Below are 144,179 nucleotides of genomic sequence, written 5' to 3' on the forward strand. Positions count from 1 at the left end.
AGGGCATACCTTGATACAATACAAAAATGTAGCCCATGGCTTTTTAAGGAGGAGTTGTTAAATATATCACAATGGAACCATCATGGTGAAGATTTAAAAAGAATAGAAAAGAAAAGCCCAGGGACTCTGCCAGTTGGCACATTGCCATTGTGGGCATTCGTATCTTGTTTGCTTAGTCCAAAGCCTTCAGTTCAGACAATGGTAGAGGAAGGAGAAGACATAATGATTCAAGTAAAAGAGAAGGTCTCTCAAGTTAGTCAGACAGAGGAAAAGATTCAAGTAAAAGAGAAGGCCTCTCAAGCTAGTCAGACAGAGAAAGAAAGTGTAAAACAGAAAAAGCCATCAGGGGGAAAGTTACAACAGGAGACTGCTACTAACACCTTTCTATCACCAGAGGGCGTAAGTGTCCAACCAACAGCGCCACCTCCATATGCTGGGAGGCCCCCAACCCCCGCAGTTGATAGTTGGGATCCTGAGACAAGGTCTCAAATATTAACATGCCCTGTATTTGAGGCAGGAGGGCAGCGATTTTACCAAGTTTTAAATTTCAAAACAGTGAAGCAGCTAAAAGAGGCTGTAACAACCTATGGTCCTCAAGCACCCTTCACTGTAAGCTTGGTCGAATCCATTAACAACTTGAACATGACGCCAGCAGATTGGGCTAATATGTGTAAAGCTGTGCTAAATGGAGGACAATACCTGTTATGGAAGGTTGCCAATGAGGAATTTTGCAAGGAGACGGCTAGGCGAAATGCAGCAGCTGGTTATCCTCAGAGAAATCTAGATATGTTGTTAGGAAAGGGACCTTATGAGGATCAGCAGCAACAAATTGCATATGATCCTGGCGTATACGCACAAATTGCTGCAGATGCAATTAAGGCATGGAAGACTTTACAAGGACATGGAGGTTTACAAGGTCAATTATCTAAGGTAATACAAGGAGCTAATGAACCTTATGCTGAATTTGTAGATAGGCTTATTCAAACAGCTACCAGAGTTTTTGGGAATACAGAACAAGCAATGCCATTACTAAAACACCTGGCTTATGAGCAAGCGAATCGTTGGTGCAGAGATATCATTAGACCATGGAAACATGAAGATTTAAACACATATATTAAATTATGTAGAGACATTAATGAACAAGAGCAAGTCGTGGCAGCTGCAGTAAAACAGGCTTTAGATGCCAGAGACATTAATGAACAAGGGCAAATTGTGGCAGCTGCAGTAAAACAGGCTTTAGATGCCAGGCCAAGAACATGCTACAATTGTGAACAAACAGGACATTTTAAAAGGAATTGCCCCATTGGAGGAGGGTTTAACAAAACTAGGTATCAAAGGAGTAGAATACCAGGTATTTGCCCACGATGCCGTAGAGGGAGACATTGGGCTAATGAATGCCGTTCTCAAACCACCATAGAGGGTACTCCATTATCAAAAAACGAACAAGGACCAGGTGTTTATCCACAATATCGTGGAGAAAGGCATCGGGCTCCATTGCCAAAAAATGGACAGGGGGGCCCAATGCTCCGGGGCCCCAAACCACAAATATACGGAGCACTGGAGGAACCCAGCAACCCCATCAGGGTAGTGCCCAGGACACATTGTCCATCAGATCCCTCATCAGACAAACCAGAGGGAGCGCAGGGTTGGACATCTGCGCCTCCGCCAGAGCAGTACTAACTCCAGAGATGGGAGTTCAAATCATTCCCACAGGGGTGAAAGGACCTCTTCCCAAAGGAACAGTAGGCTTATTATTGGGACGCAGCTCTTCTACTCTAAAAGGACTTATGATAAGTCCTGGGGTAATTGATCCCGATTATGAAGGTGAAATAAAAATTATAGCCAGTTCTCCAAAGGGTATATCAGTAATTTCACCAGGAGATAGAATAGCACAGTTACTAATAATACCCAGCCTACATGATAAATTTTCCAGTCGTACTGTAGAAAGAGGTTCCAAGGGATTAGGCTCCACAGGTGTAGATTGGGCTATGCTTTCTTTAAATTTAGATTCTCGCCCCATGCTAAAACTAAATATTCAAGGACATGAATTTAATGGGCTACTGGATACAGGTGCAGACCTTAGCATCATCTCTCGTCAAGAATGGCCAAAACATTGGCCATTACAACAAGCCACTCAAACGCTTCGAGGCCTAGGAGTGGCAACTAATCCCCATAGAAGTGCAATGGTATTAGATTGGAAGGATCCTGAAGGATGTGAAGGAACTATACAGCCATATGTATTGGATCATCTTCCCGTAAATTTATGGGGACGAGATGTCCTAGATCAATTAGGTTTGACATTAACAAATAACATCAACCAAAATGCACCCACTATTATGACTAGACAAGGTTTTAGGAAAGGAAAAAGATTAGAAAAACAAGAACAAGGTATAGCAGCACCAATACAAATAGATCAAGGGAGAGACAGATATGGGTTGGATTTTCAGAAAGGGCCACTGAGACAATAAAAATTACTTGGAAATCAGAAAGACCAGTATGGGTTCCTCAGTGGCCCCTGACTAAAGAAAAGATAAAAGCAGCCCATGACCTGGTCAAACAACAATTAGCAGAAGGACATATACAACCTTCTGTATCTCCCCATAATACTCCCATTTTTGTCATCAAAAAGAAATCTGGTAAATGGAGATTATTGTAAGATTTAAGAGCCATTAATAATGAGATGGTTATTATGGGACCTGCTCAATCAGGGATTCCTCAGTTGTCTGCTTTGCCAAAAACCTGGTATGTTTTAGTTATAGATATTAAAGATTGTTTTTTTTCAATTCCAATTCATCCTGAGGATAGTCCACGTTTTGCATTTACTATCCCTGCACTGAATCATGAAGGTCCTGATCAGAGATATGAATGGAAAGTACTCCCTCAAGGGATGGCTAACAGCCCAACTATGTGTCAAATTTATGTTAACAAAGTAATCCAGCCACTTAGAAATCAAAATCCTGAACTACAAATATTTCACTATATGGATGATGTATTATTAGCACACAAAGATAAAAACACATTGCTAGAATGTTATGCCACACTTACAAACTTATTAAAAAATTATAATCTAGAGATAGCAATAGATAAAGTACAATTAAATTTTCCAATTAATTATTTAGGAGTTCTATTATCCTCAACCATGGTCCGTCCACCAAAAATTCAAATACGAGTAGATCAACTCAAATCACTTAATGACTTTCAAAAGTTATTAGGAGACATAAATTGGATAAGGCCTTATTTAGGTATACCAACAGGAGAGTTGGGACCTTTATTTGATATCCTAAAAGGTCCATCAGATCCAAATTCACCCCGAATGTTAACGCCTGAAGCAAGAAAGGCATTAAAAATCATTGAAACATATATGGAAAATATGCATTTGGATAGAATTGATATAAGTTTGCCTTTATTATTTATTGTACTACCAACAAAAAATATTCCTACAGGAGTATTTTGGCAAGAAGGTCCATTATTATGGATACATTTATCTTATTCTCCTAACACTATTCTTACTAGGTATCTTGAGGCTGTAGGACAATTAATACTCAAAGGAATAAAAGCAGCAAAGGGAGTGTTTGGAATTTCTCCCAATAAAATTATTACTCCATATACTATGAATCAAATTGATGAGTTAGCTAATGAGTTAAATACTTGGGCAATAATCATGTGCAAATCTAATGTTTCATTTGATAACCACTTACCATCTAATCCTTTATTGTCTTTTTGGTCATTGCATCCTGTAATTTTTCCAAAAATGACAAGAAAAACACCTATCATGAATGCTCCAAATATATTCACTGATGGGTCAAATAATGGTACAGCAGCAGTAGTTACTCCTGATCAAACTTTTACATTTTTAGTACCCAAACAATCAGCTCAAAAGGTAGAGCTTAATGCAGTTTTACAAGCTTTTGTGATGTTTAAAGATTCTGTATTTAATTTATTTTCTGATAGTCAGTATGTAGTTAATGCTATAGTATCTCTTGAAGATGCTGGTAGGATTTCCCCTTCTTCTACTGTTTTCTCTTTGCTTTCCACTATACAAAGTCTAATCTGGGACAGAAAAGATCCATTCTTTATAGGACATATCAGGGCACATACAGGATTGCCTGGAGCCCTTAGTTTGGGCAATGATTTAGCAGATAAAACTACACATGACATACATATTTTCTCTACACTAGAAGAAGCTATAAATTTTCATAAAAAGTTCCATGTCAATGCTAATACTTTACAAAAGCGTTTTAAAATAACTAAGGAACAAGCTAGACAAATAATAAAACAATGTCAAAATTGTGTGACCTTTTTACCACAAGTTAATCTTGGAGTCAATCCTAGAGGATTGATACCTAACCATATTTGGCAGATGGACGTCACACACTTGCCAGAATTTGGAAAATTAAAATATTTGCATGTTACAGTTGATACTTCTTCTGGATTTTTGATGGGCTCCCTTCATGCCAGAGAAAAAACTAAAGATGTTATAGCTCATTGCTTACAAAATTTTGCCACTGTGGGTGTTCCAAAACAGTTAAAAACAGATAATGCCCCTGGTTATACTTCTACCTCTTTTAAACAATTTTGCTCAACATTTGGCATTACTCATATAACAGGAATCCCATACAATCCACAGGGACAAGGCATAGTTGAAAGAGCTCATCAAACTATTAAAATGTACTTATTAAAGCAAAAAGAAGGAATTGGGAAGGGGTATATATTCCCCAAAGATAAACTTAAAATAACCCTTTTTACTCTAAACTTTTTAAATTTGGATTCATCAGGACTTAGTGCTGCAGAAAGGCATATGTGTCCAAAAAATGTACATAAGCCCAAGGTACTTTGGAAGGATATTCTAACAGGACAATGGAAAGGTCCTGACCCAGTAATTGTCTGGAGTCGGGGGTCTGTTTGTGTGTTTCCACAGGGAGAACAGCAGCCGATTTGGATTCCAGAGAGATTAACCAAGGTCCTGACCCAGTGATTGTCTGGAGTCGGGGGTCTGTTTATGTGTTTCCACAGGGAGAACAGCAGCCGATTTGGATTCCAGAAAGATTAACTAAAGCGATTTCTACAGACCAAAAAGAAGATGATTTGGCTCAAATCCATAACAACTGATATCCAAAACTCCAGTTTGGCTATTCTTACATCTGCAACAGAACCAGGATGCTTTTTTCAATATCTATTTTATTATTGCCCTTTGCCATATCATGAAGTTCTATTTTGTTTTTTGAGCTCATACAGACCTAGGTTAATGTTTTGCTGATCAGTTCTATTTTTTGACTATAGAGTTTTTAAGCATTGCAATGGAGATTTCACCTGTAAAAAGTTATAAGGCCTTTACTTTAATGTTATGTGTTGTATGTATTATATTATGTGTGCACACTTGTGTTTTGTGTTATATGTTTGAATGTACGTATGTCCATATATCATATATGATGAGCGCTCATGATAAAATGGATCCAAATATTTTTTTTCCACGTGATTTATATGGTTTAATTTAAATTGGGTAAACAACTGTTGAGGATTGTTTTAATATGTAAACAAAAAAGAAGGTTAACAGATCTGTTTGTTTACTTTTACCTTTCCTTTTCATTATATTTAATAATTCTCTTAAAGATAATGTAAATTGTTAAGAAAATTGTTTTCTTTTAGTGCCTTCTGTAGTGTTACATAATTTTTTCTTTAGCCATTATTGCCAGAATTCCTATCTTCATCCCAGTGCTGGTGAAGTCAAAGATAAAACCAATCTACAGCTTCTACAATAGCCATCACTGAACTGCTTGCAGAACTTGCCTGGACACATTGTGAGCTCACCTGTATGCATTGTGAACTATCTGTTGGTACAGCGAATTGTGGTAGTGCTGGAGTATTTTTGCTGATGGTGTCACCGGTGGTACAATTTAGGAGCCCTCAATTGGCTTAATGTCATGGCATTTTGCATCCTCCTCTACTAGTGATGGTCTAAAATTTGGGGGCCAACAGAGGTGAGGCAAAGAACCTCACCCCCCCACAGGTGCAAAGGCCTATCCACAAGTATGGCTGTATGCTGGACCGGTAGTCAGTGACGGGTATGATCCAATTGCAGTGGTACCAACCTAAGACAGGAGGCTGACGCCTAGAGGTCAGTTCATCCGATGACGGGTAAGGACCATATGTTGAATTGGACTGCCTAACAGGCACGGTCCCTAAGCCACATGCTTGTTGTTTAAACAGAGAGGGGGAGATGTTGAGAGCCACAGCCAAAGGGGCCCCAGCAAACTTCCAGCTGCCAGCAAACTTCCAGCTGCTGGCTGATGATTGGCTCACAGCGGCCCCAGCAACATCTAGCTGATTGGCTCCTCTGCGGTGATGCTCATTGGACTGTTTCCCTGCCCTTTCAGACCACGGAGCTGCTCATTGGGGGACTTTTTTGGCTCCGCCCACGTGACCCAGCCAATCGGCCTCAAGAGCAGGAGGATTGTGGGAGGTGGAGAGAAGCTTGTGGGGGAGAGAGAGGCTTGGGGAAAGCCGGTGGTGGCAGTTGAGGCTCTGAGGGTTTTTCCTGAGAGACTATTTTGTTTGTCATGTGTGGTTCTAAAAATAAAGTTAGTTTCTTTTGACAAGTGGCTCCTGATTGTGCCCAGCCAGACTGCGGCACAACTTCTTTTGCATAAACCAATCTGCCAAATCAATACTTCCTTTTATTTTTGTGTCGTGGTGTGGAAAGGGTTGAGAAGAGCTTCTCTAGACGCACATTTACTAAGCTATTTCTTAAGTCTAGACACCTGTTATAACAGCTTCCTTAGTCCCAATCTGGGGTCCCCTCCACAGCTAGGCAGCCTCATGCTCCAGCCAAGGAAACAATGACAGCAGACATTTTTCTATCTACAGCAGCCCCAGTGGCGTTTTGGAAAGATCACAGACTCAGTAAGGAGACACACTTGGATTTCTAGTCTTGGTTTTGCCAGCACTTGAACGAGACATTGGACAAGTCATTTTAACCTCTCCAAGACTCAGTTTCCTTATCTATAAAATCAAGGTAATAATGCAAACTTCATGGGTTGTTATGCAAATTTAATAAGAGCCTATGAAATGCATTTCTTCCTTCTGCTCTGTAGGGCATGTTCCCATTCCCACAGAACAAGAGAGGAATAATGGGACAATGGCTGTGAGCCTTCTCAGCCACACACGGCAGCGATTTCCTCCCAGTCTTCTCCTCCCACCTTCTCCTGGTGGAAGGGAAACACTGTATTAACTTGCAGCAGAACCACAGCAAGACTGAGCTTAATTATACAGGGCTGCCACATAGCCGCAACATTGGATGAGATCATCAGTTCTTACAGAAAATGACCAAGGCCTTCTTGAAAGGTGACAACTATTTTTAAATAGGTAGACTTAAAAAAAAAAAAGTGTGTCCCTTTCTCTCTCCTCTAAGCTTAAGACAGATTTAGATCAGGATCTATTATGACTCATGTAGCTGATCTTTCTTTCTCCAGTTTTGTATTCCTAAGGTGCCTATGCATTTCCATTCATACAGCTTAGAGATAAAAATAAAAGCATATTACTTGATTCCTGGCATACATACCCAGAAAGTTTAAATATTTTTTTTTCCTGTTGGTAAGGATGTAAGAAAAGAAGAACTCTCATATGCTGTTGGCAATAATGTATATTAGTACAGTCATTGCAGAAATCAGTATGGAGGTTCCTCAATAACTACAAATAGAATTGTCATGTGATCCAGCACTTCCACTACTGGATACGAAACCCAAGGAAATGAAATATGCATGTCTAAGAAACATTTGCTCTCATATGTTTCACAATAGGTTTCACAAAACCCAAGGTATAGATTCAACCAAGTTACTTATCAGTAAATGAATGGTGGAAGAAAATGCAGCATATATACACAATGAAATGTTATTCATCCATTAACAAGAATGGAACTCTATCATTTGTGACAACATAGATGGAATCGGAGGACATTGGTAAGTGTAAATTAAGTCAGGCACAAAAAAGACTAATGCTATATGTTCTCCCATTCTGAGATTATGACTTTGATCTCAAAGACATAGACAGAATAATAATTACCAGAGCCTGTGAAGGGTATAGGGGAGTGGGGATAGAGGATAGTGAATTGGTACGGAGGTACAGTTTGATAGACGAAATAACAACAACAACTGGATAAATATAGGGGGCAACAATTAATTGAATATTTCAAAACAGTAATAGCTAATAGAATTTTGAATGTTCCCATCACAAAGAAATGTAGATGTCAAGTTGCCAATCACCCTGGTCTGATCATTACGTATTGCCTACATATCAGAATAGTACAATGTTACCTAAAAAATAAATATTAAAAAAATAGGACAATGTACCCCATTACTACATATAATTACTTTGTCAATTAAAAGTATATTATGAAAAACAATCATTGTCATTTCCTGATTGCACTCTTTCTTTGGAGTAACCAAGAAAAGATTGCAAAGATGAGAGGTGTTATAAGTCTGTTTTGGTCTGTTGTTAGGAGGCAGGAGGCTGTGAGAACGAGAAATACTCTCAGCTGGGTCTGGGGCATCACCTGAGAGGCAAAGCTGCTCTTTTCTGCAGGTGAGGGAGAAAATCAGCAGAGGTGCTGAGCACATTCCATGGGGTGTGTGGGCACCTGCTGATGTGTGGGCATTGGTTTCCAGTTTTCAACTCTAAGGCATGTTCATTCTTACAACTGACCTTCCTGGGTTGAATAGGGTCAGGGAGCCTTCCTGGGTGTCTGTTCCTTTCACAAAACTCTTCTCCCATGGTGGCAGTGTATTGCCCTCAGGTGTAAACCATCCCAGGGTGATAAACAGAAGGACAATTCAAAACCTTGGAAATGGGTTCAGGAAGTGTATCACTTCTAATGAAGAGGTCATGAATTCTTTCACCAAACAAGTGGTTTCCAGTTTGTTTTCGACAAAATGAAAGGAAGAAATAGACAGTTGTCCATTCATCAAATAATATTGGATGATAGGTTATCTTATTATTTTTGGCATATAACTCAGAAGGAGTTCTATTTTAAATCAAGTTACACTGATATGAGATTACCACTTCCAGTCCTATCTACTAATCTGTTTGAACACGGTTTCTTAGCACTAACATCTATAAAAATAAGACTTTGGGATAAAATTGATACTGAAACCCAGCTCAGTTTAGCAATAATAGTTTATAGGTATGTGTGATAATAGTTCAGTAAGTAACTGCACTCATGTCTCACCCATTTAATTGAAAGTTGCATTAATAATATAATTTTGATTTAGGAGTTTAATAATATAATTAAAATTTTTAGATCAACGGTATACTGAAAATGAAAAAAAACTCTTAAATTTTTACACTTAGAATCTTATTTAAAGAGTGTATTTAAAGGTTCTTGTTTAAAATTCTTATATAAAATTAGACATGCTTAAAGTTCATTTGTATACATATTTTTGCAGCAAAGTAATATAAGATGATAAATAGGAGATTTGCAAGCCTAAATAGACATTAAGATGAAATTCTGTGAGGGAAGTAGAATGGTAAAATGGGTTCAAGGAAGGATATAAAATTTTCTGACATTTAAGAAAAGCTTGTCCATTTATTTTGAAATGGATGATAGAGGGTACCCTTCACTCTGCTATTTAACGGAATGCGTTGAAAAGATAATGTAACGACTTTACTTTTAAATATGCCCTATTTATAATACACAGACAAATTATTCTTTTGCCACTACTGAAAGTAGAATAATTGTTTTTACATGTCCCAACTTCAAAAAAAAAGGAAAGGTAATGTGACATTTTCCAAAATTCCTTTAAGGTCACACAAGCCCCAGAACTTTTTAAGGCCACGACTTTCATGTACCCAGGCAATGGTGACCCAGATCTTCCTGTTCTGGTTCCAATGAAATTCCTGTCTGTTTTCTAATTTTCTACCTCAAGGTTGCTGATCATTGTCCCATAGCAGAGGGTCAGCCCAGGAACACTAAATTCCATGAGACAGACATATTCTGGAGTTGAATTTTTTTAGTCTATATCTTTCTGTAAAAGATAGGAAAAAAATGAGCAGTTATAGGATTCATTTTCCAAGTATAAATTTGAGATAAGGGAGGTGACAGAAATGTTATTCAGATACTAGGTAATATAAAAGCAGTTCTTGGGGAACATGAGCTACATCTGGAATGGAAGAAAAGATTATTCCAGGGCAGGGTGAAGGTAGGACACTCATTAGTGTTTGGCCAGGAATGAGAGGGAGCAGAAAAAGGAGGTGAAGGTGTCAGGTCATAGGTGGCTCTAAGGCCCATGTGTCCCTCCTCTTTCCATGCCTAGGGTCCTCAGCACATGCAGGTGAATCTGCCCTCTCCATAGAGTCATTGAGGGTCCGGATCTTCTTAAAGGACAGCGACACAACTGTCACCATAATTCCTTTGTTGACTTACTAGGTCACAGAATCACAAGCCCAGCATGGAACTGCGCACCTGAAACTGGCCAGGGTGAGCCACAGGTTGGGAAACCCTGGCAGAAAGTAAATATCAAAACTACAGCAACTGATTGGCAACACATCCAGCCTCGGTTTGAAAAAGGAGCAGCCAGGAGCCTCCAAGCCTTGTGAGGTCAGGGAGGGGCCTTCAGTTACCAAAATAGACTAAAAGCAGAAGCTGGACCAGATGGAGGAAATCTTAGTCAGCTGTATTGCTGAGGTCTGGCCCTGTTTGCTTTCAACTGGTCAGAAGCAAGTAGACACTGTGCACACTGATGGCTCAGATCATGTGCAACATGACACAAGTACATTATATTACCAAACTTTTGCTCTTCTTGAATAGCATACAAGAGAATCGTTGTTTTAACAGAGCTGCAATCATGATTAGAGAGCTCTTTTCATGGGGACTTCAGTAATCTTAGCATAGAAAATACAGAAATAATATTAATATAAACCACAATAGGCATCCCTAACTATAGTACATGCCTCTTGGAATAACTGCTTAGGCCCTCATTTTTAGAACAATTCCCCTGCTTGGTCTTCAAAAATTGGCCCACATAAAGCCTGATGGCCACATCCTTGCTACTCAAAGTATAGTCCAAGGACCAGAAGCAATGGCATCCCTTGGGAGCTCATTAAAAATGCAGAACTCAAGATTCTCCTTTATGATCTATAGACACAGGAAATCAGCAACAGTGTAGTCTCCACTCTGGATGTAGACCACTAGAGGAGAGGTGGGCACCTGATGCAAATCATGCCAACCAGAATCTACTTTGAGAATCTTAACTGACAAACAACAATGGCACTGAGGGAAACAAGATCACACTCATTGCACACCACTACAGGGAAGGCATAGAGCCCTGCTATAGGCCCACGCAGTTAAGCCCAGCAACTCAGGAGGCTGAGGCCAGAGGATCACAAGTTTCAGGCCAGCCTCCGCAACTTAGAGAGACCCTGTCTCAAAATAAAAAAAGGGGTTGGAATAATGTACACTCATACACTGCTGGTGGGACTGCAAATTGGTGCAGCCAATATGGAAAGCAATATGGAGATTCCTTGGAAAATTGGAAATAGAACCACCATTTGACCCATTTGTTTCTCTCCTCAGTCTATACCCAAAGTATACTACAGGGACACAGCCACATCAATGTTTATAGCAGCACAATTCACAATAGCTAAACTGTGGAACCAACCTAGATGCCCTTCAACAGATGAATGGATAAAAAAATATGGCATATATACACAATGGAATATTACTCAGCAATAAAAGAGAATAAAATCATGTCATTTGCAGGTAAATGGATAGAGTTAGAGAAGATAATGCTAAATGAAGTTAGCCATTCCCAAAAAACCAAATGCCAAATATCTTCTTTGATATAAGGAGGCTATTCACAGTGGAATAGGGAGAGGGAGTATGGGAGGAATAGATGAACTCTAGATAGGGCAGAGAGGTGAGAGGGAAAGGGAGGGGGCATAGGGTTATTAATGATGGTGAAATGTGATGATTATTATTATCCAAAGTACATGTATGAAGACACAAATTGATGTGAATTTAGTATGTATACAACCAGAGATATGAAAAATTGTGCTCTATAGGTGTAATAAAAATTGTAATGCATTCCATTATCACATATAAATAAATAAATAATAAAAAGCGGGAGTTAGGAATGTAGCTGAGTGGTAAAGCACCCCTGGGTTCAATTCCCATAACACAGAGAGAGAGAGAGAGAGAGAGAGAGAGACAGAGACAGAGACAGAGAGAGAGACCTGCTATGGTCCTTAACTAATATCCTTCTTGAGATGTCTTATAATATTATATGGTTGGCCATATTTTTCTGTGGATTGCACATTCATAGATTCACTCAACTACAGATTGAAAATATTTGAGAAAAAAAATTCATCTGTGCTGATTATGTGCAGACTTTTTCTTGTCATTATTCTCTAAACAATGCTATATAACAAATATTGACATAGCCTTTACATTGTATCAGGTATCATGAGTAATCTAGAGGTGACTCAACCTATACAAGAGGATATGCATAGCTTATATACTAATGTTAAACTATTTTATATAAGACTTGAATATCCATGGATTTTGGTATTCTCAGGAGGTCTTAGAACAAATCTCTCACAGAAACCAAAGGATGACAGGTTTGGACATTCTGTTTCAAGTGATCTGAATAGCCTGGATTTTTGGCAAATCACAGTGTGTGTGGGAGTATGTGTGCACAAACACACATAACATATAAAATGTGTGTATACCATAAGAAATGAAAACTACAGAACAATATCCCTTATGAATACAGATGCAAAAATCTCAACAAAGTACTAACCAACCAATCCAACAGCATATTAAAAGGACTATGCATCACGATCAAGAGGAATTCAGCTCAGGAATTCAAGGGAGGAACAACAGTTTTGAAAACATAATCAATATAATACACTGAAAAGCCACATGATCATGTCAATTGGTGAATTGAAAAGCATGTGTCAAGATCCAATATCCTTTATTTGCAAAATCGATTTTAAAATCTCAGAATAGAAGGAAACTTCCTTAACATAATATTTATGAAAAACCTGAAGTTAACATGTCCATGGTGAAAGATTTTCAAGTTTTCCTCCTAATATCAAGAACAAGGTAAGAATGCCCACTTTCACTATTGCTACTTAATATTATACTGTAAGTTCCAGTAAGAATAATTAGGTAAGAAAAAGAGACAAAAGATATCCAAATAAAAAAGGAAAAATTAAAACTCTCTCTATTCATGATTACCCTGTATGTTGAAAATCTCAAAGAATCCAAAGAAACTTAATCAAGCAAATATTTACAAACCCAGAAAAATTTCAGGTGTGCTCCACACACAAAAACCAGTTGTGTTCTGTATACCAGCAAAGACCAATCTGAAAAGGAAATTAAGAAAACAATTTCATTTACAATAGCATACAAAAGATTAAACACTCAGGGATAATTTAAACAAGGAGAAGAAACTTTATACACTGAATACTATAAAATATTGCAGAAAGAATAGCATGGATGGTGAAAGGAGACCCTCATCATTATACAAAATACATGTATGAAGATGTGAATTTGGTGTCAACATACCTTATATATAATCAGATATGTGATAAATTATGGTATAATGGTGTATTAAGAATTGTAATGCAAAAAGAAATTCAAAAAAGAAATTCAAGAAGAACTAAATAAATGGAAAGACAATCCAAATTTAATATTTTGGAAAACTTAATAATGTTGTGATGACAATACTACTCAAAGTAATCTCTCCTGATTCAACACAATCTTTATCATAATTCCAATGTCCCTTTTTGCAGAAACAAAAAAAAGCCACACCTCAAATTCACATGGAATGCAACGGACCCTGAACAGCCAAAACAATCTTAAAAATGCAGAACAAAGTTAAGGATTTAGACTTCTCAATTTCAAGACATAATACAAAACAAATCAAAATAGTATGTGACCATCACAAAGATAGACAATAAGCAGATCAACACAAGAGAAATGAGAACCCAAAGGTATATTTGTGGTCCATTGATTTTTCAACCAAAGTGCCAAGTTCATTCAAAGAATAGTCATGAAAAGAATAGCCTTTTCAACAAATGGTCCCCAGACAACTGAATATCCACTGAAAGAAATTGACATTGGACTGTTACCTCACACCATCCAGAGAAATAAACCAGAAAGAATCAATGCCTTAAATGTGAGGGCCAAAACTTTATAGCCCTTAGAATACAACATAGGGATGAATCTTCATGATCTTGAATTTGGTAATGGATTCTTAGATGTGGTATCAAAGGTACCAGCAATAATAGAATAAAAACAGGCTTAATTAAATTAAAAATATTGGTGAGTCAAAGGACATTATCAAGAGAGTGGAAGAGAGTATACAGAATGGGAGAAAATATTTCCAAACCATATATGTGATGAAGGTCAACTTTAGAATATATATAGAGCACTTAGAATTCAATAACAAAAAGACAAACAACCCACTTAGAAAATGCACAAAGAACAAAAAGAGACATTTCTCCAAAGAAGATATGCAAGTGGCCAACAAGCACTAAAGGAAACATTGAATATCATTAGCTTTCAGGGAAATTCAAATCAACACAACGAGGTATATACACTTCACACTTACTAGCACAGCTTTAAATTTTTAAAAAAAATAAACTTGTAAGTTACTGCTGAGAATATAAAATGGTGCAGCCACTGTAAAAAATGGTATAGTGGTTGCTCAAAAAGTTAAATAGAACATTATCATAGGACCCAGAAATTACACACCCACATCCATATCCAAAAAAATTGAAAAGAGATACTTAATAAATACATGTACACATATGTTCATAGCAGTTTGATTCACAGTAGCCAGAAGGAAACTATCCAAATATCTGTGAAAGAATGAATGGAGTTTTTAAAAGTGATATATATATATATATATATATATATATATATATATATATATATATATATACACACACACACACACACACACACACACACACATATATACATACATACATACACACAGGTGTGTATATACATATATTTGTATATTGGGAGATATATATGCATGTATATATAAAGTGCATATACATACAATATTTATAATATCCATAAACTTAAAAGAAGCCAGAAACAAATGATCTGATAGTATATGATGCAATTTATGTGAAAAATAGAACTGATATATCCATAGAGACAAAAAGGATTGGTGGTTGTCAGGGGCTCAGGAAGGGGACAAGGGGTAAATTCTGTTGATGGGTATGGAGTTTCTTTTGGGGTTTAAAATAATTCAGAACTAGATAGAAGTGGTGGTTGCACAACATTGTGAATGTACCAAATACCACTGTATGGTTGACTTTAAAAGGCTTAATTTTGAACCTGGTTCAATGGCACGTGCCTGTAATACCAGCAGCTTAGGAGGCTGAGGCAGGAGGATCGAGAGTTCAAAGCCAGCTTCAGCAAAAGTGAGGTGCTAAGCACTTCTGTGAGACCCTGTCTCTAAATAAAATACAAAATAGGGCTGGGGATGTGGCTCCGTGGTCAAGTGCCCCTGAGTTCAATCCCCAGGACCACCCTCCCAAAAAAGAAAGGGTTAATTTTATGTGTGTATTATACCTCAATTTTAAATATATGTGTATAGAGAGAGAAAGAGAAAGAGATAAAGGGAAGTATTATGAAGTATGTTATGGTTTATACATAGGCTGTCTCTTAAAAGCTCATGTGTGAGATGTCCTATACCACCTAGGACAGTGTGTCTCACTGCACTATGTCATCAAAACTCAACAATCCTGTCCAAAGAGTCCTATTACTAATCTCATTTCACAGTTGAGAAAACTGAGATGTAGAGCTAAATTAGTCTGCTCTGAGTTAAATGGTTTGTGATGGAAATGGAATTTGAATTCATGTTCTTCCAAGTCTTCAGCTATTTGTTTTGTCCTGAGCAACTGAATTTTTGCTTAAAATTAACTGTGTCTGTGGACACTTAACCCTTGATGTTGGTGCAACCCATCAGGTATGAATGACAGAGCCAAGAGAACACATATCATCTGTTGAGAGCCACAGCCGAAGGGGCCCCAGCAAACTTCCAGCTGCCAGCAAACTTCCAGCTGCCAGCTGATGATTGGCTCACAGCGGCCCCAGCAACATCTAGCTGATTGGCTCCTCTGCGGTGATGCTCATTGGGCTGTTTCCCTGCCCTTTCAGACCACGGAGCTGCTCATTGGGGGACTTTTTTGGCTCCGCCCACGTGACCCAGCCAATCGGCCTCAAGAGCAGGAGGATTGTGGGAGGTGGAGAGAAGCTTGTGTGGGAGAGAGAGGCTTGTGGAAAGCCGGTGGTGGCAGTTGAGGCTCTGAGGGTTTTTCCTGAGAGGCTATTTTGTTTGGCGTGTGTGGTTCTAAAAATAAAGTTAGTTTCTTTTGACAAGTGGCTCCTGATTGTGCCCAGCCAGACTGCAGCATTTGGTGGCTCGCACGGGGAGCGACTGAGGGTAAGTGAAACTGCTCGCCCCTGAGGACAGGGCGAGAGGATGGGTAGCCATTTTAACATTCCTCTTTTATTTTGCTTCACTTTTGTTTTAAGTTGCCTGTCCCTGGAGATGAGTGAGACGGAAGAAAAACCGCTCACATCTGAGGAAAAACTATTTACGTCTGAGGAACAGATAGGGAGAAAGGACGGATGCACATGTCAGGAGGATAGAAAGGCTATAATGACTTTTTGTTGTTCCCTTTTTATTTCATTCTGTCTCGGTTTTGTTTGGCGTCATCTTGTTGGGTTGTATTATAGTAGAAATACGGGATCAGAAATTAGTAAAAAACAAACTGAAAGAGTGTTAAGTAAATTGTTAGAGGAAGGAGGCATCTCAGTAAAATCAAGAACAATCAGGGCATACATTGATACAATACAAAAATGTAGCCCATGGCTTTTTAAGGAGGAGTTGTTAAATATATCACAATGGAACCATCATGGTGAAGATTTAAAAAGAATAGAAAAGAAAAGCCCAGGGACTCTGCCAGATGGCACATTGCCATTGTGGACCTTCATATCTTGTTTGCTTAGTCCAAAGCCTTCAGTTCAGACAATGGTAGAGGAAGGAGAAGACATAATGATTCAAGTAAAAGAGAAGGTCTCTCAAGTTAGTCAGACAGAGGAAAAGATTCAAGTAAAAGAGAAGGCCTCTCAAGCTAGTCAGACAGAGAAAGAAAGTGTAAAACAGAAAAAGCCATCAGGGGGAAAGTTACAACAGGAGACTGCTACTAACACCTTTCTATCACCAGAGGGTGTAAGTGTCCAACCAACAGCACCACCTCCATATGCTGGGAGGCCCCCAACCCCCGCAGTTGATAGTTGGGATCCTGAGACAAGATCTCAAATATTAACATGCCCTGTATTTGAGGCAGGAGGGCAGCGATTTTACCAAGTTTTAAATTTCAAAACAGTGAAGCAGCTAAAAGAGGCTGTAACAACCTATGGTCCTCAAGCACCCTTCACTGTAAGCATGGTTGAATCCATTAACAACTTGAACATGACGCCAGCAGATTGGGCTAATATGTGTAAAGCTGTGCTAAATGGAGGACAATACCTGTTATGGAAGGTTGCCAATGAGGAATTTTGCAAGGAGACGGCTAGGCGAAATGCAGCAGCTGGTTATCCTCAGAGAAATCTAGATATGTTGTTAGGAAAGGGACCTTATGAGGATCAGCAGCAACAAATTGCATATGATCCTGGCGTATACGCACAAATTGCTGTAGATGCAATTAAGGCATGGAAGACTTTACAAGGACATGGAGGTTTACAAGGTCAATTATCTAAGGTAATACAAGGAGCTAATGAACCTTATGCTGAATTTGTAGATAGGCTTATTCAAACAGCTACCAGAGTTTTTGGGAATACAGAACAAGCAATGCCATTACTAAAACACCTGGCTTATGAGCAAGCGAATCGTTGGTGCAGAGATATCATTAGACCATGGAAACATGAAGATTTAAACACATATATTAAATTATGTAGAGACATTAATGAACAAGAGCAAGTTGTGGCAGCTGCAATAAAACAGGCTTTAGATGCCAGAGACATTAATGAACAAGGGCAAATTGTGGCAGCTGCAGTAAAACAGGCTTTAGATGCCAGGCCAAGAACATGCTACAATTGTGAACAAACAGGACATTTTAAAAGGAATTGCCCCATTGGAGGAGGGTTTAACAAAACTAGGTATCAAAGGAGTAGAATACCAGGTATTTGCCCACGATGCCGTAGAGGGAGACATTGGGCTAATGAATGCCATTCTCAAACCACCATAGAGGGTACTCCATTATCAAAAAACGAACAAGGACCAGGTGTTTATCCACAATATCGTGGAGAAAGGCATCGGGCTCCATTGCCAAAAAATGGACAGGGGGGCCCAATGCTCCGGGGCCCAAAACCACAAATATACGGAGCACTGGAGGAACCCAGCAACCCCATCAGGGTAGTGCCCAGGACACATTGTCCATCAGATCCCTCATCAGACAAACCAGAGGGAGCGCAGGGTTGGACATCTGCACCTCCACCAGAGCAGTACTAACTCCAGAGATGGGAGTTCAAATCATTCCCACAGGGGTGAAAGGACCTCTTCCCAAAGGAACAGTAGGCTTATTATTGGGACGCAGCTCTTCTACTCTAAAAGGACTTATGATAAGTCCTGGGGTAATTGATCCCGATTATGAAGGTGAAATAAAAATTATAGCCAGTTCTCCAAAGGGTATATCAGTAATTTCACCAGGAGATAGAATAGCACAGTTACTAATAATACCCAGCCTACATGATAAATTTTCCAGTCGTACTGTAGAAAGAGGTTCCAAGGGATTAGGCTCCACAGGTGTAGATTGGGCTATGCTTTCTTTAAATTTAGATTCCCGCCCCATGCTAAAACTAAATATTCAAGGACATGAATTTAATGGGCTACTGGATACAGGTGCAGACCTTAGCATCATCTCTCGTCAAGAATGGCCAAAACATTGGCCATTACAACAAGCCACTCAAACGCTTTGAGGCCTAGGAGTGGCGACTAATCCCCATAGAAGTGCAATGGTATTAGATTGGAAGGATCCTGAAGGATGTGAAGGAACTATACAGCCATATGTATTGGATCATCTTCCTATAAATTTATGGGGACGAGATGTCCTAAATCAATTAGGTTTGACATTAACAAATAACATCAACCAAAATGCACCCACTATTATGACTAGACAAGGTTTTAGGAAAGGAAAAAGATTAGAAAAACAAGAACAAGGTATAGCAGCACCAATACAACTAGATCAAGGAACAGACAGACATGGGTTGGATTTTCAGAAAGGGCCACTGAGACAATAAAAATTACTTGGAAATCAGAAAGACCAGTATGGGTTCCTCAGTGGCCCCTGACTAAAGAAAAGATACAAGCAGCCCATGACCTGGTCAAACAACAATTAGCAAAAGGACATATACAACCTTCTGTATCTCCCCATAATACTCCCATTTTTGTCATCAAAAAGAAATCTGGTAAATGGAGATTATTGCAAGATTTAAGAGCCATTAATAATGAGATGGTTATTATGGGACCTGCTCAATCAGGGATTCCTCAGTTGTCTGCTTTGCCAAAAACCTGGTATGTTTTAGTTATAGATATTAAAGATTGTTTTTTTCAATTCCAATTCATCCTGAGGATAGTCCACGTTTTGCATTTACTATCCCTGCACTGAATCATGAAGGTCCTGATCAGAGATATGAATGGAAAGTACTCCCTCAAGGGATGGCTAACAGCCCAACTATGTGTCAAATTTATGTTAACAAAGTAATCCAGCCACTTAGAAATCAAAATCCTGAACTACAAATATTTCACTATATGGATGATGTATTATTAGCACACAAAGATAAAAACACATTGCTAGAATGTTATGCCACACTTACAAACTTATTAAAAAATTATAATCTAGAGATAGCAATAGATAAAGTACAATTAAATTTTCCAATTAATTATTTAGGAGTTCTATTATCCTCAACCATGGTCCGTCCACCAAAAATTCAAATACGAGTAGATCACCTCAAATCACTTAATGACTTTCAAAAGTTATTAGGAGACATAAATTGGATAAGGCCTTATTTAGGTATACCAACAGGAGAGTTGGGACCTTTATTGGATATCCTAAAAGGTCCATCAGATCCAAATTCACCCCGAATGTTAACGCCTGAAGCAAGAAAGGCATTAAAAATCATTGAAACATATATGGAAAATATGCATTTGGATAGAATTGATATAAGTTTGCCTTTATTATTTATTGTACTACCAACAAAAAATATTCCTACAGGAGTATTTTGGCAAGAAGGTCCATTATTATGGATACATTTATCTTATTCTCCTAACACTATTCTTACTAGGTATCCTGAGGCTGTAGGACAGTTAATACTCAAAGGAATAAAAGCAGCAAAGGGAGTGTTTGGAATTTCTCCCAATAAAATTATTACTCCATATACTATGAATCAAATTGATGAGTTAGCTAACGAGTTAAATACTTGGGCAATAATCTTGTGCAAATCTAATGTTTCATTTGATAACCAGTTACCATCTAATCCTTTATTGTATTTTTGGTCATCACATTTTGTAATTTTTCCAAAAATGACAAGAAAAACACCTATCATGAATGCTCCAAATATATTCACTGATGGATCAAATAATGGTACAGCAGCAGTAGTTACACCTGATCAAACTTTTACATTTTTAGTACCCAAACAATCTGCTCAAAAGGTAGAGCTTAATGCAGTATTACAAGCTTTTGTGATGTTTAAAGATTCTGTATTTAATTTATTTTCTGATAGTCAGTATATAGTTTACGCTATAGTATCCCTTGAAGATGCTGGTAGGATTTCCTCTTCCTCTACTGTTTCCTCTTTGCTTTCCACTATACAATGTCTAATCTTGGACAGAAAAGATCCATTCTTTATAGGACATATCAGGGCACATACAGGATTGCCTGGAGCCCTTAGTTTGGGCAATGATTTAGCAGATAAAAGTATACATGACATACATATTTTCTCTACACTAGAAGAAACTATAAATTTTCATAAAAAGTTCCATGTCAATGCATATACTTTTCAAAAGCGTTTTAAAATAACTAAGGAACAAGCTAGACAAATAATAAAACAATGTCAAAATTGTGTGACCTTTTTACCACAAGTTAATCTTGGAGTCAATCCTAGAGGATTGATACCTAACCATATTTGGCAGATGGACGTCACACACTTGCCAGAATTTGGAAAATTAAAATATTTGCATGTTACAGTTGATACTTCTTCTGGATTTTTGATGGGCTCCCTTCATGCCGGAGAAAAAAACTAAAGATGTTATAGCTCATTGCTTACAAAATTTTGCCACTGTGGGTGTTCCAAAACAGTTAAAAACAGATAATGCCCCTGGTTATACTTCTACCTCTTTTAAACAATTTTGCTCAACATTTGGCATTACTCATATAACAGGAATCCCATACAATCCACAGGGACAAGGCATAGTTGAAAGAGCTCATCAAACTATTAAAATGTACTTATTAAAGCAAAAAGAAGGAATTGGGAAGGGGTATATATTCCCCAAAGATAAACTTAAAATAACCCTTTTTACTCTAAACTTTTTAAATTTGGATTCATCAGGACTTAGTGCTGCAGAAAGGCATATGTGTCCAAAAAATGTGCATAAGCCCAAGGTTCTTTGGAAGGATATTCTAACAGGAGAATGGAAAGGTCCTTACCCAGTAATTGTCTGGAGTCGGGGGTCTGTTTGTGTGTTTCCACAGGGAGAACAGCAGCCGATTTGGATTCCAGAGAGATTAACCAAGGTCCTGACCCAGTGATTGTCTGGAGTCGGGGGTCTGTTTATGTGTTTCCACAGGGAGAACAGCAGCCGATTTGGATTCCAGAAAGATTAACTAAAGCGATTTCTACAGACCAAAAAGAAGATGATTTGGCTCAAATCCATAACAATTGATATCCAAAACTCCAGTTTGGCTATTCTTACATCTGCAACAGAACCAGGATGCTTTTTTCAATATCTATTTTATTATTGCCCTTTGCCATATCATGAAGTTCTATTTTGTTTTTTGAGCTCATACAGATCTAGGTTAATGTTTTGCTGATCAGTTCTATTTTTTGACTATAGAGTTTTTAAACATTGCAATGGAGATTTCACCTGTAAAAAGTTATAAGGCCTTTACTATAATGTTATGTGTTGTATGTATTATATTATGTGTGCGCACTTGTGTTTTGTGTTATATGTTTGAATGTATGTATGTCCATATATCATATAAGATGAGCGCTCATGATAAAATGGATCCAAATATTTTTTTTTCACGTGATTTATATGGTTTAATTTAAATTGGGTAAACAACTGTTGAGGATTGTTTTAATATGTAAACAAAAAAGAAGGTTAACAGATCTGTTTGTTTACTTTCACCTTTCCTTTTCATTATATTTAATAATTCTCTTAAAGATAATGTAAATTGTTAAGAAAATTGTTTTCTTTTAGTGCCTTCTGGAATGTTACATAATTTTTTCTTTAGCCATTATTGCCAGAATTCCTATCTTCATCCCAGTGCTGGTGAAGTCAAAGATAAAACCAATCTACAGCTTCTACAATAGCCATCACTGAACTGCTTGCAGAACTTGCCTGGACACATTGTGAGCTCACCTGTATGCATTGTGAACTATCTGTTGGTGCAGCGACTTGTGGTAGTGTTGGGGTATTTTTGCTGATGATGTCACCGGTGGTACAATTTTTCAAAGGAGCCCTCAATTGGCTTAATGTCATGGCATTTTGCATCCTCTTCTACTAGTGATGGTCTAAAATTTGGGGGCCAACAGAGGTGAGGCAAAGAACCTCACCCCCCCACTGGTGCAAAGGCCTATCCACAAGTATAGCTGTATGCTGGACCGGTAGTCAGTGACGGGTATGATCCAATTGCAGTGGTACCAACCTAAGACAGGAGGCTGACGCCTAGAGGTCAGTTCATCCGATGACGGGTAAGGACCATATGTTGAATTGGACTGCCTAACAGACACGGTCCCTAAGCCACATGCTTGTTGTTTAAACAGAGAGGGGGAGATGTTGAGAGCCACAGCCGAAGGGGCCCCAGCAAACTTCCAGCTGCCAGCAAACTTCCAGCTGCCGGCTGATGATTGGCTCACAGCGGCCCCAGCAACATCTAGCTGATTGGCTCCTCTGTGGTGATGCTCATTGGGCTGTTTCCCTGCCCTTTCAGACCACGGAGCTGCTCATTGGGGGACTTTTTTGGCTCCACCCACGTGACCCAGCCAATCGGCCTCAAGAGCAGGAGGATTGTGGGAGGTGGAGAGAAGCTTGTGTGGGAGAGAGAGGCTTGTGGAAAGCCGGTGGTGGCAGTTGAGGCTCTGAGGGTTTTTCCTGAGAGGCTGTTTTGTTTGGCGTGTGTGGTTCTAAAAATAAAGTTAGTTTCTTTTGACAAGTGGCTCCTGATTGTGCCCAGCCAGACTGCGGCAATCATCCATCATCCCTTGCCTAGAGCCCAAAGTCAACAGAATTAATTTATCATTCTTTCCTACACAGATCTCCACGTGGAAGCACAAATCAGTAGACATCACACTGTCATGTGTTATGCAATTTCATGGGCTCAGAGTTGGGTAAGTTGTGTCAATGGGGGCGGGGGAGGGGCTTTGTTTTTGCATCCAGGTATGCATGGTTAATTAAAAGTAAAATAAGATCTAAGAACACATTCTTGAATTAAATATGAGCTAATATTTAATGAATGTATGTTTGATAAAGATGCTTTGACTTTTTCTAGGTCTACCTGAAAAAACAGAAAAAAAAAAAAAACTGTTAACAGGACCTTGAGAAAGATTAGTTTTTGGAAAAACTAAATTGTTCTTTTTCACAATAGCCACATCTAACCCTATATTTGGCCTTAATAATTACTCATACAAATGAAAGAATAATGAATAGACTTAGAACTAGAAAGGTTGTCAAGGGGCTTTATTTTTATTTCCTTCCTATTCTGGCATAGACATCTTATTCCCCAAGAAGTGAAAAGTAGGTATGCCTGAACTTTTTATTTCTGGAAAAAGTCGATTACTGATCTTTTCCTCTTGATTCACAAAGCAAAGAATATTAGAAATCCAAGGAAACTAGCTCAGTGATAGAGCATGCAAAAAGTCTGGGTTTGATCTTAGTACTAGGGGGGGAAAAATCAAAGGAAATGAAACTAAAATTTCATTTCTTTACAAAGGGGACCAAACTGAAGCCCAGAGAGGTTCAACAAGTTGCCCAAAGTCACATATTTGGATGACTATAGACCAGTTGGAAGATTATAGACCAGAACCCAAGTAATCTGATCTCTAGGTAGAACATTTCCCATCCCAATTCAATTAGGGTTTCAGAGAGCACATGGAAGCTTCACTTGATAATACCAAAACTAGGCAGAAGTTTGCTATCTTCATGCCCGTACATCCAGGCTTTATTTAAAGATTTAACCTATGCTGCACATGCTGCCTGAAGAAACCTTCCACAAAAAGAGGTTCATGAGCAACACTATATCCAGATTAAAATGGCAGAGAATGAGCATCCGCTCAATTTGAACTGACTCCAGGGTAATGAAGCATTTCCCAGAGAATTCAGACTTGAACCAAATAAGGCAGAACACTGAGGGAAATGAAATATGTTTAAAGGAGCTTTGAAGAACTTGGTTATGTGACTTTTAGATTCTTTTGTCTATTGTAAATTCAACTTGTAGAATGTGACTACATTCTTTTGTAGGGAAGCAAGTGATAGGTAAGTCAGTGGCAGGAGGTTTATAGTGGTTGGGTGCTCAGCGTCCTTCCTCCGCTCTCACCCTTCCCTCAGAGGTGAACACTATTAACAGTTTGTTTTCCCTCTCTCTCCATATTATTAAAATTGGCTTTTCAAATGATCTTACAAATCTTCCTGCTACAAAATCCAAAACATACAAGTATCCCCGTCCACTAGCCACCCAGTTTCAATAGAGAAAGCAGCCATTCCCATCAGTTCTTTTAAATCCTTCCAGAGACAGCCTAAGTATTGATAAACATTTATTTATTGATATTTTTTATACAAACATCAGTATACTCTACATACTTGTTAGAGTCTGTAAACAAGTCAAAAATAACACCTGGCATTTTGCCAGGGGAATGTTAGAGTTCGTAAACAAGTCTGGATGGTGCCTGGCAAAATGCCAGAGGGAGTGGTTTGAGAAGTAACAAAAGTGAGCCATTAAGTGTGGAGATTCCTGATTGGTTGACTGCTGTATCTAGTTTATGCTAATTAGATAAGCTGTGTGGAATGTATAAATACTGCTCCTGTCCTGCAATAAACGGCTCCTACTCCTGCTGTATCAACGTGCACAAGTTATTCGTCACCCCCCGGTTATTTTGCTGCAGCCAGCCGGACTGCGGCACATACTATTCTGCACCTTTTTTTATTCCCATACAGACTGATATATTTTTTTGCTTATAACTATATATAAAGCACTCTCATTCTTTTTATAGGTTGCATAATTTATTTAACCATTCTCCTGAAAGATATTTAGATTGTTCTTGAACTTGGGAATGACTTTACAAAGCTGCATACATTTTGCAAAGCTAGAATAAGCTCCCAGAAGTGGATTTTCTGAGTCAAAGGAATATGCATGCATAGTTTTGATATACAGTTTCTCCCTTAAGAAAACATTGTTTTTATTTTAATTCCCTTTAGGATTTCCCTACCTCCCCTCTTACATCTGTCACTTCCTCTAATTCTGTTGGTAATAGTATTGGAATTGGATGAAATGTCTGTTTACCCACCTTGACCAATATTATGTGTAATCTGAACTTTTGGGGTTTGGGCAACGTGATAGTAATTTTATTTATCATTCTCTTATAATTAATGAGCTTGAGTATATTGGAGAATATTCTATTTTCCTAATTTTTTATGAATTGTTCATGTCCTTTGCCTGTTTTTCTAATGGGTTGCTGGTCTTTTGTTGTTACTGTTGTTTGTAGTAACTTTTCATAGCCAGGATTCCCAACCAGAGCACCAGGCACCTGAACCACAAGGTTGTGATTGGCACTTAGGTGAGGCCCCGCAGGGTGACCAGTGGAACAAGGGCAGCCTGAACAGCCCATTGACTACATGTACCACAACCTGAAATGATTGACTCCCAGTCTGTGCATACTTCTTCCTAGGCACAAGGTTGGGTTTGGGACGTATTGATATATTTTTTATTTGTTTATTTGTTTTAATTAGTTATACATGACAATAGAATGCATTTATGCTCTTTGATATTCAATAATACATAGATGGGATATAATTTCTCATTTTTATGTGTGTACATGTTGCAGAATCATATTGGTCATATAGTTACATATATACATACAGTAATAATGTCTATTTTGTTCTACTATCTTCTATCCCCACATCCCCTCCCCTCACCTCCCATCACTTCCCTCTACCTAATCTAAGGTAACACTATTCTTCCCTAGTGCCCCCTGCCTTATTGTGAATTAGCATCTGCATATTAGAGAAAAAATTCGGCCTTTGGTTTTGTGGGATTGGCTTATTTCACTTAGCATGATATTCTCTAACTCCATCCATTTACTGGCAAATGCCATAATTTCACTCTTCTTTAAAGTTGAATAATATTCCATTCAGTATGTATACCACATTTTCTTTATCCATTCATCTGTTGAAAGGTATTGAGGTGGGTTCATAGTCTAGCTATTGTGAATTCAGTTGCTATAAACATTGATGTGGCTGTGTCACTATAGTATGCTGATCTTAAGTCCTTTGGGTATAAACCAAGGAGTGGGATAGCTGGGTCAAATGGTGGTTCTCTTCCCAATTTTCTGAGGAATCTCCATACCATTTTCCATAGTGGTTGCACCAATTTTCAGTCCCACCAGCAGTGTATGAGTATATCTTTTTCCCCACATCCTCACCAACATGTATTGTTGCCTGTATTCTTGATGATTACCATTCTAACAGGAGTGAGATGAAATCTTAGAGTAGTTTTTGATTTGCATTTCTCTAATTGCTAGAGATGTTGAACACTTTTTCATATATTTGTTGATCAATTGTGTTTCTTCTTCTATGAAGTATCTATTCAGTTCCTTAGCCCATTTATTGATTGGGTTATTTGTTTTTATGGTGTTAAGTTTTTTTGAGTTCTTTATATATCCTAGAGTTTAACACTTTATCGGAAGTTCATGTGGTAAAGATTTTCTCCCAATCTATAGGCTCTCTCCTCACATTTTTTAATTGTTTCCTTTGCTGAGGAAAAGCTTTTTAATTTAAATCCAACCCATTTATTGATTCTTGATTCCCACTGTACCAGCAGTTTGGAATCTGTTTTCCCTCATTTAACTCTTAGGGTTTTTTTATTTTTTTAATCTCTATTATTCTGAAATTTCATTAAGACAGACTTACTATGAGGTTTTTGTTGTTCTTGTTTGTTCATTGGTTTTTGTTTTAGTTGTTATTGTTTTGATTTTTGGTCATAGTGCTAGATAGTTGTTGCCCTCTATTGTTGATACCATTGTGTCCTTTAGTTCTAGAAAGTTTTTTATATGATTTCTTTCATGCTTTCCTTCTCACAGTTCCTCTGGGTCTCCTTCTAGGTGAGTTCTGTTTCCTGTGGATGGATCTTCTAATGTCCGTATCACTTCTCTCCTCTTGTCCATGTCTCCATCATTTTATCTTTACCTATTGAAAGATCAACTCGGTTGTATTTTCCAGTCTTCCTCTTTTATTTTGCTATAATATTATTAATTCCCAAGAGCTTTTTATTATAACCATTTTATTTTCAGAGAACAAATTTCTTACGGTAGGGAATGCAATGTCATCTCTCACCTTTTGGGGGACATTAGCTGCATGGTATTTTAAAGTTTTCTTCTCATCATGTCTTTCCTTTTTTTCTTATGTTTGTTTGCCTCGGATTTCTGACAACCTTGACTGCCCTTGTATGTTTCAGAGAGGCTCTAAGTGAATAAGGCTTATCCAGAAGTGGCTTTCACATTTGGGCACCTCCAGGTTCCAAAGTGTGGAGCTATTTGCTCTGGGGAAAAGTCCCCTGATCTAACTCCTGTGCATAGCTGCTGGTCCTCTGTGAGCAGAGCAAGGGAAGAAAGCAAGATTTTTCATTCATTATCTATTTTTTACCCCAGCAACACATTTTCTCCATTGTGCCTGAAATTTCCAACACCAGAGCTGCTCCTTATCTCATCTGTTCATGCAATAAACCTGCATTCTTCTGTCTGGAGACAGGAAGAGCTATCTGGAAAACTAACTGCTCTGAGTGAAGGCTGTGGTTCTGCCACCTGTTTGTAGCTTCCAGGTTATCACTGAACTTCTGCAGTACGTGATGCTTTCCAGTTCAGATTCTTCAAGAAAATTTATGGAATGTTTTCCCTCAAGAAAGCTTTTTAGTTTGATTCCATCCCATTTATTGATTCTTGATTTTACTTCTTGCACCCTGCTTAACTAAACATGAAAATGTGGTTTCCTCTTCTTTGCTAAGTCACTTCTTTTGTTCCATTTTCTATCTTCCAGAAGTTTATTTCAATCTCTTGTCCACGGGTGGATCCTCTCTTCTTCACCATTCTGGGTTTGGACTTTTTATATTTTTATATTTATATTTTTATATTCTTATGTCCTTTGAAAGTGGTCTTGGGCGGGGAGGTGGGGAGAGAGAGAAATATGCATAGATATTTAATCTTCCATGTTTTAACATGTCTTAAAGTTATGTTCATAACATGAATTGAGAAAGTTTGCACCATTTTTCTATTTTCTGGGAGAGTTAATATTACATATTCTTTGGTAAAATTTGTTCCAAAAGGGTATAAACCCAGGATCCTTTTTTAAAAAGATTTTTTAAAGACAAACCCAATAACTTGTCCTTGTTTGTTTGTTTATTTTTATGTGGTACTGAGGATCAAACTCAGTGCTTCCCATGTGCTAGGCAAGTGCTCTGCTGAGCTATTAATCAGCACACCCCCCCACCCCAGAATCCTTTTAAAGGTTGAATTTAAAAAAAAAAAAATTTAATTTGTTCTAATTAGTTCTACATGACAGTAGAATGCATTTTGACACATCATACATAATGGAGTATAACTTCTATTTGTCTGGTTGTACATGATGTAGAGTTACACTGGTCGTGTAATCATATATGCACCTAGGGTAACAATATCCAATTTATTCTACTGTCATTTCTACTCCCACAACCCTCCCCTCCCTTCACTCCCCTCTGTCTAACCCAAAGTATCTCTGTTCTCCCTGTTGCCCTTATTTTAAATTAGCATCTGCATATCAGAGAAAACATTCAGCCTTTGGTTCTTTGGGATTGGCTTATTTCACTTAGCATGATATTTGCCAGTTCCATACATTTACTGGCAAGTGCCATAATTTCTTTCTTTAAGACTAAGTAATGTTACATTGTGTATTTATACACAATTTCTTTATCCATTCATCTGTTGAAGGGCAGAAAGTTTGGTTCCATAGTTTAGCTATTGTGAATTATGCTGTTATAAACATTGATGTGGCTGCATCACTGTAGTATGCTGATTTTTAGTCCTTTGGGTTAGACTGAGGAGTGGGTCAAATGGTGGTTCTATTCCAAGTTTTCTGAGGAGTCTCCATACCACTGTCCATAATGGTTGCACCAATTTGCAATCTCACCCAGCAATGTATGAGTGTACTTTTTTTTTCTCCACATTCTCACCAATATTTATTGTTGCTTGTATTCTTGATAATTGCCATTCTGACTGGACTGAGATGGAATCTCAGTGTAGTTTTGATTTGCATTTCTCTCATTGCTGGAGATGTTAAACATTTTTTCATATATTTATTGATGGATTGTATTTCCTCTTCTGTGAAGTGCCTGTTCAGTTCCTTAGTCCATTTGTTGATTGGGTTATTTGGGTTTTTGTGTGTTAAGTTTTTTGAGTTCTTTATATATTCAGAGATTAATGCTCTGAGGTGCATGTGGTAAAGATTTTCTCCCATTCTGTAGGCTCTCTCTTCACATTATTGATTGTTTCCTTTGCTGTGAAGAAGCTTTTTAGATTGATGCCATCCCATTTATTGATTCTTGATTTTACTTCTTGCACTTTAGAAGTCTTGTTAAGGAAGTCAGTTCCTGAGCCAACATAGTGGAGATTTGTGCTTACTGTTTCTGCAATTAGGCACAGAGTCTCTGTACTAGTGCTTAAATTAAAGGTTGAATTTTTGACTGCTATTTCAACTTCTCTGTTACTGATTTATTTAGTTTGTTTTTTTTCCCAAAACACATTTACAGCTTCTTACCTTTTTTCTTATTCTTTCTTCTGTTCTGTACCATAAGAATCAGGGACATCAAAACATTATTAACAATAGCTAAAATGTGGAAGCAACCCACATTTACATAAACAGAAGAATGGACAAATAAGTGATATATACACATAACAGAATATTATTCAGCCCTTAAAAAAGAAGGGAATTCTGTTACATATCTCAGTGTGGATGAGCTTTAGGACATTACAGAGTGAAATAAATAAGCTAGTCACCAAATTACAAATCCTGCATAATTCTGCTTACATAAGGACCTCTCAAATTCATAAAGACTGCAAATAAAATGGTGGTAGCCAGAGGCTGAGAGAAGAAGAGAAAGGGGAGTTATATAATGGACACAGAATTTTGGTTTTACAAGAATAAAGAAAGTTCTATGGATGAATGGAAGTGATAGATGCAACAGGAATATGATTGCACTCGATACCACTGACCTGCACAATAAAAAATTGGTAAAGAAGGTAGATCATGTACGTATTTTACCTCAATTTTAATTTTTTAATTTAAGAAAAGGATCAAAGAAAATTTCTTGATGTACTGATTTTGCTTATTTTACTAAACATTTTGTTTTCATTCCCTATATTGAAGTTTTTAAAAATCATTTTATTTTAGAATCATAAAATTTCCACTTGGTTCTTTTTTTTTATTCCAGGTCTTCTTATTTTGCAGGGATTCCTTCAAATAATCCATCATCAGAGGGTAATGATTTTTATCTTTATCTTAAAGTAGATTTCTATTGCTTATTTCCTTTTCTGTAACATCTTCTGGATCCTGGGCTCCCCTTTGTACTGGGAATTCCTTCCTTGCCTGACTGTGAATGTGGTGCGCCTTCTCTGTATCTTGCTCTTGGTGAGGATGGAGAGGGGTGTTCTGGGTGTGGAAAAGTCTCCTTCTTTATATTCAGGGGCCTCCACGGGTGCTTCCTTCCCTCCTAGCCACAAATGCTCCCTCTCTCACTATCTGATTTGGTCATTGCTTCTGGATGTTTAGCAGAAGTTGAGGTTGGGGGGAAGAGACTGGACTTGACCAGCTGGCCTTTCAAACCCAGCTTTCCAGCGACTAGCCCTGAAGTCCCCAGGAGTCCCAATAGGACCTGTGCTTTACCTAGAGACTCTGGCAGGGGCTTCCTCACACCATCTTATCTGCACTGTCCTCTTTCCCCGGGAGGTCTTCTCGTCTGGATTTTCTTTTTTCTTGTTTTCCCCTATTTTTGAGAACTGTTCTCCAGCCTTGTTGACAAATGGCACTCAATCTTGTCTTTTCAATGCTACCGTAGTCTTACTATCACAGAGAATTTTCATCTGGGTGTACCTTCCACCTTTGCCCGGACTGACATTTGCTCTTCATAATGTCTTTTTTAAAAGCCTTTCTGGGCAGGGCCACCTTTCTTCTTAGGTCAACACCAAGCTGGTGCATTGCATGTTTTTGAATGGTGCTGAATATTTCTCCACACCTGAGTGGGACCCAGAGAGCCATTCACAGTCACACAAGCCCAGATAGACAAAAGGGACCCTTAGGACCAGTGAGAGGTGCTTTTCTCCACCAACAGCTAGGTAAATGAAGCCTGCCATTTTTGCATACCACAGCCTCACAACCCTTCCCAAGGGGGTGTGGGGAGGCCGCTGTGTTCTGCCACCAAGAGAGGAAACACTGGCAGTTTTGATACCAATGCCATAAAGAATCAATGCACAGCCATGGGGTAGAGGAGGACATAAGGCGTCCTTTTGTTCCGTGGCAATTAGTGCATTCCGGTAGAGCCAGTTCTGGGCAGGGGGCAGAGGGAGTAGCCACAAAATGGCCTTTGTCTGGACTCCCATAAAAAAATTCCAACCAGTGGGAGTGAACACACGCAGAGTCCACAGAGTCGATTGTAGATGTCCCAGATCTTGGCTGTTACAGTGAAATAATTCCAGGAATTCATGGACCGGGGTCTATAGGAGAAAAACAAATCCTTCTCCAAGAAAAGGTGCCACTTTCAAAAGAGTTAATTTTGTTATTAAGGACTTACTGCTATAAGACATTTTTTTCCTCTTCATCTCACCCCCATATGTACTCCCAGTTCCCTCATCCACACATAGAAATGTGTATTTGGCCATTTGGGTCTATGGTTAAATCGTCTGAAAACGGTTTTACAGCTTTGGAATTATAGATAAACATGTAAAACTTGCTCTCTAGGCAGGTATATTTATCCTCATTTTAGAAGTGGCAAAGTGAAGGCCCAAGAGTTAACTGGATAGAGTCAACCAGCAGCAGTGAAATTCAAACCCAGATCTGTCTACCTGTATTATTCGGGTACCTTATCAACCATACAAGAGCCCTGTGCTAACGGGAAATACTGGCAAAATGGTGAGACTGCCCAGGTCCAAATTTGGCCTTGTTTACCTGCAAGCTAGGAGAAGAACACATCTCTGTGCTTTGCTTTCCTTGACATTATAGTGGATGTGATGACCATGACTGCCTCGTAGCACTCCTGGAGCACTGAGTGATGGAAGATGGGATATGCTCCCAACAAATAGTACCTGCTCTCAGTAAAACTTAGGATTGACTGCACCTGCTTTGAAAGACTCTTCCAACTTGGAAGAATTTGCATGGAAGTGTTTAACTCTCACTTGAGTGTTCAGTATACATTGGGAAGGTAGCTGGTCAGATGAATGATGTTACTTTTTGACTGCTTGGGCATTAATTGAACTTGGAAACCAGAGTAGAGATATGGGCCAGGAACAGGCTGGTCTTTTTCTTTCTTCCAAGAGGATGGGATGTGTTCTGAAGGTTCATGAAGCACTCTGAGAGGGTGAGGTGCTGAGCACTTGAAATGAAAGTCCTACTACCAAGGGCCACCTCGGTCACGAACAGGATTCTTTGATTTCTTCGGTGGTACAAATAAAGAGGATAATATAATAGAACTATAGAATTCTGAAGCTTGTTCCCTGCAACCTACCATTTTTTGAAAAGGAACAAATCCAAGTCTTTACATGCCAAATGGTAATCTCAGATTAAATTGAAGAAGTTTTAAGATGTCAGATCGCCAACAATAGGAGCAAACCTCTGCAAAGTAATATAATAAAGTACAAGAAGATATACTTGGGTCCTTCCTAGGTAGTGAATTCACTTTCTTGCCTGGTATAGAATGTTTTTTTAAAGTTTCATTTCTAATGATTCATGTCCAGTGGACTCTGGCATATAATTTAATTTTATGAAGTTTGAACTTTTTATTAGTGGAAGGGTGGGAGCAGGGTGTGGATTTAATGCTCACCCTAGGAATCATCTCTCTGGTCTGCCCCAGTCCACCTGAAATGATTCAGAATATAGTCATAGTCATCATCATCATCATCATCATCATCATCATAGATGTCCCTCATGGTTCAATGGGGTCCCAAGTGCTGCAAGGGTTCGGAAGTGGTTCCAATTATGGAATCACTCTCTGATTCTACTTTAGAATTTTCACTGTAATGAAACATTTTGTAGTACTGGGGATGAAACACAGAGCCTCATGCATGCTAGGCAAGCATTCTGTCACGTGGCTATGCTCCAGTCTCTAATGAAATATTTCAGTACTGTTGAGGTTTAGTTATATATTGATGGTCAGTATAAATACAGTCGGGTCTTGTTATTTTCTTGACATTTTCATTGACCAACCAGTGCCTAACCTTGTCTGATGTCTGTTTCTCTTTAAAGACACTTTATTTAATATACAGTCACTTCTCTGATTGTGTGATCTACTGATTCAACCAACTTTAAATTAAAAAATGTTTGGAAAAAAATTGTGCCTTTATTGAACATGTACAGACATTTTTCTTGACATTATTACCCAAACAATACAGCATAATAAATATCTTAATAGCATTTATATTGTATTAGGTATTTATTACAAGTAATCTAGAAATGATTTAAAGTATACTGAAAAATATGCATAGATTACATGCAAATACTACATCACTTTATATAAAGGACTTGAGTATCCATGGGTGTTTTTTTTTTTAATCTGCACGGGGTCCTGGAATCCATCCCCTTTTGGATATCAAAAGACAACTCTATATTGTGCATTCGTTGATATTAAATTTAAACCACACTATAACTCGTACCTAAACAAAATTTATCTAACATTTGTACTTTCTCTTAAAGCATTAATTTTGGAGATGAAAATTTTAGTGAGTAGAAAAGTTCACAAACAAAATTCATAAATAATAAGACAGAAAATTCTTGTTGCAAATTAGGAGGCAGAAGGATATACAGGTTAAGAGCAAGAATTTTAGAATTATACTACCTGTGCTCAAATCCTGCTCCACATGCTAAGTGGAAAAATTCTCCTTTGTATATTAGCATTATCATGTCACTCATGTCTGCAACATGTACTGATAAAAATACTACATGAATTGGTGTGGAGTTTGAAAGAGTTAAAACACATAAAATTCTCAGAATAGTGTTTGCCATGTAATAATGTTAACTAGTCTTTCTTACCTCCCTTTCCTGCCTGATATTATTAGGGGCTATAGAGTAAGGGGAATAACTCTGAATTAAAAGGACCTCTAGGATTGTATACTTGAAAAAATAGGAACAATTTCACCATTTTCCATCTGACAAATAAAAATCAAATAAAACTTTGTAGTATTCAGTAAGATGATAATTATGTGTTCCCGTAAGTTTCTAGAAGTTTCTGAGACTACTACTTTCATTTCTGTAATAATTTATTTCCACTGGACTTTGACACATTATACTTTTTATGAAGGTTAATGTTCTGCCCTCTAGGAGAACAGAAAATGGGAATGAGGCGATGTTTATACAACTTGCAGCAATACCCTTTTGGCTCAAAGCCCAAAGTATGATTCACTTTATCATACTTGGCTGTTTAATCTCTAGATAAATATTCAAAAACTCACCTGCCTTACAGTCTGTACCATGTAGCTGAACAACCAGCCCATAAGAGTTCATGCACAGCACAATTTCATTTTCTTAGAAAGTAAATAAATTTCTCTTTTGAAGGTTAAACTTGCAAACAGCTAGGTATGGCAAGAGAGCAGCTGAGAAATGGGAGATAAGAAAAAAATACAAGCAACCTCATTAACAGTGATTTTAAGGATTAATTAGTAATGATGTTGATTTTAAGTGTCCCTTCCCCTAGAAAACAGGGTTCTTATCTAATAAAGTTGAATTCAGAGGGAAGAATAAAATGGTTACCAGAGGCAGAGTGAGAGGGGGGAGAGAGGGAGGGAGGAGTTAATCAAAGGGAATGAAGTTTTGGAAGTTTTAGGTAGCAATATATTTTGAGATCCATTACACAGCAGGCAGACTATGGTCAAGAATAATGTGAATTTCAAAATAACTAAGAGAGTATGAGCTGGGGATATGGCTCAGTGATAGAGAATATACTTAGCAGGCATGAGGTCCTGGGTTCCATTCCCAGCACCAAATAAATAAATAAATAAAAGTTGCCAGTTTTTCCACTAATATAAACACTGAAGCACCAAACATTCTTTCATGATTTTCTTAGGAAAAGTATTTTTAGAAATGAAATTGCTGGATTAAAAGATTGCACTTTGGGGGCTGGAGTTGTAGCTCACTAGTAGAGCACTTGCCTAGCCCAAGTGAGGCACTGGGTTCAATCCTCCGCACCACATAAAAATAAATAAAGTAAAGGCATCATGTCCATATACAAGTTAAAAAAAAATTTAATTGCACTTTTTACAACTGTTAATAAATAGTGCTACATTAGCCTCCAAAGATACTGTACTATTTAAATCTCCCACTAGTGAGAAATCAAAGTGTTCATTTCCCCCTCCTGAGAGAATAAAAAAATCTCAAGTACTTTCCATAAGAAATCACAGTAAAGCAAGGTGATGGATATGCCAATTTATCTGATTTAATCATCTCATGTTGTACACATATATCAAAACACCACAATGTATGCCATAAATATATGTAATTATGATTTTTCAATCAATATAAATAAAACAACTTTTAAAGAAAAATAGGATGTGTGAAGGCATACTGATAATAAAGATGATCATCCTCATGCCCTTTATGAATATCTGAGCTGTCTCCATACATGCCTCAGTCCCTGAGGGAGGATGAGAAGAAAGAGAGCTTTCACATGTTACAAGGATTATGGCAGAAATTTGTTTCAGCTCATGGATGTGAGCTGCAAGAACAGCCACAGATCCCCAGGGAAATAGTAAATAAGGGAGAGCAAATACCTGAATCTGCCCTACTGAATGTAGTCTATTAATGGTGGTTCCCATTACCATTATCAAGGATCTGAGATGGTGTTCAGTAAGAAACAGTGCTATGCGAATGAGTCTTCCATCCATGCGCTGCATTAAGTACCTTTTAAGCATCAATTCATTAATTCCCCATGGTGGACACAGTAGTTAGTATTGCCATTTTATTGATAAAGAAACTTGCATAAAGTTGATCGACAAAGCTGGGTGCTAAGAAATGTCTTTGTGTATCATCAAGGTGTCTTATTGGTCAGAACCCTCTGGCTGGGAGGTCACACATTTGAATACAGTAGTTCCTGGTTAGAGCACTTAGAGTAGCCAGGGGAACTTGAACACTTAGGTAGCATTTCTATGCCTCCATTTCCTAATCCACATAATAAAGGTACCAATAGTTCCCTATAACAGGATTTCTCTGACCTGGACAATACATGGAAAGTGCTTAGCCTGGCACATGGCAGACAGCAAGTGTAGCAAGTGCTTAATAAGGCGTTCGATTTTATTGATGCCATTACAGTCCTTCCAGGGTGCATTGTGGGTGGTGATGCTGACGCTGCATTTCTGGCCCCACCCAAGGAGTCAGCCTCCGAAGTCCCTTGATGGGAAAATGATGAAGGCTCATCTAGAAGGGATGGCACTGACTCATACCAGATAAACTTCAGTCAGACTAAATGAAACTGCCCATTTGGTCCCAGTGATCTGTCTTCATGCAAAATCATCAAGCTATACCCAACAGTACAAAAATCCTCTCCCAAATAACCTAGAAATTTCAGCAGACATATAATCAAATGTGCTTTATTGCAAAAATGGCCAAATCACACTAGCAAAAAAAGAAAATGCAAACAAACAATTCTAAAAAACAAAGCCCATGCACAATCTCTCTCTGCAATAACCACTGTCAACATGTGTGCATGTATAAACTTCCAGGCATCTTCTATGCATATTCATCTAATATACATTCATTTGTCACCAAAAAAAATATGATCATATGGCTTTGTAAGTTATGTCATTTCAGTTGATGGATTGTATTTTTCCTTGGTGGCCTGCCAGCAGCTGTCTTAAGTGTTTGTCAGATTTTCCTGACCCCATTAGGTTGGCATCACTATAACCACTTTACAAATGGGAAAATTAATGTTTTGAGAGCTTAAGTAAACTTGCCAAAGTCCAAAAGCAGCAAAACCAGACTTCATCCTAGATGCCTAAGGCTGTTCTCAAAACCAATGTTACGATTCTACCATAGCATTTGTAGTGGCTGTGTTGGGTATCCTTTGCATACACTGTAACTGAGCCACACTTTATTTGTACAAACCCCAATTATTGTGCATTTAGAATGTTGCCAGTTTTTCCACTATTATAAACACTGTGGCACCAAACATCTTTATACATTCTTTAGTTATTTTCTTAGGAAAAGTGTTTCTAGAGGTGAAATTGCAGGATTAAAAGACTGCACTTTTTCCAGCTATTAATCAATAGTGCTACATTGGCCTCCCAAGATGCTATACTGTTTTAAACTCCCAGTAATGAAAATGAAGGTATTCAGTTCCATCTCCTTCATTGTATAGTCCTTTGACAAATATTTATAAAGTATCTATCCAAGAGAAAGGTAGATCTTTCCATCTTCTACGGTCTTCTTTGATTTCTTTCTTTAGGGTTCTGTAGTTTTCATTGTATAGATATTTCACCTCTTTCGTTAAGTTGATAGTTGATTCCCAGGTTTTGTTTTGTTTTTTTGTTTGTTGTTTGTTGTTTGTTGCTGTTGTTGTTGTTGCTGTTATTTGAGGTTATTGTAAAAGGGTAGTTTTCCTTGTTTCCCTTTCTGAGGATTTGTCACTGATATATAGAAATGACTTTGATTTATGGGTGTTGATATTATATCCTGCTACTTTGCTGAATTCATTTACAGGTTCTAGAAGTTTTCTGGTGGAGCTTTCTGGGTCTTCTAGATATAGAATCATATTGTCCACAAGTAGTGCTAATTTAAGTTCTTCTTTTCCTATACGTATCTCTTTAATTTCTTTTGTCGAATTGCTCTGGCCAGTGTTTCCAGAACTATATTTAATACTTATTTAACATAGAAGTGTTGAAAAAGGGCATCCCTGTCTGTTTTAGTTTTTAAAGGGAATGCCTTCAATTTTTCTCCATTTAGAATGATGTTGGCCTGGGGCTTAGCAAAGATAGCCTTTATGATGTTGAGATATGTTCCTGTTATCCCTAGTTTTTCTAGTGTTTGGAACATGAAAGGGTGCTATATTTTGTCAAATGCTTTTTCTGCATCTATTGAGATGATCATATGATTCTTATCTTTGAGTCTATTGATGTGATTAATTACACTGATTGATTTCCTTATGCTGAACCAACCTTGCATCACTGGGATGAATCCCACTTGATCATGGTGCATGATCTTTTTGATATGTTTTTGTATTTGATTTGCCAGAATTTTATTGAGAATTTTTGCATCTATGTTCATTAGAGATATTGGTCTAAAGTTTTCTTTTCTTTTTTTTTTTTTTGATGTGTTTTTGCCTAGTTTTGGAATCAGGGTGATATTGGCCTCAGAATGAGTTTGGAAGTGCTGCCTTTTTTTCTATTTCAATAAATTGAAGAGTATTGGTATTAGTTCTTCTTTAAAGGTCTTGTAGAACTAGGCTTTATATCCATCCGGTCCTGGGCTTTTCTTGGTTGGAAGGTTTCTGATAGCGTCTTCTATTTCATCACTTGATATTGGTCTGTTTAAATTGTGTATATATCTTCCTGATTCAACCTGGGCAAATCGTATCTATTAATTGACATGTTTATTAATCACTTATTAATTGACAAATACTTACTAAATACCTATTGAATTCAAAACAGTGATTAAGCATAGTATATTTTTGTTCACTGATTTTTTATTATTATAATAGGTGGCAATTTGTTAAGTGTTGATACTCCAATAATCCAAGAAAAGGGCAGATAAATAAATTCTAAAGGAAAGGAAATGGACATCCAGTGAGTTTTAGCAGCATATGCAAATTAGAACAGCAGCACAGAAATTAGAACTTACTCCCCTTAACCCACACACCTGCTCACCTCAAAACACTTTTTATGAGCAAGCCCAAATGGTTCTTCATTCTCTTTTCTGATATCTGGAATCCTCTTCTCATCCCTCTAGCTCCTGGCCAGAAAGAAAGGATCTAGAATCATCATCATCTCTTGTTCTCATAAAATTAAAAACTCCTCTTTGAAAAGAAAATCCACTAAAAAAACTGGCAAAAAATATTTGTAAGTCACATGCAGATATATATATGCAAATACAAATTAATTAGTAAGTGATACAAATATAAAGTTCTAAAAAGATAAACAATCCCATGGTAAAACAAATGGAAATAAACAGGCATTTCAGAGAGAAAGGAAAAAAAAAAAACACTGACGGCCAATCTATATATATATATATATATATATATAAGAAATTAAATCTCATTCATAATTATATTCAAATTAAAATAACAGCAATTATTAAATAATTGAATAGCAAAAAGGAATGAAAAATGAAAAATCACATTTTAAATAAAATTAGCAAGTGTTTAGACAGCATTTATCAATCTTTGGCTTTTTTTTCCCCCTCCTTTGTTTTCTTTCCCTGTCATTCCAGTAACATGGAAGGAAATATTTCCCATTATTTGCTATACTAATTAAACAATTTAATCACCTTTGTCTTAATTCCAGTCAAATGAATAGAATAGTTTATTTTTCTCCTGAGAAACAAAATGAAATCCAGTTCCCATAAGAAAGAGATGTTTTCTTAAAATATAGCTTACCTCTCTGCATACTAGAACAAAATATTTGCAACACATATGATTTGTATCTATATATACACAGGACTGTTGCAAACAACCTTATAAAAAAAAACAGGAAAATATTTGGACAAATATTTGACCAAAAAATGTATACAGACAACAAATAAACATGGTTGATAATGATATGTAACATTATTAACCATTAAGGAAAAGCAAATTAAAACTATAATGAGCTATCACTACATGTCAATGAGGATATCTACAATTAAAGAGACTGACATACTAAGTGTTGGCGAAGATGTGGAGCAACTGGAACTCTTAAACACTGCTAGTAATGTTCAATGGTATGACTACTTTGGAAAACTTATTGGCAGTTTCTTAATTTAAATATATGTTAAAATTGTGGAAAAATAAGTGAGAGACTGGGAGAAAATATTTGCAAACTTTGCATCTGACCAAGGACAAGCAACCCAACCAGAATACATAAAATTCTCAAAATTCATATTTAAGAGAAACAACCAATCCAATTGAAAATAGAACCCCCCCAAAATGGGAATACATATTTCCACTGAAGAGGATAAACAGATGGCACATAAACATATAAATAGATGTTCAAAATCATTAGCCACTAGGGAAATACAAGTCAAAACCATAGTAAGATATCACTATTGGAATAGATAAGATTAAGAAAAAAAGTAACAATAACAAAAGCTGCAAGACTGTGAAGAAATTAGATTACTCACACCTCGCTGGTGGGAACATAAAATGATAGAGCCATTATAGGGCACAGTTTGATAGTTTCTTATAAACAACTAAAGATGTAACTGCCATACAACCCAGAAACCTCATTCTTGGACATCTATCCCAAAGAAATGGAAAATTATATTTACATAAAAATCTACATGCAAATGTTCATAATAGCTTAATTCATAGTAGACAAAACTGGAAGCAATGGCCAAACGAATTGCAGTATTTCATACCATAGGATGCTACTCAGCAATAAAAGGGAATACAGAACCAAATTATGTAATATTTTTGAAGTAGCAAAAGAAGAGATTAGTGGTTTCCAGGGGTCAAGGACAGGGGCAGATGTAGAGAAAAGGAGGTGAATACAGACGTAAACAGGCAACACAAAGGGCCTGTGTTGATGGCAGTATTTTGGGTCTTGACTGAAGTAGTCTATACAGGAACAAGCCCATGTAATAAAATTGCATAGACCAAAATACACACAAACATAGTCAAGGGAGTTCAAATAAAGCTGGAGAAATTTGCACGTGATCAGTGGATTATATTAAACAATATCCCAATGGTAATATTGTACTATAGCTTTGCAAAATGTCATCCCTGAGGGCAGAAGGAAACTCAAGTTCTGAGCTCATTGAGAATCTGCATAAGATCCTAGCCCAGTGCCCGAAGCATCCTGGTCCACATTTTTTCTACCACACTTCATGCAACAGGGGAAAGAATTAGTTTCCCTAGCCCCACACTGTAGCAATGGCCCAGAGATCAGGGAATTATTTAAACCTCCAATATAAAATGAAACAAGATGAAAGAAACTTGATAACCTGATTGATGAGAGTCTGAGAAAAGCTGTTAGGTCAAATTTGATGAGGGTTGCGGGGTAGTTCATTGCATGAACTGTGGACTTTATCTGTTTTCAATCCTCAGCTTGAAGACTCAGTGAGCATGTCCATCTTGTCTGCTCTGGACTGACCATCCCATATCCAGCAAGCAGGAGTAAATAAAGCAGGAGGGCTCCTAACCACAGCCATATTCACCCTCTCAGTTTTACCAGCGAATTCTGCCTTGAGAGTGGGAAAGATCTGACATGTTATGCCTTGGAGAAAGAAGAGGAGAGAAGGAGCATGCCTTCTGAATCAAGTACAAAAACCAGTTTGCAAACTCCTAACAATACATTTTCATAGCTCTGCTGCAGCCCACCTGCTTCAAAAGCCCCATCCTTGACCTCTATAGGTCAGGCACTGCTTTCCTTGAGGAGTGGTGTGGAAACCTCAAGTAGTGTTGATTTTATGATCCAGATGGACTACTCACAGCTGCTTGCATAGGGTTAGTGAGGAGAAAACTGCTAATTGACTACATTAACCCTTTCCTTTTGGAAATACAATCCCAACTTTTAGCAGGGCACATAGCTGCCTATTATATATAGAGAGAGACTCTGTACTTGCAGTTAGGCACAGCCAGGACACTAGTTTCTGACCACTACTTCATGAAAAGGAATGCTGTGTGGGGCTCCTCAAAAGAAGGTTGTAGAAAAAAACATGGCTGAGAGGGGCCTGTTCATCCCTCCTTTCTGTTGCCTTGAAAGTGAACGTCCTGGTTATAACTCCTTTAGCTATCTAGGCCTAGATGATGAGGGCACTACCTGCTGAAGGTGATGAAGCCGAAGATTATAGCCTGGCATCCTGATGCCCATGAACCACACTTCTGAATACTTTTATGTGCCAGAGAAATAAACTTCAATGTTCTGTAGGTCACGGTTCTTTGGAGGGTTTCCATTGGTGCAGCTGATTCTAACCTTAGAGTAGTTATTCTTCTTGTCTGTTCCCATAACACTTCAGGGTCATTCTGTTGGGATTGTCTCCCTGTATTCACAATTGTCCTCTTGTAACTTCTGCCTAGCACAAAGCAGGTACCTGTTGAATGTTTTTGAATATGTGAAAGAAACAATTTCCACGGTAACATTTACAAGCTGGCTGGAGTTGGAATGCCCTACATGCTTTGCTCCAGGGATAACTCTTGCTCCTCTACAGATGATTCATGGTGACTGGCTCCAGGGTTTTCTTTGCTGTCAAACTCTACGAGCTGGGACCAGAAACATGGGTGTAAGACAGCCATTGTTGACTGCCCTCCCACCCACTCATGATCCTCCCCTTCACTCACCGATGACAAAATCAAGACTTCGTTGAGGCAAAGTGCAGTGTTACATTTCTGACCTCTCAAACCCCAACCAAAAGTCTAGAAAAAGAAAGAGAAGGGAAAAAAAAGAAAACCAGTCCTAATTTTCCCTTTATTCCTTATAAGTCAATATTTATTTAAAATATCCAAACACTGTTTTATTTTTTTCTCTCTCAGATTTCTACCTCTTTAGTAGTCCTCCATTTTACCCTATCAGCAGCACATCTAACATTTCCTCTCTTACTCCCGTCCCTTTTTTCTATAAATGGATTAATTTAATGTAAATATTTTAGGATCATCCAATAAATGGTGAACACTGTGCAAGTTCTAGGAGTATGAAAATTAGAATGGGATTGCAAGTTGGGCTTCTCCATGAGATGTAAACAGACAAAATACAATTTGAACAGTCACAACGCAGTGGTCAGCCAGATAAGGTCATCACCTTGAAGAAAGACACCCAAATTCTGCCAAAGTTGGGAGAGGCTTCATAGAGATCATAGAGGTTTAGCTGACCTTTGAAGGACAAGCAAGACTTCAGGATGAGGAGAGAGGGCAAGTATTTTGTGCAAATATAAGGAGGATCTGGGATTTGTGGCAAATAAGACAAATTGTGCCTTGGGAGGATGGTCAGAGTTGAGGTTGGATCAATGGGCAAGGACCAGGTCAGGAAGGACCCAGAAATCATTGTGTCCCAGTTTGTACTTTCATCTGTAAGCAGAGGAGAGACATGGAGGGGATTTGCACAGTGCAATACAGCAACGCCCTGCTCTAGAGAGATCACCCTGGCAGGAGCACAGAAGACGCACAGGGGTGAGGTGAAAGCAGGCAGCCATTGCAAGAGAACCATGTATGGGTGGGGTTGTAGAGGTCTCTATTTGAGAGATAGCAAGGCCCAGAGAACAACGAACTTAGCACCCACTGAGTGTAGGGGGATAGTTTGAAATTTAGGACAAGGTATATGGCTGGTAAGATGAAAATACCCTATTTTTTTTTTCACTTTGATATTATCTCTCTTGGGAGAAAGGCTACCTGGGCAACTCTCACAGAAGCTAAGATAGCAGAGATGCTGGCCCTTCATTTGACATTGCTCAGTCCTCCTCCTGTCCCTCCCAACTTTATGTGGACCTGTATTGACTCCCATTCCCCTCCATGCTTGGCTTTGACACCCGGACCATCCTCATCTCTCATTGTCAGTAGCTTTTATTTTCAGATGATGACCCATGGCAGACAATGGATCATGGCCATCACATTGAACATCTCTGAAGCGGAGAGTTGGGCACTTGCCTCTGTACCAGCAGATGGCCTAAAACACAGCGGTCAACACTCTGAATATGAGTGGAGACCCCAGATGGACACTGAGAAGACAGGATTGGAAATGCATCACTCTCACGAGCTAGAGGAGCACAGGGCCTGGAACATTACTGCTGCAAAGATAAGCCCAGAAAGTGCTGAGTGGGGGTCTCAGAGATGTGCCATGTGGATAGCCAGAGGCCTCAGGGGTGGACAACGAAGAGAGTTACCTGGGTTACACCCATGCTCCACCAGCCCAGTCTCTAATGTTGCAGTGAAAGAGAATATTTGAACTACCAGGGAGAAAGAATTTGGGGTCACTTGAGACCACTTGGGCATCAAGGAAAGGCAAGTCTACATTTTCCTACTAAGATGAATTAGACATTCCTATCCCACTTCATGGAGATATGGCAAGGGGTCTGGGTGTGGAATACCTTAGGCTTCTTTCAGTTTCTTCTGCCAGCCACTTATGGAAAATTCCAGTCAAAGTACAATCAGGAACCTGAGGGACATTTGGAATTCACAAGACTGGGGCTGATGACCCAGAATCAAGGAGTGTCCCGGCTGCTCCCGCTAAAATACTGTCATCGCTCCCAGGAAACTGTCAGAGCAGCTGCTGCCAAGGACATCTCCCTGCTGCTGTGTCCACAAGCTCCAGCCAGAAGAGTGAGTTAACTCTTTGACTCTACTTCCTGACTTGGTCCTGTAATGGCCTTAATCACTCCCCTGGATGCAGGACTGGGCATGATGCTTTTTACCCGCAGGGACCCAAAGTAGTAAGATGTACTCACAGAATCCCAGAGCATCAGGTCTGGTGGGCACTTCATTCTGGCTGAATCCTTTATTTTATAAAGGAGGAAGCTACAGCCCCTTAAAGTGATGTGACTCATGCTATGAGCTAAGAACCATGCTGTGGCCAAGTAACGCTGCTACAGCCAAAGATGGGTGGTCCAAACACTGTCTAGAAAGTGTGTCTGTATTTATCTAGCCTTGAACTATGGAAGAAAGCAGGGAGGGATGCAAGGATAAAGGCAAACATCCCAAATTTTACACCATCGCCCACGGGGAAGCAATGTACTTCCCAGTCAATGCAAGGCAACCTCAAAGACTAATTCTTGATGCTCTGAGTTCACTGATACAAAATGCTCTTGACCGCTAGATCCCAAGGTGCGTTGTTAGTGGACAAAGGTTTTTTGCAAGATAATATGGATCCCTAGAGGTAGGCCTCCTGTTATAATCTCATATTGATTGGTACATCGGGCACCTGTGAGTTCAGTAAACGTGCATCACTTTCCCACTGGTAGAAAGTGCTTTCATCTTTCTGCAAGATGACCACACAGACTCAACTTATAGCTGTATTATAGCTTGATGACAAGCAACAGACGTCTTCTCTGGTCTGATGAATGTTAGGTAATTTGGGTTCCTGTTGTCTCAAAGTTTTTGAAGTAGTGTGTTTATGCCTCATGAACCACCAACCATGAAGACTAGTTATATATGAAGAGTCAGATCATAGAATCCTCTTGTTTATCCAGTAGGTAGTTTGTCTCAGATATCCCCAGAACTCCATTCTGTGCCCTTCTTTATTCCAAGGGACTTCTTCTTCTCTCTTCTTCCTGTGTCCAAAGTCCAATAGGTTTACTTACTCTTCCTTTCCTAATAAAATCCTCAGAAATAACTTCTTGGAGAATGCTTTGGGGGCAATACCTGAGGATCTAATTTCCCCTCTCTGTCCCCTCTGCCCTGTCTTGAGGTTCACCCCTTCTCTTGCCTGGATATGAGGAAATCCCTACAACTGTCCTCACTGTCTTCATTGCTAACCAAGGTATTCCCAAAGCTCTGTTCTCATCAAGACACTTTCTTACCCCCAAAATGTTCAGTGTTTCCCCACTGAACCCAGAATGGAGTCTCAACTCCTTCACCCATCATTCAGTCACAGATGGCCTGAACTCAGTGGTTCTTTCCAATCTCATTACCTCCTCCTTTCCCCTCCACTGACCTTATCGCTGGCCAGCACATCCCTCAGAGTTCCCCCCAATTCTTCCTTACCCAACCCTCAGTTTCCGGGCTTCATACATACACTCACTCTGCTTAAAATATTCCTTCTCCAATCCCCATTCATCTAAATCATGTCCATCGGTATCTGTTAGGATTAGTTAGGAACAATAGAAACCAAAACCAGCAGGCCCTAACCCAGTCTTGGTTCCTTCCAGGTCATTGCTCCAACATACTCAGAAGGGTCCAAGATGAAGCCCAGTGCTCTGTTCATCATATCTGTGTCCCACGAATCAGGGGGCAGGAAGAGACAAAGAAAAATAACTGAAGAATGCCAGCTGTCTTTTAGGGGTAGCTCCTGGAATTGGCCAAGTATAGCAGTTTGGCTTACATCTCTTTGGACTTCGTCATGCTCTCACATCTAGCTGCAAGAGAGGCTATAAAGTGTCTTTTAATCTGTGATTATATTCCCAGTTCATAGGTGGAAGTTCTCTTGCTATTGATATTTGGGGACAACTTTCTGTGCTGGCTCTACCACCTCTCAGGGTTTCCTATTTTATGCATCCCTTATTCCCACCTCTTTTTCCTATGATGATTCCTGCTGAGGTGTGGTTCCCCCATAGGACAGGACTGTATGCTGAATTCATTTGAATCTCTCCTGTCCTCACCACCAGTGGATAGAGATGGGGCAATATTAAACTACAGTGGTTCACAGCCCTGGATCTTGGCCAACCTCCTTATTCTGACCCACGGTCTAGGTGCATTCTTAATAGCATCATTCAACTTTATAATTTCAGATCATCATTTTCTCCCTAGATACATCTCCATACCTTGCACTGGAGAATGAATCTGAATAATGAATCTCTTCCAGCATTTGGAAAGAGCCTCATCATGCCTGGCTCTGCCTTAGGAATGTCTTAGGAATATACCCCTCCTCCATGATGTCCTTCAGCCTCTCATGAATCCGTTTGCCAAGGTCCACCCCATCCTCATGCTCAGACAAGCCTGGATTCCATCTTGTGCTTAAAAGCAGTTACATAATCAGAAGCTGTTATATAAATAATCACGGACTGAGATACAAACAAAACTAAAAGCCTGTAGTGTTGTGCAAATACACAGTGTGATAAACATTTGATTGAGGGACAATGATTACCTCCAACTTACCAACTCCCTGGATCATTGGGTCAGGTTTAAGTGGAGACATGTTTCTGAAACATAAAAGGATAACCATGGAATCTCAGTGAATGCACATCTAATGACCAAGGAGGGGACCAGTTGTAGGTATATAAATAGAAACCCTGTCACATAAGGGAAATTGTGGGACATTCATGTTGTACATGTAAAAGTCTTTTCTATTGCTTCACAGGAATGATTTCCAAAGCCTCTTGGGTTCCCAGAATGATATTGGGTGCTTCTTATACATTATTCCTTAGTCTTGATACAACTTGAGGATATAATCCCCATTTTACTGAAGAGAAAATTGAAGGTCAGAGAACATAACTCATTTTCCCTGGGCCATGCAAATCTAAATTTTAGATTTGAACTCAGATCTGACTGATTACAGAGTTAGTGGAGTTTCTGCTACTACATTACCTTTAAGATATTTGATGAACTTTCCTATGGAACAGGAAAACCTCTTATGGTATGTATTCAAATAAGTTGAGCAGGGATTAGAAGACAACAGAACAGAGAGGCCACCAGGGCTCAGCAGCATAAGTGACCCAGGAGGAAAATGATCTCCCTTCCTGAGAGATGAACATCAGGAGCAGGTATCAGCAAAAACCTTGAGACCAGAAGTTAGAAGCCGGTTGCATCCAATTGGAGGCTGGTTTCTAAGTCCCTACTCACTCCAGGACTGTAACTAGAACCAAGGTTCTTCAGCCAAGGACGTGGCTACTCATGAGGGAATCAAAGTGAAAGCAATTCATCCCACTGAACTAGACCCTTCAAAATGGGTAAGGTGTTGCATCTTATGCCATGTCTCCTCTACCACAATAAAACAAAAGAAGTCAGTAGAGGAAAAGAGGGGAATCCATAGTCTAAACCAAATCACAGACTCAGATACAAGAGGCTTCTCGTGTTATCCTGGGGAAGAACTTTGGTGTCCCCCTTTAGACTCTGAGCAAAAGAAGCATCTTCATTACAAGACTGAACATGTCTTGGAATGTGAGTAAAGAAGGATGGAAAAAAAATTAGTCAATAGCATTCTCTGCCCCACCCATTGAGCCCACGGGACTGGCTATGGTATGTCAGGCCACTTGACAAGTTGAAAGGTTGATCCATTGGAAGTTTTGTCATAATTACGAAAAATAACAGCTAGCATTCATGGAGCACTTACTATCTGCAAGGTGCCATCGTAGTAAGCCTTATGCTTATCTTACTGGGGCTGAGGTGTTTGGGGTCAGTGTCAGGGAGGAGCCAGTTGAAGGGAGAATGGGACAGGGTGGGACAAGGAGGGACAGGGGGAGGCTGCAGGCCTGGTAATTAGTGGATGACTGACTCTCTTCCTGGACAGCCTCTCTGAAGGGAACATCCAGAGCTCTGTGGTTGATCCAAGATAGATAACAGCTTGAGAAGCCTCTGCAGAGAATATGTATTTTCTTTTTAAAATCAAGTTCGCTTTTTGGCTAGGGTTCTTTCAAGTAATTCAAAGAACTGGGACTTGGCTTTCATAAGTCTGGTGTTCTTACCTGCCAAAAAAATAAGTGTTCCTGATGAGGTGCGACAGTGGCCTTGCAGAGGGAATGAGCAGAGTTAGAGGAACAGGGGAGCGTTTGCTTTGGCCTGGAGCAGGGCTCTTTGGTATGTGTCTCCTTCCTGGGCTCTCTGCAGCCAGCTTCTCCAGACCCCAACCCAGACCCTCAGTTGCAGAAAAATCTGCCTCAACTCCTACATTTCCATCATTTTAGGTTCTATTTAAGAACTCAGCATGGGTCTTTCTTCCTGAGTCTCAGCCCTCTGTTTGGCTTCTTTGTCGCCTGCCAAGCTCACTGTACCTTCATTTCTAATTCCTGTCCATGGTCTCTTACATTTCCCCTTAGCTCTGGCCAAGCCATCTCATTAAGGAGGACCAATTAACAATTGGTTCTTTCTGGCATCTGTTCTTGGTCATGAGTCATTTTCCTCATTATAGAACCTCCTCCCTGTTCATCAATGCAGGGCCACCACCTCTGCAGGACCTCAGCTCATCTCCTTTAGGAAATGATCCAAAATGGCCATTTCAGTATTGGTTTATCATGCCCAGTGTCCCCGAGTCCAGACACCTTTGGTTTAACCGTTTCCAGAAGGAGAAATTCTGGTTTCCCGTCAGTGTGGGGTCCCTGTTGTTACCTGAATGGGCAGACCAAAGAGGGTAATGCAGGAGAAGGCAGAATCTCAAATTTCTTAAATAGGTTACTCTTTCTTTCCTTTTGTTTCCTTTTCTTTTCTTTTTTTTTTTTTTCACTTCTACTTCTAGAGACACATGGTGCTGTCGATCATGAGCCTTTGTCAATCAAGAGCCTTTGTCAATCATGAGCCTCTGGTTTAAATGGAACTGCTTTTACATCTTTCCCCACTCGGGATTAACAACAGACCTCTCACATTGGCTGAACATGCTACTATTTGTACTATTTGTTTGTTGTTACAGTTTGGTTATGAGGTGTCCCCCAAAAGCTCCTGTTAATGCAAGAATGTTCAGAGCTAAAATGATTATATTTTTGAGAGTTGTAACTTCATCAGTCCATCCTAGTTTGAATGAACTGGCTGGGTGGTGACTGTAGGCAGGTAGGCCATGGCTGAAGGAGCTAGATTAATGGGGACATGCCCTGGAAAGTTATGCATCTTCCTTACAACCCCTTTCTCTCCTTCTCTCTCTCTCTCTCTGCCTCTCTCTCTCTCTCTCTCTCTCTCTCTCCCTTTATCTCTTTTACTCTCTTCCCGTCTCTCTCTCTCTCTCTCTCTCTCTCTCTCTCTCTCCTTCCTAACTTCCCCACCAGAGCTGAACAGTTTTCCTCTTCCACCCTGTTGTGCTGCCCCACTCTGTGCCCAGAGCCACAGAGTTGTTGGATGGAGACCTCTGAAACTGTGAACCCCAAATCCACTTTTCTTCCTCTAAGTTGTTCTTGGTGGGTATCATGGTCGCAGTGATGCAAAAGCTGAGTAAACATCCCTACACTTTATACCTTCCAAAACGTTGCTGCAACAGATTCCTCCCTCGGTTTCTTTACCCTACAACCTTCTGCCTTTTTTTTCAATTCCCTGTTAGGTAAAGTTGATGAAGCTTCATGAAAATGTACTCTGTCTTCTTTAACATGGAGTTCAAATTGGTCATTTGTCCTTTGCTGATAAGTTCTTTTCCCCTGAATATATGTGCCCCAGCTATGCTAGGGACCTCTGGCCACTGTGTCTGCCACTGTGGAATACAGTTCCCCAGACAGACATAGAACTGGCTTTTACTGATTACCTGAGTAGCCTTGTTGACTGTGGGGTAGAAAAACCAGTCACATGCAGGCTGTTCTGTGCTGGACAAGTCAATGAACTTCCTCCAGGATCTTATTCCGGATGGTCACAGAGGCAAAAGCCCAGGGGAAGGCAGGGCTGTTCTTCCATTGTTTCCCACATGGAAAATTATGGGGTGAGTGGAGCTGTACCCTCTATCACAGCATGTGTTCCTGGAGGCCCTGTCCTATAGGAGCCAGAACTATGGAGGAGGCAACCAGGTAAATGGGTATATGCCAGGATCAGAGAGAATATAACACGTGATCTTGGGCTATTAGTCAATGATGACTCACATGAAAGGAGGCATCTGATGTGAAGGAACAGGGAGAATTGAGGCCAACCAAGGAGGTGGGAAGAAGTCCCAGCTGATGGCTCCAGGTGGCTGACCATAGGGTTATATCAGAATGGCAGGAGATAGGAGGAGCTAGGGCCTGCACAGACTCAAAGTCCACACCAAGAATTTGGACTCAGCCTGAATAATGATGGATAATTGCAAGCAGGGGGTTAATTCAAAAACCATTTGGAAAAACATCTTGGATAAGCAATTACAGAACAAAGGGCAATGGGTCTGGACTCCTGAGCTCTTCAGGAGGTAGAGTCATTGGAGTTTGATGATGAATTCACTGAGGCGGGGATGGAGGTGCAAGCCTCAGCAGAGAGTCTGGGTGGTGGCCACCATTCTGTTGAGTATCTGTGTGGTGACATTACCAAGACTGGAAACCCTGGGAGCAATCTGGCAAGGTTTTTTCATCTCCTTTACTTAAAAAAAAAAAAAGCAACAATAAGGGCCACACAAACTTCTTTCTGGAAACTCCACTCTAAAAAGCTGAGGCAGAAACCAGCTATACCCCAAACTCATAAGCCCTTTCTCAGCACTTCCCACTAATGCTTCACGGTCCAGATCCTCATCTTATCTCTCTATAAGTGGACTCTGTGTCCAATGAGAAGGCAAGAAATTCCAGCCAATACCTACTGCACTCTAATGCAGCTGTACTGGATGACTTCAGACATTACTCTCTAGCTCCACCTCAATGCCCTCAATTTACACACAAGCACGTCTCAGGCACCAGCACCATAGCAGCCTGCAAACCCATGGTGACCCCCTCACTTCTGAGATACAGGTAGGTGCATTCTGCCTCCTTGGCCTATACCTCAGTTCCCAGCCCACCCTCTCCCTATCTTCAGGCAACCTCACTCAAAGCTCGCCTGATCTGCCAGTCAGGGTGTTACGAGCCTGTAATCCCAGCAACTTGGGAGGCTGAGGCAGGAAGATCACAAGTTTGAGGCCAGTCTCAGCAACTTAGTGAGGCCCTAGGCAATTTGGCAAGTTCCTGTCTCAAAATAAAAAAAAAATAAGAAGTTTGGGGATGTGACTCAGTGGTTAAGCACCTTTGGGTTCAATGGCTGGTGGAATTAAAAAAAAAAAAATCTCAGCAGATGTCCAGGTCTTCTGAGATTCTTCCAGCTAAAGGCAGAACATGTGGTTGGTGTGTGCTGGAACCTAGCCTCCTGTGTTCCTCTGTACAGTCACAGACAGGTAGGTAAAAGTACATCACCCATGCTCCCTCGTTATGCAGATAACTACCTGGTTATCTCAGTCCATGGGTCCAGACTCTCAGAAATGGGAGTCTCCTTAAAATTGCTGAGTTGAACTTAACCTTGAAGGGACACAGGGCTGACTCAGATACAGCCTTTATCAGCCAGGAGATATGAGTACACATCTAATAAATGGCAATTTAAAGTTGACTGGGATCAGTAAGAGCCAAATTGTATTCTTCACCCAAAATTTATATGTAAAAGTTTTAGCTCCCAGCACTCCAGTACATGACCATACTTAGAAACAGAACTTTTATTCTTGTGTAATTAAGTTAAAATGAGGGCCTCAGAGGGAGTCTCCTAGCCAGGTATGGGGGCACACACCTGTAATCTCAGTGACTTGGGAGGCTGAGGCACAAAGATTGCAAGTTTGAGTCCAGCTTGGGCAACTTGTGAGAGACTGTATCAAAATAAACATGGTTGGGGAGACTCTCTAAGAAGAAGAGATTGAGACAAAGACATACACAGAGGTAAGACCATGGGAAGACACCGGGAAGAAATGCCATCTTCTAACAAAGGAAAGAAGCCTCTGAAGAAACCAATCCTGCCAACATATTGACCTAATTTCTGTCCTCCAAAACTGAGAAAATAAATTGCTGTTGTTTAAGCCACCCAACCTGTGGTTCTTTGTATGGAAGCCCAAGTAGACCAATACAAGTCTATAACAGAACCATGAAATGCACTACAGGAATGTAGAGGAAAGAGCTTCATCCTAGGAGGAAGCAAGATGGCCTAGGGGTTGCTATGTTGGCTTCAGAAGATCCAAATTCCTACAATCTGTTCCTACCTGGGTGAGCGTCACTGCCTGACATAATGGTTGAAAGAATGACAAAAGACTAAACAGCTGACCGTTTTCAGAGATGGGGCTGAAAGGGTGGGCCTTACACTAACTCCAGGATTCCTGTTCCGAGATGCAGCTGCTTGTAGGCCCTGTCTATTGTTGCAAGGTGGAGGCTACTGCATGGGGAGGGCTATGGTGATGGTTGCAGTGTCTCAAGATGGAAGTGGGCTAGGCCTGGGCTCCCAGGTGGTGGGGGGAGTCCGTGCAAATCATGGCATTTGCAGGTAAATGGTTGGAGTTGGAGAGTATCATGCTAATTGAAGTAAGCCAATCCCCCAAAAAACCAAAGGCCAATGTTCTCTCTGATAAGTGGATGCTGATCCCAAACAGGAGTGGGAAGGGATAGGGGAAATGGAGGAACTTTGATTGGGCAAAGGGGAGGGAGGGTGGGGAGGGTGCAGGGAGGCAGGAAAGATGGTGGAATGAGATGGACATCATTACCCTAGGTTCATGTATGCCTGCACATATGGTGGGATGCTACATTGTGTAAAACCAGAGAAATGAAAAGTTGTGTTGCAGTTGTGTACAATGAATCAAAATGCATTCTGCTGTCATAGATAACTAATTAAAATAAATTTTTAAAAAAGAAAAAGACTGAGCAGGTACAGTACGGATCAGAGAGTGAGGCCACAGTGAAGAAGCTATTGCTTAGTTAGCCATTGGGGAGGAATCCTGTGTTATGTCAGAAAGCACCAAGATGGAGGGGACTGCAGGGACTGCCTGTGGGGGAAAGGGGCTTCCAGCAGAGGGGACCCCATGAGCTTGAGCCTGTAGGTGGACTGAACAAGGCAGGGAAAAGGCAAGTCACCTGGGGGTAGGGGGTGGCAGTGAGTGGGGAGGAAAGCCTGGGCAGGAGAATGGGGTGGAACAAGGGGAAAATAGGGTACCAGACTAGGCTTTGCTCCCCCCAAAAAAGAGAAGGCCTTATGTGATCATTGCATATATATATCAAATTATAATATTACACCCCATATGGACTCAAACTAAAAAGTTTCTTCTCAGCAAAAGAAACAATCTGTGAGGTGAATAGAGAGCCTACATCTTGGGAGCAAATCTTTACCCCTCACACATCAGATAGAGCACTAATCACTAGGGTATATAAAAAACTCAAAAAGATAAACACCAAAAAAATAAATAACCCAATCAATAAACAGGCTAAGGACCTGAAGAAACACTTCTCAGAAGATGATGTACAATCAGTCAACAAATACATGAAAAAATGTTCATTATCACTAGCAATTAGAGAAATGGAAATCAAAACCACTCTAAGATATCATCTCACTCCAGTCAGAATGGCAGCTATTATGCATACAAACAACAATAAGTGTTGGTGAGGATGTGGGGGAAAAGGCACACTCATACACTGCTGGTGGGACTGCAAATTGGTGCAGCCAATATGGATAGCAGTATGGAGATTTCTTGGAAAACTGGGAATGGAACCACCAGCTATCCCTCTCCTCAGTCTATATCCAAAGGACTTACTTAAAAACAGCATGCTACAGGGTCACAGCCACATCAATGTTTATAGCAGCACAATTCACAATAGCTAAACTGTGGAACCAACCTAGATGCTCTTCAGTAGATGAATGGATAAAAAAAAATGTGGCATATATATACAATGTAATATTACTCAGCAATAAGAGGGAATAAAATCATGGCATTTGCAGGTAAATTGTTGGAGTTAGAGAAGATAATGCTGAGTGAAGTTAGCCAATCCCAAAAAACCAAATGCCAAATGTTTTCTTTGATATAAGGAGGCTGATTCATAGTGGGATAGGGAATGGGAGCATGGGAGGAATAGACGAACTCTAAATAGGGCAGAAGGGTTGGAGGGAAGGAAGGGGGCATGGGATTATTAATGATATTGGAATGTGATGATCATTATTATCCAAAGTACATATATGAAGATATGAATTGGTGTGAATATACTATGTATACAACCAGAGATATGAAAAATTGTGCTCTATGTGTGTAATGAGAATTATAATGCATTCCACTGTCATATATAAATTAAAAATAAAATTTAAAAAAATCATATCTCATAAATATGTACAAATATTACATCAGTTAAAAACTGGAAAAAGCCATTAAATATCTGTAAATCAAAAAGTGACCAACAGGGAATGAAACCCTGACACACTGGTGGAAACAGGATTGGGATGGGGAAGGAGAAACACAGAGAAACCATTTACAAACTTCTGTGATGCACACCAGAGGCCAGTGGGTAATTTTGGCTCTTCTATTTGTTCATCTGAAATATTTATTTCAATGTTTGCATGCATAAACAATGCAAGAGCCCAGATACAGCCACTCCTCTCTTTAGCTCTTAAAAGATTTTCTGTGAAAGTGTTCCTGGAAGCGGCAGTTAATGTCTTTGCTCCCTTGTCCTGAAATTGATTTCTGAGTAGCAGGCCCTGCATTTGCAAGCTGCCTGCCAGGCGGATTTCTCAGGCCTGGACCCTCCTTAGCCCATCACACCTCCTGAGTAGGAGTCTATACTGAGACTTAGGATCTCAGGTTGTCAGGGACCAAGAAGTCCTTGGGGAATTCAGCTAGGAGGTGGCTAATGAATAAAGTTAAAACTGGGCTCATCATGCCCCCTCTCCATTCACCAGTAGTCTGTATTTAACCTTTTATCAGAGTGGCATGAGTGTGAGCCCTGTCTTCCTGTAGGAACAGAGACCAACTGTCCCAAACTGCCATTTCTTTCCAGCTTACTCATGTTATCTGGGTAGCAAAAAAGCTAAAGTTTATCCAGAGCTTATATATTAGCTAGTTCAACTCTCCTATTTTATATATGAGGAAACAGGCCCAGAGAAGTCTTTTGGGTTTGTTAGGGCTTTAGATGACACAGAAACTTGGAAGCTGTTGACTCTCAGGCCAGTGTGTTATAACATACAGCATCCACTGGAGAAGCACTGCCCAAAAGAAATACAAGACAAACTACACTTGTAATCTTAAACCTTCAAGTAGCCATTAGCTTCAATAATGCATTATATTTAATCCAGAATGTACAAAATACACAGACTCTCTCTGCACACACCTTTCAGTCCACTAAGTCAAAATGCATTATGTGCCTGCATGGGTTGGGCTGGGATGAGGGGGTGGGTAGGAGCCAGACTCTGAATAGCAGCATGAAGGGCCTTTCCAAGGAAAGCCATCAATTGCAAGCCCACAAAGCTACACATTTTGCAGCAAATCTGCACTTCTCTCAGGAGCATTAGTGTATAGAGAAATATCCATCATAAACGTGTAGGCTGTGGTAGACATTGTCCCAGCCTACAACAGACAGAGGACTTTTTATCCAGCCACCCATTTTCAGGGTGCTTTTAGCTGACACAGGACGACTGTGGGCTGCTGGTATTTCATCTATCTCTTGAGGTGGCTGAATGTGGGTGGCAGTGCCAACTCCTCAGTAGAATGCTAGACCAGAAGTGCCTGGGGCATGGAAGGACTGCCCCTCTCATACTGTGAGGTCAGCTCCAATGACCCATGTGGAATTCCCAAGCCCCTTGGGTCCAAGAAGCTTTATCAACTTGCAGAGCTTTGCTAAGTTCCAGAATTCTACTCCTTTCCAACAATCTAGGATTCCATTTTAATTCCCTTAGAAGCTGTTGTCAGCTGATCTTGCCTCCACCTTCTTCAAAAGTGTTAACGTGCATCTCTGAGCCAAGAGTTTCTTTTATGACCCTCTAGACAAGTTCCATGTTGGGGCCACTAAGCAGGTGGATCACCAGGGCTGCTGATAAACTGATTCCCAAAGTAACACCCCTTCCAAAGCAAGGTTGGTATGGTCCCCACCAGTAGCTGGCCCATAATATGGCTGACCTGAGTGCCCATCAAGCCAGATGGTCAGATTGATGGAATTATAAAGCTCCTTGGATTACGAGTGGGCACAGAATTTTGCTGTTCCCATTCCCATCTTGTGTGAGGTCCTGGGTTTGATCCCCAGCACCAAAAAATAAATAAACAAGCAAACATATATATAGTAGATATATATGCTGTGTGTGTGTGTGTATATATATATATATATATATATATATATATATATATATATCTGTTTGTGTGAAGACATACAATTGAAAACATCACTCAGCCTTAAAAAGGAAGGAAATTCTGATACATACTATAACATACCTGGACCCTGAGGGCATTAAGCTACATGAAATAAGCCAGTCATAAAAATACAACAATTGCATGCTTCCACATATATGCTATATCTAGAGGAATCAAATTCATAGAGATAATAAATGAGATAATAAATAAATAAGGATCTCAACAGATATTTGACAGAAGAAAAAAAATGATCCATCAACAAATAAATGAAAAAATGTTCAACATCTCTGGCATTAAGAGAAATTCAAATCAAAACTATGCTGAGATTTCATCTCACTCTAGTCACAATGACAATTATCAAGAATACAAGCAACAATAAATGTTGGCAAGAATGTGGGGGAAAAGGTACACTCATAAATTGCTGGTGGGATGGAAAATTGGTGCAACCAGCATGGAAAGCAGTAAGGAGATTCCTCAGAAAACTTGCAATGGAATCACCATCTGATCCAGCTATCCCACTCCTCAGTTTGTACCCTTGGGACTTAAAATTAGCATACTACAGTGATGCTGTTTAAAGCAGCACAATTCACAATAGCTAAACTATGGAACAAACTTAGGTGCCCTTCAACAGATGAACAGATAAAGAAAATGTGGTATATATACACTATGGAATATTTCTCAGCCTTAAATAAGAATGAAATTATGGCATTTGCCAGTAAATGGATGGAGCTAGAGAATATTTAGCTAAGCGAAATAAGCCAGTTTCAAAGAACCAAAGGCCAAATGCTTTCTCTGATATGCATATGCTAATTCACAATAAGGGGTGGGAGCTAGGGAAGAATAGTGGTACTTTGGATTAGACAAAGGGAAGTGAAGGGAGAGGAGGGGGTATGGGGGTAGAAATGCTAGTAGAATGAATCGGACATTATTACCCTATATGCATATATGATTACATGACTGATGTAACTCTACATCATATACAACCAGACAAATGAGAAGTTATACTCCATTATTGTATGATGTGTCAAAATGCATTCTACTTTCATGTATAACTAATTAGAACAAATTAAAAATTTATAAAAGAATTCATAGAGACAGAAAGTAGGATGGTTTTCTGGTATGGAGATTGGTCAGCTCTAGTATGGTCACCTCCATCTAGAGCATGGATGGTGGCTGCCAAGGTCTGAGGGAGGGACAAATGGTGCATCAGTGAGAGGTTCTTTGGCTGGATGACGGTGATGGTCGTATAACAATGTGGATGTAATTGATGCTACTGAACTGCTTGCTTCAAAGTGGTTAAGATGGTAAATTGGATGATATGAATATTTTATCACAATTTATGATCTTTTTTAAAATTAAAAAAATGAGGGCCTTATGATCTAAAAATCAGTGACTCCCTTTCACAGTTCACCCTGTTCAAGGAGGAAGAACCCACAAGCTATTGAGCATGTTTGTAGGAACCAGACCTCCAGCTACAGAATCAATAACCTGTAAAGGAGGCAGAAGTTAGGCACAATCCAGGCCCATCATGTGCTGGGTGTTGAGGAAGGCATGGGCCATACTGGCCTTCAATGCCCATGACTCATCTCAAACATGTCACATACTCTGATGGATGTCTTGTAATCCCAAAGCGGGAGCTAAACCTGTTAATTCAAAGTTACTCTTGAGACAATAAATTAATAAATGTGAAAGTCAAGGAGCCCATACTCTAGATGGAGGTGACCATACTAGAGCTGACCCATCTCCATACCAGAAAAACCAGATCTACTTTAATGTGTGAAGTGGCATTCTCATTTGGGGACATATTTCTCAATAACCTGTCACAGGGGTTATAAAGTTTTCCCTGTACAAACTACAGAAGCTTGACTTCAGAGACTGCCCCAATGACACCACTGAAATAGCCCTGACTTTTCTAATTGATAGGCAAGAGCCTAAAAGAACCCCTTGAGTGGGACAGAGCATCCCATCTGCACCCCAAGGAATTGTCCACCCAAAGATGGCTTCAAGATGTTTCCACTGAGTTACTCACACACAGGTTAGGGAAGAGGTGGGAACTTCTTGGCAGGAGTTATTCCTTATCCAGTTATCAGAGAGCACATGACCAAAAGTGTCTGTTTGGGGCAAGGGGGACACACTAAAAGATAATTATTTTCTTTCCCCTTAAATCACATAGTCTGGCCAGAAGCACCCAGACTGCCTAGAATGTGTATTAATAATGCCAGTTATCTCAACCATAATTTCTAGCTACCAAGGCATTTATCAAGCCACATAATGACTCTGCCACCCTGCTCTTAAGCACCCGACTGGCCATCTCACAGGACCTGTGCCAGACAGCAGTTTCATGGCTCTGCCTCTGACCCTGATGAAGAATGTGTGGACATCTATAGGATCCTGGACCCTGCTCAGTATATGATGTCTCCAACACTACTGTATCCTGAGCCAAGAGCTTCAACTATTTCTGAAAAACAGTATTGTTTTCCTTCTTGGTCATGGAAGTCATGGGAAATTTTTGTGTGGTGATGCATAAATCCCAGAAAGTTTGGTGAAAAAAAGTTTCCCTAAAGTGTGGGTGGTTCCTCAAGTTTGTCCAGATCTATTAAATATCTGTGTCTGTAAACCGAGCTGAAAGTTGCATGCAGACACCAACTTCCCAAAGAGGCCGTTGCAATTCATGGTTACTCTCATTAGTGAGTTTTGGAAGCTTAGGGTTCAATGTAGGACTTTTAAACTCAAAATCAACATGGCATAATGAATCCCACTATCATGTGTAATTATAATGCACCAATAAAAATTATCATGAAAGAAAAAAATTAACATGGGCCTACAAGCCTGAGTAGGCAGAGTTCCTGGAGTGTATTAAGCTTCAACTCAAGATAATTCTCCCACGATCTCAAATTCTTCTAATAAAATCATTATACTTAGTCCCAAAGAAGTTAGTTTTCCTCTTTAGAACTCTTTCTTGAATGTTTTACTCAATTCACTGAGAATTACTTCATGAGCACCTGTGTATCAGAATGTGGCGATGCCATTAACTCTAATTCCTTCCCCTATTATATTACTCCTTCTCCTCAGCAAGAAAACTATTGGCTTCTGATCCTTCACTATGAACTCAGCAGCCCTTGGAAATGATGCTGTAAATAAGTGTATTGATATGGAAAGGTGGAAGGGCTTACAAGAGTATGAATTCAATTCCATTCTTGTAAGTACACAAATGGTATGTATTTAATCCCACTTTTTAAAATATATATTTACAATTAGATATTTGTGCATATATTGCAATAAAACATAATCTGACCGTATACATACCAACATGTTAATAGCGGTGATCTCTGAGTAGTATTGCTTTTATTTTCTTTTAGTTTCTCTGCATATTTCCTCTTGAGTAAAAATGTACTGTGTGTGAAATTGAAAAATGAAAGTGTTTTAAGGAAACACTGGCATTGACATGAGAGGGTAGTAGATTTGGTGGCCATTTAAAGAGTTTTATGTGTGTTTATAGCTCCGAGTTCTGTCCAAAATTATGGGCTTCTCTGCATGAGTATTTTAGTCCTAGACAAGGAGAAAGGTAAAATTTACATTTTTCATGTGTGACTAGAATAAAAAAATATATAAACACAAGTATGAATTTATATGTATTTTTACTCTAAAATTTTTAGATTTTATTTTTATTTTCAACTTCCAACTAACATGCAATAATTACACATATTTATGAGGTACAGTATGATATTTCAAACACCTGTACAATGTATATTGATGAAATCAGGGTAATTAGTATTTTCACCTCATTATTTCTTTATAATTGGAGGCTTTGAGCTCTGATCTAATTTTTCATAAAATATATACTAGGTTACTCTGAAATATAGTCATCCCACTTGGCTATAGAACACTAGAACTTTGGATGGATAGATAGATAGATAATAGATACAGATAAATGGATAGATAGTAGATGATAGATGATGGATGGATGATAGGTAGATGAATATATAGATAATATAGAGATAATAGATGATAACTGGATAGATAAATATAGAGATTTTATATCTGTAGACAGATGAATTATAGGTAATCCATACATACATAAATACATAGATAATAGATACATGCATACATGCGTAGATTCATATGAGATATGATAAAAACAGATATCTTTGCAACCTCCTCCTTGAAAATGAGGAAGAAATATTCTCTATCTGCCTTTGTTGTCCAGGATAAAGCCTGGAAAAGAGAATAGAAAAAGCTAAGAAAAGCTAAATTCATCTATGCACAAAAGAACATAATGTTACTAAAAGTGGGTAGATATAGAAAATGGGGAAGGAAGTAGAAAGAACTTGACCATGGGAGGGAAAGTAAGGGAGAACCAAGGGAGAAGCAGAGCAGCTGGGCTGGTTTTTTTAAAATTAAATAATTTATTTATTCTGATTTGTTGTACATGATGGCAGAATGCAATTCATTTCCTATTATACATATAGAGCATAATTTTTCAAGTCACTGATTGTACGGAAAGTATTTTCACACCATTTGTGTCTTCATACATGTACTTAGGGTAATGATGTCTAACTCATTTCACCATCTTTCCTACTCCCATGCCCCCACCCTTTCCCTCCCTCCCCTTTGCCCTATATAAAGTTCCTCCCTCCATTCCTTCCATGCTCCCTACCCCCCCCATCGCCATTATGAGTCAGCATCTTCATATCAAAGAAAATATTTGGCCTTTGGTGTTTGGGGATTGACTTACTTCACTTAGCATGATATTCTCCAACTCCATCCATTTACCTGCAAATGCTAAGATTTCATTCTCTTTTAATGCTGAGTAATGGTCCATTGTGTGTACATACCAAAGTTTCCCTATCCATTCATCTACTCAAGAGCATCTAGGTTGGTTCCACAATTTAGCTATTGTGAAATGTGCTGCTATACACATTGATGTGGCTGTGTCCCTGTAGTATGCTGTTTTTAAGTCCTTTGGGTATAGACTGAGGAGTGGGATAGCTGGGTCAAATGGTGGTTCCATTCCAAGTTTTCCAAGGCTTTTTGATTTCTGTTTTAACAAAAATGGAGAAGATTGAAAGGGGAAACTACTTGAGCAGTTGCTAGGTAGTGAAAGACCTTTGGGCTTGGAGGAAAGGAAAAGTGGAGGAAAAGGCAGTCACATTAAGCAAAAACTGTGCAAGGTCACACAGGCTTTGCTCCCCTCCTTGAGAAAACCTTCAATACAGAGTTATATTCCTCTTCAAGGTTTGGGGCTCACAGTTGTCTCTCTGGGTCACACTGGCTGAGAGATGAGACTTATAGGTAAAGGAAGAAGGCTCAAATTTAGCCAAATCAGGAATCATCTTATTTTGTATGACTAGAAATACAGTCAGCTGCAAGAATAATGTGGCGCCTTTGGGAAGCATCAGGAAGAAGCAGAGCTCCTCTTTGCTGAGCAGTATAGGGCAGATGACATCAGTCCTTGCTCCAAGGGGCTCTACCACTCAAAATGTGAGCTGCAGCACTAGTATTTCCACTTTGCTGGTGCCCAGGGTTTCCCTGTGTATGAGCTCCCTAAGGATGCTGTAACAAAATATCATGAACGCAGGGTATCAAGTGTGCTGTCTCATGGCTCTGAAGCCTTGGGGAAGTCTAAGATGAAGATGTTGGCAGAGTCAATTCTATGTATGGACTGTGAGGGAAGGTTCTGTTCCACAACCCTTTCCTTGGTTTGTAGATGGCTGGCCTAGTGTGCACATTGCAGTCTCCCTGTATGTTTATCTCTGTGTCCAAATGTCCCCTTTTTATGGCATCAGTCATATTGTATTAGGATCCATACTAATGACTACTCTTGAATTTGATTATCTCTGTAAATATCTGCAAATAAGGTCACATTCTGAGGTACGAGGAGTTAAGGCTTCAACATAGGAATTTGGGGAATGAGGGGAACACAGCCTGTTATGGGTTGGATATGTGGTGTCCCCAAAAAACTCATGTGTGAGACAATGCAAGAAGGTTCAGAAGTGAAATGATTAGATTATGAGAGTTGTGGCCTAATCAAGGGATTAATCCTCTGAGATGGGTGGTAACTGTAGGCACATTGAGTGTGGCTAGAGAGATTAGGTCACTGGGGCTGTGTTTGGGGTTTACATTTTATCCCTGTGACCAGAAATCTATCTCTGCTTCCTGCTGCCAAGTCTGAACTGCTCTCCTCCACCACACCCTTCTGCCTCACCTCAGGCACAGAGGTATGGAGTTGGCCATCTATGGAAGAATGCCTCCGAAACTGTGAGCACCAAATAAACTTTTCTTTCTCCAAAATTGTTCTTGTTAGATCTTTTGGTAGCAGCAATGAAAAAGCTGACTAAAACACAGCCCCATGGCCCAAGCTCACCATGGTTCCTACAGCACCCACCTTGGAGACCTGTCCTAGAGAATCCTTACCCTTCACACATGCCCAGTCCAGAGCTGCCCAGTCCCTCTTGTCCTCCTAGAAATTCCTCAAAACTCAGGCTCAGTGCCATTATCTTTCCATTTTTTCCCACTGTAGAGTTGTCCCCGAGGCCTCTGTTTCTCTGACATTGTGTGGGGATCAAAGAGGGAGCAGAGTCTCACCGTGGGCTCAAAGCTCCTCCTTGTGACTGAAGCTTCTCCTGCAAATGGATCCCCCTCCATTGAAGGTACTTACCCAAAGAGCCAGAGGGCAGCTTCCTGCTCCTGACTTAACTGCCTTTGGACAGATATGTGCTGCAGCCTCATGTCTTAGTGAACTGATGGGGGATCTCTCAGTTCCTCAAAGCTAGTGCCCTCTGATGTTTGTCTCAGGATGAAGGAGCTTCCACCTCTGGTCCTATGTGCTGCAAAAAAGATTTTCATTAAAACCCAAATGATAATGAGGTATGGGGGTGCACATGCAGATATCTTGAGGAATGGGTTCAAGAGAATAGCAACCTGCATTTGATAAACATGTTAAACCATGTCTTTAAAGATTCACATTTTTAGGGCTTCTTAACACTAGTGGTTTGCATACCAAGGTTCCAGGTATGCTCAGGTTTCATGCACAGACCCTTGTGCCCCTCCACACACACAGAAAGGAGAGATATGAAACAGAGGCTAGAACCCCTTTTGCACACACGCACCACCCCCAAGCCTCTCTTCTACTCAATACTTCCAATTCCAACAGAGCTGCCTGTCTTTGATCTGTAGTAGTAGCTACAGTAGTCTCCCACATTTGATTCCATGTGGAAAAAAAAACTCCATGATTATAAAAAGCAAATACATACACACATGACACTGGCTTAGCTAGTGAGCTCTCTGTGCATATAAAACCTTTTAATACACAGTATACCATTGGAGATTTACTTTAGGACCTCCCAAGGATATTAAAATTTGTAAATGCTCAAGTTCTTTATATAAGATGGAATGGTATTTGTGTACAACCTACACACATCTTGCTGTGTACTTTACATCATGTGTAGATTTCTCATAATAACAGTATAATATAAATAGTATGTAAATAATCGTCATCCTGTACTGTTTAGGAAATAATGACAAGAGAAAAGTCTGTGTAGTACAGAAGCAATCTTTAAAATATTTTCCATCTGTTGTTGATTGAATCACAGATGCAGAACCCACATATGCGGAGGGATGACTGTATGGTGTGACTTCTTTTCAGGATCATACCTGCTGCATGACATCGCACATGTCCATCTACAATACATTCCTTAATGAGAAAGAGTATCTTCAATGTGTCTTCAAATGTCACTTTAACCTTGAGCATCTCCAAAGAAGATGCTCCAGGCATCAAAATTAAGAAATAATCTGAGGCAGATCAGTCTATACCAAATTAGCATTTCACAGTGAAGCCAACTAAGAGAAATGGCTTTTCTTTCCCCAAAGAGGCAACAAGGACAGAAATGTTCCATAGATCTGCCCATCCCTGAGAGAAGCCACCTTCTGGGGAAGGAAGATTCAAGCCATTGCCAATACCTGCTAGGAAGGTGTATTCAAAGTGCCATAGAGGTTGATAAAAGAAAGGATCAGTAGGGAGGAGAGGAGTTTGAAAGACACAGTCAGGGCCACAAGGAGAAGCTCAGTACAGACAAGATGCCTATGTTGTGTGAACTATAACTTTGGACCCAAAGTGAAAGGAGACCCCTGGTCATGAGTGAAATTAGAATTCTCCAAGGGGAGTAGCACATCTAATAAGAGCACCATGCACCTCCAAGCTAAGTGGAGCTGATAGAGGAGGCAGCCTGGAGCCCCAGTCTAAGCTTAGGTAATGGTGCATCCAATTTGCAGACCTGCCTCTCCTCGGGGACTTTAAGTTCTTGCAGTTAATCATAAGGAGTAGAAAGCAGAGTGGCTGAAAGGAAATACAGCCAGTGGCTACCTACTCTATGGCTTGGTTTGATTCTTTTCCCTAAATGTTAGTGGAGTAACTTCAAAGCACTGTGCAAAGAGCTGGGGGTACAAAGATGAGAAAGACATGGTCCTTGTCCTTGCAGGGCTTCAAGTGCACTTGAGGGAAGGGAGACCTGTGATCAGATGATGACAGAATGTCTTGTGGAAAGTGCTCTCCTAAAGCTGTACTGCTCTAGTGCCAAGGAGGGAGATTTCAGAGGGAAATTCACAACCACTTCATTACATGAGTCTATATGGATCCTTGGTCCATAAACACCTCTAACCATACCAGTGCACTCTTGCAGGAGGATGGGATTCCAGCATTAAAGTCAACTGTCCTAGCCATGAACCGATATGGTTCATCCCCTGTAGGACACACTAACAGAATACTCACTACTGGGTGGGGAGGTGTTTGGACTACTGGATGCCCATTGAGAGGTGTCTGGTTTTCAGAGCCTGCTGCCAGATCTGTGGAGTGTGAAGGCTGAGGAATGATGTTCTGTGTGTCTGGCTTGTTCAGCATAGTCAGGGCCCTGAGCCTGGGATTTCAGGGCCTCAGGCTGCATTTCAAGTGGGGCAGCCAAACAGCCAACTGTCAGCAGTTTTCTCTGATTGCATGCAGTAGCCTAGGGCACAACATACACCTCCCAAGGCAGCCAGCCCATTCTAAAGAGTTAGGGTACACCTCCCTCAATAGTCTTCCATCCTCTTCTGCCAAGGAGCCTGAAATAACCTAAACCTAGACAGGGGCTCCAGGCTGCCTCCACTATCAGCTCAGCCCAGCCTGGTGGTGCATGGTACCACTCCCCTTGGAGAATTCAAATCTCACTCATGGCCCAGGGGTCTCCAAAGTTACAGTTCACACAACATAGGCATTGTGTCTATTAAGCTTCTCCTTATAAAGCTACTGCCACCTTAAGCCCCAGCTATATCTTTCAACCCCCCTTCTGGTCCTTTTTTCAACTTCTACAGCACTTTAGTCTATACCTTACTAGACAGGAGTAGCAAGCACTCCACCCTATCTTTCCTTGCCCACTGGATTCCTCCCTACACTCTTTATCCCAGGAAGCCCCTACCAGAAAAAAAAAAAAAGTTTTGTTTCATCCTTCTTTGATCTCCTTTGAAGCACATAGTAGGTTTTAATGACGGTTTGTTGAATGAATAAATGAATATAATTTGAGCCCTGCCCTCAAAAAATCCCATTATCTACACAGGACTGGGAAATGATAACCAATACAGGTTGAATATTCCTTATCTGAAATGCTGGGGACCAGTAATGTTTTGGTTTAGGGAATTTTTTATTTCAGATTTTAGAATATTTGCATATATATAATGAAATATCTTGGGGATAAGAAATAAAGTTATACACAGTATTCATGTAGGTTTATATACACCTTATACACATAGCCTGAAGGTAATTTTAGACAATATTTTTAAGTGCACTAGCATTTTGACTCTGACCCATCCCATGAGGTCAGGTGTGGAATTTTCCATTTGTGGAATAACGTTTTCACTCAAAAAGTTTCAAATTTTGGAGTGTTTTGGATTTGGGGTTTCCAGATTAAGGATGTCAATTTATGATTGTAAATAACCATGAGATGTTCAAGATATAGAGGTGGCACAGAAGTCAGAATCAATAAATTCAGTTCCAGGCTAAGGGGGTATCTCGGTGGTAGAACACTCGTTTAGCATGCATGCGGCCCTGGGTTCAATTCCCAGCATTTGAATAAATAAATACAGGTTTTCCATTAAACATTTGATTGTTTGATAAACAACACACACACAAGATCCATTTCTTCTTTCTCTACTTGTTATCCATTCCACGTAAACACCAAGTCAGCTTTCTTTCCTTAGAACACAGAGCTTGGTTTTATGCTAAAATAAGGGGAAATGTTATCATGAAAATCATAGTACTTGTATTTGTGCAATGCAGTATAGTCTTTGGAGCATTCTATGAACAAAGCACTTGTGTTTGCCGGTGATGGGCTAGATGGAGTTCTTTGTAGATCAAATCACCTTGATTTATGGAGGGAAAAAAGAGGGTCCAAGTGACTTTTCTTCTTTCCTGCAGAAAGATCAACAGGGAACTGGAACCAGGATTCATGAAGTTACATGGTATCCTGTGCTGGATCCACTCTTCCCAGCAGATTGTCCTTCCCCAGCCTCTCCTGGAAATGGAATGAACTTCTCATAGTTCCCCTCAAATGGTCTGATTATTGGGCAGCATCTTTGCATTCAAAGACCTACTCAGAAAAGTAGCATATGATAGCACAATGAGACCCTGCTTACCTAGAGATGACAAATGGCTTTCCAAGTTGGATGTTGGGGTCCTACTGGCCATTTGCCCCTGATCGTAGTCTCCCTCTAAGGTTCTGGCTACAGGTGAAGTCCACTGCAGTAAAACTCTGACTGATTGGATTTTGTTATCAGTATGATGACATCAAGGTACAAAGAAAGGTATTTCTTCCATTTAGTGAATTTCAGTACATTGATTTTAGTAGGGGCCAATTCTAATATTATTTCCATGCCAGTGGAAGTATATATTAATAGTCATGATGGAAAAGTGCACCTTTCAGGAAAAAAAAGAGAGAGAGAGAGAGAGAGAAGTCTGATTTGCCATTGTGGCCAATTTTAAGCTTCCCATGTGATGTCCCTGTGCACAGAGGTGGGAACAGATGTGCATAATTGGCTCTTAGGGGACAGGACAAGTGGCCACCACCACCATAATAACATTTACTGAGATCGCACTATGAAGAAAGCACCGAATCGGATCATTTCACTGTGATTTATCTACAAAAATGGCGACAATAAAAGCAGGATGCCTCACAGGTTTGTGGAGGAGATAATACATGCGCTAGATCAGTGTCTGGCACATAGTAAGCACTCGACAAACCAACACAGCCATAACTGTTGTCATTGTGTCTTCTCATCCCTGTAAAGCCAATGTCCACCTCACAGCTGACGGGGTCCTGCCATGGTATACTTGCTTGTGACTGGAGCTAAGAGCCTTGAACTGTCTTTTGACATGTTCATCTTTTGACCCTAAATCCCCAATTTACCAGACCTCCCTGAGCATGACAGAGTGGACAATCTTGGGACGATAGAAGCATTACATGCATGAAGGGAATATTTTGCAACAGCAAGATTTAACTAAAAAGAGGGAAACTGAGGGGCTAAGGCAAGGGTTACTTTAGATGGCACTGGGGGGCTCAGGCTTGGGAGCAGGTGTGGGTTCAACACCAGTGCCCATGAAGACACCCCAGTTACAGGGCTACTTGCCTCTTCATTGGCAGGGCAGGTCCTACAAAATACCTGTGAGCACCGTTGTCACTGTACAGGACACTGAGGTGGTGCTGGGCTGAAGGCACCACCACCTTCTCATCTGAACAGAACTCACTCACTCACTCAAACCAGGGTGTTCCCAGGGTCCTGGTCTGCCCTTCTCCACCTCAGTGTGTTTTCTGAGAAAAAGAAAAGAGGGCACCCAGCTCTGAAGTCTGAACACTGTTTTGAGTGCAAGGCTGAGGTACGTTCATCCTGGCTGATAAGCCCCAAGCTCTGAGCACCTCTATTTCCTGAGGCGTGAGGAATTCTGTGACAACAGACACTCAGAGAAGGGGAACAGGGGTATCCAACAGAGGACTCAGGTGGCTCACAGGTCAGGGTCAGGGTGAGTCTGGGGCTTCTCTGAGAAATCAAGCTCTACTCCTCAAAGATGGTCTCTTATGAGGATGCAGACAGCACCCTTGCCAAGCTGCCCGGGGCTGGGGTACACAATGGGGGCCTGTTCTGTGCAAGCCAGGAATATTCTATGAGAAAGAAGCAGAGAAGAAAAAAATGTCTAAATATCTGTTTTCGCTTCCTACACTTCACCCACTCAAAACATTAACTTCATACCAATCTCCCACTGAATCTGTGTCTGGGGACTCTAGGAGGCCCCAGGGCAAAACAGAAGGGAGCAAAGGAAAGCCGTGTCTACACTGTGTACACCAGCTCAAGATGCGGGTCAGACCCATACTTACCCCATGCTTCCTGTGCTTTGGTTTTCCTTAAATAGTTTATGGAATTTTGGAGAGCAGTCATATGCCAAGGGTGGGATTTTATTTTCTGATTTGCATTTCCTTTTTATTTTGCCATATTTTTTTTTAAGTGGAGAAGGTCTATATTCAGACTGCTACATGAATTGGTAAATTCAAGTTCTGACCCTTCTTATCACACCTGCTACAGGTAACCCAAGCCCAGCACCACATCAGCCTGTTCAGTGGAAGGCAGAGGAGTAACTTCAGGGGAATTGAAGAAATACAGACAGCTCCTGATTTACTCTCCTTTGCTTGGAAAGTTTGACTTTTCAGCAGAAGCAGGGCTTGCCAATTAACGGGACCCAGGGGCCCACGTTCTACTCCCCATTTCTGTCACATAAAGAGAAAGGACCATTTTACCTAAAACCTGATTTCATTTTTGCCAAAAAGCTCTGGGGCTACCAGAAAAAATAAAAAAATTTTTAAGAACTTCTGGACTTAACTTTTATTAGACATGAAAAGAGAGTTTAAAGAGAGGTAAATGAAAACAAATTGAGTCTGGTACATGAATAGATCAATGAGCCAAAAAGAGAGTCCAAAAAGACACCAGAAAATATAGAATAATTTAGTGCATAAAACAAATTCAGTGAAATAGTTGCAAGAAAGATGGATGAATCAATAAATATTGTTGGGAAAACTGGCTTAAGGGAAAAAACTCTTCATGCCTTTATACTAAAGTAAATTATAGGTTAAAAACCATATATTATTTTAAAGATAAACTACAAAGAAACATGATGACTTTCATATCATCTTGAGAGAGGAGAAAGTTTTTTAATCAAGAAACAAAATTCAAAAGTTATAAATAAAAATATTGAGTAGGTTGACAATACAAACATTTAAAATTTTATCAATACCAACAATACCAAATGATGTCAAAATATAAATGAATGGAGGAAATATGAAAGACAGGCAATGAACAAAGACATATATATATAAGGGCTAAATATAAAAATAGGACTTGTGAACCACAAGGCAAAGGTCAACAGTCCATTTTTGTTTTAATGAGCAAAACCCATAAACAAGTAATTCAGAGACAGAGAGAGAGAGAGAGAGAGAGAGAGAGAGAGAGAGAGAGAGAGAGAGATGGCATATTTTTAAAAAGAAGAAAAAACGGGGTATAGCTCAGGGGTAGAGCGTGTGGGTTCTTCCTCAGCATCAAAAAAATAAAAATAAATAAAATGTAGAGAGAGAAGAAAAAAGCAAGTTCCTACTTGTAAAAATTTTTACCAAGTAAGTTAACAAAGATCAAAGTTTGAAAATGCATGGTATTGATTAAGATGCACTCTCGTAAATTCTTGGGGACAGTGTAAATAGGCATGGCATTTTCAAGAAAGCAACTTGGTAGTATTTGTCCCAATGAGAATGCACATATCCACTGAAGGGACTCATCCTGCTAATATATTCATTCATATGAGCAAAAATATAGGATGCCCTGCAACACTGTTTGCCATGGCTAATGACTAAAAATAATCTAATTGTTCATCAGGAAGAGATGGGTTAAATACATTCACACCATTGTATATTCTGCAGGCATTTAGAAGAGTGAAATGATTCTCTGTGTTTGAAGAAAAATTATCTCCAAGACTGCTAAGGAAGAAAGCAAGGGGCAGAACAATACGTGCATTACATAGCTTGTGTGTGTGCATGTGTGCTGATATGTAGAGGGGATCACACTGTGCATTTGTTCAACTAAGTTTGAGTGACTACAGCATGTCAGGCATGGTTCTAAGCACCAAAGACACAGCAATGAACAAAGAAGAAAAACCCTCTTCTCCCATGGAGCTTTTACTCTAACGGAATCAAGCAGTAAGCAGAAGCTGTGATGTGTCGCATGGTGCAGAATGACATGAAGAAAAATAAACAAGATCTGGGTGTTATGGTGCACACCTGAAATCCCAGTGGCTTGGGAGGCTGGGAGGCTGAGGCAGGAGGATTGCAAGTTCAAAGCCAGGCCCTTAAGCAACTTAGCAAGAACCCGTCTCTCAATAAAATATAAAAAAGAGCTGAACATATGGTTCAATGGTTCCTGGGTTCAATCCCTGGTACCAGAGAAATGAATAAATAGACAAACAAATGAGAGGAGTATGAGAAGGTGCATAATTTTAAGTGAAGTGCTCAGATAAAAGCTTCCCCAAGAAGTGGGGATCTGAACTGATACTTGTAGAAAGTAGAAAAAAACGTGGGATAGATGAGCAAGAGAGATCCAAGCCAGAAGGTAGGTCATGTGCAAAAGCCCTGAGACAAGAACTTGATGGTGTGATTGACGAGTGGCCAGGAGCTCAGAGAGGCTATAGCAGAGGGAGTGAGCAGCAGAGTAGGGATAAGAGACCCAGAAAGAAAGGAGCATAGAGGACCCACAATCTGTTTAACAGCCTTTAACCTTGGCCTTGGATAGCATAGAATATGATCTGACTTAAATTCTAAAAACTTCCAAAAAAAGATGCCCAGCAATCCATTCATGATGGTTGCCTTCAGGAAGATAAATGGGTGGGGGGAGGCAAGCAGGAGATGTGGGGAAGAAATTACTTTGTATTATATTGATTGGACTGTCTTGTTTGTTTCTTTGTTTTACTATACCTAGGCTTTCATCCTTCAGTATCTATGGGACATTGGTCCCAGGATCCCCAAAGATGACAAAGTCCATAGACGTTCAAGTCCCTTATAAAAAGTAAATGGTCTTTGCATATAACCCAGGCACATCCTCCTGTAAACGTTAAATCATCTCAAGATTATTTATAATAATACAATGTAAATGCTACATAAATAGTTGTTATACTGTAATGTTGGGGAAATAATGACAAGAAAAAAAGTCTGTACATGCTCAGTACTAACAAAATGTCTATTCAAATATTTTCTATCTATAGTTGGTTGACTCTACAGACGCAAAAACCCAGATACAAAGGAACCGATGGTATTTGCCTCTTCAATGTTCAAAAGCACATCTGTGTGAAATGCAAAATAACTTCCCACCTGAAAGGGATCAATTTATTCGCAGATCCCTTGATAATTGGAATGATGTCTTAGGTGGAATTCCCCAAAAGCAAAGATGTGTTCTGGAGAATAAAGAGTCTGTTAGGAGATGAACCCTGAAAATCTGGTAGAATGGAGAAGTGACCGAGAGAAAGAAAGAAGGATAACACCAAGTGCATTCCTGAGCAGATCTCTATTTGGGTAACTGAGGCTAGGTCCTGTTGGGAACTCAGGAAAACAGTGTGGAACTTGAGTTATCCCCCAATTAAGGAGCAAGGAAGGCAGGCTATTTATTTATCCACCATCTCCTATTTGCCCCTACTGTGGGAACTTAACTCCCTGTTCCATCCAGAGGATCAAGGCAAAGCTCCCAGGTGAAAAGTCAGCCTGGAGCAGAATGCCATCAGCACGTTTTGAAACCAGAAGACACACAGGTGATCTCCTCCCAAGCACACTTTACATTCTTTTTTTTGGTACCGGGCATTGAACTCAGGGGCCCTCGACCACTGAGCCACATCCTCAGCCCTATTTTGAGTTTATTTAGAGACAGGGTCTCACTGAGTTGCTTAGCCCCTCACTAAATTGCTGAGGCTGGTTTTGAACTCTTGGTCCTCCTGCCTCAGCCACCCAAGTGGCTAAGATTACAAGTGTGCGCCATTGCGCCTGGCTATGCTTCACCTTTTTATATCACTGAACCTTGTTAATATGCACACTTAATAGATGTTAATCAAAAATATAAAATATTAAGAAAAAATTCACAATGTTTCCCAAGTTATATTTATCTTCCTGTTTAAAATACAACCTACTCTTTACTTCATTTCACAAAAAAGATGGGGTAAATGGAGGAAAATGAGGTGCACTCAGAGCTGAGCTCAGGAAGTTGTACAAAGCCTGCAGTCTCTTCTACCTCTCTGTAGCAGGAGAAAACAAGAATATTTTTAGAACAAGCGTTGGGTGCAAACACTGTCTGGTGTGCTTTGGTGGAGGAAAAAGTGTAAAAACATCCTTTGGGGAAAATCCATAGTTCAATATTTTGTTTTTTAAGAAAAAATTTATAGATAGCAGCGCAATTATAGCTATGCCTCAGATACCCTACCCTTTCCTCTGCACCCATTTATGCCACTCTGTTTTTTTAAGCCCAGCTCTAAAATGTTTGTCCCTTTAAGGAAGCTATTCCAAATAAATTCAACCTGTCCTCATCCAGTCTATCAGGAGATGCCTGGCAGATGGGCCATCAGCCCCTTTTACTGGTCTATATCATATCTCTGCAGTGGACCTGAACAATTTGGATATAATAAATTTCAAACATTCAATCAAATCATTGGGTCTCTCTCTCTGACCCTCTGTCTCTTCCTCTTCAAAATGGATGAGATTAAAGGATCTCTGCAAAATGATCTCAAACAATTCCCATCCTCACTTGATCATTCTATAGCTTCAAAGCAACTGGTTTTTGGCATAGACCATGAATTGACTCAGAAAATGATTATCCAAATCAATGCTCAAAAAGGTTCTGAGCAGCCCCAGCACTGTTAAAACAAGAGAACAATCTTTCACACTAACTTTGAAAGAGACAGCTCTCACGTGAATATGTGAATTCCTGTATATGTTTTTTTAAATAATTTGTACCATTCATGGTGGTACACACCTGTAATCCCAGCAGCTCAGGAGGCTAAATTAGGAGGATTGTAGGTTCAAGGTCAGCCTCAGCAACTTAGTAAGTCCCTAGCAACTTAGTGAGACCCTATCTCAAAATAAAAAGTAAACAGGGCCTGGAATGTGGCTCGACTGTAAAGCACCCCTTAGTTCAATCCCCAGTATCAAAAGAAAATTGAGTTTCCCTAATTAAGGCCTAAAATCTTTTTCTTCATCTCCCACATATAAGTTTCTGCAGTGGTTTTTGACAAGCCAGTGTCCACCTTATTGGGTCAGTGAGAGAGGAAAACTAAAAAAGATTTAAGATTCTGCTTATTGATTTAGTTATGGTCCTGCTTAAAACACCCCAGTGGTTGTTCGTTGTTCTTAGAAAAAGATTTGTCTTTTGGTTTTGATTTTCCGGACCTCTGTTTACCTCCCAGCTTCATCTTGGATTACCCAGCTCACCAACCCTCTGGTATTTGCTTCCCTTCAGAGATATGCTTTCTATATCAGTACATCAAAACCATCTGAAATGCTTATTTAAATGCAAATCAACTCTCAGAGAATGGGTCCCGGGAATCTGCATTTTTAGCATATGCATAAGGCAGTTCTTCTGAACTCTGAAGTTTGAAAATCTCTGCTTCTGCTAAACCACCCTAATCTCATTTTAATTCAAGAATGAACTGAGCTCCACTCTCAGCCTAAATTTGTTATCTATTGCTACCTAACAAATTACACAAAAAACTAGCAGGTTAAACAACAAACAGTTATTATCTCAGAGTTTCTAGTAGTAAGGGACTTGGAAGCTGCTTAATTGTGTTGTTCTGGCTCAGGGTTGCATTGGGTTGCAGAATCATCAGGCAAAACTGCCATCATCATCTGAAGGGGCTGAGAATCTGCTTTCAAGCTTGCTCACATGGATATTAGTAGAACGTTTCTGAAGCCCCTCCCACAGGAGCCTTTTCCCAAGGTTGCCCATGTGATACATCTGTTTCCCCCAGAGCAAGTGATCCAAGGCTGACAGTGGTCACCCATGTTTAAGGCCGCAGGCTTTTTATAACCTAATCTTGGAAGTCCTCTTCATCGGCCACACAATCAAGGGAATGGAAATTAATCCTTACCTCTTGAAGGGAGGAATATCAAAGAATTCATAGACATATTTTTTTTAAAACAACACCATGCCACCTCCATGTCTTCATCGATGCTGTTTTTTTTTTAAGTGCCATGTCCTGCTACCTCCAAAGCACATGTGTACACATACACACACACACATACACACACACACACACACACACACACACACGCCAGCTTCAGGTATAGGAAGAAACGAGCACTTACTTCCAGAAAAGCCCTGCAAGGTTGCAGACGCAGTATGATTGTAAATGTAGCAATCGATAACAAATTTAGGTGGAAAGTGGAGGTCAGTTCATTCTTGGATTAAAATCAAGTTAGGTTGGCTCAGCAGAAGCAGTGATTTTCAAACTTCAGAGTTCTTAAGAACCGCCTTATGCATGTGCCAAAAGTGCAGATTCCTGGGACACTTGGGCATCCTTGGATTTTGATGTTGTGGCAGGAGGTGTGCCCCAGAAGCAATCCTCCCCATATGATTGTACAACTCCAGGGGGTGCCATTTGCTACTGGTCACTGTAAAGTTGTATGTTTATGGAGGCAATTTTCAGCAGGTAAACAAAAATCTAAGAGGCCTTAACCAAGTATACAAATTCAGAGCTATAATAACTGTAATGCTGGTAAGATCAGATCTGTCCCAACTGGCCAGGAAGTCATCACCTGATTGCAGACAGGAGAAGCACTGTCACAGAAACCCCACAACCCTAACTACTGCCAATCCTGAGACCCACACCAGAGTTCCTTGCACATTTATCCCAATATGGGGAACCCCAGCCCAAACCCAGCATGCTGGCTAGTCTCAAGCTGTACAGTTCTTTCCAGGGAGCAGGGAGCACTGGCAAAGGCAAGTTCTGGTTCTAATTGGAGCAGAATGTCATGCTATTTGCTGGGTATATTTGTTCTGGAGTAGGTGGCTGCACCATGCCCTTGTTGGAAGAGCTGTGAGCTGCCAATGTGAGAATGATTCAGATCTAATATGGAACAGGCAGGGGAAACAAGTCCTGCACAAAAAGGCCACAGTCTGGTGAGCAAGGCTGAAAGATGCAGCTTCTCTACTTATGTGAGTTCAGGACAGTCTCTTAACCTAGTTCTTCCTCATATGGGAGTGGTTGAGACATCAAGTGAGGTAAATGTATATGTTCCATATAAACACAGCCAGCCCTCCATATCTAGGGATTCTGTATTCCCAGATTCAATGACCCATAGATAGGAAACATTTGGGGAGGAAAAAAGAATTGTATTTGTACTGAACATGGACAGACTCTTTTCTTGTCGTCATTCCCTAAACAGTACAGAATAACAACTATATACACAGCATTTAAGGTATAAGGTGCTATAAGTAATCTAGAGACGGTTTGAAGTATATGGAAAGATTGTGTGGGTAGTTTACATGCAAATACTATATCATTTTATATAAGACACTTGAGCATCCTTGGATTTTGGTGTGTGTGGCAGGAGGTGCACCCCGGAACCAATTCTCCACACATACTGAAGGACAACTGTGTAAGGCATTGCTATGGTCTGCATGTTTGAGACCCCCTAAATCCATGCGATAAAATGCTCACCCCAAAAACGGTGCTATTGGAAGGTGGGACTTTTAGAAGGTGATTAAGTTGTAGGGCAGAGCTCTTATAAAAGAGATCGATGGCCGGAAGGTACCATGTATGCAACCAGAAATGGCCTTCACAAGATACCAAGTCTACTGGTACCTTGATCTTGGACTTCCTAGTCTCTAGCACTGTGAGAAATAAATGTCTGTTGTTTATAAGCCACACAGTCTATGGTATTATAGCAGTCAGACAGGACTAAGACAGGCATTGTCAAGCCAAGTGTAAGAGCAGATGAGGCAAAGAGTAACTGGTGTTCTGAAACTTGAACTGTGCCAAAATCAAATCATCAAACCCAATGAGGAAGCACTGATTAATGTGGGACATGACCCGGCTATTTAAACGAGTTGGTTAGATCTCTATCTGTTGACTTCGAGGATATTTCTTGATGGATTATTAGGTGAGAGAAGCAAATGAAATATTCTGTAAGATCCTGTCTCTGTAAAAACAATGATTCTTTATTAAAGGAAACATTTATTTAGCCACTTCTACCTACAAGGCCCAAGTTGTCATGTTGCATTCTTCCAAGGAACTTCATTCTTGTTATAGTCTGTGTGAAATTGTGTCTCCCCCATTGCTGTAATTCTGAAATTGTATAGTCATCAGCATGTAAGACTGTATAAGGTTTAAAATGTGATTCATGTTTTGAACTCTGGAGAGCAACCTGTGTGGGCTTCTAGCAGCCAGAACTTGCCCATCACCATCCTCATAGATGTCACAAGAGCCAAGGGATAGAAGCTCAAATGTGGGATGCCTACACATCATACCTACTCACCTCAATTTCCTCGGGAATGGACCTTACAAAGCTGCTTAGATTCTCAAGGCATGGCACGAGAAGAGAAGAAGGTTAGCAAGATCCACTGCACCAATTATATCAGGGAAAAATTGGGAATCACCTGAGTATCCCTCAAGGGGAGGAATGGATAAATGAATGCTGGCATCTCACAGCAATCCAAAAGAATGTAGGCAACTTTTCCTTAACAGGGAAGAGAGTTAAACACAAAAGAGCAAGGTACAGTGTAAGTAGAGCGATTCCATTAAAACAACTGTGTGTTATTGTGTGTTATGTATATATAAGCATTAAATGAATATGTATTCACATCAAATGGTGAAGAATCTGAGAGAATGTAGACCAATCTGCCAATGATGGTTATTTCTTGGAGTAGATGTGACTTTAAATGTTGACTTTCAATGCTTGAAAGAATCAAGATCTGAAAGGTATTGAAGCCAGGGAAACTGAGCCTTTGCCAGTATTTCTTAACATTTTACAAAATAAAATATGTAAGACTAAAAATTATACTGAAACTAAATAAGATTTTTAAAACAGATGATTATTAGGTGTACTATGGGTTTCTTTATTAATGCATGAAATAAAAAGATATCACAGCAATTCTAATAATTACCATAATTTCAAAGAAGCAATAAACAAATATTTCAAGAAACCCCCAACTATACTCTGATACAAAAATATTTCTAATTTTTACTGAGGATGAAGTCAAGGTATGTGACACATTCCATTGAAGGAAATGCAAAAATTCAACGAGAGGTTAGTGAAAAATTGTAGTTTTTTTCCCCTTTCCAAGTTTGTGGACTCTTGATTTTTATTTGTGGGTCTTTTGAGGAATCCACAAATAGCACCTTGGTTTAAGAACCCAGATGATTTCCACACTCTAGCAATTCCATACTAGTCTCTCAATCAAATCTTCCTTTTCTTCCAAGAAGGACTACTTTGGAGAATTTATTTGTGCAGATAAAAGGAATTGTCTTAACGCTTGCAGAGTCAATGAAGTAACCTAAATGTAGATGTCTCCAATGGAGACGTGTAATATTCTGTTAGGCGATATAGGTCTTCATTGAGATTGTGCATTTACTTGTTTAGGAAATACATTTTCAATAAGTAAATCATTGTAATTTTGGTTGGTTTTCTCTGGAGCACCTTATCTGAAAAGAAGGAAGGAGGAAAAAAAGAGACAACTTTTCAAGAGCTTTGTCATTAAGGATCAGCAGATTTCCCCCCACAAACATAGATGGTTGCCCCTAAAACTACCTGCCTAGCAGCTAACAGTAGTAGTAGTCGAGGTGATGATGGAGGAGTGATAGAGGAGATGGTAGTGGTGATAGAGGAGGTACAGTGGGTGATAGAGGAGATAGAGGTAGTGATAGAGGTGGTGGAGGTGGTGATGAAGGAGGGGAAGTGGTGGAAGGGGTGATGGAGGAAGTGGAGGTGATGATGAGGAAGGGGGAGTGATGAAGGAAGTAGTCAAGGGGGTGATGGAGGAAGTAGTGATGGAGAAGATAGTTAGTGATGGAGGAGGTGATGGTGGTGATGGAGGAAGTGATGATGGAGGTGGTGGAGGTAGAGATGGTGATGGAGGTGGTAGAAGTGGTGAGGAGAAAAGAGGAGGTGGTAATAGAGGAAGTGATGGTGGTGATGGTGAAAGTGGAGCTAGTGATAGGGTGGTTAGGGTGATGGAGGTAGAGGCCATGATAGTACTAGTGATAGCAGTTGTGGTGACAGTCATACAAAATGGTGATTTCTACTATGGTAGCAGTGGAGTTGCAGATGGAGGTGGTGGTGGTAATGGTGGTGGCGGAGGTGTTACAGATGGAGGTGGTGGTGGTAATGGTGGTGGCAGAGGTGCTGTTCTGTGTCTGAGAGCCCACAGATCAGAAGGTGCAACTTCCACACATTGTGGCAAAATGTGGGGAAACGGACCAGACAAAACTTCTCCACTATGCTAAATCATTCTGAGTCTCCAAATGTGGTTATTGCAGTCTGAACAAGGCAGGCTGCAGCAAGTGTCCTATTGAATATTGTTATTGCCTTTTTGAGACCAAGAAAGCCAAACACATCCCACGGAATGTTGGTTTCCCCAGTGGTATTTAGTACGTGATCAGGAAAATAAGGAACTCTATCAGCAGGGGGCAGGGAGTAAGGTGGAGGTGGCCCCAATATCTTCAGGATTAAAGGAGAACTGTGTGGCTTCTGATGCATTGAGATTCTTGTTGAAGGTGGTGCTGCCCCTTATCAGGGAACAGAAATCAAATTCAGGCTGTGGTCCCCCAAAGGCAGCATTTCTAGTAGCAATTATATACACTGTGTTTCTCTTCAAGTCCTTAAGGCAGACTTGTTGGGCATAACAGAGGCAGAACTGTGCCTTAGAATGCCATATGGGACCCAATGACTATGTTGAGGTGAAGCAGGACAGTAGTGATGTGGGACCCTGAAGCAAATGCTTCTGGGGTGATCATAGTGGCCAAGGTGACAGGCAGCCACTAGAATGGTTTGTGGAATATGCACGCAGTCCTCAGAGCTTCCCAGGAAATACTTGAAGTTCCCATTGTCCTCAGGCTGGAAACTCCAGCTCTTGGTACCTACATATCTTTTTTTTAAAAAATATTATTTCTGGTGTCTACATATCTTTTTTTAATTATTATTTCTTTTCAGTTATACATGACAGTAGAATCCGTTTTGACATACAAGCATGGAATATATCTTATTTTAATTAGAACCCCATTCTTGTGGATGTACACATTGGTGGGACTCACTGTGGTGTATTTATATATATATATATATATATATATATATATATATATATATATACTACGTCAGATTCATTCCACTGTCTTTCGTTTTCCTATTCCTACTCCTTTCTTCCCTGCATTTCAAAGAAGCACAGTCCGCCTGAAGTTTGCAAAGTCAGAGTCATCTCGGTCGTTTACAATTTAAGAGAACTTGAGTTAACTGCAACCAGCATCACTCAATTTTGTAATTATTTTTAAAAATAGACAATGGAGATTAAATGGTAGGGAAGGAGGGAGGGAATCCGAGAAGGAAGGGTGGAAGGAAGAAGGAGAAGAGGAAAGGGAAGGAAGAAAAAGAGAGATAATTATTTGAATGTAACCAAAGAGGGAGGAAGGAGATAGAGAAAAGGCAATGTCCAGGTTGAAACAGGCTCTATAGCCCAGCATACAGAGAGTCTTGAAATAGTTGGAAAAGCAAGTAGAAAAACAGAGCTATCTGGAGTAGAGAAGAAATGAAAGACAGACTGGTTCATTTGCTCTGGAAAACTAGGGAATTTGAAGTGGGGCTCACTGGATGCTGAAGGCTTGGGTGTGGCATCTGCCCCAGGTCTGGAGAGGACACTCAAGGACCTCAAGGTCTCCTCTGTAGTGTTCCAGCCCAGTCCTCCAGGACAGAGAGGCCGAAATAAGAGCCCTGGAACAAACCAAGCGTAAACATTTAGGACTTCCTCTGTGTTGTTGCTTAGGTATAAAGCAAGATGCCCTCAACTAAAGCCAGCCTGAACTAGGGATCAGCTCCATGGTGCTACAGAAACAAACAATTAACTTGGGCCTGAGTATAAACTGAAGACAGCTTTGCAAAGTTTTTAAAACTCATCAGGCTGCTAAAACTCAACTTGGCCAAAAATTCACCATGACCTCACTCTCTTTTATGAGCAGCTGTCCTGATACTAATCCTGCCTCCTTCCATAATCCCCTTTTCATGAGGCTGAGAGAACAGGTCAGGAGCCTAAGGCAAATACACTCTCACAAAGCCCTGTGCTTCTGCATAACGTGCATCACAAACAACTGCACTCCTACAATGTGCTCGTCCAATGTCCCCACGACTGAAATGTAAACCTGGCTGTGTCTCCCGTGCCCACAACAGGGCCTTGGGCACGAATAAGCACTCTGTAAGTATTTGTTGGATGCCTGTCAGCATGCTACAAACATGAGAACAAAAGAACATGTTAGAGTGTGAAATGATGTCCCTCTGATAATGGCTAGAGGAAAAAAAAAAAAGGTCAATTTGGAAATTTATCAGATGGGTATATGGCTTGGTCACTTAAGAGAACAGAATACCTGAAGTTTGATAAGATTGTTCCTCCTATTCGATCTATTTCTCCTACATGCTATAAGGAATGGCACATAAAAGGTGAATATTTCATTTGAACCATACTCTCAGGACAAGAAGGGACTTCCATGTCCAGGTGGCTATTCAGTGCCTCCAGTTTTCTCCAAAAGCCAAGTTGTTTTCCAGTGTCTGGAGATTAGAAAAGAAACCTCCTCTTCCTGGTGCCTTTTGATCAGGGCTTTAGGGCTTGCTGTTGTAAATCATTTGTAATAAGTACTTGCACATCAATAAGTACTTGCACACCAATCCTGTGCCATGCCATGGACCAGGATCTGGGGATGTGACAAGAAATCTGGCCAGCCATGTCCAGAGCTTATGGCACTTTCAGCCTCACCATACTATACCTGTGTTCCAGAGCACACAGCAAACTGGCCATATAAAGAGTAAAGCCACTCCACAATAGACCCCATGGGTCAGCAGCCATGGACCCCTACTTAGATGCCAGCAGGACTATCATTGATTCAATCTAGGAAGAGATGGTCTCAGCATAGGGGGAAGCAGCCTGCATTTAGAGTTGAGAATCTGGGCTCCAATCCCAAAGGAGCTCTCCTACTTCAGTAATTATACAGCCAACCAGATAAGTATGGCCCTAACTCTCTGGGCAGTAAAATGGACTCAGACAACCTTCAACATACAAATGTGTGAACAGGGAACTGGACACCCTTGAGCCAATTTCCTTCCATCTGTAACTTGCTGTGGTCCCAACTCTCCTCTCCCCAAAATTCCTCCCAGTTAGCACATGTGCAGAAACCATCCCAGGAGCTGAGTTTCTAACTTGCTTGAAATTCTGTGGTTTCTCACATCCCTCTGTCTACCCAAATCAATGGAATGTTCTGGGAGGCAGAACAATTGAATCTGGAGAGGAAATGAATGGATACCATAAGCCCTGCTGAGATTCCCAGCAATAGGAGCTTCCTAGAAAGGCCATAGATGACGTAGAGATTTTTATTAGCCCTGGAATATAGAGGCTAGAAGAGGAGACAGGGATATAGACACCTAGTCTAAAGTCTTTTCCATGCCATATATCACCCTGCAAGAAAGCTCCTCCACTGTATTCTGCCCTGTCCGAAGAAAAATTGCCTCATGGTCAGGTTGGAATATGAGACAGAGGAGGGCTTTTCTTGCATCCCCTGCTGGCCCTGCCTGGCATGCCCCAAAGAATCCCTTGAACGTGTGCAAGCCAAGCCTAGCCATGCTCTACAGATTTAAGGACATTTTAGTAAGGTGATTTCTAAGTTCTTAAGTAGCTTGCCTCAGGTCTCTCATAAGAGATGTGGGTAGGAAAGGGGGAGGGAAGGAGAAAGAGGGAGGTTTTCCAGATTACGTGGCAAAGAGAAACCCTACTCTGAGCTTTGGTCCAGGCTGTGACAACCTCAGATCACAGTCAAACTCCCTGTTTACTTCCCCTTCCCTGACTCCCTGTTCCCGGGGTTTCTGGGTCTGTCTTCTCTGGCATTGATCATATGCTAGCTCCAAAAATGTGCCCTTTGGTCTGGGAAGTATGGGGATTCCAAAAAAGCTTCTAGGAAGGAATGACTCAAGGCCAAAAAGAACCACATGGTGCAGGCGGGCATGTTTGCTGGGACACAGCTCCCAAAGGCACATTCACAATCTTTTTACAAATGCTGCTGATGTATATAGCAGAATGACAGGGCTGGGACTCCTGATCCTGGTTTTTTGTGCCCTTGGATACATCTTCAGTGCCTAGCTGGGATTCGAGCATGGGGAGCTGAACTCTGCCCTGTGCTGTGTCCCCTGCTTCATGTGATTTCTCATGAGGAGCCCCCACAAAGTCCAAAGATCATAACTTAGACCTCACAGTACCCATTTTGTTCCCTCCGTCCTAAGAAAAGGGGAGGGATACCATGTTACTATATGGCATTTAAGTCTCTGCCGTAAAGGATGTGGGCTAACAAAAGGAAGAGTTGGATCTGCTGACCACACTCTTATTCCCATATGGCTCCAAACCCACATCTTCCATTTAGGTCACAATTCAGTCCATACCAGTTAGAAGACTCTCAGGCCCTCCCCCAAACATCTAGCATTCCCACACCTGCACCAGCACCTTCCTGGACACAGTTACCTCCTTGAAGACTCTTGCAGACCTCTTATCTGTCAAGCAGCCTAATCTCCACCAAGATGTGCTCCAGGACCACAGCTAGGCAGGCTGCAGAATGTGGAACTTGATGTCCCAACAGTCTCCTAACAAAATGAAAATGACCAGCAGGCTCAGTCAGTGTTGCCGAAGTTAAACATCCACTGTTCAAACACCAACCATGGAATCTGCAAATGGGTAAATACCATATTGTGCACAGGGAGCCCAAGAATCTGTCCAAAACAGCTGCTCAGTATGTGTCAGAACAGGGCCTTAGTTACAGAACAACACAGATGGGCTAACAAAATACATATTCTAGTGTTTCCTAAACTTACAACAGCAGGGGGATCCACTAAAACAGCTCTCCTGCCAAGCAGAAAATTCCATTCATAGAGGAGATAAATAAGAAGAGGTTGTGGGCTATGAACCATCATAGAAGGCCAGTTCCCTCTCCAAGATGGAAGTTCAGTGTGTTCAGAGTAACCTGAGATATCTTAGGTCTCTCTAACTTGGGTAGGCAGATGAGGTTACGTTGGGAATAATCCACATTCCACTCCATGTGTACTCTGCTGCTCATGACAGACATCAGGCCCCACGAAGGATTCCAGGCCTATTTCTGGGAGTGCCAAAGATGTCACTCAGCATCCGCCAGACCTAGAAGTTTCACATCCCCATCAGGCAGTGGGGCTTATATGCTGGTGGACTGTGAAGTCAGTAAGATCTCCCTCCACTTGGTACTCCACAGGATTTTATTGAAAGCCCTTTGAGAGACTGACTGGTACCTACTCCAGGGCACCCGGGAATGTCTGGACCAAAAGATAAATCTGATTATCAGACACCACAGGGTACACAGAATCATCCTCCTCCCCCAGTGACCGATACTTCATTACTGGGAACAGCTGATCTCGTCCTGCTGTTTCTTCCATGGGAAAATTCTTTCCTAGTAGTGGGCTACTCAAGACCCCCAGGTTGGCCAGACCCATGAGTTCCATCTAGGGCTTGAGCAGAGTTCCTATTTCAAAAGGAACTAGACTTCTTATTTCTAAAAATTGCTTCAGGGACCAATGCAGTCACACAATGCAGGTAATTTTCATTAGTGCATAAGATGTAAAATGATGTCATTGGTTCATGCTTATGTTGTTAGAATTAAATTTATCTAAATAATGTTGTCTCTAACACAATAGTTTGAGTTTAAAGTACATACGTTTGTAAAAACTATTAAATATCTAGAAACTAAAAATAAATAAATAAATAAACCTATAAGGCGGGAACACCTGTAATCCCAGTAACTCGGGAGGCTGAGGCAGGAGGATCAAAAGTTCAAAGCCAGCTTCAGCAAAAGCGAGGCACTAAGCAATTCTGTGAGACCCTATCTCTAAATAAAATACAAAATAGGACTGGGGATGTGGTCCAGTGGTCATGTGCCCTTGAGTTCAATCTCAGTTACCCTCCCATCCTCAAAACAAACAAACAAACAAAAAAAACTCTATGCAACCTTTGGGAAATTACCACACTACTCATCCCTTGAAGAGATTGGAAGAAATAATCCAATAATCCTAAATTCCTACAAACTCTAACACTCCAAGAGGCTCTTCAATCTACACTTTCCCAAATATACCCTGTACATAAAAACCCATAAAAAGAAGATATAAAATTTCTTATTGGACGAATTTAGCACCTGCCTCCAGGTTTGTAAACATTGTATGGACACAGAATACAATCATGGAGATTCACTAGAAAACATCTATTTTTGCAAGAATTCTTTCTGATCAAGGGTTGTGAACCCAGGAACTGGTCCAGGGCTACTAATTTATACTTCTGTCCCAACACAAATGCATAGGAGTCGAAGATGAGATCTCCAAAGCTGTACCCATAAATGAGGGTGAACACACAAGACTCTTAGACAGGTAAAAATGCATTGTAGGGAAAATTTAACTGTTTCAAATGACATATCTATTAGTATATCACATCCTGTATAATAACTCTGTTGGGGAAGCCAGATGGGTATTAACTGCCTTTGCAAAGACAAACACAGAAACTCAGGTGAGGTCAGCCATGCTTAGCCGATAAATCCCAAAGACAAGACTGGCTAGAGCTGCCTGTCTTAACCAAATCTTCCTTGTGTCTCAAAACAGAGCTTGTCTACTTGGAGACTGAGCAGACTTCAGCATTGCTTGATTTGGGACCAATTAAGAGCATGGGTAGACAAATTCTAGTGGCCATTTTACAAATAAAAGCAGGGTTCCAGCCAAGAACTTCTTCCTCCACTATCTCTGCTCCATAAAGTAAACCTTAAAAGAACTACAACCGAGTGGGGCTCGCAGGTGTGGATCTTCCATTTCTCAGCAGGGAACACTCTGGCTCCCACCACTATTTTGTAAGCCATCCAAGAAAAACTAACCTCAATACCAGGTTCAGAGGCCAAAATGGAGCATCAGAACCATGTGCTCGTTATTAAGCTAGTATTGTCTTGATTTCAAAAATCCATCCTTTCATACCATGCTTGGAGATGCTGTGTTTGGGATTCTGCAAATCATATCCTTGCTTTAGGCTCTGATCAACTCAGCCTGTAGGAGGCGCTAGCAAGAGCCTGCATGGCTAGAGGAGGAAGATGGATCTCCCTGGTGGTTTGCTTCCTGTCCCTGTCCACTTTCCCTATTAATCCTATTTATCCATCCAGACAGTGGCAAACTGGAGGAACACATGGATCTAGTTTGGAGTTTTTCCAACACACAGAACCAGTCTCCCAAATGACCTCTCAGAGAGACCAGTGTATTCCCTTTGCTGACCCAGCTTCCTGCAGGGGTTACCCTACTTGGATCCCTTCAGATTATCTTTACGTCCTTTTCATTTTCCTAGTTGATAATTCTTCATAATATTATCTCTGATAAAATTAACTGGTGTGATCTCTGTCACCTTCCTGGTCCTGACTGATGTACCTACAGGTAGGTCCTCAGCATCTGTGGCGGAACTGTCCAAATCCACAGGCTGCAGAGCTGCAGCAGGGTTACCCATCCAACTCACAGCCCACATTCTGATGTGGTTTCTCTCCGCCAACCTCTGCATGAACCCGAGCAAGTTCAAAGTTAAAGGACATAGTGTACTTTTGTGGCCAATGGAGCTTAATTGCTGTACATTCTTAGGGGATGGCTGCAAGGACTCCTAGCTAGCCATTTGCCTATTTCTCCTTGCTGGCCGGTAGCGAGCTGTATGGAAGCATCCTCATCATAGGTTTGCGGGGGAAAATGATCTTGTTATAGTTTGCGGTGGGACATTCTCTGGAATCCTTTTGTAAATACGTGGGTTCTGGGGCAACAGGAGAATCCAAAAAAGAGTAAGTTGCCAACATTGATAACATAGTCTCTGATAGCATATCCTTGAACACAGCTTCTTCAGAGGACTTGAAGGACTTTATTCTCCCTCCCATCTGGAGTGTGCTGGAAGGCTTGTTCAGCCGTGATGCCCGTTGACTTTCCTCGAAAGTCTGCCTGTATTCCAATTCTCTAGTTTTGCTTTTCTCAATGAGTCTTTTTACCACTGGGGAGATATAGGTGACATAAGCTGGCCAAGGGTCATTTTTATCAAGCAGTTTCTTAGGAAGTCCGATGTTTTCTGTGGGTCCTACCAGCAAAGAGAAATGCAGGCTATTTAGAAGCAGTCATATACAATTATTCAAAGTATTGAGCATATAGGAGCCAAACCTTGAACTCTTCCCCATTGTACCTGCCCTTATATTCCACAGGAATAAAATCCAATCCAAAGTGGGGAACAGAAGGATATTCTATACGTATTTCAGTTAAAGAATAGTGGAAATACTAAAGAACAAGAGACTTAAAGTCAGGTAGGCAGGCTTGCTTTCAAATATTTATCTAACCTCAAATTATTTAAGCCCTTCAACATTTATTTTTTTTCACCAATAAAAATGGTTAATATAAGGTTAGGGTAAGGACTAAATAAAGTCAGCCAGCCCTTGGTCTTTGTGGGGTATTTATTGATTTCAGGACTTCCCACAGTGAATCTGCAATTGCTGAAATTCCACATATAAAATAGCATAGAATTTGCATATGCTCTATACACATCCTCTCATATGCTTTAAATCGTCTTTAGATTACTTTTAATACCAAATACAATGTAAATGCTATGTAAATACATTTCTGTTATAGATAGTTTGAGAGTAATGACATGAAAATAATCTATTCATGTCAGTAAACACACACCTTTTTTGAAAATAAATGACAGCGAAATGCATTACAACTCTTATTACACATATACAGCACATTTTTTTATATATCTGGTTGTCTATAAAGTATGTTGACACCAATTCGTGTCTTCATACATGCACTTTGGATCATGCTGTCTATATTTTGTATTCACAATTATGTGAATCTAAAGATGTGGAACTCAAAGCTACAAAGAGCCAACTATAATATATTTTAAGGACTTTGGGGAGGGGTGGGAAAGGCTGCCCATCAGTTTTTGCAGTTCTTTTGCAGATACCGAATTATGGACAGGTCAGTCTTTCCTTCCTTTATTTGCAACCTGACTCTATCTACCAGGAATGCCTCCAATTTATTTCCTGTAGCTGCCGCCTTTCCCTGTTCACCCCAATGGTGTGTAATTTCCTTCCTCTTCCGTCATTTCAATAGGAGTTTGAGAAGGATTAGCGTGAAACATTCATCTTGCCATCTCCAACCTAAATTCGGTTAAAAATGCTATAAATGGGGATAATCAAGAGAAGACACAGATTATAGTAGACCCATTTATCTTCAGTTTCACCTTCTAGGATTTTCAATTACCCAAAAATATTTCATAGATACTTCCAGAAACAAATTATTCATAAGTTTTAACTAACTTTTTAATGATTATGTTGTTTTAGGTCTATTTTATTGTTATTGTCATTAGTCTCTTACTGTACCTAATTTATGAAGTAGGTGTCACAGGTATTTACTATAGAAAAAAAAAAACAGTATGTATAGGGTTTGCTACTAGCCACTGTTTCAGGCACTCATGGGTATCTTGGGATGTAGCCCTTGTGGGAATTACTATATACAGTTCTTTCCAGCCTGCCTTTACAACATTCAGGAGCTGGAGCTTATCCAGGGACAGATCTGTCAGTAAAGAATGTGCCACCGAAGGGTTCCATCTTCCTCTAAGAGTCCTCTGTTCCTCTGTAGAGGAAGGCAAGATGTGTGACATCGCCTTTCACTAGAAAAGTCCCAACAAAATTTCCAAGCACAGACTTGACTGTTCATTCTTGTGTCCTTGAAGCAAAGATCTTGCAGGTTCGCATAGTTGTATGGCTCTGGCAGAGGCAAAACCAAACCCCTGGAGCAAATTGAGGAGCAGCCCCTTCACATCCCCTGCACAGGGTCTGACCCCTACCAGCCTAACAAGAGAGGCCATCCACAAAGCCCTGCGTTTTTCTATCTCCACCTTTCCTTCTTCTGTCTTTAACTTTCTCACATTTTCCTCTCTTCCTAGTCTGTTAGCATTCCTCATAATGTAGGTCCATGTAGCTTTGGGGAAACATACTTTCAGCCAGGGCTTCCTCAAACTAATCTAAGAACACAATTAATAGCCACCCTTAGAATCCCAAGTCCTATGGTCTCTGCAAGAGGCTAAGCTGAGTCCACCTTCAGAGAAGAGGATATGCTTTCCTTTAGCTGGAGAGAGGTGAGGCCCAAAAGGCTTCAAGGCATGGCCTTGCTCAAACTCCTTAGGTTGCCCTCTCTTCTGCAGGTATTCTGCCTTATGGACTCCTAGTGCTACGGTGTGAGTGCTGGGGTTTGTGTGGAGGTTGGTTCATAGAGGAAGGGGGGGAAATCCTCATTTCAAAGCCATGCCATCTACTCTACCAGACTCTGCATGTGGCCATGTCCCTACAAGTGTGCAAAGTTCCACTCTCTACCTGCATGTCGCAGCCTAGGATTGGGATTAGGGTGTGGCAAAGATGGCAGAAACCAGGAAAGTCAGCTACAAGGGCCCCAAGCACGGGCTGAAATAGGGAAGCCTTACCGGTCTCTGGGGTCAGGCAGATGGTGATGAGAACTGTAGTCGAACTGGAGGACTTGTTAAAGCACAGAATGCAAGGCCCACCCTCAGGGTGGCTGATTGCAGGACAACCACCACTAAATCAAAAGGGGAAGAGGGAAAAACAGAAACAAAAACAAACACTGGAGGCCTGTAGGGTTGTATTATTAACTGCCTAGACAGGAAACGGGACATGTTTTTAGTTCTTTTCCAGTTTTGAGACGTGTGCTGTTACCCAAGAATTCATTATTCGATATATTCAGTTTTTCCATCTCTGTGGCCTTTAAACATTTAAAAGGGCTGTGGAGTATTTCCACTATCACCTGCCAAAACTCCGTGAAAAAGGGTTTCAGTGGTTTCTACTACGTTCCCAGGAGATGTTGGTGCTACTGTAAACCACACTTTTGAGAAGCATTGGTCTAGGGCAGTATTTCTCAAATTTTAGCAAGCAAACTGGAGAGCTTCTAAAAAGATACCTGGGTCCCACCCCTAGAGATTCTGATTCAATAGATCTGTTTTGAGGACCTGAGAATTTGCTTCTTCAACTAACTTCCCAGATGATGATGATGCTGTTGGTCCATGGACCATACTGAGTAGCCCTCGCCTAGACCAAGCTAGTTCTAAACATTTCTTTCAGCTGCAGCATCCAGGAGGGTGATGTGTTCATGTGTAAGCAATTCTCAAGTTTCCCGTGTCTTTTTTTCTCCTTATTAAGGAACAATTGTGGAATGAGAGTGAGCATGTCACAGGGGTAACCTTAAATCCCACTATTTTTATAAGGATAATTATTCACAAATTTTGACAACTTTTAAACATACCTAACCATAGGATAGCATTCTGGAGATCTGTTCATACTAAAAAGAAAAATACAAGACTACTTTTGTTAAACTTATTTAGATGCAACAGACTCTCTGCTATGAGTCTCAATAGCAATTTTCTACAACAGTCCATTTTCAAACGAATTCATGATTTCATTTTTCTGAGGCTAAGGAAGAAATAATGTTCACATAATCCTCTTAACCTAGAAAGTTTTTTGTGGAATAATTTTTCAAAATGAAATTTAAAGCAGCATATTTCTCCTTTTAAGACCTACCTTAGGATTGGAACTAAGGTCATCAGGTCCCCTTCTAACATAAAGCATGTCATCCAAGTGGTCACCCAGCCTGTTGCTTTTTATCTCCAATGAAAGAGGACTTATAAGTTATCTCCCATGTTAGAGCTGTTAGAATTTGTACTTCTTCTACCCATAGGACTTTTGAATCATGTCAGATGATGGAAACGTGTGGTGGTATTTGGGAGATTTTGGATAATACTTTCCATCCTTCCTTCTAAGTCTCTGGTTAATGAGAGTCAAGCATCAGGATTCCCAGTCATTAGTGAATCCTACCCAACACCAGTGTGCGTATGTTCGACCCGGTGCGTCTCACTTCATCTCATTGGGCCCCTGCAGAAGCAGGCTGATGTGGCTGCTAGCACAATTCTATAGAATAGTAGATTTCTCTCATACTTGCTGTTGCTGAGGCTGAGAAACTAGAGACAACGAATGGGTAGAGTGTTTGAGACCATCAACATGCACGGGGAGGACTTGTTTGTTTAAAACCAGCAGGAGATAAATATTTGACATTAAGTCAGAAGACAAGCTGAGGCTTTTTCTAATTTCCTTCAACACCAGCACAAAGGTTCTATTTTCTCTCCCTATAAATGAAATGCAAACCAGCAGGCTCCAGACAGAAAGAGCATTGATGGGAGGGGCAAGAGGCCACACCGAAGTGACCTTCTTGTTTCTCCTACAGACGTGAAGGTCCATGTTCAATCCAGTGTGGACCAACTCCTCCCAGTTCCCACCGAGTCTCTCATCCCATCATTTTCAGAATTTAATCTGACATGCTGTGCTTGACTTAGGATCATTCAAAGAAGGAACCCTTACCTGGAACCTGACCTACTCTTGTGATCTTGATCATGCTTTTTAACCTGTTAGGACCTCAGTTACTATAAGGATGAGAATGAATTCCTGTCTTGCTCTTCTCAGGGATACATAGTTGTTGTAATAAAATGTCTGGAAAACTAAAGTGTTTCTAAACCAGTGCAACCTGGACTTTCTGCACATCGGGATTACTGGGGATCTTTAAAAAATACAAATGCAAACTCCCACTCCAGATGTTATGATTTGATTGGAGTGGGATATAATGCAAGCATTGGAATTAAAAGCTTCCCAGAATGGCAAGGGGGAGGAGGATGGATAAAGAGATGTTTGATTTGATCAATGCACGCTTATATTCATGTATTCAAATATCACACTGAACCCCATTTAAATATAGGATTAATCTATGTTAATCAAACATTTAAATATAAGCTTCCCGGGTGATTCCAATGTGCAGCAAAGCTAGGGAATTGATGTTCTAGAGTCTAAACTGAAAACATTGAAGATTTATAAGGTATTATTACTAATGACTCAAAGACAGGAAACAGATCCAGAAGATCTTTATATTCTTTATAGTTCTAAGACACAGACTTTCATTCAAGAATCGTGTGTGTGTGTGTGTGTGTGTGTGTGTGTGTTCAGTACTGCATCTCAGTGGCCTTTGAACATTTTAAAGGGCCATTAAATCTGGGCCTGATGGTGCATATGTCTATAAACCCAATGATTTAGGGGCAGAGGCTGGAGGACCAGGTTTGAGGCCAATCTCAGCAATTTAATAAGCCTCTGTTCTCAGTATTCTTTAACAATACAATAAAAATGGGTAGGGATATAGCTCAGTGGTAGCATACCCCAGGGTTCAATACCTGATACCCTGAAAATAAAATAATAAAATGGTCATCAAGCATTTCCACCACTAACACCTGCCAACCGGAATTGACTTAGATCAAAGGAAGAGAAGAACCAAGGCTTAAAGCAGGGAGCTGAGGACACTGTGGCTGTGGATGAGATTCACATGCAAAACTAATGATCTCATTCTGTCTGTAGCCACAAGCTGCAGCCTTATCTCAGGAAACCATCTTTCAAAAGGATTTTGTGGGTTCCAGGCAGGATTGATGGATGAGTGCATTGGCATAAGTCAACCCAACTCGGACTTTTTGCCCTATTAATGCTGTGAAAATAGTGCCATTTGCATACTCATGATGGGCAAGATGTTATCTTTTGTATTCCCATGGAATGCAAGAGGCTTTCAAGCGACTAAGTATTGTTTAAAGGGAAAGAAAAAAAGAAAGAATCATGGCAAGGGCCACCCATACAGTCATATAGATTATTTAGCCTGGGAGTCACCATTCAGATGATCTAAATTGTGCAAGATTATATGTCCTCAGTCAAGTTTGAAAAAAAATGCTCTGTTCAACAAATACCTTTCAAGCAGTATCCTCAGAGCCTACAATATGTTAATCTGTTCCATAACTCTCCAAAGGCAGAAGGAATATGCAAGCATCTTTGGACCTCGTTTGACTTGTGAATCATCATTCATTCATTCATTCATTCATTTAGTCATTCATTAGGCAAGGCATCTCATGGGACTAGAAATTCATGAACCATTTCTGCGGGCTCTGAAGCAAAGCTTTTCTCCAGCCCCTTGCAAAGAAATTACAAGCCTCAGAGGATGTTCAGACACAAAAGGAGAAAAGGACAAAGTTACTTAGTGAATAGCTGGGTCTTCCCTAATTCATCTCCTCTGAAATCAGTGTGAGAGTCCCCACAAAACTGTCCATACTCAGAATAACAAGCCAACACAAGGTCCTAGAGCTCCAGTTGCAAAAAAATTAGTGGAAACTAGACTTATTTTCCCTCTGTCCAGCCTTTTTAAATTTCTTCTCCACTCCAAGTTTTCGGGTTACTTATCTTGTTTGTGTCTCATCTTTTACTCCCCCCCACCCAACACACACACACAGCTATCCTTACACACATTTTCTCAAACAGGAACCTAATGCTAAATCTCTTTTAGCCTCTGCATTTTATCCTCTTCAACTTTCCATTTCCTACCCTACCCTCTGTTTCCTTTTCTGCCCTCTGGCCACTCCTTGTTTATTTTTGGCTAAAGAGGAAGCTGCCATTCAGGCCAGGAGTGTCTTGGAAAGCTTATCTCTGAGATCTAGAGAAATGTCCCTGGGCATGAATCAAAGAAGTGCAGAGTGTGGTTTTCAGGCTGATTTCCAGCTAAAGTGAACTAGCAGGAAGCCTGGAGTCTGCATGCCCCACTTTAAAAGGACAGACTCCCTTTATTTCATGCCTGGGGAAAACACAAGGTGTATATATGACCAATTCCCCCACCACCACCCTTTATTATTACTCTCTCCACTTCTTTACCTTGCCCCTATCTCATGAGTGCTAACACACACACACACACACACACACACACACCCCACTATCTAATGGGCTCCAGAGGGGGAATACACAAGATAATCTTGGATGTGCCTATAGTAACACCCATGCTCAGGAGCATTGAAAATCCCAGACCAATTGAGAAGATTCAAGGGGAGGGGACGGTGGGGAGAGGTAATTTGGCCTTCAGGAAATAAGCAGCATTCTCTGCTCCTCTCCCATATGACAATGTGCTAGCAACCTTCCCTTGCTCACCACTGTCTTTTCCCAAATACATACGCATTCAGAGCAAAAACAAGTCCATTACTATATTCTTTTAAAAAATCAAGTTGCAAATGGTGGGCCACTTTGGTAGTTGTCAGAAAGTTCTACTATAGATCATGACTCTTTTGGGGGGGAGCAACTATCTTTAGCTACATCTAAGATGGAGAGATGGGAATCTAATCAGAATTGCTCATCTTCTAACATGGACCTGGCATATCACTACCATTTATGGTGGGTAAGAGGGGATGTACTATTTTGTATGTTTCCAAACATTATCCAAATGCTTTTTCTAACAATTATGCACATAGTTTGAGAGTGTTTATTTGCCAACAGTGGGAATAGAGTTCAAGTGTCTTTGGCCGTGTGACATTCATTCATTCACGCATGCAGGCACACACTCAGCAAATTTATACTGCGCGTCAAGCCATACTGAGCGTCAAGCCATGCTTCTCACCCAAACCTACTGTGGAGCCTCCACACTCACCTCTTGCTTTGGGGTCAGACCTTTTTTAAGGGTCCACAAAGCAGGTTTCCCATGAACCAAACAAAATTCATCTATGGCACCATGTCACCAGAAATAAAAGCAGACAAATTCCGGTACAGAGGCCAAAACATATCCTATCAGCCACTCTGGGACTGAGCATCATCTCCATGTGCCAGACCCTGGAGACACAAAGAGAAATGAGACAACACTTTGCTCAAGGAGTTCATAGCCCCATAAGGAAGACCATCAGTTTCCTAACACAGACTGGATAGAGATGGATGTCAAGAAATAAATTCAAGAAGAAAAAGAATGATTGTGCTGAGTCTTAAAGAACAGGGGGAGTGATGGACTATGTTTAAAAGTCAGCCTCAATGTTCCCAAATACTGAACAAAATGCTTCTTCATTCAAGATTTGCATTCTTCTTCCCATAAGCAGATAATTAAGGCTGCTCCCAAATGGCATGATTAATGCAAATGAATACAATGTTGAATGTATCAGTACCTTAGAAATTCACTATAGGAAGCAGCATTACACATTAGATACCTATAAGGTACAACTCTGAATCTGAATTTTATGTTTACTCAAGCACTATTCGATCATAAATATTAAGTTCTTATTTTAAGATGTAATATGAAGACCCATTCGGTGCCATTAAACTCCAAACACAGGTGTGGCCATATTACCCACAGACCGAGTGCCAAATCTTGAAATGAAATTTCCAGAATGAGCCAAACACGCTTAACAGAGGAGAGTTTTCCAGCCTTTCCTTCCATGGATATTCTTAGGGTAGAATTGTGTGGATTGATTGGCTAGACAAATAGGAAAGATATGGAGAAACAGGCTGCAAGAAATAGCCCTACAACCTCATGTTCAGGAAATCAAACATGAAAAGATTTAAGCAATTTGTGCCCAGAGACCTCTCTATGCCTGACAGCTGGCTCGTGAGCAATGAGACCATGAAAATGTGTGGCCACACAATGTCTAATCAATCAGAAGAAGGAAGTCCTGCTCCACTGGAACAATGGGGACATTGTGAACCTAGAGAACACACGAGGGAAATAGCCAGGCATTTCCCAGGACTGGTCTCAATCAATGGCCCGGGCTACCTCCTTTTAAAATGTTCAAAACACTAGAAATCCACACCAGTGTTTGCTTTTAAGAGAGTGACTTGCATCTGAGACTTCCTAGAAGCAAAGTACTGAAGTAGTTGCTTTCTTTATGATTCAATTATTCCATCAGCATATTGACAGCTTGTCCTCAATGGCAAATGTTTATCCCAGTTCATGTCAGAATGTGAGAAAATACCTGTATCACACGTTGCACCTAAAACTTGGTTCACAGGAGACTCCAAATTATGATTAAAATCAAAGTTCCAGATCATCTAGGGTAAACTGTACACAGTTGAACCACAATCAAAATAAACTGCCATGCTGAAAATTAGAGCATTTGACTGCACTCTGACATGAATGTTCTTCATTCATACCTGGCGATAATTGTCACCCTAAATCTACTTGCAAAATGGAAAATAAACATGGGGAAGATGCATCATTTGAGGATGAAGCAAAGGAAGGCAAGTTTGTGGATGGGTCCTCAGCACAGTTAGAGTTGGAAGATGAAGTGAAGGAGATTGGTTACCTTGTGTGTATAAACTCTATGCCCATCAGGAGGGTACCGTATTCCTTCCCACCACCACAGTCACTACAAAATGAGGAGGAGGAGGTAGAACATATGATCACCATTCCTAGAAAAGCAATTCAAGGCATGTGCTGTGTTGGTGATGGTCATTGTTTTTTTTATATGCTCTCATGATGAAATGTACTACAACGTTTCTCAGTATTTCTGTGTTCTCTTAATGGAAATCATATATATCAACATTGTAAAAAGTTTGGAAAGATCAATTTTAAAAAAAAAAAAAAAAGAGATCACAATCCCAAGACCATCACACAATGATCAACTCACCCAATTCTTACATGGCTATCATCACCAAAAGTACATACCAACTTATCATTTTTGTTCTACTATTATCATACTGTGTTTTCTCCTGTTGTTAAAAGATTCCTCATCATATTTTAGAGGCTGCTTAGTAATCCATCAAGGGAATGGACCATTATTAATCATGCCTCCATTTGGTGATTTTAAAGTGCTTCCACGTTTAGCCATTATAAATGATGAGCAATATCTTTTAAAATACAGATATGTAATATGAATTGTAATGCATTCTGCTGTCATATATAACAAATTTTAAAAAAAATTTAAAAAAGAACTAGCTGATGCCCTTATGTTTCTTATAAACCTGTCTATAGGCAAGGTGCTCAGAAAATGTTGGCTGCTGGAAGTTTCTGGTCTACCAAAGGTCTCAGTGCTGACAACACCATTTCCTCTCTAGTTGGTGAGGGGAGCATTGACCTCCCTTCTGCCTTATCTGCATGGGCAAAGAGCAGGTAAGATATTTGCCACTGTGGTCTCTAGAGTTCATATGTAGTAGCTCCAAGATTTAATATTGATTGCAGCGTAGCCCACTAACAATAAGAACAGAAACTTAACAGTTGCTCCAAGCAAGCTGTCTCCTAACACCAAATGAGTCAGACTTCAGGTACAAGAATTATGGTAAAAGCCATTCCAGGCATGGAAGGGCCAGGAAAGAGGTCAAAAAGAATCTGCTCCATGTAGCTAAGATTTACTGGGGACAGGAAATTGCCAAAGAAGTACCTCATCCACCGTAATGCATGTGTGAGATTAATGGGAAGATTAGATGCCTCACAGTGTGATGGTAAGGAAGCAACCATGGAAAAAAAAACTCTCCCTGGACTTTCAAGGCCAGATGTCTAGAGCTTAAGTCATAAGAGCAAAGTGAAGGCCACCAACAATGCTCTCCAAGCAATTAGGTTCAAAATACCCCAACCAATTGAAGTATCATTTGGCAAGATATTGGGTGACTGCTAAATGAACCAAAGAATCATGTAAAGCAAACCAATTTATGATGAAAACACAACGGGCATGAATCATTTAGTGAAGAGGCCACAACGTCACATCTCCCAGTAATAACTGAGGCCATTCCAGCTTTATCATATCAAATAAAAGTTATAGTTGTTCTTAATGAGGACCCAGAACCATCGAGAAATTGGCAGATTCATTGTGATTAGTGAAATAAGCCAGTCTTCAGAAGAACAAATATTATATGATATTATATCTTTGGTGTCCAAAGTAATCAAACTCAAACTCAAGTAGTCAAACTCATAGAAACAGAGAATAGAATGGTGGTTGCCAAGAACTGTTGGGGAAAGAGAAATGGGGAATTGTCCATTGTTTATAAAGTTTTAGTTATGCAAGGTGAATAAGTTCTAGAAATTTGTAGTAGAATATTGTGCCAATAGTTAGTAAAAACAATACTGTGCTTTTAAGAATTTGAGGGTACGGGCTGGGATTATGGCTCAGCGGTAGAGTGCTCGCCTCGCACCTGCAAGGCCCTGGGTTAGATCCTCAGCACCACACACACAAAAAATAATAAATAAATAAATAAATAAATAATAAAGTTATAAAAAAAAGAATTTGAGGATAGATCTTGGGCTTAAAATAAAGGAACACAGGAAACTACAGATGTGGTGGAAGCTGGGTACAGTGGTGCACACCTGTAATTCCAGCTATTCTGGAGACTGAGGCAGGAGCATCCCAAATTCCAGGTTAGTCTGAGCAACCTAACAAGACCCTGTCTCAAAATAAAAATTAAGAAGTGCTGGAGATGGTAGTTTAGTGACAGAGTGCCCCTTAGTTTAATTTCCAATTACACACACACACACACACACACAAAGTGATGGATATGTTTATCACTTTTGTCTATGGCCATATCGCACTGAATGTACCCAATTTCTTCTGATGTTATGTTTATCACCTTTGTTGTGGTGATACTGTCATAAGTGTATGTATATATCCAAACTCATCAGATTGCAAACATTAAATGTGCAGGTTCCTCTATATCAGTTGTATCTCAGTAAAACTGCTTTCAAAAAAGAAATTGGCAACTTGTGTCCCATATTTTCTATCAAGAAAGCAAGTCTAGAAAAGATCTCCCAAAGTTTGCAAGGTTTCTCCAGCATTGTGCAAGATAAAGAGTACCACAGATTTTGGAACGCCAACAATTTGTCTCAGAGAACAAGAGAAAAAACAGCAACTCATTGACTGTGTCAGTGGATGAATGTGGGCCTTTTTTTTGCTGTTGTTCACCGAGCAATGGGAAGATTGGAATCACATCCTACTTCCACAAACATCTCCTCTGTCTTCATGTCCTGCTTCTGTGCATGGCCTCACCATCATCCTGACCATCAAGGGGAGCCTCAACTCCTCCTTCCCTCTTACACCTCCAATTCAGGTCCCATTCTCCACACATCTTCCTACCTCTACTTTCTTTCCTTCCAGTTCATCCTCCATTCTGGCAATTATCAAAATACACATTTTATTAATATATTCATTCATCTATTCAGCAAATACCTACTGACTGCTCCTTATGTGCCAAACACTAACCAGGGGTGACACTCTAAGCAGAGAAGAGCAACTGAACAAGATCTGATCACCTCACATTTCTGTTCAAAATTCATTCCCTATCACTGGAAAGATAAAATGAAAAGCCTTTAGTTTTGGGGTACCAAACCCTTCAAAATCTAGTTCCAGAAAAGTTCCCCAATCTGGGCTCCTAGCACCATTACTCTGCCACCTATACACACATCAACACCTAGACACACATGCCTCTCTAACACACGTACCCATGCACACATATTCACAAGCATGCACACAATACACATACAAATGTGCACATATATGCAGGTACACACACCTGTGCATCTTGCCCATGTTATGGCATGTGTGTGCACATATGCTCCATGCACATACATAAATGTGCATTTATGGTCATACATGTGTACACATGCATGTACACATGTACATGTGTGCATATACAGATGCAAAATTATACAGACACACATATACACACCCAACACTCTGAACACTCACCATTCCCTATCCCACCAAGCTCTCGTGTCTTTACTCCTTGACACAGGTTGTTGCCTATACCCTGGATTCGTTTTGCACTCCTTACTTCTAAGGTGCTCCATGTGCTCCAAAACCCAGACCATGGTTCAGCCACCCAGAGAAACATTCCCTGACCCTTTCAGGAAGGAAATGTGTCCTAAGCTCTCATAAGAGAGTAAAAACGATGCTATTATAAAAAGCATTTGTCACATCTATGTTAAGAAAATCATCAAGGATCAAAGGATGTAAAAAGTCTCGAGTAAATGGATCAAGTTTAAGTGCATTTAAAATCTGAAAAACTGAAGGTTATATTTGGAGATGTCCTCCTCACCAGCACCCCACTTCTATTTATAGGACTTTCTGCCATGAATTCTTCATAAGATCACTACCAAAGGATGTGTCCTCCTCCCTCCTGGCCCCACAATGTCATGTTCCCTGCAGGCTACTCAAGGAAGGACTGAGTGACTGCATTTTTATTATTTCCCTCCAGTAATGCACAAGTTTCTGGGACTGGAGGCAGGTACTTGACCTCCTTATTTTCACTGCCATTCTCAGACCATTTTCTTTCTCTCCTCCTCCTTTGAAGCTCCTGCCATTGAACTGCACAAACATCCTTACCGACTGCTTGTTGGCAGCTCCTGACCCCTGGCCGCCACTCCACACTCACTGACAACTTTAGTTCATGGCACACTGGTTTCCTTTACACCATTTACACCTGTCAGCCGTGGCTTCTTCACCCATGCACACCTCTAGTCTCAACCTCCCTTGACCTGCTCACCACCCGAGTCACTAAACATGGCAGCAGACAAACATCACTGTGCTGACGTTCTCACATGAAATGTTGATCGCTGGTGATTCTACACTGTGAACTATGTGCTGGGCACGTTCTAAGCCTCTTATCTCTATTATCCAATTTAACCCCCACAAAATTCAAGCGCATTAGGTACTATTTTATTCCCATTTCACAGGCAAGGAAACTAGATAGCCTATGTAGGACACATTAAGTGGTCTTTTCAACTACCGAGTGACAGAAATCAGGACTTGCACTCAGGGGGTCTAGCTGAAAAATCCTTTTCTCTATTATTCTATGCTTTTGCTCATCTATCTCAAAGCCACCCAACATGGCTGGTCCATCCTAATATTTCCCCTTTCCTACTCTTTTCAATTCCCCATTCTCTAAGCAACTATTTCAAACCTCCTCTCACCTGCTTCTCCCTTTTACTCCCAATTACTGTTCTTGCCCATCCTCCTTTTTAAGGGAAAACCAACATCAAGACCTCCCTCATCTCCCTTCCTATAAGTTCCTTCCTAGAAGTCAGGATTCAGCCTCAGTGTCACCTTCTCCGTGAGGCCTTTCCTGACTACCTAATGTAGCAACCAGCCACCCTCCTTCTTCTATTTTAGTTCTCTGCATAATACTATCCCTGCCCAACATTTCTTATGACTTATTCATTAGTTTATATTCTTCTAAACAACTAGAAGGTAAGTGTGAGAGCAGGCCTCTCATCTATTATCTTCACTGCTCTGTTTCCAGGCACTGGGATAAAATTTACGAGATGTCATTGCAATTGCCACAGGAAACTATCCCTGGAATCTCCAAGAATCGTGAGAAATCCAACCATCCAGCAGCTACACACTTGTATAGGACCCAGTGAAAACCGGGGACAGCTGACTTGACAATAGAAAAAGGGAGGACATTATCCTAAAAATATAACAAACAAATGTGGCAAATGGAAAGGCCTGGGTTCAGATCTTAGCACTGCTACTTACTGCTTCAGAGTAAACAAATCACCTGCACTTGCACTCTCTCTCTCTCTCTCAGCTTTATGTTTTGCACATCTGTAAAATGGGAATGACAACACCTCCTCCCTTGCAGGATTATTGTGAAAACTGAATTAGAAGCCACCTGTGAAGTACGGGGTGCATCACAGTAAACAGCAACAATTTCAGTGCTTGGAGACATGACATTAATTTCACCCTCCAGGAGTCAGGTTTCATTGAAAGGTAAAATGAAGCCCTATCCAATATGGGAGAGTACTCAGGGAGACTAAATGAACCAAATTCTAACTCCATCTCTACTCCACTTCTCTCCAAACCTCCATTTCCTTTACCACCTGGTCTAATGTGTCTTGCAACCCCTCAGGTCTCATCACTACCAAATGAATCACACGGGGTATGCTCTATGCTATCATTGGATATAATGGCCTTTTCACATAGTCTGTGCCTTCTTCCCTTGTGATCCTAATCAATTTACACACAAGGCTGGAACACTAGACTCTTCTTATAATCTGCTTCCAGGACCAGTCCAGTGATCCTTATTCTAGGAGGCCACTCCAAGTGGAACTTAGGTTCTGACTGTAGTCAGTCCTCACTATGAACGAATATGGGCCCCAAAGACCCTCCCAAGTGGAACTATCCACATCCTACTCTGTATTCCCAAGTATCTATTCTCTACCTCGCCTGGCAGGGTTATTTACTTCATATATGTTTCTCTTGCCTTAAGTTGTTTCTTAAGGCTCGGGAGTGAGATCTTTAAGTTCCAGTGGGTCTTTGGCCCATATTTGACCATAGTGAGGACTGACTACAGTCAGAACCTAAGACCAGGCTTGCTTACCTTGTCCTGAACTCTCTTCCTCACTTCTCCCAGATGGTAGCTCTTTCAAGTGTCTGGTGCAGCTCATTTTACTAGGTTTCTGAGAAACATACAATGAGGAGGGTAAACTGGCAGAAATGGAATGAAATGGAACACTAAGATGAATAGTTAGGGGGACAAAGGACAGCTGGATATAATAGAGAATCGTGTCTTATAATTAAAAGTGAAAAATAACAATGGCCCTTTTTTCCTACAGGTCAATAAAAAGGTCACTCAAAATTGGGGATAAATATTTAGTTATAAGTTTCACATGAATCTTCCTAAGCGCAAATATTTATAAATAATATACAACAGAACATAACTGCTAGCCACATAGAAAATATGTGTGGGTAACATGCCAGGAAATTTTTAAGTTCTGACAAAAGGAGTTTTTGTTGAGTCAGAAATCCAATGAAACAATAAAGGTTTTAATGTGTCTCCTTGGCGTGGTGGAAGGATGCATCAAATACTTCTGAAATCCAGGAACAGGCCCTTCATGGGATGTATTGTACAGATGTCCTTTCTCCAGTATATGCTTAGCCTTTGAGAGCCAGAGCAGCAGAAAAAACAGATCTATCCTCAGTGATACACACACACACACACACACATACACACACATATGTGTGTGTCTAATATATGTGTATATAAATAATTGTATATGACTTTAATAAAAGTTCTCCAAAGTTCCCCAAATAGTGAAATGCCTATTAAACACTCATTTTGAATAAAGCACAGCATAAAATTATGAGCACACATTCAGGACAGAACAAGGACTTAGCTGTTTGACCCAGAATAAGATACTTACACTTCATAAGCTCCAGATTCTCACCTGTAAAACAGAGGCAGTAAGAGGAACTGTCCTTGGATGGTCACAAAGATTTAATAAGGTAATTCACATAAAGCATTGATCACAGGGCTGAGGCACAAGGTAAGAGCCTCTTGGTTGGGCTGTTAACCGCATCACTAATATGCAGGATGGTGATGTCTTCCTTCCACGATGCCGAAACAATGAGGTCCAATGATCAGGCCTGAGAAATTAGGAACAAAAACTCATCTCACCAAAAATGAGCCACTAAGTTGAAAATCAGCAAAGAGACTAGATCAATGGGTAATTAGAAGACATGCTTTGGGGACCCTTCAACACAGCTGCTGCCATACTGCCATCCCCACATCATCCATTGTATCCCATCCACATTACTTTTTAAGTTTCAAGATGTTTAAGGTATTATACCATCCGCTCACCAAAAAGTACTTCATGGAGTTCATCCCTGAACCCAGCTGAATATATAGAAAACTGTGAACTATAATTAAAAGTGAAAAATAACAATGGCCCTTTTCCTAGAGGTCAATAAAAAGGTCACTCAAAATTGGGGATAATTCTTTAGTTATCAGTTTCACATGAATCTAAGCACAAATATATATATATATATATATATATATATATATATATATATATATATATATATAAAATATACAACAGAACATAACTGCTAGCTACATAGAAAATATATGTGGATAACTTGCCAGGCAGGTCTGAGGCATCTGTGTCCACTTGCAGTCACATATGGGTACATACACACAGACACACACACACACACACACACATAGGTTTATTAGGACACTCACATAGTCCCTGGCATGAGAAAGTCTACAAAACACATATACATGTATGTCTAAAAGTGTGCATATGCATGTGAATAAACACACACACATGCACACTTAAGTCTCCAAGGTCAGCAACTGTATCTACTCTGTGCCATCTCCAGGCAATCCTCCCAAAGTTTGATATCCCTCTTCCCAGCTGAGTTCTATTTCTCTCCTCTCAGATCACTGAAGCCTTGGTCTAGAATGACTTAATGAGCAAAACTGGGCCAAGAAGTCTCGCCAGGTTCCTACTGAAAATAATCAGGAGACTTAGGTATGCAAACAATGTTAAAGGGGATGCGGGGTGGAGCAAAAAATTTGAAGTCAGGAAAACTAGTTTTAGCCTCCAGCTTCACCTCTTTATGTGGAATCTTGAGCAAGTTCCTTAATCATGCTGAACCTCCATTTTTTCATATTCAAGATGGCAACATCCTGCCTCATGGGATATATTGTGATTCAACTAATGTGATCCATAAAGTACTTTATAATTATTAGTTTGTAGTGAGGTCCAAGAACTCTGAACTATTGGTATAAATTGTTGTTCTTTGATTTATAACTGGGGTTTGTTTTGGTAACAAGAAAGATAAATAGCATTGCTTTCCAGGGTAAAAACCAGATGAACTCCAGAGAGAGCAGAAATGTTAAGTTGTTGAGACAGTGACAGTGTCCACAGACAGGGAGTGGCTGGTGTTGGTGGTGTCTTGGGCTCCCCCTGCTTTACTTAGGGTGGAGGTGAGATGGAATGGAGGTTGAATATAAATAACTAGTTTAGAAAATCAGAATTATGTGTTCCTCTGGGATGCTAAGCCAACAAAGGAACCCACCTTGCAGAAAGAATATGGGTAAACAAGGAACTCATTTCTCTCCACCCCTTATAACACATGGTTTATCAGACCTGTTAGGTTACAGGGTCCACAAGCTAAAGGAGTTCATAAGCAACAGGCCTCTTAAGACCCATGATAGGCAGACTGCAAGATGGCTCCCAATGATCTCAGCTCCTGCTATTCATATCCTTGTGGAATCCCCTCCCCTTGAGTATGAGCTGTATCTAGTACCTTTCACTTCTAACAAACAGAATATAGTCAAAGTGAGAGGATATCATCTCTGAGATTAGGTTACAAAAGTGTTGATTTCCATCTTGAGGGCTCTCTCACACATTTCCCCTCTCTCTTGTCCATTGGGAAGGATACCAGCTGCTATATTATAAGCTGCCTCATAGAGAGGCCCACGTGACAAGGAACTGAGGGAGATTTCTAGTCAAGAGTCAGCAAGGAATGGAAGCCCTTGATTCAACGGCCCAAGAGAAACTTCATCTTGTCCATCATCATGAAAATGAACATGGAAGAGGATTCTCCTCTTATCGAGCCTTCTGATGAGACCACAGCCCCAGAAAAAATTATGACTGGAACCTCATGAAGAGATGCTGAGACAGGGCAGACAGTAAAGACACACCCAGATTTCTGACCCACAGAAACTGTAAGATAAAAATATTTATTTAAGCAACTAATTACCCCCAAAGGGGTAACTTGTTACACAGCAAGAAATAACCATACAAGGCCCAACCTGTCCAAGGAAAAATCCCACCTATGAGACTGAGGAAGAGAAGGGCTTCTTGTTCTGGCAGCAGCAGGTGAAATTTCACTAGGATAGAATAAGGCATGAGGAGGCCCAAATGTGAAGTTATGGAGCTTGTCTCACATTGCTTGATGGATACAGATAACTTAAATTTTAGTGGGCTTTTAAAAAAAAAATTTCTGAAGGGGCTGGGGATGTGGCTCAAGCGGTATCGCGTGCGCGCCTGGCATGCGTGTGGCCTGGATTCAATCCTCAGCACCACATACAAACAAAGATGTTGTGTCCGCCAAAAAAACTAAAAAAATAAATATTTTTAAAAACTTCTCTCTCTCTCTCTCTCTCAAAAAAAAAAAAAAAAATTCTGAAGACCAAGTAAAAATGGCTTTGTGAAAGTAATTAGATCAAAACACCTAGTCTGCCGGACCTGGTGGTAGACACCTGTAATCCTAGCAACTCAGGAGGAGTCTGAGGATGGAGGATCACAACTTAGAGACCAGCTTCACAACTGAGACAGACCCTGTCTTAAAAAAAAATAAAATAAAAAGAGTTTGAGATGTTACTAGAGGTAAAGCACTTGCCTAGCATGAGTGAGGTTCTGAGTTCAATCCCTGATACCTCAAAAAAAAAAAAAAAAAAAGCCAAGTCCTATCACAGGATTGTTTTATCCAACACCACTACATAAATGCCATTTGAGCTCTAGTTGAGCCCTGAAGCCAGGAAGATTACCTCCAATCTTCCTTTCCTGCCTATTATGTGCGTATCATAAGCATACACCCCCTAACCACGGAAGGACCTCAGAGGTGGGTTTAGAATGTCTAGAATGGAGTGAGTTTCAGGGTTATTATCTGCCTTGTTGGATTGGAGCTGCTCTGGTCAAGAGGTTGCAAGGCACCTGCTTGGAGACTGGAGATTCGCCAAAGGATCCACGGGGCCACCGTCCAATGTCATCACAGAGTACCATTAGAATTTTCCCTGAACCAAAACATCCTCCCAGAACACAAGAATGAAGAAATTGTTGATTGCGCATGACTTGATTATGCATGATGGACCTGAGCAGAACCTTTATCTTTGAATTGATCCTCTTGGTCTTCTAAAGTTCTCTATGAAGGATGTCCCTGATGGCCCGGAGTGATTGTGTGGTCATCTCCTTCAGAGTTGGCAGTCGATTCAGGTAACTGAGGTAGGATAGAAAAAAAAAATTAAAAATAGGTAGAAAGGAAACAAAAAGAAGGATAAGGAAACCCAAGTTGAGTCTGGAAGCCTGATGCTCAAGTTCCACGTACACTTCTCCCCAGGCCTGTCACTCCCCCAATCAGTTTTCTCTCTCCCAGGCCGGTCACTCGTAAACTTCTGGGACATCTGTAAATCTTAGAGTCACTGTAAATCAATCCACTTATGAAAATTGCCTTGCATAGTGTTAATTACCCTAATAAAATAATTATATAATAAAAAGATTAAGCAAAGAGAAATACGATATTTCAGAAACCTGTAATATAGGGTACTTTTCTACCTTTCTTGCAAGGATCTTGAGAGTGGCCATGACAACCATAAACCATCTCGTCATTACCAGAATGATATCATCCTCACATACCTTCCCATCAACCCCTCACCATGTTTTCGTTAAAAGAAAAGCCTGGGACCCACTCCCCCCAACAAAGTGGCCCTCTAGCTCCCAAGATGGCCCACGTTTTCCCTAGAATATATATATCTCAGATTTCCTAAACAACTCTGTGTCTCTGACACGTCCTTAAATCTGTTTCTATGATGATTCTCAAGAACTTTCTGAGATGTTTGTCAAGAACCCCATTCATTCTGAGTTGGGGTCCCCTCTCCAGGAACTCTTCAGACCTCCTCCAGTGACAGTTACCATACCAGGTTCCTTGTATTGCACCGTTCTGAGAGATCTGACCTCCTTCCGGGGCAATACTCTAGCCCCAAGTTATTCTGCCTTTCTATACCTCTGTTTCCTCCTGGATAAGAATAAGGGTTGGGGTTTGCCACACCCTGTCTCCCATCCAACACTAATCTCTGGCTTCTCCCTGAAACTCCTTGCAGGCTGTGGTGACACACAGGCCTGTAATTCCAGTGACTCAGTGACTCAGGAGGCTGAGGCAGGAGGACTGCAAGTTCAAGGCCAGCCTCAACAATTTAGAGAGACCCTGTCTCAAAATAAAAATAAATAAATAAATAAAAAGGACTGGATGTAGCTCAGTCGTAAAGCACTCCAGAGTTCAATACTCAGTCAAAGAAAAAAAAAAAGAAAAAAACTCCTTGCACAGCAAGGCTCCATGTAATGGAATGCACTAAAGTTTCCTAACATCCCACCAAATGAATTCCTTATGAGCCCAACTTCTGGGTTTATACTAACTGAGAAAATACTGCAAGCCCTGACCTTCAACACTCAAGCTTGTTCTCATTCCCGGATGCCTTTCCAAAGAGGAAAAAAAGCTAACTTTTGCCCTCTAGGGTGGGAAATGTGAAAGGCACAGGCACAGGCACAGAGAGCTCTGGGAATCCAGACCACAAACAAACCCCTCCCAGGCGTGGAGAACCACAGAGCCCGGCCCTGACCCGTCTCTTCTCCATCCCCAGAGTGGAAATTCTAGAAGCAGAGGGTGCCCAGACGGACACTGCTTTCACTCCCTTGCCAACTGCCAACTGCTGTAAACCTGTTCCTGTCCCTTCGAAGTTGTAACGTGTGGAGCCAGAAATCTGGAAGAATTTAACACCCCGTCCATGCAGACACAGGAAAACATTGTTCAAAGTAAACACTGGAATCCCGCCCTCATCATGCAGGAATGTAGAGCCACAGGGTCTGAGCTCAGCAGCTTCTCAGAAAAGCCCCCGCTAAGCCCTCGCTCTGCTTTGGGGCTACAGACAAGGGAGGCTCTGGAGGGGATCCACCAGCTTATTCTCTGGCCAACCCAGGCACCAGCCTAGGTAGGGGGTCAGCACACACAGGCTTCTTCCCTCCTGGGGCAACATGGGCAATCCTGTCTGCAGCTGCTGGCTCAAGAACTGGGTATTTCTCCCAGGACTCAATTTCTGTGCAAAAGACCGGCATGGGCCTTGAGCTTGTGAAAATCAAAGGAAGCAGAGTCACCCTCCTGAAACAGAGAGGGGCTCAGGATGCTGTGGGACTTTCCATTTCCTTTGCCTCCCAGCAGGCTGTGAAAGGCTGCTCTGTGCCAGACAAGGGTGCAGTCCTTTTAACCAAAAGATGTGTGTGCTTGCTCGATGGGATGTGGCCACCGACACTCATTTCACTTTGACTGAGGCTTAACTAATTCCATCTCTCAACAGCCATGTGCCAAGGTCCCCACCTCATTTCCTCTAACTCTGGAGAGTAGGGAGAAAGGACTTGCTTTATCCAGAAAGATGTTTCACTTTTAATCATTTGTGTCTCTGGGTCCCTCTGCCTAAAGTGGTGCGTAAAATCCCCCTCACCAAATTAATGGAAGGTTTTTCATAGAGTGTGGAAGGAAGCCCATAATTGGAAATGGTTCAAGTAGGAGTCCAAAGATGGACACTGCTTGAACGTCCTCACCCAAACTCAGATGAAGTATTAAATGTGCTTAGGACCTGAGGGCTCTGATCTAATGAATAGATTAATCCATTCATGGGTTAATGGATTAATGGGTTACCTTGAAAGTGGGTTTTATAAAAGCAGGTTTGGCTCTGTCTCTCCACGTGATGTCCTCTGCCATGGTGTGATTCACCAGGGAAGACCCTCACCAGATGTTAAACAGACAGCAGTACTATGCTCTTGGACTTCTCAGTTTCCAGAACTATATGCCAAATAAGCTTCTATTCTTTATAAAATGCCCAGTCACAGGTATTTTGTTATAGCAATAGAAAATGGAGTAAGGAAGCCACTTAGCCACCCAAAGATCTGAATAGGGTCCTACTTAGTGGAGGGGCTGCCAAGAAGTTTAAGGGCAACAATAGCAGCAAATCAGGTCTTTAGGAAGCGGCCAAAGAAGCAAATCATTAAATATTCAACATGGTAGTCCATCGCTTTCTGACTTTCATCATTACCTCACTCATTCCATTCTTGAGCCCTGTGGGATCCACCAAAGTCAAGCCCAAGGATTTTGATAGCCAAGTTCAAGGGCTTGTTTAATCCATTCATTTATAAAAATATACTGAGTACTCCTTCCAAGCCAAGTGGCAAGAAGGATGCTATCCCTGCTCTCAGGAAGTGTGTATAATCTAGAACAGAAGTTGCTGAGGGGTGGTCCTGGGACAGAAGCAGCCCCAGTAGCAGCATGGGGGTGTTTGTGGGAAATAGAATTTCTCTGGTTCCACCCTGGCCAGTAACAGAAACTCTGGGACAGAGTCCAGCCATCGGTATTTCACAAGTCATCCAGGGGGGATTCCTCTGCCCACCAAAGTTTGAGAACCACTGATTGAGTCTGTCACCACCTTACACTGGAGAACAGAGAACAAAAGTGTAACACTTTGCTCTAGGGAGAGGTCACAGAAACGGCGAGTGTTCATATGCTCTTCGACCCAGCACAGCTGTGCCAAACTGATGTCAGTGGAAAGTTTTTATTCCAATTTCAGACATACTTTTTCCACCTTCATTTGGTCTCTCTTTAGTAGTGATGTCTAAAACTTTATTTTGAAGAACAGGCAGGAAGCCTCCCTCCAGTCTGAGCCACACGAGAGCTGGAGTTGCTTTTGACTTGCAGCAACCCTCCGGTGGGTGCCTCGCTCTGCATTCTTAACAAGACAGCTCTGAGAAGGTTGTCTGTACTACTGTCTACAGGGACTCCCCCAGCTAAGTTTGGGTGGGTATCAAGGAAATTAGACAAGCAGGCTTTTCTAATTGAGTTGATTTTTTTAAATAAAGCACCAACCAATAAAGTCAAATTTCATTTATCCATTCTGTAGATGATTTCCATATGCCCAAGCTCAATCATCTCCTTCATACTTGGTGCTCATCTTGTCAGACCTATTGGCAGCAATTGAACATGCCACTTTCTTCCAGGTTATCACCTGAGTAGAACATGCTCTTTGCTGCCTTCTGCTTCTCTGCCCAATATTTGGAGCAAAAGGAGCCCCAGGCTCTGTCCTGAGTACCTATCATCATCTATACACTCTCTTGGATGTATCTCTAGCCCCTGACTATTCGCTCAACTCCAGGCTTCTCTATCCAACCTCCCACCAGGCATCCCTTCCGGGATATGCTATAGGGACCTTAGACCTACGTTACTCAAGCTGGACTCAACACCCTTCTCCTCCACCACATACAGAAACCTGCTCCTTCACTTCAATTTTATTCAACAGCACCACTAACGAATTTGATGTCAAGATTACCAAGGGTCTTTTCTGTTTTATCCTCTGCCTCCTGATCCAATTTATCAGCATGTCCACTTAGCCTGTAGAAAAATCCTAAATCCATTGTTCAACAACTACAACTAACGATAAAAATAATTCACACAAGGGGTGCCCATCTTTTATGTGTATTGATGCATTGAAATTTCCAATAAATATATGAGTTAAGTGCTACTACTATCCCCTTAGAGATGGTAAAGTTGAGGCATGGAAAGGTTGAGCGACTTGCCAAAGCCCTATGTCTGCTGTCGTGGAAACAGGATTTGGATAGTTGGTACCAGGATTCACGTGATCAAACACCATGTTCCTGGTGCTGCCTTGATATCCACCTTGTATCCAAACTGGACTCTGTGCTTTAACTCTTGCCCCATATAATTTATTTTATATATAAAGCAGCCAGAGTGATCTTTCCAAAACGTGCATCAGTGTGCAAGTCACTCCCCAACCTAAAAATCCCTCCAGAACGCTTAGGATGCAATCCAAACTTGTACCATGGGCTGACTCTGTCCACTTCTCAAGTGTGTATATCTGTCTCTGTCACCTCAGACTTAACAAACTCCAGCTACTCCCTCCACCTGGCTTTTGGTCATTTGGATCTGTATCACATCACCTTATTTTATTTTCATTACAGTGTGTTATCACTATCTTAAATTATTTTACATTTGTTCATTTACAATTTTTTTCTGCCAGCCCTCTCTGAATTTAATTTCCACGAAAGGAAGGAACTTATCTGTCTTTTCCTTCACATATATCCCAGGACATAGAACTATATAAATAATCACTGATGACCTACTCTGTATGCACTACAGGCATAGAAAGTATAATCGCTGTCTTTAAGGATGTCACTGTCTGTAGTCCCACTATAGCTTGCCTGAGAGTAGGGGAGATATCATGAGGAAAAAGAGGAGTAATTCTCATCTAGCCCAGGAAATCAAGACGACTTCCTGAGGTGAATAACCTGATCTGTTTTATTTCAAAAAATAATTATTCTGGACCAGACCTGGCAGAGTTATAGTTACAGAGAGTATTACAGAGTTCTAGGTCCAGAGATAAATGAGAGAGTGGTCCACTTCCTTAGTGCCAATACAACTTGGAGAGCCTATTAGGATACAGATCACTGAATCTAGACTCCTACAAGTTTCTGAATCAGCAGTTCTGGAGTATGGGCCAGAAAATTGTATTTCTGACAAATTCAGAGGTGAAAATCAATGTCACTTGTCTAAGGGACTATATCTTAAAAATCCCTTAGAGTAAACAGTCTTTTTCTCCTAGAATACCAAGAGGATAGCTGAGGGCAATACTGAGCATTACTGCTCTGAGAGAAATGCAACTGATGAGATCAGAGGGAAATACCCAGGTCAGCAAAGGAGAAGGATCCAGAGGAGATTTCTTGGGAGAAATGATACCTGAGTTAAGTTGTAAATAATGATTAGACATTAATGAGACAAGAAAAGGAAGAAAAATAAGGGAAACTTGAGGAGAAAGTTAAAATATAGTGCATGGTTTTTAAAAAGTACAATGGATTTCAATATTGTTGAAGCAAAAAGCATAAAGCAAAGATTAGCTGAAGGTAAGAATGAAGCAAGCAGGAGATCTGAGTCCTCTCAAAGACGAGTAGCAGGTCAAGCTGAACAAGAGCAAGGTGAGCATAACATACTTAGGGAACTTCTAAAGCGGTGGCCAACACATAGGGTGCACATGGGTTGGGGCAAAGTGTTGTAAGAAATGAGATTGTAAGCAAGAGTGGAGTCAGCCACGAAGCTGTTTCCTCTGCCTGGAATGTTCATTCTCAAGAGTTCTCTTACAGGCATCATGGTGACTGTTGAATGACTTTGAATAGGAAGTGGCATATCAGTTTAGCATTTTACAAAGATTCCTGAGGCAGAAATATGCAGCTGTTCCTCAGGATTCCCTTCCTGAGTACCAATTTGTTACAAGTAAGCAGCTGCCCAGCTGAAAACTCTGTTTCCCACCTCTCCTTCCTCTCTGTGCTTTGTATCTAGCTAGAGCCTTGTTGTCTGAGTTCTTGCAACCTGCAGACCTGGCTCAAAAATTCTCCACCCTTCACTCTGTTTCTTTCTCCATTCATAGATTAGAAAGAAAGGAATCCAAGATCCCAGGAGATTGCTAAACCTCAAAGCTGGAAGGACTTTGGATCCCTGAAGCACTGCAGAGCAATCAATGACAAAACATCCATCTGAATTTGGTAGTGAGAAGAAATAAACTTAATGTTAAGCCCCTGAGTTGTGGGAGATTGTCACAGCACCTAGGAACATCTTACTTTGATTTCTATTGGCTTCATTATAACAATAATTTGGAGACAAGCAAGGCTGAAGGAGGGGATTATTGAAGAAGTTGTTTACCAACTGGGGAAAAAATTGAGAGACTAAATCATGGAAATGACCAAGAGAATGAAGACAGAGAGGTAAATGCAATGGCTATTAACTACAGGGAGGAAGGAGAGTGAGGGGTCTAGATTGGGCTCAGGTGTCTGGCTCAGGTGATGGAGCAGCAAGAGATGGAGCAGGCAACAGAGAAGGAAAAGAGGGCTTGGGGGTAAAATACTCAGTCGCATTTTTGACATTATAGAAAATTCAGGTAGCAATCCCCAGTGTGTAACTGGAGTCTGAGATGATGATCATAACTGTAGATCTGGAAGAAGTGAAACCAAAGATCACTCTCCTTCGCAAACCCCAAAGCATGAAATGAAGAAAGGGATAGGAAATGAATCATGAGCATTTGAATACATGAGAAAGAGACTCCTGAGAGGAGAACTGGGCAAGTGGGACCTCAGGAAGCCAAGGAGACTAATGTCAAGGGCCACAAATACATCAAGAAATTCAAGGACCAAATGTGCCCATTGAAGTCGACATTAGAAGCTTATAAGAGGACAAGAAAAATCAGAATCAGAAGGCAGTGGAGTTAATGGGAAAGGAGGAAATGAGGATGGCGAATGCAAAAACAAGCCATTAATGAGGGTCCACGTGCAGCAAGATGTCACCTTCTTGTTCCCTGTAAGTCTTTACTATAAACCTGTGAGTTAGTATCTCTGGGTTAAAGAAATGAGCTCAGAAAAATTAACTCACTTTCTCAAAGTCACATATTTATTAAAGGTGAGGTTAGAATGCAAAACAAGTCAAGCTGATTCCTAAACCAGTGTTTTTTGTTTTTGTTTTTGTTTTTTAACATACCTAAAATCCCAGCTCCTCAGGAGGTTGAGGCAGGAGAGAACCCAAGTTCTAAATAAATGGAAATGGAGGGGTATAAAATGTTCATTCTAAAAATGTCAGTTTTCCTAAAATTGTTCCATATATTCAATGCAATCTTAATCAAAATCCTAACAGGAATTTTTGTAGACACTGACAAATTGATTTTAAAATTCATATGTACATAGAAAGGGCTGAGAGTAAAGAAGTCAATCTTGAAGAGGAATCTATTTGAAGAACCTGTTATACTGGATTTCAAAACTTATTGTAAGCTACAGCAATTGAGACAGTGTAATAGCATAATATTGTTGTAACAGCAGGTAAATAAACACCACCACAAACTGAAAGCCCAGAAAAGACCCATTCCTATGTGGTACTGCAGAGCTGTGAGTAAAAGACACTGTTCTCAATGAATGATGCTAGATCACTTGAATATCAAGATGGAAAAATAACTATATTTAATGCCCACCCTCTTACTATAAACAAAAAGCAATTCCAGGTGGGTCATGGTTTTTTATTTGTTTTTGTTTTTGTTTTTGTTTTGTTTTTTGCTTTGTTTCATTTTGTTTTTTGAAACCAGGGATTGAACCAAGAGGCACTTAACCATTGACGCACATCCTCAGCCCATATATATATATATATATATATATATATATATATATATATATATATATTTTTTTTTTTTTTAACTTAGAGGCCGGGCCTTGCTCAGTTGCTTAGGGCCTCATTAAGTTGCTAAGGCTGGCTTTGAGCTTGTGATCCTCCTGCCTCAGCCTCCCAAGTTGCTGGGATTACAGGTGTGTGCCATCACACTCGGCAGGTGGGTCACAGTTCTAACAGTTTGAAGTAAAACAATAAAGCTTCTAGAAGACAACAGAAGAAAATATCTTCATGCCTTATTGCTGTCCATCAAAAGACATTATTAAAAGAATGAAAGGCCAGACTCAGAATGGAAGATTTGTAAACTCTATGTGAGCAAAAAAGGCTTGTCTACAGGAGATTTAAAACAAAAAGCTATCAATAATAAAAAGGCAGGAGAAAAAAGAAACAAGGAAAAGAAGGAGAAAAAAAATTGACCAAGAGACCTTAATTAGGCATGTACAAAAGACAATAATCGAAGGGTAAAATAAATAACAATGTACTCATCCTCAGAAAATTTGCGTTAACACTGTAATGAGAAACCACTGTGGCTCCCCCAAGAAGGGCTAAAATCATTAAAATGGATACTACCCAATTGGGGTGAAAATGTAGAGTAATGAGAACACTCAAACACTTCCATTGGGAACGTAAATTAAAGTCATTTTGACATCCTCTACAACATCCCTCCCTTTGACTTTACAATTCCACTTCTAGGTTCAGATATGTCTAGCATAAAAATACAAGGTCAGGGTCAAGAATGTTTATCACTGCACTACTTATAATAACCAAACACTAGAATAATCCAAATCCCCACTGAAGCAAAATGAATAAATACACAATGGTATAGTCATTTAATAAAATACTATACAGCATTTAAAAGTAATAAGTTATACGTATGTGCAACCACTTCACCGAATCTCACAAATATAAATCTTACAAATATGGGGGAGAAAATAGGCACCAAAGAGTCAAATGAAGTATATTTACATAAAAGTTCAAAAAATAGGCAAAATATGATCTTAACACACTTGTTTGATCAAGGCCACAATTACTATGCATTCTAGAGAATACAATTAGCCCTCCATATCTACAGGTTCTGTATCCATTGAGAATTCAAGCAAACATGAATCCAAAATACTCAGAATGGGGTTTTGTACCTGTACTGAACAAGAACAAGTACAGACTTTTTTGTGTGTCATTTTAAAGAAATCTTTTTCTACTCTAAATAATTTCCTAACAATTTACATAGCATTTACATGTATTCAATTTTATAAGTAACCTAGAGAAGATTTTAAGGTACACAGGAAGATGTGCCTAGGTTGTATGCAAATACTATTCCATGTTATATAAGGGAATTGAGTGTCTATGGATTTTGGTGTCCACTGGAGTCCTGAAATAAAACCCCTGAAGATACCAAAAGGATGTCTCTACTCACCTCTGAGAACTAGAGTGGGCATTATTGATGAGACCTAATAGCAATGTCTGACATCTCAATGTGGGTGGGTGTTACCCAGCATCCACTTCTGGCCAATCACAAAGAAGTGAGCTTTATGTCTTTCTTTGTGAACTTTAGGCATATTTCAAAATTTTTTAAAAATTTATGTACATGCCCCCAAAATAATCTGAATTGGATTTAATTGCCATTATATAGGATTTATAAACAAATGGTGAATTATTATAATTATTACATTTAATTTCACTAGTGTTTTGAATCTTATGTCTGCTCTTATTTCATTTTTCCCATCTTTTGACAAATTATGTGGGTTTTTTTAAAAACTGGTGTCTTTTAATTATACAAAATAATGGGATTCATTGTAATATTTGTATATAACAAAATTTGGTCAATGTATGTACAAAATTTGGTCAATTTCACTCTCCAGTACCTTTCTTTTCTTGTCTTTCTTCCTGCCATGCCCCTCACCTTCAATCCCCAGTGGTAGATTCTACTGGTCTCCCTTCTATTTTCATGAAATATATTTTATTTTTCCTTTTTTATTTCTAATTTTCCACATATGAGAGAAAACACATGACCCTGGAGTGTCTAAGTCTGGCTTATTTCATTTAACATGATAATCTCCAGTTCTATCCATTTCCCTGTAGATGACACAATTTCCTTCTTCTTTATAGCTGTGTAAAATTTCACTGTGTACATATGCCACAACTTAAAACCAAAATACAAATAACACAATCAATAAATGGATAAATGAACTAAACAGACCTTTCATAAAGAAATACAAATGGCCAACAAATATATGAAAAAAAAAATGTTCCTTGTCCTTAGCAATTAGGGAAATGCAAATCGAAACTACACTGGGGCTGGGATTGTGGCTCAGTGGTAGAGCGCTTGCCTAACATGCATGAGGCACTGGGTTTGATCCTAAGCACCACATAAAAATAAATAAAATAAAGGTATTGTAAAGGTACTGTGTTCATCTACAACTAAAAAAAAATTTTTTTAAACTACACTGATATTTCATCTCGCTTCAGTTAGAATGGCAGCCATCAAGAATACAAATAATAACAAATGCTAGTGAGGATGTGGTGGGGGGGCAGGGAGAAACTCATATACACCACTGGTAGGAATTTAAGTTAATAAATTTGTATAACCCCTATGGAAATCAGCGTGGATGTTTCTCAAAAGACTAAGAATGGAACCACCACAGGACCCAGCTATACACACTCTTTAGGGTATTTACCCTAAAGAACTAAATTCAGTGGCCAATGTAGTGATACATGGATAGTTGGGCACAATGCACAATAGCCAAGTTATGGAACCAGCTGAAGTGTCCATCAGTAGAAGAACGAATAAAGAAAACGTGTGTTTTGATTTTTGAAAATGGAGTTTTGATTTTTCTTTTGAAAATACCTAGATGGCAAAGCAGGAGAAAGGAGCAGGAAGTGATAGACAGGAATGGGACATAAATTTCTGGAAGGAGGGAATGAAAGATTATCTAGAAGAATGGATGGATGTCATCCAAGACAGACATGGATACAGGGTGTGACTGCGGGGCTATCAGTAAGGGTGTTGGGGGGTGGGGGGAGGGGAAATTCTCCTTTGCACTGTCAGGAGCCCTGGATGGAGGAGTGGGAGAAGGGATCAGGTGTGGTGGTGGAGAACAAGGGGGAAACCGGGTAGGAGATAGGGATTTATGAGTGTGACAATAAAAACTGCAGAGGTACAGCTGGGCAGCCTGCATATCCTAAAAGAAACAGACCTGGCCATTGGCCACTGACTTTTGGACTGCAATTGACGAGTTGGCCCGTCTCTCTAAGGCCAAAAGTGTCTAAAACCAGAACAAAAATCATTCTTTCCCATGTTCCTAAAAACCTTAGGAATTACCAAGGTAAAACAAATATTTATTTTAGAAATAAACAACAAAAATTAATATTAAAGTAGGCCAAGTATTTCCAGGCAACAAGCCTGATCTGCTACACATTCCTGGTGTCTGGTTTCAACCAGGCACTCACTGAAACTTGGCCAACATCTATTCCTTTCTCGGTGGCTTCCTGGCGCATTCCACCACGCAGCTCCATCTCTATGAGCTGTGGATGCTACTCTGTTAGCTGCCATCCTCTATAATGGACTCCCCAGCATACTATTTACTAGGGGGGCTGGAGGACATCAGATGCTATGCTGGTCATCCTGACTTAAAATACTTTCTTCTCAACACCTTCTCCTGAGTCTATTTTCCTACCTAAACGTCATTAGAGACCTGGGTGGCCTGAGGACAACTGGGACTGGGGAAGGCCCAGAAGGTCCTGGGTCCAGGGCTGGGGTCCAGCCAGGGTTCAGTAGCTGGTGGAAAAGTCTGAACCGAGATGCAAAAACTGGCTAGATGAGCGAAGGTCTAAGTCAGGCAGGAAGAAGAGGAGCAGGCAAAGCCATAATTGAACATCAATGTCAGGCAGTGGTGTGGTCAGAGCTTGATGGGTTCAAGTTCCTGGCCTCGTTTTTCTCTAGTGAAGTGTCAGTGAGGTTGGGACAACTTTGGGGATGAGAATGGAGATGGAAGGGGTAGAAGTAGATCCTGAGCCTGTTAAAGGCAGAGCCCAGCACCTGGCCTAGGTCTGGCCCCTGGCGTGAGTCAGCTGAGGCAGGAGTATGCATATACCATAAATGCTAAGTCCTATCAGCCACCACCCTGGAGTGCCAGCAGCCTTTTCTAAGATGGCTTCTCCCATGCATTTCCAGCATTTGTCAGAGCTGACCCCACACAGCAACACTAGAGGCTGGAGGATCCGCCATGTACAGAGCTGGGGAACAAGTCCTGAGGTTGAGCAGCAGCCACCAGCATATGATTCTCAGTGTCTTTCTCCTGAACTTGTGGTCCCAGTTCTTCATGTCTCCTAGGCCCCCTCGCTTTGCCCTCTTCATCAGCATTTTCCAAATGTCCCCTCCACTACACCCCTCCTTTCTGCCTTTAAACATTTCCAAGTCTCCCCTCCTCTAAAACATTCTTCCCTTGACCCCAAGCTCCTCTTACTTCTATTTTTCTCCTTTTCTCTGCCAAAATCCCCCAGGGAATGCTGCACCAGCTGCTGTCTTTCCCTCACTCACCACGGCCCTTGGCCTGGTGGCCACTGTCACACACCACTGACAACACAGGGCAGGAGGAGCCAATGGCTGACACAGAAGCAGAAGGCACAGCCATTGAGACTTAAGAAGTGCAGGTGGCAGACACAGGCACACCAATACACACAGACACACACATGGAAAAATACACAGATACAGAAGTGGACACACAAACACACAGACACACACACATAGAAATGCATGGACACACAGATATAGAACACCCCAATACACCGACACACCCCAACAGAGATACACAGAATAAAAATAAACATACACACATAAACATAGAAATATGCAGACACAAACATAGACACCCACCAACACAGGCACACACACAGATACACACACACGTGCAGAGAAACAGACACAGAGAAACACATAGACACATGGGGCTGGGGCTCAGTAGCAGAGGGCTTGCCTAGCATGTGTGAGGCACTGGGTTCGATCCTCAGCATCACATATAAATAAATAAATAATAAAGATATATCTATCAACAACTAAAAAATAAAAAAAAAATAAGAAACAGACACAGTACACTAACACTGACTTCTGTACACAAAGACAAAGACACGCAGTTATATGCACACACAGACACACAGAGAGACACAGTAGTACACTGACGTACATACACAGGTATAGACACAGAAACACAGACAGGCACACAGACACACACACACACACACACACACACGCCAGCCCATCCCAATTCGGCAGCCTGAGTGCTCTCTCTTTGCCTAAAGAGGATGAGGAGAGAACCCCAGGGCCACCCACAGCATGGTGGGAACACAGTGCTCAGCATGAGGACTCGGAACCCCTAATGGTGGCAGTGCCAGGAGGTCAAAAAGGATCCTAGAATCTCGCTGTACCCAGGGGTGCATCCAGGTTTCATCAGGCCTGAAGTTTCTACGATAGGGAAGGAAGCTCTCTTTGTGCCCTGCAGAAATCTAGTGCTAAGCTCTTAGAAGACATCCCTGAAATTATACCCACAGTCAAGGTGGGCAGGGATTGTCAAGATGCCTGGAGGATGACTATGACCTTGGGACCCAGAAGGTCAGCTGTGCAGCCACCTGCTTTCTGGGACCATAGACCAGCAGTGGGCATATCTCCCCAACAAGTGACATCATCTGAATTTGAACCCAGGGCCTCTGGCTTCTCATGATCTTAACCAGCTTCACTGGTTGAGCCCCTCCTATGGACTCAACAGAGCTCAGGCAAGGGCCAAACAGAACCTGTAAACATGGACAAACCACTCTAGGGAATCTGGGGGTTCTACTTCCCTGAACTGGGTGCCTGGGTTCTGGGCCATTCTTTGCCAAGTCAAGAAGAAGCACAGCCTCTTCATCCATAAAGGCTTTTCTCTTTTCTTTCCACCCTCCTGATCTATACCAAGGTGACTTGATTGATCATGAGATTTCTTACTAGTTTTCATTTGATTGACAAACATTTTACAGCTTGTTCTCAATTACATTTAAACAACCAACTTGAACATTAATTGTTATTTCGTAAAACTTCTCTTGGTTAGGTGGCTTGTCATGATCTTCCCTACAGATTCTTAATAATAAAGGCATGGACCAATTCTAGCTAAACATTCTTTTGTCCTGAGATGGGTCAAGACCCAGTTGTGCATCCATAGAGTACATCATCATATAACATCATCACCCCCACCCCTCTGGTGGAAACAAACACATGTGTATTTTGGGGTGTTTGGCTTTGTTTTCCTGTTTAAGTAGAGTTGTTGGCTGTGGCTATACTGTAGCATCACCTGTCCATCTTTATAAATATATCCAAGCCCAAGCACTCTGCAGACAAAGTAAACCAGAGATCTGGGGATGGGGTATGGGGCACTTGAACATCATTTTTGCAGAGTCCTTGGGGGTAAGGGAGTGTGTAAATCATTGATGGTAAGGAATACCTAGAACACAGAGTCCTTTAAGCAGAAGGATTCTCCTGCCTCTTGGGGGACACTGGCATTGGGAAACAGGACCCCATCCACCAATACCTGAGAGGTTTCTCTGGTTCCCCATCCTTCTGTGGCTATCTTGGCTGCTCCTCTGCCCGGTGTTTACTTCTTATCTTCAGCTGTCCCTGGTGCTCTTGATCCCACTTCCCCCTGGGTCCTCTCTTTACCAGCCATCCTCACGCTGTTGCCCTGAGGTGGTCCAGGAGCCGGGCATCCAGGGTAAATGGGGACATTGTGACATCAGCAGTTGCTAAGTTTCCCCTGCCTTGAATTGCTTGCCCTAGTTGTCCCCCTCAGCAAGCCCAGCTGACTCCAAAAATGTTCCATGCCCAGAGGCTGAAGCAATCATTTTTGTCCCTGGGAGGAAATGCCTACTATGTGCCGGACCTATACCAGTTACTTTGTATGTATGATCTCATCTCCGAAGAGTTAAAAAAGATAACTGAGTTTATTTCACTTCAACCAACAGTTCTGGGCCAGACCTGGTCAGTTTCGGGGACAGATGAGACAAGTGTTCTACTTCCTGAGTGCCAGAATCACCTACAAGGCTGATTGTGACACAGATGGCTGGGTCCTGCCTTCCAGAGTCTCTGATTCAGTAGACCCGGGGTGGGTCCCAAGAATTTGCCTTTCAACAACAAGCTCTTTTTTCACATTGGGGAGGGACATTCCAAATCAGGGAAGGATCAGGTGCAGTTACAGATGGGTGGAGAAGCCTGCATGTTTGGGAATGCTGTCCGGAATGCTCAGGCAAGGAAGAAGAGGTAGGGAGTTGGGTTGGGCAGTCTGAGATGGTTTTATTCTCTCTGTTAGCAAGGCTGGGGAAGATGGCGGCCATCTATGTTGGGGAAGAGGTGGGGAGTTGGGTTGGGCAGCCTGAGACGGTTTTATTCTTTCCTGTTAGCAAGGCTGGGGAAGATGGCGGCCAGGGTAGGGACAGGTTCAAAGTATGTCATGTAAGAAGGCGACTACCCTGTGGTTCCACAAGAACCTCCAAAGATTGGATCCATAAGCCTCCTGCAGCTTCAAGTGACTCCAGGCTGCCTAAGGACCAACCACATGAAATGCACAGGGCTCAGATGGGAGACAGCCCTTGGACAAGAGTGACATCAACCTGCCAGTGTACCAGAGGGTGCTTCAAGAGGCCAAGATCACATCTCTTTATATGTCGTTCATGGCAAGACTCCAAGGCTAGAAAAGAAAATCTATAGCCTGAGTTGTTTTCCTCCCACAGGGTTTGACCTGGCTTTTCATAGTTTGCTCACAGCAAATTCCCCATAAGTCAGCATGATATGTATCTGGGCTCACCATCGGCTTCTACAGGCTGTGAGAAGCAAGCCAAGCAAGTGTGCAACATGAACTGGCCTGTCACTGGCATACCTGGTGACTTCCTGCCGAGCACAGATCCTGAGCACAGCTCCATTCCTTCATGCCAGGCAGAATAAGTTAATCAGCCAGGGAGGGTTCAGAGCGGGCTCTAGATCACCTATGCACATGCATTGTATCAGATACTCTCAATTCTTCATGCACTGTATTCCATGTTTGGTCTCTTTAGGACAAATCCAAGGATAATAATCCTAATCCCCAATCCTCAAAATGATGAAACTGAGGCACTCAGAAGTCGTCTTTTGTCTTAGTTCATTTTCTGATGGTATAACAAAATGCATGAGACTAGGCCATTTATAAAGAATGGAAGTTCATCTGGCTCACAGTTCTGGAAGCTGAGAAGTTCACAAGCATAGTGCTGGAATCTGGTGAGCGCCCTCCTGCTGGGTCATGTCATGATGGACAGAGCAAACGTGTCAGAGAGAGTTCCCTTTTATAGCAAAGCCACTGCAAAATAACCCATTCATCCATGAATGATTTCATCTATTCATGAAGGCAGAGACTCCTGACCCAATTACTTCCCAAAGGCCCCACCTCCAAATACCATTAAAATATGGCTTTGGGGTTTAAGTTTCCAATACATGAATTCTGGGGGTTAAATATCCAAATCATAACACCCATTGACACACAATTTATAAGTACAAGAATCCATACCACAAAGAAGGGGATACCCAGGCAACTCTACATATCATCATTATAAAAACTCCTGAAATCCACACTCCTGCCCCTCAAATTACTGGCCAATGGGCTCAGACATATCTTTGACCTGAACACTCAAGTTTCATATAAAAACAAAAGGAAATCATTGAAAAATATCAATGAGTTAGGTCATGAGTTTATTAACTCTCCACTTGGTCCCTGAGTTGCCATTCAGGGTGTTAAAAATCAGCACAAATCATTTGATCTTAATAAGGGTCCCCCATGGCCTCCAGCTATGTAAAAAAAGGGGAAGGCATACAATATTGACTGGACTCTGGCCCAGAACAAAAACAGGACCTGGGCTGATCCAATAATCTCTCAGGAATGCAAATAGGAGGTAGAGAAAGAATTGGCTGACAATTGGCTGCAGGAGCCAAAGCTAAAAGAATGCTCTGAGTATTATAAAGGCCATGAGGGGTTGTAGCAAGCCAAAGGAATCTGGGAATTGCAATTAGATATGTAGATATATAAATAATCTTTGGGCTAAATGTATAGAGTATATGAAACATAAATGAAATTTGTGCTTAAACTTAGGTCCCATCTCCATCTCAATATGCATATGCAAGTATTCCAAAATTTGGAAAAATCCAAAGTCCAAAACACTTCCAGGTCCCTATACATTTTTTTTCTATACATATATAGGAAAATATATTTATAATATATAATATATAATTTTAATTTATAAATTAGTCATAGTAAAAGATGAATTACTTCTGTGCTTTGGGGCCATTATTAAGTAAAGTAAGGGTTACTTGAACGCAAGCACTGTGATACTGCCACAGTGGATCTGATAACCAAAATGGCTGCTCAGTGAATACTGGGAGGGTAGTACATATAGGATGGATATGATGAACAAAGAAATTATTCACATCCTGGCAGAACATCACACTGCTCAGAGTGACACATAATTTAAAACTTATGAACTATTTCCACTTAAAAGTTTGGACCAGGGTTGAATGCAAGTTACTGAACCTGCAAAAAGCGAAAGTGTGATTAAGAGGGGGAATACAGGGGTTAGAAATGATGGTGAAATGTGATAGACATTATTATTCAAAGTATATATATGAAGACACGAATTGGTGTGAATATACTTTGTATACAACCAGAGATATGAAAAAATGTGTTCTATATATGTAATAAGAATTGTAATACATTCTGCTGTCATGTCTAAATTAAAAAATAATTTAAAAAATTAAATTAAACATTAAATTAAAAATGGAATAAAGTCCATTAAACAAAAAAAAATAGGGGGAATACAGTAAAAAGTTTGAGGTGTTTCAATCCATTGCAAACTTTATTATTGTGGAAGTTCAGTAGAATAAACAGTAAAACAATAGTAGCAACTAACTTTACCAATAAAAAGACACCCAACCAACCTCTAACTAGGGTCTTTCCTTTCTAACCAATCAAATATATTATCTTTGCCTTCTACATTCATCAGTAAAAGCTCACCACCCTCCCCACTGCTCTCTGACCCTCTTCAGGTTAAGTGCTGCCCAAATCATGATTTATTGTTTGCTCAAATGAATCCTGTTAAATATATTTTTTCTGAAGTTTTTCTTTAAACCAACTCTTTCTATCCATGGCTCACATCTTCAATCCAGTGACTCTAGAGCCTGAAGAAGGAGGATCACAAGTTCAAAACCAGCCTCAGAAATTTAGTGAGACCCTAAGCAACTTAGCAAGACCCTGACTCAAAATAAAATATAAAAAGGCTGTAGATGTGGCTTTGTGGTTAAGTGCCCCTAGATTCAATCCCTGGGTACAAACTTAAAAAAAAAATCTTTCTAAAGAATTTATACAGAATTTGAAAGGTATGGAGAAATCTAATTTTTCTCAAATGAATCTCCCTTTAATTTCTGGCTTACTTTAATTTAAATCTCATGGAAAGTAAACTGTGCCTGCCTTAGGCAAGCTTTAGTTTCACCTCCTTTAGGAAACATTGGATATCTTTCTTTATGAATACTATTAACTTTCACACTAGCAGCATAATGCTTATACCTGTCATAGCTGAGATCACACTTATCCTGAGTAGAGTTTATCTGCCAACAAATCTTGCAGCTTAACAGGCATGAGACCAAGTTCTGGTCATGTCATGTAAGTGAGAGGGGCAACTTTTAGGGAAAGTTCCCTAAAACGAGGGTGCATGCCTTTGTCATTCCCTTCTTTCTTTATTGCTGCTAGAGGGATCATTTTGTATCACACAATGACTTTAGGATCAGAAGCCACATACAGAACTCAATACAGAACTCAAGTTCTCTTGACACTGCAGAGGGCCATTCCCTCGCTGGACCACCTACATCTAAAATTTTCACATAAGACAGACATGAACTTCTGTCTGGTTTAAGCCAGATATTGGATTTTCTAGCACTCACAACTGAACATAATCCTGGCTGATAGAACACAGACAGATAAAGAGGGAAAAAAGCAAATTACAGGGCATTGTTTTCTCAACTAAACTACATGCTCCTTGAACACAGTCTAGCTCAATCATTCTTCCATCTCCAAAGCCTACTATAAACAATCCACAGTAAGTGTTCAAGAGAAGAACACAGTAATTTTAACCTATCAAGATTCATAGAAATGAATTATATGAATCTCCACCAGAATTTGTTGGTATTGGTGAAAATTCTTAATTCTATCAGATGGCTAACAGCCCAGATAGGAGAATGAGAACCTCAAATAGTAATATAATGACATAAAACTGAAGGTCTTGCAGCATTGTGTATAATCTCAAGGGTCTGGAAACGATCTTAATGCAAATCAAAGGGTGACTGATTAAATATGGAAATCCGCATAATGGAAATTTAGTCTCCATTTAAATGAATGAAGCAAATCTATATGTTTGATGATCATGGTATATGGGTAAGTAAAAATGGCAAGACTTTTTTAAAATACTACAGTCCCAAGAAAAATCAAAGAAAGTAGGTTATCAATGAAATGAGTTGAGGAAAATGTAATAGCAGTTGAAGCTAGTGATGAGTGTATGAGGGTATATTGTACTAGGGTCTCTATGTAGGAGAAAACTCTGTGATAAAAGTGAAAATAAAACCACATGGTTCTGAGCTTTGTTTTGTTATTTTGTGGGGTTTTTTTGGTGGGGGGAAGTACTAGGGATTAAACTCAGGGGCACTTAGCCACTGAGCCATGTCCACAGCCCTATTTTGTATTTTATTTAGAGACAGGGTCTCACTGAGTTGCTTAGCACTTCACTAAGTTGCTGAGGCTGGCTTTGAAGTCACAGTCCTCCTGTCTCAGCCTCCCAAGCAGCTGTGATTATAAGCATGCACCACCACACTGGGCCTGAGCCTTGTTTTTAATTTGTGTGTGTGTGTGTGTCTGTGTGTGTGTGTGTCTGTGTTTGTGTGTTTATTTTGTTTTTATTTCTGACTTAAAATATTTTCAAGTGCATCCTTTGTGGAAAATGAAAGGGTGAAAAAGATACAATTAAGTAGATCAATATGCACAGAGGATAGGTCTCCTGAATGCTAAGAAATTCCAACCGAAACTAATACGGAGGAAAGGAAAGCCCACCAAAGATGGGAGACTTGTTTTTCATTTTTTAGGCATGTTTCACCACATGCCTATATAACATATTCATTGCAGGGAGGGGCACTAACTTTACTGAGGAAGTTAGAGAACAGTGACACTAATTATCTACTGTGTATACTTAGAGGTAAATACAATTAACAGGGAATCCCCACCACACCCAATCTGCCCCTTTGCTTCCCTGGAGCCAAACCTTAGGTTCCATGTCAAAGGTCATCTTCCACAGTAGGCACAGAACTCCAAGGGTTCCAGGAACAGACTTCTAACATAAATGTCACAATCAAACCACTTTGATTCATTAAGGAGTGATGGGTGACTGCCCACCTCTAAATGTTGAATTTCCAAATCTTTAAAACAGGACAGCAGTTCCCAAGATATCAATTACAGACTAGGAATGAATCTTGACTCTGGTTGCAGTCCTGCCAAAGAAGGCTTCCTCCCACAGTGCCCACCCCAGCTGGACTGATTGTTCCCTATGCTATACCCCATGGCCCTTTGATTATACTTCTTTCAATGCATTTATAACATGCTACAGTCATTCATGTGCCTTTTGGACTACGGCTCTTTGAATAATTCATGACAATCATTGCCAGCCTTTATCAATGGCTTATCATTGATCAGGCAATATGCCAAGAGCTTTACATCTGTTATCTCATTTGGCCCTCAAACCCTGAAAATAAGGTACAATGTTTTAATCCCCACTTTTCAGATGAAGAATCTGAATACCAGAGAAATTGAATAATTGGTTCAAGGTCATACAATTAGAAAAGGAGAGGGTGGGCAGAGGTAGAAGTTGAACTCCAGAACCTGCCTGCTTCACCAGCACTTTAAAGTTGGAAGACAGGATTTGTGTCCTAATCCAATTTGGAGATTCAATGCCAAGTACCTTAGTTTTAATAAAGCAAAATTAATCAACAAAATTTTATTGGGCAACTACAAAGCACAAAATTTATATAAAGGTAACGCAGAGAGTCCATTTCATGATGTTTTACCTAACAAGTTCTTTTCAAGAAAAATAGCTACTATATAGATAAACCTTGAAAACATTAGGCTAAGAAATTGTGGGATTCCACTTATACAAACTGTTCAGAACAGAAAAGCCCTTTGAGACAGTGTAGAGTTGTTTAGGACAGGGGAAGATGAGAAGTTTGGAAGGTGATTGTTAAAGCTTATGGAGTTTCATGTTCGGGTTATGAAAATATCCTAAAATTGATTGTGGTGATGCTGGCACAACTTGTGAATATATTAAAAACCAGTGAAATTTGATTTAAATTGTAAATTGTATGGAATGGAATTGTATCTCAATACAACCTTACTAAAAAGAAAAATATCTCTTCCAAATACATACCAAAGGCTAGGTAAGAAAGAGAATAGATAAAAGATATAATTAATAAATAGTGATTAATGATAAATTAGATAGCTGTTTAGGTATACAGATTTCTAGATGGACAGATGATTGATAGATATAGACATCAGTTGTCTGCTTAATTATCTTTTTATGTTCTCCTTTGTAAGACTAACAACCTAAAAGAGCAGAATATCCACCAAAACTCATGAAAATGACTAAGTTATTAAAATAGAAAACAACAAATAGGACTGAATCCTAAACCAGACACAGAAGTGCTCCTCCACTGGCTCTTTTAGCACTTTCTCATCAGTTCTGAGGGCCCTAATTTTGGGGTTCTCTGTCACATCTGTAAGGTGTACCTCTAATCTCCTAGCTTCTAGTTGTGTTTCCCTGATGAAGTTCAAGAAAGATTTTACTCAACCTTTAGCTTTCAACTCAAGAAAGAATGGTGCAATAGAGTTATCCAGAATAGCAGACAATCCCTTAGGAATTTCTTTTATCTTTGAAACACATTACATAATTTATTTTGCAAGACAGTCACATAGTTAATTAATTCCATTTTTTTCCACTGGCAAATATTAATATGAGTTTGCACTGAAGCTCTGGAGATACACAGCATGCTGGAGCTGGAGGAGTCAAGCAATTGGTGAAATGTTTTCCATGATTTGTCTGCATACTGTGGATAATGCTTATGAAAATAGGTAACAGGTTCATAACCCCATGCACACGGCTCTCTAAACACACCCATAAGACTTTCTGTTCCTTCCCCCAAATCCATAAACTGATCATTAAACCACATGTTACCCAACCCCATAATGTATCATGTACAATCATAGCAGCATAACATTTCACTCAACAATGAACCACATAGACGAGAACTCCCACAAAATTATGGGGACATTGAAGCTGCCTTAGCTGTGTAAGTCACTCTGTGATATTCACACAAAATAAAACTACCTAGTAATGCATTTCTCAGGGTGTATCCTGTTGTTAAATGGCACAAAACTCCAAAAAATGCTGAAAGAATAAGAAGCTGTACTTTTAAGCTTGGAAACCACTAACCTAGACTATCACAACAGCATCCCAACAGCCTTCCTCCTTCTAGTGAAATTTTCTAAATCGATTTTTGACTGCTCTTGTTTACCTTGCTGACAACTTTCAAGCATCACCTTTCTCTCTTCCCCTTGTGCCCCCACAGCTGGCAAAGTGATATAAAAACCAGGATGCTCTCTGTTTGGGCACCAGCAAGAAATTCAAACTACACAAGCACCTACCTGCCTCACCTATAATGCTGGAATCCCCAGCTCTGCAGCATTCTGGAATGACTATATATATATATATATATATATATATATATATATATATATATATATATATATATATATATATATCTCAATCTCCTTTCTCACTCTTTCATCCACTTTGAATCAGTTTGGGAGTTCTGCTCTGATCTTCCCCAGAGAGCCTCACCCTCACCCTCTGTCTTTTGTATTCCCTCTTGGTGTGTGATGTCATCAGTCTTGGCATCCTAACAAAATTTAGGGTGGCGGTCCACCTTGCTCCTGGTGGTGAACCACAGCATCTGGTCTCTCACCACCAGAAGAAACTCTCCACACCACCGCTAGAGCTATCTCTCAAAACCAGCTTTGCTGGGATAGTAGTTTGGCTTGACGGTGTTCTTGGCTTCTCACTGCCTACAATCCCAGTCACAGAGCCCTCAGCCCCTCTTAATCTTGATGACCTTATCAAGGTTCCTCTGACATGCCTTTTACTGCAACAATCACCACTGAATTTTAAAATGCTAATTGCTTTATTTCTTATATATGGCTTCTTGGCTTCTTCTTTTCTCACAGAATGGCTCAAAGAAACCAAATCACTTCCACGTTGTCATGGTTTGGATGTGAGGTGTCCCTCAAAAGCTCATGTGTGAGACAATGCAAGAAGGATTAGAGGAGAAATGATTGGGTTATGAGAACCTTAACTCAATCGTTGAATTTAATCACCTGATGGGATTAATTAAATGGTAATTTAAGGCAGGTAGGGTGTTACTGGAGGAGGTGAGGCATTGGGGTTTGGCTTTGGGGTATATATTTATATTTGGCAAATAGAGATCTCTCTCTCTCTTCTTCCTGAGCATCATGTGAGCTGCTTCCCTGTGCCACACTCTTCCACCATGATATTCTGCCTCACCTTGAGCCCTGAGGAATGAAGCTTGCTGTCTATGGATCAAGACCTCTGAAACTGTGAGCCCCCAAATAAATTTGTCCTCCCCTATAATTGTTCTGGTTGGGTCTTTTAGCCCCACAGTGAAAAAGCTCACTAAAACACATGGTAAAAAGAAAAAAAAATCTGATAGCAAGGTAGCAGAGCTGATTTTCCTCTCCACTAAGACAAAATAATACTGTAGCTAAGGAAGAGGACAGGATCTGGTGGCATGAATGTAAGCAGAGACAGGAAGAGGAGGAAGAGCAGACCTTTCTTGCCAAGAGGGCCTGCAGCCAAGGCTCACTTCACCTCTGTGAAGCCTTCTCAGATCCCACCAGGCAGAGCTAGCCACTCCCTCTTTGGGGATCCCCTAGCACATCTTTCATACTGATCTCACTAAAATCTCGTTGGTTATTCACATTTGCTTACTCCAGCAGTTTAGTCATTCATCATTACATACAAAGCATAAAGGTTGGCAATAAGGGCTGGCAGTAGGCAAAGAACAGGTTGTAAAGTCATCTAAGAGGTGGGTGCCTGGCACCCTGCCTGCCATGAGTTATAAAATGATTGACTTTTGGAAATCCTTTAGTTCATTTAAAGTTGTGCAGTTCATGGTTCTGCAGTTAGAGTATGAAAAGCATTACTTTTCAATAGATTCAAGATGTCACAGTGAGTTTAGGATCTTGTTTTTCTCATTTCTGCTTTCCACAATTCCAGAAACCCTAAAGTGGCCTCTGGCTCTTTTGACCTTGTGCAAACATCAAAGTCCTATACAGAAAATGTTCAGGAAATAACTATCAATCAACTGCCATCTCGTTGCAAAATTTCTTGAAAATGGACCAAATGCCTGTAGCTAGCAGGTTTTCTACAAGAAGACAAACTTGATACTTCTCTCTTTTCTTTACAACTCTGAATTTAAAAATGCCACCTGCCAACACTTGTCCCATAGAGCAGGTCTCTGCCTACTGACCCACGATTTCTCCTAGCATATTTCTCTCAGGCGTTATATATACCTGCTCCATGCACCTTGCAGCAGAGTAGACAGGATTCAGGTTTTTGTCTTTTAGTACCTGTAAACCTTAAATAACTCTTTCCTTTTCTAAGAGCTTGATTTCTTCATTACCAAGGGGAGGTCTTCATAACATTTCTATTCATCTTGTGAAGAGCTTTGAGTATTGGATTAAAGAATGATTTTGGAGATGTCTGTAGCTTCATATAGAGTTTTGCTATTAGCTTCTTCTTTGTAAGTGGATGAATCTGACTTGGTGTAGAGAGAATGGTTCCATTTTCATGCCAAAAATACTTGCAATATTTACTAGTATATGAATCCAGAGTTAATAATACACAGAGTAATAGGCAAGACTAATTCTGTTGCATGGTAGAATGGACTTTTGCAATCATTTTTTTAAATCTAATTCTTCTTTTGGAAAAAAATATGGAAATATCATTCCTTCCTATAAAGTCATTTGAGATTTTTAGTAAGTAAATATTCATTAAATATTATGATTATGATATGACCCCCTGTCCATTCCCCAGTGGACAGCCACCCTTGGGGTTATCAGGTATTTTATTTCCAAAATGGTCACTTATAATAAAAGCTAATATTTAGTGAGAATTTATTATGTTCACTGTTCTAAACATTTTAGAAGAACTAACTCAGTCGTTCACAACAATTCTAGAAGGTATGCACTTATATATTCCTCCCATTTTATAAAGACCCTAGGGCCCAAATTTGCTTGAAAACATGCCTAGAGAGTGACAAAGCCAGGCTTTGAGTCCCCAAATTCTCATTGGTCTAACCAACCAACATAACACAAGTCATTGGAATCAGCTTTAACTAGATTTTTATTCAGACATGGATAAACATTTTGGAACACCTACAGATCAAGCTGCTGCAACAAGAAGCCCACCTGGAAAGAGGGAATGGCAGCAACTCCCAGCAGAAAAGCTGCTCTTGGGTGGGTGTTGGTTCTCAGAAACCTCCTGCCTACACTCACTCAAAACCCCAGGGCCTCTTCTATGGCTTGAATATGTGGCTTAAATATGCTATGTCTTTGAAACTTACTCTCCAAACTCAACTTGTATTTGGTAGTGAGATTTCTGGGAGGTATTAGGATTAGATGAAATCAAGAGGGTAGAGACCCCATGATCAGGGTATAGGCTTTTTGAGAAGAGGAAGAGACATGAGCCAGTGCTCTTGCTTTATTTGACTATGTGATACACTCCACCATGTTATAATGCAGCAAGAAGCCCCTCACCAGATGCAAAGCAGATGCCAGGCTCTTGCACTTGCTAGCATTCAGAATTCTGAGCTAAATAAACCTCCATTCTTTATAAAATTACCTAGTCTGTGGTATTCAGTTACAGCAATAGAAAACAGACTCATACAGGCTTTCATGGAGCCCTTCCTATGTCAGATCTAACAACCTGACAAAGTGGTTGCTTTTTAAAAACCAGTCTTTCCACATGAGGAAACTGAGCCTAGTGATAATGACCTCCAAAGCACTGATGCAAATCCACAGGACTGAGATTCGAATCCAGGCCTCCGCTGGAGCCACAGACAGAGCCTCTGAGAGCCATGAAGCCATCACTCCTGCCATGAATAACCTTGCTCAACCCTGGTGAGAAACCACTCTGAGTGCTCATTTCCCAGGACAGAACAGGGATCATTTCTATTTTCCTAAAAGTCCAACTCCCTTCTAAGGAATCAACCTCCACCCAGCTCGGGAGCTTAAAGAACTTTTTGAAAACTTCACAACCACCCTAGGTTGGAAGAATTTGCTACATTTTCAAATGTGTTTTCACTACACTTAATGGCTGAAGTTTTTTTCTTAAACCACAGAATAAAAGCTACTAAACAGAAGGGACTAAGATTCTAATGGTCTGATGCTGGTTCAAGGTACAGAAAACACTGAAAATAGGTTAAATCATCAAGAATAGAGGAACTATAGCAACCAAAGATGAAAACTGGAAATGAGACTGTTACTGAGTTTCGTGTCTTTTTGAAAAATTGCTTTGGTGAAATGAAGTCAGAACCCGAGGAAGCCTGGTGAGGGAGAGGAGACACACCAGAGCTGATACACAGAAGAATAGGAGAAAGAAATCAGGAAATACTGTGTTGGCATAGGAAGAAGGCCACCCACACCCACAGCCAGGTAAACGACTAGACCTATACTGTTTCTTAATTAGCAGGTTCATAGGCTGGAGGTTTTCTGATGGAGAAAATTGGAAATCACTCATACCAGGCTGGGAGCATGAAACTATTCCTCCAAGAGCAACATGAGAGAAAGGCTCTCTTCACCCTGCCTTCCCACTAAAAACCATGGCATTCGTTACAAAATAAGACTTCCCATAATAAAATAGAACATAAGCTCGTTAACACTCAAGTCTGTGTTTGCTTGCTCAATGTTGCATCCTCAGCACCCAAACCAGTGGCTGGCATGGAAGAGATGTTTGCTCTTCTTTTGTTGGCTTAAAATTATACAGAGACATGCATATGTGGATTCGTGCATTAAGGCATCAGTCAAAGGCATCAGTCAGAGAGAAGACCCCAGCCAGAAAGATCAGCTCTCAATGCTGGGATAGCCTCAGTCCCAGCCTCTTCCCTTCTCTACTCAGAGCAAATGCTACTAGGCTGCATAACCAACAGCCTTATGGGAATTTTAACAGCATCCAGGTAAATAAAGAGAATTCCTGTTGAGAGACAATAGTAATCATGTTAGATGCATTTTCATCCTAGGATTAATACATAGGAAACTATGAAACATTCTTTACCATAAAAGTAAAGATAGACCGCAGATACATACACACATATATACATACATGATAGATGGATATGTTGGTAGGATTGCAAATTAGTATAACCACGTTGAAAAGCAGTATGGATATTCCTCAAAAGACCAGGACTGGAACCACCATATGATCCAGTTACTCCACTCCTTGGTACTAGTCCAGAAGAAATAAATTAAGCCTACTATAGAGATACCTGTATACCAATGTTTAAAGCTGCACAATTCACAATGGGAGTTATGGAACCAGCCTAGGTGTCCATCAACAGAAAAACGGATAAAGAAAATCTGGTATATATACACACATTGGAGTTTTACTCAGTCACTAAGAAGGATGAAATCATGTTATATACTGGCAAATGAATGGAACTCAAGAACCTCATGCAAAGTGAAGTAAGCCAGACTCAGAAAGTCAAGGGTTGAATGTATGAAAGCTGGAGAAAGAAGAAAAAAATAGGTGGAGTCTCATGAGAACAGAGAGAAAAAAAAATAGTGTTGAGGAAGGGGATCAGAGGAAAGGAGGAGTAGAGGGCATGAGGAAGTAGTGGGGAATTAAATTACCAAATTATGCTATGCTTCTGTACAAATATTCCACAATGAATCATATACATACAGTTAGTTATACATAGTTATATATCATTATAATGCACTAGTTAAAATAATAATAGAAGGGAGATCAGTAAAGCAAGCAGAGCTGGGGAGGGAGGAGGATAGGGAAAGTAAAGGAATAGGAAATTAAATTTGATCAAATTATATTATACACATGTACAAATATGCAATAATGAATCCCGCTACTATGTATAATTACAATGAGCCAATAAAAATAGTAAGAAATGTTCATATATACACATAGACATATATGTATGCATATACACACATGTGTATGTACACCCATTCATATATACACACATATATGTACATATGGAGATATATTCATGGTACAAAAGGTAAGAAAGAAATAATGTTGCCTTCCCCTCAGACCTAATTTGTTCTGTTTCCAGCCTTTTCTCCCCACTTATATGGAAAGATTTTTATGGAAAGAAATGGAGATTCCTGCCATTTATTTGGATGGCTTTCTTCAAATATAGAATTTGCTATAAGGAACTGACATGTTAAGCATATAAGGCTTTCAACTTCAAGAGAGTGATACAGGTTGAATTGTGTGCCCCCCCAAATATATTTAGTATTAATCTCCAGTAACTATGATGTGACTTTATTTGCAAACAGGGTCTTCACAGAGACAAGTTAAAATGAAGTAGTCGGTGGGGGTGCTAATCCAATATGGCTAATCCAATATGGTATCCTTATAAAAAGGGAAAATTTGGGTAGAAGAAATATGATGAAGATAAAGGCAGAGGTGACTCATCTGCAAGCTAAGGAACACCAGCAAACCACTGGCATCAAGGGTAGGAGCAACGAACAGTCATTGCCTCACAGCCCTCAGAAGCCATCAACCCTCCCAACATCTTGATCTTGGGCTTCTAGTCTCTGGAGCTAAGAGGTAACATATTTCTATTGGTTAAAACACTCAGTTTGTAGTACTCTATTACAGCAGTTCTAGAAAACTAATATGGATAGATGAGAGCTTAACCAGAGAAAGCAACGTAATCAGGACCAAGTTTATCTGGATCTTTCTAACTTCTACTTTCCTTGGTCTGGGCTCCAGTCCCAGGCAAGTTGTCACCACATTGGTGGTCCCCGGAAATACCAGATTTACAATCTTCCAGTTTCCAAGAGCTCTCAGGGGAGAGATTCTCTTCCCAAGAATTCTAACAAAAGACCTGGGATCAAATCTCAGTGACTCAAAACTTAAGGGTGGGACTAGCCTTCATCCACGCCACAGTATCATCTGAGAGTGGATTAAACATTTTTTCCCAATGAGGGTGGAGGTATAGCTCAGCATATAGTGCTTACCTACCATATGTGAAACCCTGGATTCAAGCACCAGAACCCACCCACTCCCCACAAAAAAAAAAAAAATGCACCATGAAGAACAAAGGGGAAATGGATGCTAGGCAGGCAAAACACAAAAAAAGTGTCTAGAATATATTTTCAAATAAGGAATTCATGCATCTGCCTAGGCAATAAGTATTTATGGAGTATAAGTCACTGTTATAGATAAATTAGGCTCTGAAAATTTGTTGAATGAATAAATGAATGGAAATGAGAATTAGTGAATCTGCTCAATGGATTCTAGCTACCCTCAGAATCCCACAGCAGTGGGGATTAGGGGATTATAGGTTTCCCAAATGCTACATAAAATGGGACTTCAGTGAACAGAAGCAGATGGATTCTGAGCCTTGGGAAGACTATCAGAACTCCACTCACCCTGCAGAACCTGCTACCTAGTGAGTGACATGGCATTGTTTGACAAACACATGGAAAACTGGTTTTAAAAAAATGGACCCTATGACAAAAGTCCCTTTATGGAATTAAAACTGGATGGGTTTTTTTTTTTTTTTTACTGTTTTTCTGTTGCTTTAGGGAACTCTTTGCCAAACTGCCCCAGCATGAAAAGAACTGTGCTTATTCTAAGGAGAAATGAAAAAGGGCGTGAAGTCACCATATTTTGCAATCAGGATTCTTCTACAGCCAAATGTGTTTTAAATCCAAAAGGCTCCCTCCCTGGATGAGATCACGGATGGAGTGAGTACTTGCAGCTGAGTTGGTATGCTTTCAGAACAAGGAGACTTCTAAAACAACAGCCTTCACACATGCAGTTCCTTGTGAAATTCTAAATCACTAAATCCAGTTCCTGTGTCTTAAACCAAGATCAAAACTAGTGGCACTGGTGAAGTCTTGAAGGCTTCACCATCTTCAAAATTATCAATATCTTGGTATTTATTGATATATTCACTCATCAACATTTCTTCTATGGAGCACTGTGCACAGCCATGAGAGAGAATAGCAAAAAAATGGACTCGATACTCCTCTCATGGTAGCTTATGACTATCTTACTGCTTGTGCAGCCTACACACTGATATCAATCAGTCTCAACCATAGGATTACAAATTTCATGGGAACCTAAAGGTGTAGGTTTGACTGAATCATGGAGATCTGTGAAGAGTTCTCTGAAGATGTGATAATTCTAATGAAGTTTAAAGGATTGAGTCAAAGTGCTACCATTTGGATATGAGGTATCCTTCCAAAACTCATGATAGATTACAAGAGTTGTAACCTAATCAGTGGATTAATCCACTTTATGAGTTAATAATTTGAAAGGATTACTGTACTGGTTGTTAACTGTAGCTAAAGGTAGGATATAGCTAAAGGAAGTAGTTCACCAGGGGTGTGTGTTTGGGGTTTATATTTTTGTCCCTGTCACCTTGCTTTGTTGCTGGATACCATGAGCTAAGTAGCTTTCTTCTACCATGTGCTACCATGATAGTCTGCCTCATCTTGGAACCAAAGACATGGAGTGAGTTGATCATGTACTGAGACCTCCAAAACTGTGAGCCCTCCAAAACACTTTTTCTTTTCAAAGTTGTTCCCAGTGACAAAAAGCTAACTAATATAAAAAAGGTATCAGGTGATGGTTTTATGGAAATAAAATCTGCTTTTATTTTCTTTAAAGTTAAATGTTTTCTTTAAATTAAATAAATTTTTAAAGTTTTTTTAAAGATATCAGGTGAAGGGAAAAAGCAAGAACCTTTCCAGGAGAAGGAACAGAATCCACCAAAAATGTCAGTTGTGAACTAGAATAGGACTCCAACAAGCCTGAATACACACGGGTGATGTAGGGAGAAATGAGTCTAAAGAGGATGCAGAGACAGATCATAAAAAGAAAAGAAGCCATGTGAAAAAGCCCTGTCTTCATCCTGAGACCAACAGGAAGTCATCAAAGGTTTTAAGCAGCGAATGATACTGTCAGATTTGTGTTTAAAGCAGATACGATGTGGAGAATGATGGTCAAGGGTAGAAGCAGGTTGAAGAGGCTGGAGTAGTAAGTAGTTCATGGCTGATGAACTAGGATGGTGATAGAAGGGATAAATGGAAGGGGATGAACTCCAACATCATTTAGGAGGTCAAACCAACAGCTCTTGCTGATTAATTAGATAAATTAAATACAGAGCTAAGCGTGAGGAAGGCATCCAAGTGAGCTCCTGGATTTCTGGCTTGCATAAGGGGATTCTTGGTTGAACCACGGACTGAGGACACCCTGGAAGAAAAGTTGCTGGAGGAAAAGTTGTTGGTGGGTTTGATTTTTTAAATTAATTTATAGTAGTTTTGGAAACATTGAGAACTACTGACCATTCATACACTTTATCATCTGATCTCCCATTAACTTGGAAATGAAGTGTCCCACAAACTCTCCTTTGTTCATGCAGAAGTATTAAAGGAAACGTGGGTCATTTGTTAACAATTAATGAATCAATATTGTTGCATTTTTATTAACTAAGGTTCATAGTTTATAGTTAACTGTTGGACAGTTCTATGTGTCTGGAAAAACGTGCGATGTTGTATCCACTTGCAGTATCATATAGTACAGTTTTACTGCCCTAAAAGTTTCTTATTCTCCATTTGTTCATTCCTCCCTTCCTCTTCTCACCCCACCAGTCTCTTTTCCTATATCTATAGGTTTGTCTTTCTAGGATGTCTAATAGTTGGAATCATATTGTATGAAACCTTTGTAGAATGGCTTCTTTCATAAAATAAGCATTTATTATATCTTTATATCTTTTATTATATATATACTTATCATATCTTATATCTTTTGTGGCTTAATATTTCATTTCTTTTTATAATTGAATAATATTCCACTGTATGGATATAACAGTGTTTGCTTATCCATTCAATTCTCAAAGGATATGTTGAGTATTTCTAATTTGGGGCAATTATGAATAAAGCCATGAATATTCACATGCAGTTTTTTTGTGGACATGTTTTCAACTTATTTGGATGAATTCTAAGCAGTAATAATAATAGTAATATAATAATTTGCCATATTGTGTGGCAAGAACATGATTATTTGTATAATAAATTGCCAAACTGTATTGTCAAATGGCTGTCCTATTTTTGCATCCGGACAGCAGTGAATAAATGCTCCTATGTTCTTCATCATCCCCATCAGCATTTAGTGTTGTTGGTGTTTCAAATTTCAACCATTCTAATTGGTATGTGATGGCAGCTTGTTGCTATTTTAATTTGCAATTCCATGATGACATGTGATGTTGAGCATCTTTCCATATGAGTATTTTCCATCTGTATTACCTGGGATTGAACCCAAGGGTACTTAACCACTGAGCCACATCCCCTTTTTTTATATGTTTATTTAGAGGCAGGTTCTCACTGAGATGCTTAGGGCCTTGATAAGTTACTGAGCCTGGCTTTGAGCTTGTGATCCTCCTGTCTCAGTTTCCTGAGCCTCTGGGATTACAGGCATGTACCACAGCACCCAGCATCTGATGTGCATTTTGAAAGGATTCCTCTGATCTCTTGAGAAGGATGGAAAGAAGGAGATGAGTTAATAATTTTTGTCATCAGGCAAGAGATGATAGTGGCTGTCTTCTAGATATAAGATGCAGATAGAATTCAACAGATTTTCCTGACAGATTAGACACAGAATGTGAGAAAAAGAGAAATCAAAATGACATCAGTGCTTTTAGCTTGAGCAATTGAGGATTGCAATCAACCGAGATAAGAAAGAATGCAGAGAATGGGGTTGGGATAAGGATGGATCAGGACTTCAGTTTGGGTCTTATCAAGTTTGAATTGCCCATTAGAGCGCTCATGAATCAATATGTCATGTAAACACCTGGAGAGAGTCTGGGCCAAAGACATGAGATTGAGAGTCATTATTACATAGATGTATCTTAGTCTGCTATCATAAAAGACCATAGGTTGGGTGGCTTGTAAATAACAGAAATTCTCACAGTTCTAGAGGATGGAAATATGACATCAGAGTGACAGCATGATTGTGGTGAGAACCCTCTTTTAGATTGAAAACTGCTGACTTCTCACTATATCCTCACATAGCAAGAAGAGGGCAGGAGAGCCCTCTAGGATCCCTTTCATAAGAACACTAATCCAAATCATGAGGGTTCTACCTTTATGACCTAATTACCTCTCAAAGGCATCACCTTCCAATACCACCATATTGGGCATTAGGATTTCAGCATGTGAATTTAGATGAGACAAAAATATTCAGCCTGTTGCAGAAGATATTTAAAACTTAGGAAACTGAGATCACCCAGGAAGGACATGTAAGTTAAGAAAAGCACCCAGGACTGAGCCCTGGAGCATTCCACCATGCCACTTCTTACACCTCCATTGCTATCGTCCAAGTCAAAAACTCATTATTAACTCATGATTCAACCACCTCCTAGCTGGCCTCCCTGGTTACACAATTGACCATCTTCAGTCCATTCTCCATGCAGTGGTCCCATGGGTACCACTCCTCCTCCTGTGGAAAACAACCCCAATGTGTTACATCCATACAATGGAATAGTATTGGTCCATAAAAAGAACTAGAGAAGGATACACAGTACAATGTGGATGAAACTCGAAGACATTATCTGACATTGAAAGAAGGCTATCGCAAAAGACCCTAGACTCTATACCATATTTAGATAACATTCATATAATTTATATGAAATTACTAGAATAGATTAATCTGCAGAGACAAAAAGGGGAGGAAGGGAAGGGGAATGACTGCTAACAGGGATGGGATTTCTAAAATTGCATACTGGTATTTGTTGCACAAGTCTATGAGTATACATGCATGGTAAATTTGCATAAGTGCATTATAAGGAATGTGAGTTATATTTCCACTTACCTGGTTAACTCTGCCATGGCATTTCATATCTTATAAATAAAATCCTAGTCATTCAGGGCCCTCACCCTGCCCACACTCTCTAGTATCTACTCCTTCTACTCTCCACCTCACTTCTGTTCCAGCTACCATAGCCTCCTTGTTGGGCCTTCAGTATGCACAATCCAGACTCGGCTCTCTGCGCTTATTATTCCTTCTCCCTCCATTTATCTGCACATTTACCTTTACCTCCCTCGGACCTTCATGCAGACATCCCGGTCTCACCTTGCCAACATGGCCTTCCTGGCAGCCCACACCTGCCTAGGATGGCAGGACACTCTCCTTACTACTTTCTTGATTCATGTTTCTCCGTTATTCGTCTCACCTTTCATACCACTATAATCTTACTAATTTTGTCTAGATGGTAAGCTGCAGGAGAGTGGGAATTTTCATGATTTATGTTTGTGGCCAAATCCACATTACCTTGAATATGCACTGGCACCCAGAAGATACTTGATAAATATATATATATATATATATATATATATATATATATATATATATATATATATATATCTTTAGTGGATAAATAATTACCTCTGTGTGCTGCCTTGTGGGTTACTTTAAATTTCTTTTCTGATTTCTGGTTTTTTCTGAAAACTTTCTAGAGTGAATATGGATGACACATACTCAAGAAAAATATTACATATATATAAAATGTTATACATATACACATATATACATATATATATAAAGTTGTAGGATATATATATATATATATATATATATATATATATATATATATATACAGGATATATATATTTACAGGATGAAGAACCTAAATTCCAAATCAAAACTTTTCATCCTTTCCTCCCTGACCTAGGCCAAAATAAATCCTTTGGAGCCCTGGTCCCCCAAGATGAAGGTAGATGTTTTCTGAAACAGAAAACAGGGGTGACTTGCCAAAAAAGAATGGCTACACAGGTTTGGGTTTTTAAAAATTATTTGTTTTGCTAAAATTCTTCAATAAGCTTTATGCATTATGGAACTCTAAGAAGGCCATAAAGTAGGTGACACTGCCTGGTGTATTTGACCCAAGATCCCTTTTTTTTGTGAGTGTATGGATCATTTTCAAGGATTAGAGTTCCATGGAACCAGTCTCAGGAACTCCACCCTAGTCCAACAGGAGCCCTGGCACTTCAGAACGTGTCTCATGCTCTTGAACTCAAGCTTTTGGAATCCTCTCTCATTTCTCGGTCTGTAGAAGCCTTACTCCTACTTGTGAACCCCATCCAACATGTGCCCTGCCTACGAAGCTTCCCCTGATCTCCTACTCTAAGTTAATGTCTTGTTCCCCTGTGTTTCTACAACACTTTATTAACACAATTGAAGCCCTTGGCATAGTCATTACTTAAGCTATAATCAGTGAAGATGTCTGTCTTCACCACCAGACTGTGAGCCCCATAAGTGCTGGTGCCTTCTGTTTGTGGGCTTCCTGAGGACTGGCCTCTGGGAGTATTAACACTTCTGAAACTGCCTCTTTGTAGGCAGGTAGGCCTCCCTGCTTGTGGTGAGCAGCCCAGGAAGCAGGCTTATGAGAAACTCCATGCTCACCTCCTCTCAGATCCCCCTTTTCAATATCTCCAACTATGGATGGAAAGACCATGCAAACTTAAGGGTGAGTATCCCAGATGCCTTTTTCTTAGCTGTTCTCTTCTATATCTTTGAATTTCTTTAATAAAAAAAAGTCTGTTTTTGAATCAAAAGATATGGGTTCTGGAATTAGCCTGGCCTAGTTATCACGTTGTCATAATGAGTCCAATATCTTCTATCAACTTACTGGTTAGAAAAGGAACTGCAGCAGTCTGGCTGGGCACAATTCAGGAGCCACTTGTCAAAAGTAACGAACTTTATTTTTAGAACACACACACCGCACCACATAGCTCTTCAGGAAAACCCTCAGAGCCCAACTGCCACCACCTGCTTCCCACAAGCCTCTCAACCTCCCCCACTCCTCCTGCTCTTGAGGCTGATTGGCTGGGTCGCATGGGTGGAGCCAAAAAAAGTCCCCCAATGAGCAGCTCCTGGTCTGAAAGGGCGGGGAAACAGCCCAATGAGCATCACCGCAGAGGAGCCAATCAGTTGGCAGCTGGAAGTTTCCTGGGGCACCTTCGGCTGTGGCTCTCAACAAGGAACTGCTTTGAAAATAAAAACTTCATGTTCTTTGGGAAGAGACCTGATCTGCTAGAAAAGGCACTGAAGCTTACATCTGAGTTTTAACCATGTCATCAACATAAATACAATGGTTTGGATAAGTGTCTCCCAAAGGCTAGGTTGCCATCCGGCTGTGATGCTATTGGTAGATGGTGGAGCAGAAGGAAGTTAGGTCATTGGGGGTGTGCCCCTGAAGGACATATTAGGACCCCATCCCTGTTTCTCTCTGTTTCCCAGCTTCCATGAGATTAGCAGCTTTGCTTCATCATATGCTCCCCAC

At 40.4% G+C, this 144,179-nt stretch overlaps 1 protein-coding gene and 1 long non-coding RNA gene across 4 annotated transcripts; both read right to left on the minus strand.

Moving 5' to 3' along the window:
- Window positions 1-36,403: 36,403 nt before the first annotated feature.
- LOC124076652 (uncharacterized) lies at window positions 36,404-84,455 on the minus strand. 3 transcript variants are annotated; one of them, XR_009224585.1, is made up of 4 exons: window positions 84,266-84,455; window positions 64,131-64,299; window positions 39,596-39,680; window positions 36,404-39,290 (listed from the first exon to the last, which is right to left on the minus strand). It is a non-coding gene; the product is annotated as an uncharacterized LOC124076652 (long non-coding RNA). The 3 variants fall into 3 exon arrangements; XR_009224586.1 differs by having other exon boundaries at window positions 36,404-39,489; XR_006846409.2 differs by lacking the exons at window positions 36,404-39,290; window positions 39,596-39,680; window positions 64,131-64,299 and adding exons at window positions 78,609-79,205; window positions 81,361-81,483.
- A 2,885-nt stretch (window positions 84,456-87,340) lies between these two features.
- Cdrt4 (CMT1A duplicated region transcript 4) lies at window positions 87,341-118,957 on the minus strand. The gene is made up of 5 exons (XM_046420700.2): window positions 118,892-118,957; window positions 112,372-112,449; window positions 108,868-108,950; window positions 90,293-90,405; window positions 87,341-87,898 (listed from the first exon to the last, which is right to left on the minus strand). The coding sequence occupies exons 1-5, from the start codon at window positions 118,955-118,957 to the stop codon at window positions 87,456-87,458; spliced, it is 783 nt and encodes a 260-aa protein (XP_046276656.1). The 3' UTR covers window positions 87,341-87,455.
- Window positions 118,958-144,179: the final 25,222 nt, after the last annotated feature.

The sequence above is a fragment of the Marmota monax genome, unplaced genomic scaffold, assembly GCF_021218885.2.
Source record: "Marmota monax isolate L192 unplaced genomic scaffold, Marmota_monax_Labrador192_F-V1.1 WCK01_AAM20220418_F8-fsc00251, whole genome shotgun sequence".
Lineage (NCBI taxonomy): Eukaryota > Metazoa > Chordata > Mammalia > Rodentia > Sciuridae > Marmota > Marmota monax.

What these genes read in the sequence shown, in the direction of transcription:
- Cdrt4 (XM_046420700.2), bottom strand. Translation starts at nt 118,957, where the DNA reads ATGGAGCTGCGTGGTGGAATGCGCCAGGAAGCCACCGAGAAAGGAATA. An exon ending in TAGATGTTGGCCAAGTTTCA is followed by an intron (nt 112,450 to 118,891) that starts GTGAGTGCCTGG and finishes CCCTACTCTCAG; the next exon opens with GCAAGCTATAGTGGGACTAC. An exon ending in ATGCCTGTAGTGCATACAGA is followed by an intron (nt 108,951 to 112,371) that starts GTAGGTCATCAG and finishes AAATTCTTCCAG; the next exon opens with ATTTCTGGCTCCACACGTTA.